We start from the raw sequence: 144,179 nt of genomic DNA on the forward strand, positions 1-144,179 counted from the left end.
ATTAGTTAATAATTTTAGAAAATGAAAAGTAGTACTTTAGAGAGAAAATACCCCACTAGAACCCAAACTCGTCTAACCATAAGTAATATTCCCTGAAGGGCCCAAAAGGCTGAGGTTGAACCCATTCTTTATTTTTGTAAGTCAGCATGACTTCTGAGTGCTGAGCCCTTAACTGGGGAGAGCTGGTCACTACTGGGCAGACAGGCCCATCTCATAGGCTGCCATGGTGAAGAACAGCCTAGCCTTTCATGGTAAGTCCAATTCACAAGTCTTAGCTGGGAGGCAGAGCTGATGGGGACTGGCTTTTCTTTCTACAGTATTTCAACATAGCTAATTTTACATAACAGATGTTTTAAAAAATGAATGATTCACATATTAGCAATCAATGGTGTATTATTGGTTTTTGTTGTTGTTGTTAAGTATTCAGAGTCCAGATCTGTCTTGGTGCCACCAGATGAAATGATGAAATTTCAATCATGATTGTTTTAATAATGGACCAGAGGTTCCTACCTGAGAAACAAAAAATATACAAGTACCTTTCCCTCTATTACTTTAAAAACCAGCTTCCTACTGAACACATGATGATTTTAGTAGTTTATCTGCTGTAGGAGATGTGGCAAAAATGTGAAAAGCATCCCATCAACATTCTGTTTTATTTCATATACTTACTGTGATCTCTCAGTTTTGGAAAATGAGCACTTCTTCACTAATAGCATCAATTACATCAGAATATCAGTTAAAATCTGTTTCATGTTTATTTTTTTCCATCATAACTCTCTCCAGCTTAAAAAACAACAACAGTAAAATGAAGTCACCCCTGGAAAGTTTAGCTGGGAAAACTGGAATTAGAAGGAAGGCTTCTTATTAATGTGTCTTTATGACATGAGAAGACCTTGCTATCAAACTGAAAATCAAGCCATACATACATAGACTTTTTGCTCTGGGGAAGACATCCACATCAACAAACACCAAGGACCTAGGATCCATCCTTTCCTATGTCATTGCCAGAAGAGGACACTGTTGAGGAAAAGAGAAAAGGTGGAGGATCTCAAGGAACTCAGAATCTAACAGGGAGACACAGAGACTTCCAACTAACCAGCAATGCAGGAAGAGCTGTGCAAGGACAATAGGACCAGGAAGGAAGGAGGGGAGGGAACGGAGGGAGCCATGATCAGGGTCTTTTTTTCTGGATCAGGCAACAGGCCTAGACTGCCAACCTAGCCTTACTACTAGGCCTTGGGGCCAGTTGATCTTCTGTGCCTTTTCTGCAAAGTGGAAATAATCACAGCTGCTTCCTTCTTGCCATGTTTTGTGAATTACAGGAGATCATGTTTAGAAAATGGAAGCCCAGTGCCAGTGTCTAGTTGTCCTTAATAAATGTTAGTCAAAAGTAAAGAAAAAAAGGGATATTTTTGCAGAGGAAGAGATGCTTGAGTTTGGTGGAACAGCAACTAGCATATTATTTCTTGGGAATATTAAACAATGATGCCAACAATAAAACAGTAACAATATGTTACATTCACTAGAATGTAACATACTCCTTGAGGAGCCCAGCAATTGCAATAAATTATCTCCCAGTCTCACAAGAATGCTGAAAGATTTTATTTGTAAGTTTAGTTTTCAAAACAAAGTTTTTAAAATGGGTCAAAAAATAAGTAAATGTGGGACAGAAACTTGAACATGTGTCTTCTCACTTCAAAACATAAGCCTTTTGAACTAAAGTATATCACACATTCCCTTACTATTTTTTCTCTGGATACCTGAGGGCTTTTCTTATGTCTGTGTCAATAAAGCACTACTTTTATCCATCTTGATTGTGTATCTAAAAATAGTATCCTGCTTTACCTGTCAAATTTACTTTCTTATTACCAAACTGCCCTATGGGAAAATTTTAGATCTTGGGTCTTTAGATGTAAGTCAATGGTGGTATACAAAGCCACGGATTGTTCTCCAAGTAACACTAAAATCACTTTATAATGCTGTAATGGTTTTAGTGACATAAGCCTTGGGGCTCAGACAAACTATAGCAACTGCAAAACATTAACAGATGTAAATAGATTGTATCTTCAAAAGTGTTAACAGCAAGACAAATGCTAATTGGACAGTTAAAATTCATCGCAACTAAAATTTTATACTTAATTTGAAGATTAATACAGTGATGTCACTATTTTCTTTACAAAGCAACCTATTATTCCATCAAAGTAGCTAAAGTCATTAAAAATAAACATATGGATGAGGGTGAATCAATATTTTGGATCAGTGATGAGAGAATTTTGGCACACAAGGAAGATTTTCTATATCTTGCTTGCAGAAATGGCTTGAGCCCGTCACAACCTGTCTCACTGTGCAGAAGTCCAAGTCACTAATTTAGTGCAAAGGCAGTTCTGTTTTCTTGTTTCTTAAAAACAAACAAACAAAAAGTTTTCTCTAAAAAAAAAAAAAATGAGAGAAACAGCCCCAAGGTGTCTGCAAGTCTGTCGGTCGGTAGGTGGTCTGTCCTGGACAAAAGCGTCCTGTAAACATACAAGGTATGACGCTCTGGACGTGTGGTGTGTGAACACACATCTCAGACTCTCCTGCAGGACTCAGAACTTCTGCTGAAACCTTGGGGTCAAGGAACATTTCACTGGTTTTTTTTTGCCCCACCACCTCCCTTCCCCAGCTCATCCGACGTGTCGCATTTCTTAATTCTCCTGCTGCCACACCTTTGACTCACCAGGGTACACGGTTCACAGTCGAACAAGAGCAAACAGAAGGATTTTCTTCCTTGGTGGGATATGCAGAACTCGGATGTGTGTATATATAAATATATAATATATATAAATATATATAATACTGACTTTAAAAAATCAAAATTCCCTGACATACATTTTTTTTAATCTGTGCCAAAAATGTGTTTTCAGAGAAAATCTTATTTTCATACTCAGACTTTGTATCGTCACTCATTTGTATAAGTGTACTTCAGTACAGCACGGGCTCCGCTCCCGCGACATGGAAGTGTCACACAGCACCTGTACAAAGACTGGCCAGTCCCCTCCTCCTGTGACCCGGGCCTCTCCCCAACTTCCTAACACTTATTAATTTATGAAACTGTTTTTCTCGGCGCAGTTTTGTTTTGTGTGTCCATTGGATTACAAACTTTATTAAAAAATACAAAAAAAAAAAAAAAAGAAATGGCTTGAGCCCTTCTAATTAATTCCTGAAATTTGGATTTATTGAACAGTTTCCAAGATATATGCCATGAAAGACAAAAGAATTTTAAAATGCAAAAGTTAAATTTACTTCTCAATTTTTATTCATATAACACAATCATGTGAGGATGAGTGGTAAGAAAAAATACAAGGATTAGTTAGATACTGCCGCAGTCCAGCTGCAGCAAAATAACGGGGGGGGGGGGGGGGGGTGACGAACAACTTGTGTAGATTGATACAGCAGGAGTGGAAGCCGTTTATTCTAGGACTGGAGGGATATTTATACATTCCATACAGCTTATCTAATTAACATAAACTAGATACAGCCGTCAACCAATAAGGAATCTCCACACTTAATGGCTGGCTGGCGTTACTTTACAAACCACTCCCTCTGGCATTTTGCCAGGCGCCATCTTGACTTGTTTACAGACTCTAACAAGACACTCCCTAGCTTCAATAGAAGTCTGACTTACATGGGGAGACGAATGGTTGTAAGCAAAGAGATAAAACAGAGAAATCAGCGCCTTAGCAGGATTGAGAATGAGGGTAGCAGGTCTCCCAAACCATAGTCCAGTCCATAAGAAACTCAATGTTCTTTCCTTTAGCATGAAAGAAGCCAGGTGGTTATTAGCAATCTTTAGAGTAGTAAGGGTTTCTCTTCTTGGTCTGGGAAAGTTTAAGTAGGACCTACAGTTCAGAGACTGAGTTCTGCATTCCTGATAGTGCTGTGCCTTCAGGGACGTCTCAGTTTCACTGATTCTTCTTAGAAGGCCAGAAGTGAAGCTAGGGGCAAAAGGGCAGTCAGTGTAGGTCATCAGTGATTGAGTCAGATTGAGGAAGAGAGGGGCTAGTTCCAAAGGAAAGAAAATAAAATGCTGATGCCTCCATAGTCCTTCCCCGTCATCCTCTACTTGTTGTCAAGGATACCAGTCTCCGGGGAATTTTTCCTCTCTACAAAGAGCTGTTAATGGATGAATGCCCCCTGAGTGGTTCCCTTCCTGCCTGTACCCCTGGGTGGCTTTGTTCCTGCCCCTGGATCACTCCACCTTTTGACCCACCTTTTGGTCACTAGTCACACTAGTTGCAGGGGAAAGATAAGGTAGGGCACCAAACAGGAAACAGGAAGCAGGTTTATTTGTGTATAGCCAGGTTCAGAGGACAAAACTTTTGCTGTAATCAACCGATCCCGCTGAACCCCAAGTTCAGGTGGTTTTAGAACTTTATACTCAGAGCGTAAGTGCAAGGGTTCAGAAGTTGACAGTCTGCAGAAGTTCACACAAAAGTAGCTTTTTCTTTCACTGTTCTGGGCAGGTTAACCCTTCAAGGACAGCGCCTGAGAAGGAGAGGGCTTCTTCTCCCCTTTCTTTTCCCTCCCGCTGCCAGCTGTTACCAAGGAACTCCATTAGTAACATCTTTTCTTATCTTTGAAATGTAAACCTCTCTGTGATGCTCTGGACCAAGGCCAGAGGCCTAGTTAAAATCATCTGTTTTCCTTATCACACGCTGCCTTTGTGAACACACTTCCCTTGAAAACCTTTACACCACTGTTATATAAAATAGTACATAAATGTTTGTGAAAAAAACTAGTGAAGAGGGGTTCAGCCCCTGGAGTACTGGTATCTCTTTCAGGCCCGTGGCCAAATTTAAAGACTGTAAGATAAAGCAACAGGAAATAGGAAGCTTAACTACACTGGACTCTTTTGTAGAGATCCTTTTGCTGATAGTCCTAAGATGAGTTATGGTGAAGATTTCTGGAGAAGCTTAATGAAGATTTTCTGTCAAGGAGGGAATGCCACTGTAGTCACATAGGCAGGATGGGGGGGGAGAACAGAGGAAATGTCATGAGAACAAAGGAAATCCAAAATGTAAGGGGCAGGACATCCCTACTCCCTGGGACATCCAGCTCTGGGGCCCCTTCTCTTCAGAGAAGTCTCTCTCTATTGTATCCTTTAAATAAAACTTGTTTTCTACACTGGCTTTGGCATTTCTCAGGTGTTCAATCTTCACATCAGGGAAATAGCACTCAGCCCTGATTCTCATCACTGGCATCAGAAGGATGTCTGGGACATCAGGATATTTGAGTTGGCCATTGTTTCAACCTTGACAACAGTTCTGGATTTCTTTCAGAAAAAAAGACTATACTGGTCAAGGAGATGCATGCACTAAACTAAGAAGAAGACATTTCTAAACTCTATGAACTTAGAGGTTGACATGGATCATATATGATTCAATATTTCTATCTTGTGGTACAGAAGATTTATTTGTATCATGTTCTTTACCATTTTAAACACTTTGATACTGTATTAGTCAGATATGCATTGCTGTGACAAAATACCTGAGGTACACAACTTTAAAGGAGGAAGGATTTATTTAGCTCAAGGTTTCAGAAATCTTAGTCCATGATTGGTTGGTTCTGTTGCCCTGGGGCCTGTGGCAAGGCAGAACATTATGGCAGAGAACACATGGTAGAGCAAATCTGCCCACCACTTAGTAGCTTAGAAGCAAAACGAGAGAAGAGACAAGGGTCCTACTATCCTCTTCAAGGGCATGCCCCTGATGACCTAACTTCCCTCTCACCTCTTAACATCTCATACCAACAGTACCATTAACTGGGGAAATTTTTCAACACATGGCCTCTGGGGATTATTGAAAATCCAATCCATAACAGATAACATACATGAAACCAAACCCTTTCCTCCTATTTCTACTACAGTAACTCAGTTGCTCATTCGACAGAACTAGGAGTCATTCTATTGCTTCCTTTTCCTTATTTGTTTTCAGTTGGGAAATAGTTCTCATTGTAGCTCCTATTCTTGCAAGTTTTGCAAGCAAGGCATTGAGTGTCCATTGTTCATTACAAGGAAGACTGTGGAGACACTCAGTAAAGACAGTTCCTATACCTCTGCAACAAAGCACAGATTTGCTTACAGTCTTGTAAGATAGAGATAATGCCTCTCACAGAAAAGGGCAGACATGCTTAATGTCCACGAAAATTTGGGCTTCCTAAACTCAGAGTTCTTTTCTTGTAATTCAATCAATTGTATGTGAAAGTGTCATCTGGACTTTTCTTTGTGTCATCCTGTGGTCACAGAGATTCGTGGAACTAGCACAAAACTGCAGACACTCTGGGTACTGCTCTCTCGTTGAGTAATGAGCTGTCTTTTGTCTCTGGCCCGGGAGATTTGTGTCTACCATCAGCATCCATGAAATGGTGGCAGGCTAAATTGCTAACTTGCAGATAGGATATAGAGCTGCTATTGTTCTTGACATTTCTTTCACTCAAGTACTTAACCCTCACCCAAAGTAGGCTCAGATCTTTAGAGTATTTCCCCTTCAGAGCTATAGAATTCTTATTTTCCTTACCAATTTAATAACTTCTCTGAGGCTCCCTCCCTCATCTTGCTCCTCTCGTCTTAATAGTCCTTCATGGTGCTGCCCAAGTGTTATTTCTAAAGTAAAATCCATGAACCATTCTCCTGAAGCTTCCTCCAAGAAGTGATAGTGTCAGGATAAGTTACAATTCCATGGAGTGGCATCAAAGTTTTCATAAATAGTGATTTAACTAATTCTTCCAGCTTAACTCCCAGAATCCCCAAAGTGCATATTTTACTTCAATAATAGCAAACCAAGTATTCTTTAAACTTTCAATACTCTTCCACATGCATGCCTTTGTCTATGAGGAACGACCCACCACACTGCCCACCCCATCCCAGGCCTGCTAGAACATACCCATCAGTCAGAACTCAACAAGTGTTCTCTTCTATAAGGAAATCTTTCTGGACACCCCACTTCTCAGACTGACTATCAATTATTCTTATTTCCCTTGAAGCATACTTCCAAATCGTATTTGTAGCATTGTATTGTAATTATTGTTTTGCTCATCTGTATTATCTGCTAAAAAAGAAAGTCATGCCTACTTGCCTTCTATCCTCACAGACCACACAGTGCCCCAGAAAAATGTAGGCGCTAATTCATCCTTTCTAAGATAAGTGATTGTGTATGCAGCTGACAAGCGAATCAGAATGTAAATTTGTTCTGAAAGGAGTTGTAAACTTAAGTTAGAAATATAAAGGAGGTTCTTGGTGAAATCGCCTTTGGTATATACAGAATGTAGATCAACTTTTCATTACCTATTGTTTATTATAATTACTGACCCATCATTATACATGAGTTATAAAATATCAATGAATTAGCCATTCAATAAATCCTCGGGCTCTGTTGACACAGCTGGCCTTGGTCGATGTTATTAACTTTATGCCAGTCGGTTTGAAAATAGTCAAAACAGCAATTGCAACAACTCTCTACATGAATGGGCCCAAGTTTAATAGTAAAAACAGGATCTTCCTGAGTTGCGCTTGCGGGAAACCTGAGAACTGCATCTGGGAAATGTATGATAAAAACACCCAAATTCTGCTCCTGTTTCGCCTCAGAGGAATGTCACCCAGCAGAAAGAAGGAGCACTCTGTGGCTGCTTCCTAGTGGATTTAAACACATCCCTTTGCTTCCTCCCCAAAGTTTACCCTGCATTCCCAGTAGGGGCAAGTCAAAGGAAGCAGGAGTATGCCTTATTTGGGGCAGGCATGCCAAGGGAGGAAAGGCAAAGACAAGAAATCAGAGAAAGTTATGACTTTGGATCCCATGGGAGCAATACAAGCCCTTCCTCCACCTCTCTCCTGTGTATATTTTCATAGCCTCTCCGTCTCAGTTCACCGGCAGCCCCAGGAATGAACGCCAAGTGGGAAGATGTGAGTGAGTGAAGACCTGGGAACAGCGGTGTGCCTGGCCTCCTGGGTTTAAGCTAGAGACAGCCTCCTTTACCTCCAAAGTCCAGAGCATCCCAGATATCAGCCCACAGGCACACCCTACATGACAACCTCCAACCCTGAGCCCCAGAGGGAACTGTGATTAGTCAGTGCTGCCCCATCAAAGGGCAAGAAGAGGGGCTGGCAACAGCTCCTCAAATGAGGGAAATCTAACCAAGATTCCTACCTGAAACTGAAGGCCCCTTCTCTGGAGCAGAGGTGGACATGGGGACAGAGACTTCCTCTATGAGACAGCTTTGAAGTTGCCCCTTAGTAAACATGCCTCTTCTCCAAGCAGTGCACACACACACTGAGCTGCCACCCACAATTCTACCTCTGCCACCCAGGAGGAACCCCCGATGGGATGACTTTCCCTCACACTGAGGATGAAGAGGAGGACCAAGGGGATGCCCATGACCTCCCGGCGTTGGGCACTGGGGATTGCGGTGCTGGTTTGCCACTGCAGAGAGCTGTGCCGGAAGGGTCTGCACGGAGTTTGAACTGGCATATTTTTAAAGCCTTTTTTTTTAAATGAAATATTTATAACAGGAAATCAGGTTAGACATTCTTGAAGCTAACAAGAGTTTATGAACACACTGTCCTATCCTCCCAGTACATCTAAATGCAGTTAATATTTTGAAGAAAAACCCAAGTACCTCATTCCTTTACATTTAACCTGAGCCATTGAAGGAATGCAAACATTGATTTGGAGCCAGGCCTCTGGTAAAGGATTACCATATGTGGCCCTGCAGGGAAATTACTCCCTGCAGCCAGAATTCATACTGCAGAGTGAGCTATGAATAGAAAGTTTGTGCATGGTTATGAATATGGATCAAATACATCACTCATGGCCAGGGAATGGCAAGCAAACTTGAAAACACATATTTTGGATCACAGAATATTTTCAAAAATATATTTGAAAGAAAATAAACACAGATTGTGTGTATTCATTTATTGCTTAAGATACATTTGGGGGAGAGACATCAACAACGTTTCTTTCCAAATCATTTACTCTTCCTCGTGCTTTTTAGCATAGTTGGACCCTCCGGGAAGGAACAGAGGTCTTGCAGAGTGCATGGTAAGTGGTTTTACTGGCAGGTATCACACCTCCTTCTGTAGAAGACAAGGAGTTGAGTGTCTGAATATGTTCAGAAAGGACATTGTGGCTTGGGCAGATGTGTTCAATTCTTTCCTATGAGGACTTGTTTACTCCTCCTTTGAATGGGAAGGATTCTGCCCGCTTCTGCATATTTTGCTTTCACCTTTATTTTTTTCTTTTGCTAGATTATGCACAAGCTTGCATCTATATTGTTAATCATCCAGAAGAAAAGTGTAAATTTGCCATTTTGTGTCACACAAACATGACTGGCCTCTAGTAAAATTAAGAGAGGGGAGAATATGGCTTTTGTATTTCCCCCACTTGAATGAGTACATGATAGCAACCTCTCCCTACTCCTTCAGGGCCTCCCATCTCCTTATCTTTAAATTCCTGAAAAATCACTCACTCACCACACCCTACATATGTCTTCTCCAGATTGGACAGATCACTCTATATCTTCAACCTTTCACTCTCCTTCACCTCAACTAAACTCAGCTCTTTCCCATTGTATGGGGACCCTGAAGGCTCATTCATTTGATAGTCTAGTCATTGGCCTGTGGTGGGGTCCAGGTGATTTTTTCCAGTTACTACCATGCTCACGTTTTCCGCTGGCTCTCCTACTCACATCCTTATCCTGAGAAATATCTCACCTGGAGCGGTTAGCTGAAGTAACACAAGCCGTAGATGCTCTGCTCTGTCTGACTGAATTAGGAATTAATGCCTGGCCTAAGGAAGAGCAATTTGCAATCTGACCAATACCCTACAGCATCATCTGATACAGGCTCTATCTAAATAGAGAGGCCTGGTGTCAATATCATTATTTCTCAGGAAGTTTAAAGAAGAAGGCCACCAATTGTTATGTTCTGAACTGAGAAGTGATGATGTAGTTGACTGGGGGCTATGAGAAGGAAAAATTAATTTCCAATTCTCTGGTTCAGTGCCCAGATGACCTACTTATTCATTCTTTTTGACTTTTTTATTTTTTTTAATCTTGATAGGCTGTCTCTGGGCTGGAGCTTTCCTTCTGAGTAAGATGATATTGATTAGAATAGGAATCCCAGGAAAGAATCTGTCTTGCTTGTGCCAACCTTCTGCTCTTCTACTGCACAAAGTGTCAAGGGTTACCTAAGAGTTCTCAGAATAGTTGAATAAAGGAAAAACATCTGTGGCAACTCTGAGTTTAGAGAGAGTTTGTTCCTATGTTGGTGGCAACGAAGTCAGTTTGTGACCCATGGAATGAGACAAGCAATCAACATTTTAACTTCTTGTCCCTTCTATAATTATAACAGCGCATAACTATGATACTAATTGTTGATTACAAATGGACTCATATAGCATTTTATGTGTATTATACTTATATATTACTTTATAAATGCTATGTACATGTATTATTTTATAACATGAAATATAAATATTTTCATAAATAGTAAGTATTCCTTTGCATAAAATTAGATGTACCTTTGTTAATATGTGCCAATTTCATCTGCATCAGGTAGACTCCAGAATACAGAACTAATGTCTTTATACTTATTTTGTGTATTATCTGGCCTGGTGGTTATTCCAATGAGTGTTGAATATAAGTCATCTGAAGATGGTCATGCCAATGCTATCACTGGGTGTGATGATGATTGTTGATAAACTCTAAGATGTGTCCCCTGTTAATTGTAGCCTATCAATCTGTTTATTTTCTGTCTCCCCTGGTAGAAGGCAAAACCTGTGTGAACAAAGACTGGTTTGTTACTGCTACATCCTGAATGCCCAGAACAGTGTCTTTAATGGAAGAGAAACTTGATAAATATTTGTGAATGAATGAACCCTTAAAGATTATTTAAAAAATCCTTGAAGAGGAAGTAATTTCCTCCTTTATATCCAAACTTCAGTGTTTGGTCTGCTGCAGACAAACTGCTTTTCTCTGTGCTGTGCCAGACCTAATTTTTCTTGACATTAGGCTGTGACTGCTGTTACCCGGCCTTTAATGAATGATTGGCCCACTTGGTACAATATTATTTTTTTGATAATGTGGTATTTTGGGAAGTCACACATACCTGATAATATTTCTTATCCCTGACACTGATGCGGTAACTAAAAAAATACATTTTAAATGTGTGCTCTTGTTGCTAAGTAATTTGCCAGTGTTTGAATAGGCGGCAAAGGAGGATGTTTGGTAGTATTTAGAGAGAGAGCAAAATAAACTCTCCTTTCCTCTCTCAGATCTGCCTTGTTCTTTTACAGATAAATATTATATACAGATATACACACATGCATTCATAAACAGGTAACTGGAAAGGAAAAACTGTGGCATGTACCTTAGTCTATCATTTCCACAAAACTCTTAGAAAAGTTAATTAAGGGAGAAATATTTTCCACATAGCTTCAAGATTGAAAAGTTAACTGTATGGGAGACATGACCTAAATACTGAATTCAAATCATTTCTCTATGAACTTTATAGGAAAGAAAAAAATGTCAAATTGTGGTTTATAGAGGAGGTTTCATTCTATCTTACTATTGTTTTCACCTGAGAGAACATTTCTTAAGGTCCACTCAAACTTCCAAAACCTAGTAGGTTTTATTTATTTTGTAGCAATCACAGAAAGGAAATGGATGGATGCATTGAAGGATAAAAATAACAAATGGGTATTATTGAGTATCACTGTTTCCCTCTATTGTTTGGGAAAGCATTTAGAATTAAGAGAAGGAACATTATTTTAGTCTAGGAAAGAAAGACTCACAAGCAAGTTGAAAATATTTCAATTATTTTACTTGATGTTGTTATGGAGGCAAACTTGATGCTGTGTCTCTGGCAAAGGGATGTAGTCACGCATGCCTCTTGGTGGTGAAAAGCTGTAGTCATTCTATGACCATCTTACTGGTGCCTTTTGGCATCTGAAGGTATTAATATTTTATCAAGTGTAACAAATTCTTTTTAAATATTATGTTTATTCATATTGGAAGGAAATAAGGGTTTCTCAAAAATAAACCAAACATCCAGTCTGAAATGTATATTATACAGGATACACAAGGTACCTGGCTGACAAATGACCTCTCAGTTGTTTTATGAACTGCAATCTTTGCCACAGAGGAATTGGTTCCCTAACAGATAACCCATGATCACCTAGACCCATTCATTAAATTCATCATGCTATTTTTTATTTTATTCTTTCTATTTTCCTTTCAGTTAAACTCTATTCAATTTAACTAAGGATCAAATAGTCAAACTATCTTAAATTTAAAAAGGAGTAGTAAAGAGAATTCACACTTTAATAAGTTTTCAAGATAATAATAAAATGATAATTGGGTGGGTTTAATACAACAAAACCAAGACCTCATACATAATCACTAGACTATAAATGTCCCATTGGCAGGAACAATGGAAATCTTGTTTGACCCAGAATGCCAAGGGCTTAGCACAGTATCAGGCATGCAAGATTACACAACAAATACTTGTTGACATACTATTTTCTGAATGAATGAATGAATACATAAATAAATGAATAAACAAACAAATAAATAAATAAATGCAAGTCAGGTCTGGGATGACTATTTTCTGAATGAATGAATGAATGAATACATAAATAAATGAATAAACAAACAAACAAATAAATAAATAAGTGCAAGTCAGGTCTGGGATGTATCCCCAGCCAACAGGCAGGGCAAGCACTAGCGGTGCTAACTAGCAGCAGTGTCCTCAAGGAAATGATGAAAAGCACATACATAATTCAGAGAAGTTAACACCATCAAGAATTTTAGAAAAGCCTTCATGTCCACATCACTTGAAGAATTATACAAATTAGAAATCAGTGGTTTGAATAAAGCCGGAGCCTCGCCAACTATTTCCAGCTTTTCAAATGTGAAACACATTTTCCCTTCTCAGCATCTAGAAGAAACCTGATGAATCAACTTCATCACAGGGGTTGTCTTCAGGGCCTCACTCCTGAGAAAAACACGGGGTACCAGGAAGAACAATAACTAAAAAGCCAATATGCAAATGTAGGATGCAGACTTATGTCAATTTGTCCAACTGGAGTAGTTTAGTGTCCTTGTTCTCTAATTATAACTGGTATGGGCCTACTTTTTTTCACCATATAATAAAAATAAATGTGAGATCCACAGTGAAAGACAGTTGAGCTAGGTGCGGGGGGGGGGGGGAGGGAGCTAGAGTACAGTTATTCTGTTTTGATATGCTTAAGAACATGACATTTTAATTTTAGATCAATGATGGTTCCTTGGGGGCAGAGAGTTTAAGTAAGCCAGGTCTATGACCACGGAGGGTTTGAGAAGAGATGCAGGGAGAACAATCACAAGATGCCCCCTGCCCCAGCTTAAAACTAGAACCTTAGCCACTGCCTGAGAAGACCTCCAGGAGCCTACCTAGCATTCCCTTTCCTTTCCTCCTCTTCAGAAGTAACCCTGAGCTGCCTATTTATTTGTGAGTTGTTTCTTGATTTGGGCCAAGGGCATGTGTTGGCCCCATCAACACAGTTTGTGGAAATGATGTTCTGTACCTGATGAGGCCCATTCATAAAAAAAAGATGCCATTTCTGCCTGGCTTTTTCCTCTCAGGACACTAGCCCTGGGAACCCAGTCTCCATTTGTGAAAAAGCCGCACACAGAGAGGCTGGGCATTGACATTCTAGCTAACAGCTAGATCTCTGGGGTAGAAACCAGCGTCAATCACCAGACACATGAGAGATGCTCCAGGTGATTCCATTGTCACCACCTTGGTCCTTCCAGCTAAGGTCCCGACATCCTGGAAAGTGCCTCCCCTCCCTGGGCAAATTAATGACCTACAGAAATTGGGAAGGATAATCAATGATTATTATCACCGGAAGCTATGTTTCAATGTAATTTTTCTTCACGCAGTTGTCAATAACTAGCCAACCTGCTGACATTTTTTTTTTTTTTGTCCTTTGAAAGATGTGGTTTAGTTTTGTGTGCTTTGGAACTCTCTGTGAATAGAATTTTGTTTGATCATTTCATCTGAAAAAAGCTTTTTCACAGTTATATTCCTAAGATATATATCTTGGTACATAACTGAATTGATGTATTTTCTCTATTATATAGTAGTCCTACTTGAAAAAATCAAAACTTATTGATTGATTCTAAAGCCAATAGAAATTTACTTTTCATTGTCATTGGTCTTTAAAAGAGCATGGCTATGAAATTCTTGTCTCTTTCTTGGTGCACAAGTATAAGAGTTCTCTGTGGTAGAGGTTTTATCTATAAGCCAACCTATTAATAGCATGAAATCTGATTTAAGGCCCAGTTTGTAGTCAATTTTCAGAAATTCTTCTTAAGAAGTGTAAATAGTATCTTTTTTGTGTGCACTATTTTATGTTTTTATCATATCATTTATGTTAATGCTGTTGCTCAAATTAATTCTTTCCTGCTATCGATTATTGAGAGGGGCATATTAAAATTTTCTGGTGTTTTGGAAAATTTACCTATTTCTTTTTGTACTTCTATCACTTTTTTGGTTTATATATTTGGAGGAAGTCTTACTAGGTAGAAAGCAAGCTTAGTATTAAAATTTCTTACTCATCTATTAATTCCTTTATACTTAATTAATGGATATTCCCAGGTTCATATTGTCTAATATTATTGTACTTCACCAGCTTCATTTTGACTAGTATTTTCCAAGTATATGCTTTCCATTTTTAGTGAATTTTATTTTTTAATGATCTAGTACAGTTGTTGTTATTGTAATATACTACATGAAAAAAAATATATATATATAGGCTAGATTTAGTTTCTAGTTCAATCTGAAAATGTTTTCTTTCTTTGGAGCATTTATTCAATTTCTATTTGTTATTATTATTTATATATTTGGATCTATTTCTACTGTCTTATTTTGTATATTCTATTTGTCCTAAATATGTCTTTTTCCTCCCATTATGTTTTTTAAGCTCCCAAAACAATTTACTATAATAGTTTTATATGGTAAATTGTTGTTTTATATTTATGTATGTTTTTATTTTATTTCATTTCATTTCATTTTACTTTATTTATTTTGCAGTACTAGGGATTGAACCCAGGGTCTCAAGCATGCCAGGTGAGTGCTTTACCATTGAGCTCCATCCTCAGCCCCCTTTTCCCATTTTTAATCATTAATTTTCTTTGTATCTGACACCTGGGATCATTTTCTTTCTGCCTGAAATGCAAATTTTAACTTTTAAGTTTTGAGAAATGATAATGTTAGCAGAAAATCCTCTCAGATTTTGTTAGCCTGAACATTTCTTTCATCTTCATTCTTAAATTACTTCTGAAGCTTTTTCAACCTTATGGCAATACTTATTTTTTCCTAAACATTTTGGGGATTTTGTTACATTACCTTCAACCTTCTTATGTTGCTATTCATTAAGTCAGCTCCCCCCTGTTCATTTGGAGACGTGTTTTGGAGGTTTTTTAATTTAATTTAATTTAATTTTTTTCACTCTCCAGCTAGATTTGGGTAAAATTACATACACTGAAATTCACCAATAGCAAGCATATAGTTATTTTCTAGCTAGATTCTCTTCTTATTGCCTTTAAAAAAAAAATTACTGGGCTGGGGATGTGGCTCAAGCGGTAGCGTGCTCACCTGGCATGCGCTGGGTGCTGGGTGTGATCCTCAGCACCACATAAAAATAAAATAAAGATGTTGTGTCCACCAAAAACTAAAAAATAAATATTAAAAAAATTTCTCTCTCTCTCTCTCTGTCTTTAAAAAAAATTACTCTTTGTATCAATATAAGGTTTTTGTTTGTTTGTTTGTTTTATCCTGTTTAAGAGTTATTTGACTAATTGGATTTTAATTAGATTCTTAAATTATGAGTTGGAGATTTTGTTCATTTTTGGAAAATTCATCACAACTAATTCTGGAACTACATTTTAATGTTTGCTACATCTTCTCACTTTATCTTCCATGTCTCTTAAACTTTCTTTCAAATATTCTATTTCTTTGTTTCATAATTTATTTCCATAATGTTATGTCTTAATTCATTGAACATCACTTTTAGCAATTAATGTTAACCACTGAGTGTCTAAAATCAACTTGTTATTTTTATAGACATTCAATTTTACCTTTAGAAATTGTGCCTTGCAGTAATTTTATACTTTCTGGAATAATATTTGGATTTCATCTTTTGTTATTTTCAAAATAGAAAGCACATTATTTCATAGTATGATCTTAATTTTTGCCTGTATGAATAAGTCTGCTGTCTATTGTGCCTGGCCTTCTCACATAATGCATTATTTCTTGTGGTTTTTTTTTTTTTATTTTTGATGCACATTTCTTGGAGTATTATCTGTGGAAACTAACTGAAGTCTAGGTTTCGAGAGTTCTTCCAAGGAAGATTTAGATTTGCTTCTACTACATGCCTAGAGATTTTGTTGACCATTTACCACTTTAAAGTGTTGGCTAGAGAATTCTCCAATGCTACCTAATTAGTGGAAAATGGTCTGTGAAATTTTATGAGATATAACTTTTGATTCAAATTCTCAAAGACAATTTTCACCCTCAAAACCTAGCACCAAGATTTGTACGTGTGTTTTTCTTTGGAATCTCCAGAGTGAATTCAAACAATTTTATTTATAGTTCAATCTTCTGCTGAGGTATAGACTTTGTGGTTATATATTCTTACAGGGTAGGAGATACATTTTGATCTTCAATTGAATAGGTGCTGGGTTCTATCTCCTATCCACTCTGCAATAGGATGCCATGGTATTAAGTTCAAACCCACCAGGCTTTAGTGAATACCTTTAGCATGAAAGTAGAATTAAGCTTCCCCTCTGACTCCTATTTTTCCTGTTTTTTGGCCCTCTAATTATCCTTTATTGCCAGGTTATTATTGATTATTGATATTATTGATTATAATTGCCAGATTGATACAAAAATGTTTGTCTTTTCCAGCACTTTTGTTGTTTTCAGTAGATTAGTGAGCAGCTCACTGTAATGCCATATTCAATAGCTGTTTCATAGTTTAAAAAAATTAACTGTGACATTTATAAAGATATATAATTCATTCACTATTCTCTTTAAGCTATGTGTCAGTATATCTCTTCTCCAATACATATTCCTTTCTGCAGGGGCAAGTTACTTACCATTTATTTTCCATCTGAAGTGAAAATAATCCCAGTCTCTATTTTTTAGGATTGTTGTGAAGTTTAAATAAATGAATGTTCATAAAATAGTATTGTGCTTGATATAGTAATAAGTGCTGAAAAAAGGTTAGCTATTATAATAATTATTTCTGTATTCAGGGAAAAATAAAGGGTGGCTAGTAAGCTTTCTGTAAATAGCTGGGAAAACACGAAGATATGTCCACACAAATTTGAAACTAACAGAAATCTGAGCAGCACCCAGAGATTTTTTTGTTGTTATTAATAAAATAGAAGAAACTTCCATCAGTGGTTTAAGTAAAAAGGCAAACACATTTGTAATGTGCATCTATAATCAAGTAGCAATAGTAATTAAAGGAAAAAATCAGGGTACATAGTCCATGAAAAATGAATTAAAGAAAAAAGTAGAAGTAATTCATATTGGATTGTTAAAACCTTATTTCAAAAAAGTGATGCTTATGATTTGTTGGCAGCTAAATATTCTGTGTAAAATTATTTAATAACACAAACACTTTAATACAGAGTACCTTAACTTCTATGCTTCATGTCTTCTCTGGATTTAAACTGTTATGATACCTTATATTCTGGAATATGGAGATTTGAGTAGGTGGTTGGTGAAGAAGTCTAAGCCATGAGATTTTTGTCAGCAAAGCATAATCATGGTCATTTCTGAGTAGGATACTAAATCTGAGAGCTGCTGGCATCTGGGCCCTCAGAACAGTAACCTCCTGAAAGTCAAGAACAGTGATCAATCAATATTCTGACCATCTAATGCAGTTGTCATTTGCTTGGCAAACGGGTGATAATAATGACTAAGAAAATCTTATTTCCCTGATGACCCAGATTTGGGGGATCTAAAGAATGGATTTCCTCAGCATTTGTTTCCTTAATTTTTAAAATGAATCTTCAGTGGATGAAAGGTAATTTAGGGACGGTATCTCTGGGAGCAGAGGGCTGTTTACTCGTAGGCTGGGGACAAGTCTGTGTGGCTTGCATTTTCAACTTCCCACAGTGTTATGGAAACACAAGTTAGCCTTGGCCTGGAAAAATGGCTCTCTGTCATTCTCTGGACGTGTGCATCTTCAGGGCATGGGCTGCCAAGACAAATAGGCACCATCAGATTCCTTTCCACCTCCCACGGAAGAGTGGCCTTATTGAGGATGAGCTCTAGAATGGTGAGAAAGGACTCATTCACCCATCACTGACTCTGCCCTCCTCACATTCTTAGACCCCTCACTTGGACCTTGCAGGGGATGCAGACAATCAGCAAAGGAATGCTTTTGTAAACACTATTTTTCAGACAGTCTTTCATCAGTGAAAAATGAGGACCTGCTGGACCCTTCCTCTGTAAACTGGCTCAGGAATGTTAGGAGGTTGGCATTTGAAATGTCACCTTGCTGTTGAGCATAGCTTTTGTAGACCTCTATGTGCATTGAAATGTATTGGATCTAAAGGGCCTTCCTAGCAAGGTCTGAGATTTGCCCTTGTTGTTCAATAGAGGAAGTTCCATAATGTGAAAAACATAGAAGATTTTAAAGACTAATTAATCCAACCCTCCTTTACATACAAAACATGCCTTGCTTGTGACCCAGTGATTCATAACCCCTCACCAAAATGCTTACTACGTGAAATTTCTTGAATATTTTCATAAATCTGTTTAACATTCTCCAGCCCTTCTGAAAACAGTTCTTTTAAAGGGCAGTAAACCAAGTGACCTGTTAATAAGTACAGTGAAAAATTTACTCTAAGGTGTATATAACATGAAACCGATGAGAAAATACTCCTAATTTGGAGGAAGAGAAGTACATTATTAAATATATTATAAATATTTACATAGTAAATATAAATTATAAGTAAATATAATATGTATGAAGTATTTTAATGTTTTAAAGTATTTAAATGTTATAAAGTATTTGTAATCATTAGATGTATCATATATTATAAAATATTATATTATTTTATATAATATATCTACATTCATATATATATATATATGATTTTTCTTGAGCCATGTTTTTGCATAAATAAATCAAACATAAATATTTCTTTCATGGCCTGCTATGTTATAAACCATAAATTTGGAGTCTTGATGGGCATGGAAGAAGTGAAAATCTGTTGCTTGCAGAGGGGTGAAGTTATTGCAATGCATTCTGAATCAAAGAATAGAACAACACACAATATATTGCTAAATTTCATAGCACTAATCAACAGGGTGAAAAGGAATGAAGGGGAGTCAAGGGAAACCTCACAAAGAGATGGGACCAGAATTGGACTGGTTACAAAGGGAACTCTTTTGTCTTGACTTCATTTAACTTGATCATTAGCATAAAGAACCCCTATGCATGAATTGGCATAATAGAGCTATTTCTGACCACTTCACTGAATGAGATGGCCGGCAAAGGAATAGTGAGTTTCACAGACCACACACTGGCTGGTCAGGAACTGCATCTTCTGGTCCCTAAGTAGTGCACTTCTGTCATCTAAGTTTCAATGAATAGCATCTGATGGAAAGAGAGGTAGGGTTAAAAACAGGGTTGTAGCTGTGAATAAAAATTATACAACTTCTTCAGTTGATAGCAGTTTAGCCCCATATCATAAATGTATCTCTCAAATTCTCTCAGCAGTAGTTGACAGGAAAGAAATGTTTTGCAGCTTTATTAACAATGTCACAACAAGAAAACTAAAAATTTACAAAACAGAATTTCTTGGCTGAATTGTTGTTAAGCAGCATAGCACCGGGCTTAATGGAAAGTGCTGATTGCTCTATCATGTGAACATATTTGCAAAGTTATAGCACGTATGCGTGATCATGCACAAGTCCAGACAGGACCACTTGACCCAAACACTTGTTTGAGATATACCCTATCAGTTGTTCACCCTAGGCAGATTACACATATTACTTTCTATAAAATGAAAAGTTATATAATTTACTGAAACCATGAATAATTTAATAGTAGCACACACACATATATAAGTAGAATATGTCTATTTATGGTACACGTATACACATATTTAAAATAATATTCAAATCTATAGCATAAACACATACATATATTTAAATGAATATATACACATATATCAATAGCATATAAATCTATTTATAGCATACTCACACATACATTCCCCCCAAGATGGGGGTGTTGACTTAAATAAGTCTTAAAGAACTTTTAGTTATAGAATTCTCCGTTGAAGCAAATTATTTTAGCAGTGGTTTTAGGGTTTAGAAAAAAACCTCAAGTTAACCTTGCAGATGAACTGAGAAGTATCTAAAACCCTATGTGAATTCTTTAGGATCTATGTGACTTCTAGACCAAGCTTAGGCAGAGATGCAGATGTATATCAACTAGGAAATGCATGAGAATTTGTTTTCATAAGGATCTTTTATTATACTATCTCTGTGGTTAATATAAAAACACTTTTATTGTGATTTGTCTGGAAATTGGCTCTACAACTTTAAATGCAAACAAATTCCATTCATATTTTATATCTCTAAGAAAAAAACGTTGGTTTAAAGTGTTGTTTTCCTGAATATGTCAAAAATATTCCATCTCACAAGGAGTTCATAGACTTTTTGTTTCTACTTGATGGATGATTTGAGTAATTAAAACACCTGTGTGTAAGACCAGCACAGTTACCAAGGTCCAATTTAGGAAACAATCTCTCAGAAATGAGCATTTTTCCCTCAGGGAATAGTTTGTCACTTGGCTTTGGTACCTCATATTATTTCATCATTGACCATTTTAGAAATGATTTACAATCACTGCAAGAATTATTGTTCAATAATATTTTTTGCTAACTACCCAAAACATACAAATTCATCATGAGACACTTTCTCAAAAAACAGGTCTCTATTTTCTAAAGTTGCAAGGAATATTTTAGCATCTTGAAGTGCAAATTTTGATGATCTCAAGTTCTTTAAATATTTGAAAATGCCATGCAGAATTCATATTCAGCTGGTATTGTAGAAATTAACTCAGGTATTATTTAAAAACAAAGAATAATTAGAAATTTTAAATGTATTTTTTTTTACTTTGTTTTATTTTTTGTACCAGGGATTGAATCCAGTGTCTCTTAACCACTGACCTATATCCCCAGCCCATTTTATTTTTATTTTTTTTTTATTTTGAGACAAGATCTGAGTTACCTAGGGCCTTGCTAAATTGCTGAGGCTGGCTTTGAACTTGTGATCCTCTTATCTCAGTCTTCTGAGATGCTAGGATTACAGGCATGCGTCATTGTGCCTGGCTAAATGTATATTTTAAAGGAACATTTAATAGACCTGTAAAATTTTTCAATGATTTAAATAATTTTTATTTATAAATTGCTGTTTAGAATACATGTATATGATGAAACCCTCTAGAAAACTGGGTAATTGTTGAAGATATAGCACAAGAAAAGAGAGAAAACAGTCCTGTCCTCATGGAGTTTACATTTCAGAAGGGGAAGGTGAGAGCATATACACTACATGTGGGCATATTTATCACAAAACTGTAGTATTAAAATCTAGCAGTTAGTAACTTAATTATCCCAAATGATTCAGAAGCATAGATTTTAATGAGTGCAAGTGAAACAGATCATAAACTATTACATATCATATAAAATTCTACTTAGACATTCCAAGGAAGATGATTTTAAAAAGACCCTCAAGTTCAGATATTTTTATTTGTTCAAATATAAGAAATAAATGGGAAGAATTGCAACAACTACCAGTCTATAAGAAATCTACATCTCATTGTTTGGCCCTGCAGCTAGGCCTGCCATTTGCCCCTATTTATTCTTTTATTAAAAATTTTTTTATTAAGTACCAGATATTGAACTTAGGGACTCTTATCCACTGAGCCACATCCTCAGTATTTTTTATTTTATTTTTTTTAAGACAGTGTCTCACTATGTTGCTTAGGGTCTCGCTGCTAAGTTGCCAAGGCTGGCTTTAAACTTGCAGTCCTCCTACCCAGTGTCCCAAGCCACTGGGATTACAGGCGTGCACCACCATACCTGGCGTTAGACTTAGATCTGCAATTTTGGTTGACTTAACTCAGAACTAACTTAAATTGTTGAACAATTTATTAGTTATTTCTGTTATATTATCTTAATTGTTTGACCATTTTGTGAATCAATCACTTGTTCATTATTCATTATCAGAACACATTGCCCTAGTATCTATGAGGGAATACTCTGTGGCACCATCTGAGGTTGCTCCTCAACAGATTTGTGTTATTTAGTATTGTACCATCTGTTAACAAGAAAACAAGTTTTGTTGAAGAGTTTTCTGACTTAAACATTCCAAAGTGATTACAGAGGTCAGTGGTCCAAGAAAGTTGAGCACCTTATTATAGAGAGAGACTGCTCTGGGAATCTATTTTCATGCATCTGGCAAAGTTTGAAACCTTGATCACTCTAGCTACTGCAAAGAAAAGGCTCTGAGCCATGATAAAACCAATGTCTTATCCCTAGGATTGGTCATAGGTCTATATAACAGCTCAATTTTTCCTTCTATTAGTTCTAAAATAAATCATTAGTACATTTGTTCTCTCAGTCATTAGAATGAACCAGCTTTCAAGTGAAGGCCAACCCAGACAATGAACTCTTAGAGCCTCCTTCTGACGTATACTTTCCACCATTTGTTGGTCTACCCATTGAGCAACACATACCATTTGAAGAAGGTACGTGTTGAGGAGGCTACAAATATTCTAGAGATATGGATATCCTGTTAGAATAGAGAAGGACTTTCTAAAGAACACTGTACATTGGAGAGTCTGGGGAAAATTCAATATTCTCAGGTCTAGGAGATGACCCAAGACTCAGCCTTCTGTGTTGGTGTTAATTTAGTGGCTGAGAGCAGGAGAAGTCCTGGGTTCCCATCAAAGCTCTACCCTAATGAGCCATATAACCTTTGGCAAGACAAATGCCCCTCTTTGCCTTCTGTCTATGAAATGCTTACATGGATGTTATGGTGTGGATCTGGAATGTTCCCCAAAGGCTTGACTTTTCAAGGCCTTGTCCTCGATGCAGCAATGTTCAGAGGTGGGGCTTTGGGGAAGTGATTGGATCATGAAAGCACTGATCCCATCAATGGATTAATGCATCAATGAGTATTGAGTATTGTGAAGCAGTGGATTCTATAAGTTGTGGGGCCTAGCTAGAGGAAGTAGGTAATGTGGGTCATGTTTTCAAAGGCTATATTTTGTCCCCTGTCCTTTCACCTCTCCTTCTCTCTGCTTCCTGGCCAGGTGAGCAGCTTTGTTCCTTCATGCTCTTCCACCATGATGTGCTGACATACCACAGGCCCATAACAATGGAGCCAGCAGATCACGGACTGAAACCTCTGAAACTGTGAGCCAAAATAAATCTTTCCTTTTTAAAGTTGATTTTCTCAGATATTTTGTCACAGCAATAAAAATTTGACTAACACAATGATAATCATGGGGATTTATAATCTAATGAAAAAAGCACTTGTCCTGGTGTTCAATAAGAGTTGGATTTCGCTTATTACTTTAGGTATGATTTTATTTTGTGCCAAACTGATCTCCAGAGTAAACACTATCTAAAGCTTTGTATTTCAAATTACTTAAGTGATATTTCATTTATTTAAATGGCATATGAATAAAGAATGCAACATATTGAAGATAACCATGAATATAATTACATATAATTTTTTTCAGATTACATATATAAAATCTGATGTAAGATGTATTTCTTCATGTGACTCATACTCTAGCCAGAAAAAGAAAAAAATACTGATCTAGAGTTCACTTTTAAATTAATATATTTAATCTGATAGAATCTTATCTCTGCTGTGTGTGGAAAGGGAATGTTCACCATGCAAAATGTCAAATAGCCTAACACTTTTTATTTTGGTATTGTTGAATTGAATTTTCTAGTAGCTTAGTGATTAAAAAAATAAACAAAACAGAAGAGGCTGTTAATAGGAATCATAATAGGTTATTTCACTTTACATTAGCCAATGGTTTCACAAGATTGGCCCAAGGTCCTCAAGTTCATTGTATAAAATCAGATATCTTATTCCAAGTATACCCATCCCGTAAAGAAAACATTAAGACATAAGTCATTACACCATGGATTCAATGAAGTTTTAGCAAGGCTACATCCTGGTAATAATAGTATGGCCATACAGTTGGTTAGAAAATTGTTTTTAAATGATCAAGAACAAAACAACCTTTGCTCTTATATATCTTTGTAGAAATCTGTTGTATATAATATAAAAGTCTGCTTTTTAAAATTAGCTGCAACTGACTTGTGTTAACCATATCAAGCTGATGAAGGGGATTCCTAATGCAGTGGTTAAAACCAATTGTATAAACATTCTTGGTAACTAATGAAAACAGTCCAAGAGTATAGGGACCTGATTCTTTCACCTTTCCCAGCTCCAGGGAATTAAAGTCTCACATAACATGGGTTTTGCTCAGTGTTTTCCACTCAACAGAAGTTTTCTTTGTGAGACTCCTGCAAGTAGCATACCGATGGGTAAAGGAATGACTTTTAAAAATCTGTTCTGTTTTTTTCTCAGATTTTTCAAATATATTAACTTTGGTTTCAACTCATCTTTCCCACAGAAAAAGTAGGGAAAAGTGCTTGTTTTCATCTGGCTGTAATGTTTTCTTTCATTCAGAGAGAAGTTAAGAGGGCATTTGTCTGGGTCACAAAGACAGATCTCAGCTGTGTTTTTCAATGTGCAGGTAGGTGGTCTCAGCCTTCTTGGCAAAATCCAGAAGTCACATAATAAAATGACTCTAGGGACAAAGTGCCTTTGTTAATCTGCCATCAAAGACGCTTCTTCTAATATGATTGTTTTCTACAGTGTTACAAATTTTCAGATATCCCCAAACTCTGTACATTGAGGAATGCCAAACGAATCTCTTCTTGAAAAAGATAAATAAATAAGTAAAAAATTCTTTAAGAAATGTGCAGACCACATCAGTGATACATGAACTACCTCTGAATTTTATAAATATCTTGTGAACAGCACAAGAACCACATCAGTGACCCATAACCATGGTGGACAGCTGTCGAGAGACTCACAAGCTGGCCACATAAAATATTTACAAAATGCTAGAAACACAAGATATGTTGACTTACGCAACTGATGTAGAGTCAAATTCTGCCAATCATTCCATTTGGAGGAATGAAGCTGTAACAACCTTGTGATCGATTAATGGATATACCACACTGTTGTGAAGACATCTTTGATATTTTTTATAAATTTAGAAATCTCTGATTATGCAAACGGTGGCTGATTAACTGTGAGTGGTTTCATAATGGAACTTGGAAGCCTTAATTATTTCTATGTGAAATAACCAATTTATTAACATTTTTGTATGATAACATGCTTCTTTTGTCCTGTTTACTTTGGTTCCTTTCTCATGCTCTTTTCTCAGGTAGAGCAAAAAGAAACAGCAAGTAAAGCCAATATTAAATACTCACTTTCTTAGATATTGCATTAGAAATGGCCATTGAAACGTGGAGAAGAACTGATCAGGAAAACAGTTAAGACAGAATTAAAGACAGGCAGTCATCGTAGATAGGCAATCAGGTTGGGTCAAGAGAATGAAGAATAGATTGGGTCTGGGATGTTGGAGAACACCCCTGAGAGACTGAAATGTTAATGCCTTCAGAGACCTTCCTCCACCTGCCACTGCTCCAACCTGTTGCTAAGGTAACCTGTCCTAGGAATTATCCCTCCCTATAAGGAGTTATAAAAGTTTTGTTAATTAATGTCTCCTGGGCTTCTTCCTGCCTGGATCACTCTATTTGGCCCTGCCCCTGCCCATCTGCTACTCACCTTTTGGCCACCCCACCGGCATTTCCTGGGCCTAGTCATATAGGTAAAAAGGGGAGAGATAAGAGGGAAGAAGGCAGAAGAACTAAGAAAGTCTAGGATGATTAAAGGAGGAAGAACACCCTCACTTCTTGGGATACCAGGAAACCAGCTATGGCCCCCCTTCTTCACAGAAGTCTGTGTTACTCCTTTTTAAATAAACCCTGCTTTATATGTTTGCCTCGGCATGCTTCTCTAATATTACACTTCAACATGTGAGGAAGCAGGACTTGTCACCTATAACTGGCAGTATCAACAGGATGGAAATATAATAAGAAATTGTCTTTCTCCAAAGTCGAGGAGAGAGAGAATGAAAAATGCCAGAAATGATGGCTTAAAAGGCTTATATTAGAAGGATGCCTAATTCACGTTTGTCTTATGGACATTTCCGTAGTCTTTAGTAGAAACATTCAGACCAAGCAGAAGTTTCTAGGTAAATCAACTCCAAGAGCAAAACGCTACCTTCTATTTTTACATATGAGGTCACTATCAGTATTACTAGCATCTGCATCCTGAAAGTCACTTTTCAAAATGACTTAATAGGTTATGATTTTAATCATGTCACAACTAAATTTAGCCCTACAATTATTCAAATTTGAGTACCACTTTCTGTCTTCACAACTACAACTTATACAACTTTCTTAAATGGCAATTTAGATCTACATCTCATAACATGTATAGAATGAAGTTAATGAAGAATAGGTTATAAATTCAGTCTCTTGCTTTCTGCTTTTCTAAGGTCAAAGAAAAGGACTGTCCCAAGCAGTCCTCTCACAAATACAGGGCTTTTACCCATAGCAGATTAGATAGAGAGAGAATATTGACACAGTGCCATTCAATGTTGAGTGGTCCATTGGGATCCTAGGACTCAGAGAAAAAGGGTTGTAGAAAAGAACATTTTCTTTTCATTTCACTAAGTGTCAATAATCTGATGGGTCAGAGTCCTGAACCAAAAAGTACAGAGGCAAGATAAAGCTACTACACACAGAAATGAAGAAACTATCATGTGATTACTATTTTTACCGTTTAGTGTTTTGTCTAGTGTGTTGTTCAAAGTTTCCTGTGATAAGCTTTCCATCAGTTCTCCTGAGGGGGATTCCTTGATCTGAGAGATCTCATCAATAGGAAGTTTATCCTCATGCGGTTCTTGTGTTTTTTCACCAGACATTTTTGAGGTCTTGATGGAGTTCAACTATTTCTGTGTGGACCACATAAGTTTTATGGAAGTCATTCCATTTATTTTTATTTAGGGAGGAACCTGTCAGGAATTTCTTTGCCACAGAACACTTTTTGTGATTCTTATTTGTCCTTTGTAGGATACTGATGGACTTTTGATGTGTTAGAAGTCCAATAGAGCTGAGAATTTAAAGGTCATGCTTATGGAAGAGAAAATAGTTTCTAGCTTGGCAGGTGGTAAAATGCAAAATTATAATCATGTGTTTGGATCTCATGATTCACTGCAGTTTACACAGCTACTCCAATTATTTTAACTCTATTGATTGATAGGTTGATAAATAAATGAAGAAATTCACTGAAAAATTATTTATATGTGTCATCTACTCTCTCAGAGGTGAAACAGTCATTTGGCTGACAATTATTTTTCACTTTTTTATCATTTGTTTTAACACATTGAAGATAAAAACTAATCTAGCGTAGTAAGGAAAAGTCAAGTCTAAATGGAACATCTTAATTGCATTTGATTAGGTTTTGGAGCACAGGGGCTCACTAAAATATAAAAATGTTACAATAGAAAATGTCACTTATAGCACTCTGTATAGACATTCTAGAGTGACATAAAAGACACCATAAATGTCATTCTATCATAAGGGAAAAAAATAACAAGGAGGGAAAAGAGAAATTCTTTCAAAGAAATTTCTTCTGCTGGGCACAGTGGTGCATGCTGTAATCTCAGTGACTGGGGAGGTTGAGGCAGGAAGATCACAAGTTTCTTTGCCACAGAACAGATACTTTTTTTGTGATTATTATTTGTTCTTAGTAGGACACTGAGGGATTGTTGATGTGTTAGAAGTCCAATAGAGCTGAGAATTTAAAGGTCATGCTTACGAAAGGAATTTGGTGAGACTGTGAGTCAAGAGGAAGGAGGAGAAGGAGAAGAAGAAAGAAGGAGACAGAGACGGAGAGAGAAAACAAAGAAAGAAAGTAAGAAAAATAAACTTTTTTCATTCTGATTTTTTCTGGTCTCATATAATTTCTATTTTCATCATATCCGTCTCCTTACAGACCTGAAAATATCACACTTATTTTTCTTTATTTCTTTTGGTTTTTGTTCTCTTTGGTAAATATCCATCCCCCTTTCTCTTTGTGGGCCAATAATCTAACCCCCTCTTCAAGTTCTACATTCTCCATGACACTTTCCTTGATGACTTTGACCCACCCTGATCCCAATCTTCACAATTGTGAGCCAGAATTTCCCAATATACAGAAGATTTAAAATATTTGTTTGTCTGAAGACTGACTGTCAAGTGTTTTTGAACCAAGACCTTGGTTATCTCACAACAAACTAGGTCCTGAGAGGCATTCAAATAACACCGGTGTAATCAAAATACAAGAGGAAGTAGGGAGACAAACTAAAAAGAGGAAGATAAAGAGCATAAAGTTTCTGGCAGTGTACAGAAACTAAACCTGTGGATCAAATGAAAGTAGAGTTTAAAGAGAGAGTAACACACCATATCTAAGCAAACAATTTTTTAAAAAATTAGACATAAAAAAACCAAATCTGGAAAATGTAATTCAAAATCAAAAGAAGAATCAGTCAATAAAAGCAGGCTCACAGACATCATAGACATTGAAATTATTGGACAGAAATTTTTTTAACTGTAACAAATATATCAAAGAGTATTGTAGAAAAGGTTAAAAAATTATGATAGATGGCACATTTTATCAGAAACATGGAAACTATAAAAGGAAGCCTAAAACTACAGAACTGAAAATATAATACCAGAAATAAAGATCCCATCTTAAGAGCTTAACAGTAGACTAGACACAGCAAAGACAACATAGTTAAACTGCTGGACACTAATGATAAGGTCATGTTTGATATAGATCAGAGGAAATATCAATAAGAATGGAGGTTGAGGTCTCATTTGAAACCATAGGGTCCAGAATGAAGAATGACAATTTTAAGTGGCTGAAATAAAAATGAAACAATATCATATTAAAGGTGTCAAACAAACAAAGCAGAGGCAGTTCATCTTCAGCAAATCTGAACTATAATAAATGTTATAAGTTCTTCAAGTAGAAGGGAAGGTGATTGCTTATGAGAGCCCAGATTAGAGCAAGAAAGAAAAAACTCTGGAAAAGAAATCACCAACAAGTTATAAGAAAACAGTAGACAAAACTACTCTCCATCTTGAACAGAAGTTTAACTCTGTTGTAAAACCATGAGACATGGAATCCCAGGGCATATAAAAGGAGGAATGGCCACCAAAAAGAAAAAAAAAAAAGTCAAATAGGAATATATGTGACATAAGGAAAGGAACGATTGCGAATTCAGCAAAAGTTAGTGGAGCAGACTTTACTCTAATAAGTGGCATATGTGTAAGATGGTTTGTGAATCAAAATCTCCTATGGGAATGGCAGCATGGACTCAGAAGAAGCTTCTATGGGCCCTAATTGAGACTGTCTTAAGAACTGAAAAGGCTGAGATTAGTAAGTACATGGATGAAGACATGAAGGATGTGACTCTTCTTTGTGTACAACCAGAGATATTAAAAATTGTGCTTTGTGTGTGTAATATGAATTTTAAGGAATTATGTTGACATATAATAAACCAAAACTTAAAAATATTAGAAAAAATAAATAAACAAGCCACACTGACTCTCTATTTGCAACTCCATCCCCTATCAACTCATCCCAACATAGCAGGCAAAGTGATCCTTTATGATGACTGACTATCTACTTCCACCTATGTTCTCTTATAGGCTCATCTTAATACAGCATCCACAGGGATCCTTTGAAAACTTAAGTCAGAGAGCATTACACACTCCTGTCCCCCATTCAAAACTCCCCAGTGGCTTCTCTTCTCAATTACCCCAAAGTCAAAGACCTTACCAAAGCTTGGAGGCCCTTAACATCTGACCCTGATGACCTCTCTGCAGCTCTCCCCACCCTTGACTCTGGGATACTTGCTGTTTCTCAAACACAACAGGCATTTTCCTGCATTATGGCCTCAATTCCAATTCCAGCTGTTCTCTTTCTTTAGCGATTAGTAATACTTTTTCAAAGTGATCTTTTCTAAAAAAAAAATCACCTTTAATCAATTATTTTTCTGTGACTTTATCTGTTGTTTTCCCATTGCACCTTGGCACCCCATATTCCCTTTCCTGCTATTTTTCTGCATAACAGTTAATAGCATCTGACACACTATATATTTTGCTTGTGCATCTTCAATATATATGGCTCCACATACCACTTTTACTTTGTCATCCAAGGAAACCCTAAAATTACCTCAAGAACCACAACTTGGACAGTATTGTTCTTCTTTTTAAGAACTCACCCATGGAAAATGTGCCTAATGTGGAAAAAAAAAAAGCCCAACTCATCTACTCACCCACAAAACAAACAAAAACAGTTATTAATATCAAATAAGTCTAGAGCTTCCTTCACGCTTTACAAAGTTTGGGTTGTTCCTCATGTGAAAACATCAGCTGGTCTTCATCCACACTCTAAAAAAAGAATAATTTATAAAATGTTTTATGCATCTATAACATATGTGTAGATCTGTTTGCAATCCATTTTTAAACTTATCCCCTTATATACAGCTATACTCAGGTACACAAAAGGATGCTCATCCAATAATCATTTGTTAGATTTACTAAATATGAAAGAAAAACAGGTAACATATTTACCCAGGGTTTTGTAGTGTCTCCAGTTATTTTTGAAAAGTGTAACGGAACTACAAAAAGAAAATGCAAGTATTATGTTACTCTAATGTTATTCTCACGGCTTGCTTCCAGAATCCTCTCATAGTGACAAGGCAAATGTGAAGTGAGTTGGATTGTTAACATTCTTTCCCAGCCTAAATGAATTAATTCTTGATTGGGGAAACTGTGGCATTTGTGGTCTATTTCCATATGTGGCAATATTTTTCATCATTCATTGTAGTTTGAACTGTGATATTTTCAATCCTACATTCTGGATTTGGTCCTGGGAACAGCTTTTTAGCAGCATTCTCATTTCTATGGGAAAAATTTATTATCATGAATTTCGGAGCAGATTTTAGCAGCTGCATTTCAGTCCCATTGAGAGTCCATGAACCAGCAGCCATTAATCAACCACAGAAATAGATGAATCTTCTTTGTCCTTACTTTATCTCTGAGGAGAAAATCAAGTTTCATAGTACAATCTTATTTGAAGAATCTGTCCTTTGTTAAGCTTCTTTGATTTCAATAAGAGCATCTTAATGAGTGGTTTGACAATGGGAGATGAGAGAAACCATGTCATTTCCAAGGGCATGAAGTATCTGCATTAAGTATGGACTTATCTTTATTTCTTAGCTGTAGACACAGCTGGCTGCCATTTTGTTTGATACTTGGGTTCACAAGACCAGCAGAAAAGTCATATGTTCAGGACATAATGAAAAAATAACTTTAAGAAAGGGTTACTGCTCTTCCTTGACATAAGAAAACTTTTATTTTAAAAACTTTAATTTTTTTAATTAATATTTTTAAAAAACTTTTATTTTTAAAACTTTTATTTTTTAAATTAATATTATGCCTTCTACAAGTAAACTGCTGGCACCCTAAGAATACTCCTTAATGGAATGGGCAGCAAAGATATGATTGGGAGAGCAAAAGCAGGAGATAATGCCAAGTGAAACTAAAGGATTCTTGAGTTCTGTGGCATAATGGTAGGAAATCTCACCATTCTTGGCTGCTGTTATTCGAGAAAACATTTTTCATTTTCTTTTTCGATGTCAGAAAGTGACTCAAATCTTTTGAGATGTGGCCTACTTCCATTAATTGCGTACTTAAGTTATTTGGGAAACAGAATTTACAGAGCATTATGACTCCTTTTCAAAGGAATTTTACCTTCTAGGTGATTCAAAAATTTGAGTATATGGGTTGAATTGAGAAATAAGTAAAATGTCCAATGAATGAATAGTAAATGTTAGCAGATAATTCCTACTCTGCTACTAGCTATATGAATTTAGATAAACTTTTCAGGCCTTTCCTTTAAAGTAATGAGTTTTGGTTTTATTTATTTATTTATTTATTGTTGTTGTTGTTTTTGTTTTTGGTATGATACTGGGGATGATTGAACTAAAGAATATTTTACCAATGAGCTAAGTTATATCCCCAACCCCAGCCCCCTTTTTTTTTTAAGTTTACACATATTTTATTTGTTTAGATTTGATAACAATATATAATAGCATATAAAACCTTTGCAATATTTTAAAGGAAAATTTTAAGATATATTAAAATTTGATATTCAATCTTTTTTAAAAGGCATATTTTAAAGTGAAATTTAAATTTTTTTTTTAATTTTGAGATAAGTAAGACTCACTTAGTTGTGTAGGGCCTCACTAATGTGCTAAGGCTAGCATCAAACTGATATCACCAGTTATTGGTAATGAGTTTGCTCCCTCACATGTTGAAGTATATCATTAGAGAAGCACACAGAGGCAAGCATATAAAGCAGGGTTTATTTTAAAAGGGTAACATAGACTTCTCCCAGGAGGGAGAAGGGTGCCATAGCTGGTATTCTGGTATGTCCAGAAGTGAGGGTGTTCTGCCTTTTTTTTTTTTTAATATATGCTATATATAACAAAAGCTTCCTTTGTTCTTCTGCTCTCTTCCCTTTCTCTCTCTCCTTCCTGCACACCTGACTAGGCAAGGAAATGCTTGGTGGGATGGCCAAAAGGTGGGAAACAGGTGGGCTGGAGGGGCTGGGGAGGAGTGATCTGGGCAGGAAGGGGACATAAAATCCCTGTAGGGAGGGACAATCCCTGGGTCATGTTACCTTAGCAACAGGTTAGAGCAGAGGCAGGTTATCTTAGGTAAGGTTGGAGAAAGGATGGATAAGGTTGGAGGAAGGGCTCTGAAGGAATTAACATTTTAATTCCTCCATTCTCTGGATCCAACCCTTGCCTATCTGCCTGTCTAATTCTGGCTTCAAACCTTGTAATTCTCCTGCCTCAGCCTCCTAATATCCTGAAATTACAGACATACCCTCAGCTTAAAAAAAAAAAAAAAGAGTTTTGCCTATGTTACATCTAAGATCGTGCTGAGTTCTAACACATATAATTTTGAATACATATAGACAGGAAAACTGCTTTAATTTATTAGGGGGTACACTTATAATGTATTTTTTTCCTAATTTGAGTCAAGTAACCTCTCAACTATAATCTCAATTCTTTTCCTTGGAAGAAAAATAGAAGAACAATATTGACTTTACAAAATTAGAGGGGTTTTCCTTCCTCTATGTGCTCTTGGATGCTGTTTAAACAATATAACATGCAGTCGACAGTCCAAATCTTAAATAGAAATAGACAACTGAATTATAACATAAAATAACATGTAGTTTGAATTGTATCAGAAAATATGTATTAAGTCACATTGGTCCAATGCCTCACACTGCTCTTTTCTTTCATGGAAAATTCTTGGTAAGGAATACGCTGTAGGAAAAATTGGGTTCTGAGATACCACAAGCAGAACAATGTGTGGAGCTGCTGTGTGTGGCTATCACATCATTCATCCCAGGCGCTCTTCAGACTAGAAGTGATAGCACTGTGGTAGGTCTTATAAGAGATTAGGAGCAACCAATGAGAGTTAAGACCAACTGAAGCTACTAACTGAGATAGTCAGACTTGGCGCCTGAGGATTCCTTTGACCTTTTCCTTGGCAACTCTTCAAACTGGTTCAGAAGCTTATGGAAGCACTTCCCGTTTCAGGAACTCAACAAGTGACTTAAGAGGGAGAGCCATCCTATTGTGTGTTTGTTTTCTCTGATCTTTTCCTCATTTTTGTAAAAATTCTTGCCCATTACATCTTTTGGGTCATTTGGCTCAACTCCCTGCCTTACATGACATCTGTGTCTCGTAAAATTTTCCTAGTTGTATATTTTCAGTTTAAACGTGTTCTTGACAGTTTTACTGTTACAAAATGAACTTGTTTGTGCTAGTATTTGCCAATTCACAGATGTCTTATTTATAGCGAATGGGAAGGCATTTTTTTTCCCCTTCATTTAGAAAACAGATCATGAGCCTTCACAGTCTTAATAGTCTCCTTATCCTTAAAAGTTGTGAGACTGGTTCTGATCCAAGACTACTCAATATTTGATTAATCAAAATCCAGAACAATGGATTTAAGTGGATATTTGAAAAATATATTCTCATTAACCAGATCTATTTCTTCCTCTCCTCCTTCTTCCCTCCCTCCCTTTCTTTCTTTCTTCCTTTTTTTTTTTTTTTTTTTTGGTTTCTTGATTGAACCCAGGGCCTTGGGCATACTAAGCTCTCTCTCTGTCATTGAGCTGCATTCCTGACCTCCTAGATCTACTTCTTTATCTTCTATGAATTTTAATGACTTAGATAGTTAAATGATGTGTGCAATGCTTCTTGCTCCTACACTGGATGCATTCTGTGTGATTGCTTTTATTGTGAGCTGAATTTCATATAGGATATCAGGCAAGGGGTTTCTTCCTAGTGGGTCAGATCAGTGTTTAAGAACATAAGAAACACATGAACTGATTCAATGGGTCGTGTTTATTTCATACTGTTAGGTACTATTGTTTCTGAGGGTACAAGGATGATCAATTTAGACATGATATTTGCCTTCACTAAGCTCAGACAAGAACAAACAGATAATTCTGACACCATATATGAGTTACTAAGATAAGGAAATACCTATAAAAAATATCTAAGCCAGATTATGGGGTCTGAAAAAGCTTCCAAAATATGTGAAATCTATGCTGAGAACTGGACAACAAATAGATGAAGCCCAGTGTTTTGTTTATGCACTGCTGCCTAACAAACAACTTGGTGACACAGAGCATATTTTATTATATCTTATGGTAGTATGGGTTAGAAGTTTGGACAGGGCTTAGCTGGGAGATTCTTCTGCTCCATGTGATTTTCCTAGTGTTTCACATTCCAATTTATAGACATTCAGCTTGACATAAATGCAGCCATCTTGAGTTTTAACTTCTCTGAGTAACCCTGATCAGTTTCCCTCATGTAGTTTCTTGACATTCTATAATAAAATCCTCAGGGTGGTACGTGGAGTTTTACAACACAGACCCTTGTGACGTTGGTGCCAGGAATGTGCCTGATGTCCTTGATATTAGTTTAAGATGAGTCAGGTGCATTTTGACACACATGAAGCCATTTTTGTCCTGACCACTATATATACCCCTTACTTTTGATAAAAAATTGAGGAGATCCACTAGTCTTCTGCTACCCAGGACCTTGCTTCTGTCTGTTAGTTCCCAATAAATTGCAATATGAGCAATCCTGGATCTGTCTTCCTCTCTCTTTGGTCTCCCAGCACCTTGGGACTGGTTCTCACATACAAGAATTTTTTTTTTCTGGAACACAAGCCCTGTCAATAGGTAGTCTCTCTCTTTTTCTTTTCCATCATTGCTCAAGGGGTCCAGGCACTTTAGAAGACTAAGATGGAATCTCAAAGACACCTTTTGACCAACACTAGGGTATAACAGTGTCATTCTTTAGCATTCTACTGGTTCCAAGTGAGTGATGGGGAAAGTCTAGATCCAAGGCCACATAACGTTGTTACTAAAAGGGGGTAAGTTTCTCTGGGATTCCCTTATATACAATAGCTACTCCACCAGATAATGGGAAAGGATGAGAAACAGTATCTCAGGCAAGGAAGAATTAGAAAGCTTAGTGACAGTGGAATGTGTGATATTTCCTTCCTTTTCTCTTTATCCAAAATAAATTATATTTATTGCCCTTTAAGAGATGCCATTTTCTGAATAAATTATACTTATTACTCTTTGAGAGATGACATTTCCAAGGATTTTCTGAATATACCTAGATAGTTTTCTGTTAAGAAATCTGCATAGCTTCAAGTTTTCCAGGTGAAGGAAGAAATCTTGGAAGTCATTGTCTATGATCTGTTGCTACTTGACCTTTGTCCTGGTGGACAAAGAAATCTTTCCAATCAAGTTTAAACTATAGAATAAACACATCCTCTTAAGACATACAAAGCTTCATATGTGACACCCTTGCCAATGTAATAAGCTAATATTAACTGTTCTCTGTCATCATTCCACACTATGTTATCTCTTGCAAAGTCTTTTTCTTGAGATAAGCCTCCTATTTTATCCACTTATTCAGAGATTAATCTATTTTTTTTAATTCTCCCTGGTAATAAGGGCCAAAAAAAAATTGGCTAAAGATCTGAGGAGGCTGAAGGAGAGATATGACAAACACCATAATTTTAAAAAATAAGAACTAATCTGGAATAATTCATATGAAATCACCTGGTTTTATTGCCAATGACAGTGAAAGCTGAGTATTGCTTTCATTTTTAATACTTTGGAATTTTTATCTGAGTATGAAAAAAATTCCTTTTGGCCATAGATTTTAGGCTCCCAAGGCCAGCAACTTCTAGTCTACAAAATAAAACTATATCAAGTTTTGATTTTATCATAAATAACCTAATCAAAAAACTTTATTTTATTGTTCCTAGTAGATCTCGGTTCTCAATTGCTTGTGCATTAAATCCACAGTTTATATTAGAAACAAGTTTTCATCCAATAGGCTATAAACATTTCTCTATTGTGTGATATTTTTGAAAGTTTAATCATGTCAGAAATAAGTTTTTGAGGTCTAGAGGCCATCTTTCCTCTTCTATATTTCAAGTACTCAGTAAGTCAGTCCTGTAAAACTGCATCTGAGCCTCAATTTCTTTCTTTCTATCCAAATGGGAAAAACAGGTTATAATTTCTTCCTAAGGTTTATATTCAATTTGTCACAGGCACTTGCTTTGAGTCTATGGAACATGGACAGAGAAGGGCCATTGTAGGTTTTCCAGCAGAAAGGGGGCAGAAAGACATCTTGGAAACCCAGCTACCAAAGGTTTAATCTGAAGTTTGTATCACTGTGATCTAAACTTCTCCATCTTCCTTCCTTTCCTACCAATCTTCAGCAACACTCACAAATGCCACAACTGAATGGGTGCTTTTCTGGAAATTTACAATGAAGCTGAATTCATGCCTGGCTTGCCATGTTCAGAGCAGAGGTGTACTGTATGAGTATAGGAGCCTGGCAATGGAGATGTCTTTGAGAATGCAAGCCCAGTGGACATTTGCAGAAATCCTGGGGAAGACCTTGAATTCTAAAGGTATGAGTTGATATACAAGCTCATCTTACTAAGATCTTAATGAAGTGGAGGATATTCCAGACACCTTTTAAAATAAAAACAAAGGTAATAATATAAACCATGTAAGATAATTTGTAATTTGTGATGTCCTACAGAAAAGAACGGTGTATTATTTTTATAATACAATTTCATCAAATATTCTGTTTACATTCTTATGTCTAACAGGCTTGGGGGAAAAAAGAAATTAATTATGAAGAATGAACTTATTTTCCAAGGAAAATACCAGATATGACAAAATCACCAGCTGGGAATTAGTCTTTTTATTTGGTAAGTAATATTTTAAAGTAAATTAGAGATAATATTCTGTTATTTAAGAACAGCCTGAAACAGTGTCATCAGTCTAAAACACAGGTTAGTAAATACTATTTTGCAGGCAAGACTCACACCAAGTGCCTGTGAAATGCCTAATAGAAAACAAAATAGAGCTTTTAAATGTATCTTTCTGTAAAAAATATATGAGTAAGTTACCTGGAATCACTATAAAATTATATTTTTAGGCAAAATTCCTTTTATTTATTTGTAGCAAAGAAAAAAATAGTTTCGTGGAATTTTGAAGGTATATGCAAGTCATATATATCAATATATCTATTTCAAGATTACATATCTTCTATCTGATTATTTCTTATTTCAAGTTTTATAGACATTATAAAATAATAGTAGTGCCATGTCATTTTTCATGCCATGTCATTTTTCACTACAATTTGAAAAATAAAATGTACATTTTAGAATAATAGCAATAGTATAATATGCTGTCCACTAGATGGAGACAAGCACTCCTTCCTGCTTTTGGTAGTTTTCTTATTGTGAGAATAAAGCAGTGCTGAATGTTCAGAATCAACAACAGACTTGTACTGGAAGGTTCCTTGAAGGCTCCTTGACCCTCAGCACCACAGGGACTATTATTTGAGGAATTTCCATGTGTTTATGCAAAGATTTTTTTATTATCACGGGATAATTTTCAATTAACTAAGCATGTAATAATGACAATTTAAAAGCAGGTCTTCCCCCCGCCCCCAAAGAATTTATCATTACCTTCAAAAGTCACAGATTTTGTTTGTTTATTTGAAGTTTTACAAAATTCTTTTTTGATGAAACATCAGAAAAAATTGCTTTTTTTTTTTTTTTTTTTTTCGTGGTACCAGGGATTAAGCCCAAGGGTGCTCAACTACTAAGCCAAGCCCCCTTCCCTTTTTAATATTTTTATTTTGAGACGGGCACTAAGTTGCTCGGGGCCTCGCTAAAATTCTGAGATTGTTGTTGAATTTGTGATTCTCCTGCCTCAGCCTCCTAAACTGCTGGCATTGTGGGCATCTGTTTCTGAGCCCAGCCCTATCATATTCTTAAGAGAACATTTAGTGTTCAAATTACAAGTAATTTCTTTGCTCTGATAAATATAAAACATAGTTAGGAAAAACTAACAAATTTACACTCAGCTCCATAAGTGATATTTCATCACAGAACTGAAACTGATATAATAAAATGCAAGGCAGGTGCTACTGCCCAGATTAGCATGACCTTCGCCCTCCCCTGAGGACAGGATCCAGTGGGTATCACATTTGCTCTGAATTTTATAAAATAATGCCCTCAATTGAACATTTTAAGGAAGGTTTCCACATTTTTTTCATCATTGTTGAAGAAAACTATCAGCATATTGTAAAAAGATTTTAAAAAAGCAAAAAATAAAAATATTTTAGACACTCTTTTTAATATTCCAATGGAATCTAAAGGAAAAGCCATAAGACCTTTGCCATGATCTATTTACAAATGCTTAAAGAAGCTTTTCATTTTAAAGTTTTTTTCTCCTTGAATTCATGTTTTCCATCCTATTTTCTTCGCAGAGTATTATATTAATACTCATATATAGTCATGCTTGAAAGACTTATTGAACACCCATCTGGGTTTTTCTGGGGCAAAATTATGTACTTCTGCCATTACATTTTATACACATTTGCTCTTTGGTTGCTCTTTGTCTCTACCTACTAGAATGTAAACTCCTTATAGACAGACATTTGCTTTTTGTTTTGTCACTACTGAATTCCTAGCATTTGAAACACAGACTAACATAACATAAGTGATGTATTTTTTTTTAACTAATAAGAGTGAAATTTAAAATTTACCCTTTATATGACCATAAATATCTACATTTTAAATGTTCAAGTGGCACTATAATGACAACTATTTTTAACATACAGCTTTAGAAAGCAATACAAAATATATCACATTGATAAAAAGTAAAATGTTATTAGAAATACAGTTCTTAATGGAATGGATGAGATCTTCCTTGTTTTCATTAAGTCACATATCCGTGGGTGAATATTACTGATCGTTGGAATAAGATAGAACTGAGGATCAATTCTGTTTCATTTCAAAAATTTTTCAAAGGTGTAAATGCAAAAAATACTGAATCACAAATTAAAAATATGCAGGTGACTTTTATAATACTGACACTTCTTTTACTCCTTTTTACTTAGGTGCCATGTATCACATAGTTATTTATTTATCATTGAAAGAATTATAGTGACCCATCAGCTAAGGTCTCGAATAGGTCCTTCAATCTGGCTGAAAGTTGAGTTTTAGGCAAATTGGTGTTATCCAGAGACACCACTATTCCAATTGTACATTCATTTGACTCCCTAGAAGGATGTGCTCCCGAATGTGCCTTTATAAAGTGAAAAGTGGGTAGTCACAGAAATGGAGGCAGAAACACCCATCTGATAGAAAAGAGAGAAGGGGTGAAGACACCTTCATTACAGATATTTTCTCTACTCTACAGGGAGTTTACCTTGAGAAATGTGTACATATGAAACTAAAGACTGAGAAATGTATTGCCACAAAACTGTGCCTCCTACTGTTTACTAAGCTTTTCAGATCACCCAATTTAGGGATTGCTACTATTCTAAGGTACAATTAATTCCACTGTGACAACCTGACTCCTGCTGTATTAAGCTGATACAGCTAAAGCAGAGTCATGTCATGTTTGACAATAATGGCTGCCTGTTTGAAACAACTCACTACAGTGATATGCAAGCAGATCCTATTGAGCAAATAAATAGTTACACTGAACATTAAATAATGATGCATTCACCTAATAGAAAGGTTTTCTCATCTGACAATTGTGGCTGGTCATAGGCCAGTTTAGGGAAGGTTGTGTTTTCCAACAGATATATTAATTATTTGAACCTAGGAATGGAATAGAGTTGTAAGCTGATTCTCAATGTGATGGTGTTAAAAGGTGTGAGACTTTTGGGTGTGATTAGGTCATGAGGGTGAAATCCTCATGAACTGGCTTGATAGAGACCATTGGTCCCTTCTCCTCCGTGGGTACAGTAACAAAAATGAACCAGGAGGACAGCAAATATGTCAGCCCCTTGATCTTGGATTTCCCAGCCTCCAGATGGTATGTAATAAGTTTCTATGGCTTATAAGTTGCCCTGTTTGTGATATTTTATTATAAAAGTCTAAAGAGATTATGACAAGCACATTACAGATGTTCCCAAACTTAGGATGATTTGACTTACAATTTTTTGACTTTATGATAGTATTAAAGCAGTACACATTTTGCAGAAACTGTATTTTGAATTTTGCTCTTTTCTGGAGCTAGTCATGTGCAATATAATTTTTCTTATGATATTGGGCAGCAACAGCAGGTAAGTAGCTCCCAGACAGCCAAGAGATCAGGAGGAGAAGCCCTTATTCTGCAGCAGACTCTGTGGCCAAGCTATGTTCCATAGGTGTATTAAATGCACTTTAGCAGACAATATATTTGACTTAAAATGGGTTTATCATCATACAACCTCATCAAAAGTATCTGCATTTAATAAAACCAATCTAACCTAATGAGAAAGGCATCATTATCACCATCTGCTAATGATAAATACAAGGATGGAAGATGTTTAATACATTGCTTAAGGTCACATAAGACCTAGCAAAGGCCACATTAGCCACAAGAAGAGCACATAATTGCAATCTCCACTCCAAACCCTGACAATAACAAGTAACATTTATGGAAAACTTACCATTGTTAAGTTCTATAGTATTCTAGTTGGTGAGCATCAAGGATGGAGTTCCAAGAAGTGCTCTTCTTTGAATCACAGTAGCATTGAAGACATAACACTTAAAATTCTTTTGTTTACAATCACACACCTTGAGAAAGTTTGCTGCTCCATATAAAACCTACAAGATCAAAACAAACTAGCATTTTTCTGACAGAAGATTAATATCCAGAATACATAAAGAACTCAAGAACTTAACACCAAAAAGCAAGTAACCCAATTATGTATGGGAAGATGGATTAAACAGACAGTTCTCAAAAGAAGAAATACAAATGTCCAAACAAATAATGTGAAGAAAAAAAATGTCCAACACCATTAGCAATTAAGGAAATGCAAATCAAAACTACACTGAAATTTCATCTCACATTAGTCAGAATGACACTCATCAAGAATACAAATGACAATAAATGCTGAAGAGGTTACAGATAAAAGGAAAAACTTTTACACTGTTGGTGGGATTGTAATTTAGTATAACCACTATGGAAATCAGCATGGAGATTCCTCAAAAGACTAGGCATGGAAGTACCAAATGACCCAGCCATTACCACTCCTTGGTATTCATCCCAAAGAATCAAAGTCTTCATACTACAGTGATACATGCACACCCATGTTTATAGCAGCACAATTCACAATAGCCAAACTATACAACCAGCCTAGGTGTCCATCAATGGATGAATGGATAAAGAAAATGTGGCATATATACGCAATGGAGTTTTATTCAGCCACAAAGAAAAATGAAATTCTGTCATTTGAAGGAAAATGGATGAAACTAGAGACCATTATGTTACAAGAAATAAGCCAAACTCAGAAGGTCAAGAGTCATATGCTTTCTCTCACATGTGGAAACTAGAGAAGAAAAAAGACAAAGAAGGTTGGGGAGGGGTGAGCCTCATGAAAATCAATGGGTAATCAATAGAGAAAAAGGGACCAGGTGGGGAGGGAGCGAGGAAGTGCTGGAGAATGATATTGGCCACATTATATTATTATATTGTATGCATGTTTCAATATGTAACAACAAACCTCATAATTATGTACAGCTATGATGCACCAATAAAACTGTGGGGGGAAAATTAGCTTTAACTTGGAGAACAGAATGATCAGTATGTTAAAGTTATCCTGCCAGGACTCAATCAAAACTAGTCACCACTTTTGATAGAGTTATTAAAAAATCTTGTATGCTTGTCCAGAATTGTATAAATGACCTTTATAGGTTTTGTTGGAAGTGGTTTTGTTCTTCAGTGTAGATCTCCCTTTTCTGAAGAGTCCCCAATGTTGGGCATTGAATCCAGGGCCTTGCACATGCTAGGCAAGTGCTCTACCACTGAGCTACATCCCCATCCCTGCCTGGAAAGTTTAATACAGGTGACTTTGTATTTTAGAATCCTACTTCACTCTGAACCAAGCACCATTCTGAGCATTTCGGATGACAATTCATTTTATCTTCATAATAATTCCACAAACCTTTTTGATCTCCATCTTCCAGAGGCACAGAGAGGTTAATAAATTTGCTGAAGGCCACAAAGAAAGTGGCAGAGCCAAGATTCAACCCAGGCAGCCCAAGTCCAGAGTCCACATTCTTAATCACTACCATATGCCTGGAAAAGAAAGAAAAATTAAATGCATAACTGTATTAGAATAACAGAAAGGAAACATTTTACTTTTGAAAGTATTTTCAGAAACTGTGAGGAATGCCTGAAAGATAGGGAGCCAATAGGAACAGAGAAGAATCAGATAATTCAGGTAGATGAGGAGAGACAGAAACTGTGGAAACCCTCAGAGTAATTAATTTGATACAGTAGCAAGAACATCTAAGAAGGCAGACTCCTGGTACTTAACTTCTTGGCCAGTCCAGATGTCTGCATCTCGGAGGCACCAGTATGTGGAAGTGTGTGTCCAAGTAATAAGACAGAACTCCAAGTACTTGGCAAGATCTAGGAGAAGTGGGATGTGTCACATGCAGGGCAGTTGTTGATGTACATGGTCAAGTGGCATATTCTGATCCTTCCAGGTCATATCTCTGTAAACAGATTTCTGCACAAATTCCAGCAACTCATCACAACCCTTCATCTCTACCTAGGCTATGCAATAAGGTAGCAGACTGTCTAATAAGAATTTTCTGCCATAAAATTGAATGTATAAGCACGGATCATCAAATATTCAAAAATACAGTAAAAGGAGACCCACTGATTTATGAAACCAAATCATTTATACCTGAGAAATTCAGAGTACTACAAAAGAATACTTATCTAATTAAAAAAAAACTAAACAGAGATCATGAAAATTAAATTCAACCAAGAAGGTGCTGGCCGATGGAACAAAGTTGGTCATATATTAATAAAAGTTGAAGATGATTAAATGACAGACACACAAGTTTCATTGTTATTTCTTTCTACTTTAACATGTTTGAAAGTGAAACATGTTTGAAAAGAATACAAAAACATATCTAAAAAAAAGCTAGCCAGGCTTGGTGGCACATACCTGTAATCCCAGCAGCTGGGGAGGCTAAGGCAGAAGGATCCCATGTAAAAAGCCAGCCTCAGCAAAAGCAAGGTGCTAAGCAACTCAGTGAGACCCTATCTCTAAATAAAAGACAAAAATAGAGCTGGGGATGTGGCTCAGTGTTTGAGTGCCCCTGAGGACAATCCTTGGCACCCTCCACCCCCGCCCCACAAAAAAAAAAAAAGATAAATAGAAAAACCAGCATGACAGAACATTAAGTTGCAGGATTCTTCCTTACAGCACATACCACAAAAGATAAGAGAATGAAAATACAAAAGAAGAATTAAGGGACATGAACGACAAATTTAGCTGTTGTGACATCATTTTGTAGCAATTATAGGAATGATGGGTCACAACACATGTGGAAACAATTCATTGGGCTCCTGCATGTTCTGAGACTTGGAGACCTTGCACTGTCCACCCCTCCATCCCACAGTGTGGCTGTCAAGAAGATCCCAATGTTTGGTGCCACTGGCACCATATAAAATATTTCTTTCATATTCTTAGTCTCTGTTTTTTGTAATATGTTCTGTAAAAAATGTTTTGGCTTGATGTTCCAACATGTTGTTTTTTTTTCTATTTAGCCTTTTTTTTAAAGATATGTTTTTGTATTTTTTTTTAATCTTGGAAACTTTGAATTATATGCTAAAATAGAAGGAAATACTTGTAAAATTTGTGCATTTATCACTAAACTATCTCCAACAGTTTATTAACACAAGACCAGCTTTGTTCATTGTGGAGCAGATGGTGCAAGCAGGTAATAAAGTGGCAGTGCTGGTGTGGATGCCCTCAGACGAGATACAGTGGGCCCAGGTGAAGTGGGTGATCGTCAGCAGCCAGCTGACTTGGTGGGAATGTACCCAAGCAAGGTGCTGTTGATGTGCTGAACACTGGCCCTGACTTTAGTCCTGCTACAGTGATGTCTCAGAGCCCTGGAACATTGTGGCTGCAATAAATGTCCACAGAGTACGCAAGGTTTTGGCCTGATTCTCCCTCTTCCTTCTATGGGACCCAGCCAACATGCTCCTGCACTGCAGGACGTAAACAATAACCATATCTGGATGCACAAAGTATTTCAGGAACAGGTCCTGAAGTACATGTCCATGATGCTGCCACACATAGGACACCAGCCACTAACTGGGACTTACTTGGTGACCCTGGATAGACAGACTTTTGAATGTCATCTCCAAACATTACGTGGACCACTTCATACTACGCAGCCTCATGACTGATGAATACAGTGGGCAGAGCATCTACCCTTCCCACCAGTACAACTAGGACTCTGGCCCCACCTAGAAGAACAGTATTCTGGGAAATGAGGTACAAGCAAGGGAGCAAAAAATCTTGAGCCAAAAGCTTCAATTAAAAAAAGAAAAAGAAACAGAAAAAGAAACAACAAACATAGCCGTAGATCAAAAAAGATACCAAGAAAGACAGGTAAGTGGATAGATACATACAAATACACAAATGCATACATGCACACAACCAACACCACTAAGATGCCTTGCTTAACATAACACAGGTCCAATTCAAAGGTGTGCCATATTTCAAAAGCCAGTTTTTTGTTCCAGTGCATCACACAGAGACATACACATCCCTATACATCCCTACTGTGTATGGGCTCAGAGACACTTGAAAATGTTCACAGCATCAATGAGTAACAGCAAAAATGTGAAGACATTGGACAAAGTAATTGTGGGAAAATCTTGCAATAAATATTGAAAATGAGTGAACTATAGCAGTGTGTATCAACATGAAAGGACATTACTGAAAGATACATACACTATGATACCATTTATGGAGACTCTGAAAACAATGTAGGACATTGTGTTGTAATAGTGTGAACGTGCATGAAGATGATAAATAACCAGATTCAGTCTGGCAATTATTTCTGGGAAGGCAGAGAGGGAGGGTAAGATGAAAGGAAGTTAATCAGGGAAACTCAGTCATATTTGTAACAAGCTACTTCTTTTTTAAAAAAAATTAAATATATTGAGAAAACTGTGGCACAATGTTAGAATGAGGTAGAACTTAGTAGCTGGTCTTGGCTTCAGATTCTTGTTGTGGGAAATCCTGAATCTTTTAATATATTTGAAATATTCCTTGACAATTAAAAATTGTAGGTGCATTCAAATATGAGAAAACTGCAAAGAATTTTTAAATTTTTAAAAATGGGCTTGATAAGGGCTGTATACAGAGTGGAGTTGGACTAAAATATTTAACTTCCTGCTCTGAAAATCTGGGACCCTCATTGAAGGAAATAATGTCCTTATCTTAACCCCAGTCCTCTCTGACCATCTGAATTTTTCCAAATGGCATCTGTCAGCAACAAGTCTTTCAACAATTATGATTCAGGAGCCTTATGTCATCAGTTGGAGTCTTTAGACAATGCCATCATTAAGAGCAGGTGAAATTGTAAAGTGGGAAGAAGAGAGATTTCATGGAGCTCAAATCTAAGATTAGATATATACTGAGCAATGAACAAGTCATACACGTACATATCCTATGATTGGGGGAAAAGCTTGTTTTGCATTTTTTAGCTGATTGTGGAGAAGACTTTTAAATGATCTCTTTATGGTCTCATTTAAGCATTTTGTTTTCTTCTTTTCTGGGCATGGTTAACAAATTAAAGAGCCTATTTCCTGTCCACAGCTGTGCGTCATTGCCTTTGGGAATATAATGGCAACGGATTCTAAGGGAGTTAGTTTCTGCTGTCTGGCAGCGAGAGCTCAAGCATAAACAAGCCTGCAACCTACTCAGCACTGAGCAGACACGTCTGTGAGCACTCCTGCTGTCCCCTCTGTCCTGTGGGCCCACGGTGTGTGTGTGTGTGTTCACTGATAGTAGAGCCTTGACCTATGAAGTAATGTTGTCCCAAAGATGTCCATGCTGAAACGGGCCTTAAGTAAATCCAGGGAATTTACTTCCTTGTATGGTCCTTGAGAGGTTATGACTCTAAACTTCAGGAATTATGGGTGATATTTGTTAATTTTTATTGTTTCCATGAAAATGGAAAACTAAAACTGATGTCTCTCAGAAACAAGTATTTTCCATCAGAGAAAAAAAATACACACTATAAAGTTCCAAGTTGTTAAGTGCATTAAAACATGAGAAAGCTGGAAAGCGTGTTTGTGGGAGCTGTGTGTGAAATCAACAAGGAAATGTGAGCAATGATTTGTTTTTTGATGGCTTAATGGTTTTTTGATGGGTGTGTTTTATAAAAGTCCCATTCATAGAATGAGAATTTTATAAAGATTGTTTAAAGTTGACATAGCAGTAATGAAGCTAATGCAGACTTTGTATATAATATATGAAAATAACCAATTTAATTTCAAATATTGAAATTTACTTTGTTTGCTAGACATCTTCAGTTTATAGGAAAAGAATATATATACATAACAAAACTTACATGGAAAATGGAATAAGATTTGGGAAAATAGGTCAGGTGGGGCACCATAGTTCTTTAGATTATTAAGCATTTATCTTCTTAAAAGACAAAGGGCAAAAGGTGGAGGCCTCAATGTATCTGAGATGTTTACAGGTTGCTGTAAACTGACTTTGAGAAATAAAAGGAGGAATATATCTTTGCAATATTGTCATATTGGATGGAGTTCGCTGATCTCATAGTCTTTGAACTTCTGGGGTTGGAGAATTTAGTATAAATAAGGAAGATTGAACAGGCCACACATTATGATGATATAAACATCGCTTTTTAAAAACTGTAATCTTTAGTTTAATTTTTGGATTTTACAGGTACTTGATTTTATCAAAATCTGAAAATGTTTATCTCTTTCTATCTATAGTACATCTATATCACCATTTGCATGGATCTTGACAGGAATAAGAAAAAAGAACAGAAGACCATATTAGAGGACACCATGGAGGAATGCAATCAGAAAAATTCAGAAGTGAGAAATTTTACTGGGTAGGGAGTCTTGTTTCCTATGTACACAAAAGTTGTTTTGAAGAGGGAAGCTTTAAATTAAAAGAATTTTACTAAACATACTGATCCAATATTAGTAAAAGTGTCTGTGCTTGTGTGATTTGTATGTGGAATAAACAAGGAAATATGAGCAATGATTTATTTTTTATGGCATCAAATAACTATTGTTAGAATTTTTATTTATTTTTCTACTTTTATAACCTTAAATTTTTTTCCAAGTATATTGCAGTATAAGTGACATATAAAATTGTTACAATAGAATAATTTGAAATATGTATATATTGTCAAATGATTACCACAATCAAGTTAGTTAATACGTCTACTACCTCACCTAGTTAACATTGTGTGTGTGTGTGTGTGTGTGTGTTAAAAATCTTTAATATCAACTGATTCAACATATTTTAAGCATACAAACAGTAGTTTAACTATAGCAAACATTTTAAGTGTAGTAATGGTATTATTGCTTTTTAGAGTTCTTATCTTTAAGACACTGAAACTAAAATATTTATGCACAAAATGATATATGTCTAAGATCCTCATCAAAATAATCTGACTGGTTGAAAAGCATAATTATTCCTATATCAATAATTTTGAAAGTGAATAGTGAGCTCATTAATTTCCTTAAAGTATTCTCTTAATCCTTGTGTGTGTTTGAAACTGTAACAAAAAGTTTGAACACTTAATGAGAATCTTCATGAGTGAGGGAATTGTGTCTACCTTTCTCACACTTGTATCCTTAGAACAACAGTAGATGGTATAGACTAATAGTAAATAGTAGATAGCATTGTCTCAATAAATATTTGCAGAATTTATCAACTAACAATATTTGGAGGAAAATGCCTTTGTAAAAATTCTGAGAAGTTCGGTTCACTACATCTTAACAAAGGGTGGCGGAGCAGGGATGTCAAGATGAACTCAGTCTGTTTACTGTGTGAATGTCTCTTATGTCTCATACTTAGATTTAAATGATTTTTTCAATCTAAATCTGTGAAGTATATCCTTTTAAAGAGTTCTTCCTCAAGAACTAGAGTCACCCCAAGGGCTATCTAAACTTATTTTGGAAGTTTTCTTTCTAAGTAAGTTTTGTCTCAAAATTATTTGGAAATTTTACCTAAACTTCCATAATTCTCAGGAATTCAATTATACAAATTTTATTTAGAAATTCAATATGAAAGATATTATACTTTCTTTTGATCATAAAACAAATCTGTGTTTCTCAAGAAGCTAGCTCTATCTAGAGGAACTTACTCTGTGAACCAAATCTGACCCAACATTTTTGGGGGATCCTTTGCTCATGAGATAGTGGAGAGTTAAGTTTCCACAGCTTATCTTACTATTTTAGAGCAGTAAATTAAAGTAGGATGATTGGTTATTTGAGGTAGCTGATGTATTCATCTTACATAACTCTAAGATAGATGACCTCATGTGCATGAGCGAAAGGTTTTATAATTAATGTGATCCTGGCTTTAGCTGTGGACCTTTCTTTAAAATCGCACCTGCTCAACTTGTCAAACCAGCATAGTTAATTCTATCAAAGATATATCTAAATAGTGCTGAACATACATTGTCATTGTTTTGGTGTCTGTTTTTATTGGTGATATTGATTTGTGGTTTTGGGAGCGTTTCTCTCTCTCTCTCTCTCTCTCTCATTGACTATTGTGGGCAGAAATCTTATTAAGATAGAATTCTGACTAATCATTGGAAAATCAGCCTTCTGTTTGCCAAAGATTTATTCAGATTTTTTATTGCATTATTATGACCATTTTTCTCTAGAGTCCAAATTCTTAATATTAAACCTACAGCATAGGAGATCATCCTTGAAATATTAAAAAGGGAAAAAAATCCCAAACTCAAGAATGTGATTATAATTTGTTCTAGCCATGAAAATTCATGACTCCAACCCACACACAAGATGAAATTTTATTAGTGTACAGTTTGTACTGTATGCTCTTACATTTCAGTTTGTCATTCCCCAAAAATGTACTTTTCTACTTGAGCAAGTAATTGAAAATCGCCCAATGACTAAGGTTGTTCTGGGTCTGATTTCCACTGTGTGGCTGGCTGTACAATTTTAGGGAACATGTGACCAATGCCACACAAGGGCAGAAGTCTATGAACTGCAGGTTTTTGAGCAGAATGTTTGGTGCTTGGTCTGTCTCCCACTAAGGATTTTTTTTTCCTAACATGGAATGAATCTATTTTTTGTCCAAATAACAATTGTATTCTAGTCTACATTATAATTTTTACATATATTTGAATGGTTTTGACAGTGTTACTTTTGAACAGATTTTAAAATGGCAACATAAAAATTTATATCCTACAAATAAAAGGTATATAATAAAAAATTGGCATCTAGATATCTGAACCATGCCTGTAGGAGTTCCCTGGTTGGTTCTATCACTGAGTACCTGGCCTATTTAAGAATTCACCACCAATGATAAGTTCTCCTCAGTCCCATGTAATTCACCAAAATCAGAGAGTTTTATATATACACACACAAAATAAACACTCTTTTAAAGCCTCATCAATACAAATATTCAATTAGAAAGGTTAAATGTATCATCAAATAGCCAATTCTATTGATCAGATCCATTATAGGCAATCTCTCTGTATGTCTGTTTCAGTCTTTCTAGAAATACAAATTCCTTTGAAAGACCATTCTAGAAATACAGATTCCTTTGAAAGAACTTCAGTGCAATATCTTAGGGTATGTGAAGGAATAGGTCTAGTACATATTTAACTACTATCCAATCTTCCAGAACACAGGTGAGAGGAGGAACCCTAGTTACAGACTGTTGTTCTAGAACCCTTTTTTTCCCCATGGATACTACTGTGGCAGTGCCTGGTTAGCATTTGTGAGCTGCTGTATCAAGTCTAGGGCATTCAAAGAAGAAATCTTCTGAGCCAGTGCCAGGTACCTCTGACCAGAACAGAACTGTACCTTGGGCACCTGAACCTCTCAGGGTTATCTTTCATCTTGACTTATGGTGAAAACAAGTTTTGATCCTTATGAAGGATCATTTTGCTTTCAAGGATCAATTTTCCCCCACCTCCAGGAATATATAGAAATGTAGATATGCTCTTTTAATATAATATTAAGTTTCACTTTCTAAACATGCTATTCCTAAGGGAGTTTAAAATTGTGAACAAAAAATATATGAACACATAATAATGATGAAAAGGTTTATTAGCACATGTTTATAAAGTTGATTGCTATTTAATTAAAATGCAGTAGTCAAAATTCAAAGAAAAAAGTAATAATGACAAAAAAAAATAAGCATTCTAGCAAAACTGGCAGGCTTTAAACTAATGTTAGCTTAATTGATAATAGATAATCTTTGAGCAATCGTACTGAAACCCAAGAAAGAAAGAGGTAGGGCACTGCCTCAGCAGATGCATAGCCTGGACCAAGTTCATTGCCACTAAGGATGACAGGAATATTATAAAATTTAGGTAGGCAGAGGATGGATACTTGTATTATGATTAATAAAATATATAATACTCAAAACATTCACAAGGGAAATGTAAATATTTATGACAATGATAAAAACTGAATGTAAATTTGTAAAAACAATGTAATTTTATTATTTAATCTAGGCATGCTTTGAAAAGTGAAGGGGTTTTTTGATAAATTTTTGTCTATTTTGATTTATCTTTGTTTCTCCTATTTGTGTTTTCTAAAATTAGAGTGTAAAAATTTTATGAACAGAAAAAAAATCAAGTTATTAGAAATATATTCTTGGAATGTTATTTTTCAAGAAGATGGTCAAGTCAGATTGTTTCTAAATCACTAAATCTTTAGATACTATGCACAACTTAAAATAAGTCTTGTTCCGTCTTCTGTGTTAGACTGGATATTTATTTAACTATCCATCTATACTTTGTGTTACAAAAGTGATCTCTTTATCTTCTAAATTTGCTTCTTTTGCCAAGAGTTAACACATTTATATGTAACAAAGGCAGTATAGGCTATCTGCAAAGGCGAAAAAAGCGTCAACCATATTTAATTAAAGACAGTATTCAATGTGAGTCATTTTCCTCCGCCTGTCCCTGGATCTCTCCAGTTGGAGTTTCTCACTTGGTCTGTACCATAAGTCAGAGAACGGCATGTACTGTACCTGTACTGGCCAATTTTATTATTTGTTAGAATTTTTCCTAGTGCTAGGTCATTTGGGGCAGGAAGTCATTGCCAGTTAGCAAGAAGAGAAAGCAAAAATAATGCACTCTAAAAAACAGTGGCATTTGCAAGTTGCACACAACTGTGTTATTTTAAACCAGCAAGAGCTGGATTTGGGGATGGCAGCCACATGTACCCTGGAGCGTGTCATCGAAGAGAACCAGGTATTACAGGAGCCACAAGCACACTGTGCAATTAGGGTTAGGCGAAAGGATTAAGTAATCCTGCAGTAGTCACTGTTACATAACTCGGCAGTTGCTGCACAGGGATGGGAGCAGTAACTGAATACTATAGCGGGAACTGGCAGCCTTGCTGCAGCCAAGGGTCACTGCTGTTTTCATTATAAACCTTATTTTGTAGTTGGTTTATAACCCAGACAGTTTAATTCACATCGGGCTGAAACCTGGCATTCTAATTAGAAGTCTAGAGGCAATTTTTTTTTTTTCAATAATAGAATTCTGAGCTAGAAGGCACCAGAAAATTGTCTGGCTCAACTTGTATTTTGCAGCTAAGATACAAGCATATAGAGTGAGGCATATATAGTGTCATACAGTGATAGGCAAAGCCAGACCTAATTTTTCTGCCTTCCAGATTAAAAAATTTAAAAAAATTAAAAAAGACTTCTACCATTTTATGCTAATTTATCTTAACATACAGAGGAACTGGCAGGATGTAAGTGTTGACTCTTCCATTTACCAGGCATCCCTCTTACCACTTGAAGTATGTTGCCCAGGTAAGTACAGCTTGTCAAGTGGCACAAAAAGAATAGCTCAGGCCCATTTTGTGGCTATTTTGCACTTTTACATTCCTTTTCCTCCCATCCTATCAGTTCTCCATTCAGTTGACTCATTCACGATCCCAAAAGGAATTATTGCTAAACTATTGATACATGGGGCCCTAGTTTCCTATCTTCTAATGGTCATAAAATGCATCATAAATTGAACTGGAAAAGAAAGAAAGGTTCTGAAGCCAGGATCATGTTTCTGTCAAACCACAACTCGTTGAAGAGTGAGTGAGTTCATGCAGTCAACCAAACAATCACTTTATCCCCATGATACCAAAAGAAAAGTGTTGTGGTAGATTATTTTTCTTTGATAAATTCCAATCATTATTTTGTCAATATTTGAAAGTCACAATTTTTTTTATGTGAACGTAGTGATGACATTTTTGTCTTCCAGTTAGTCGGAACCATAGAGATACACATCCCAACTACATGCACAGCTAGTGTTCCTGAAATCCAATTCAGAAGAGCATACTGTGTCCATATACAATCACTCAAGTCTCTATAAGGCCTGTTCTCTCAGATCTGAAAGAACACTCCATCACAGCCATGAGTGTAACTTTCAATAGTTCATGTCACAAAAATCAACATTCAAATGTTAAACCTAGTTCTATACATCCAGTACATCATACTCATACCTCTATCTTCACCTCTTGGTTCACATCTAAGATCCTGGAACTTTTTTTGAACATCTTTTTTTCTTCTATTGGATGGTAAGTTCCTTTGAGTACAGGGACATACATTCTTTCTTCCATATATTGCACCCTGCACCAAGCCATAGTGCTTTTTGTCATTCATACACAATGTATATGTTTAACAATGCATGATTTTTTTTCTTTTTTTTTTGTGAGTGGTGTTTGGGATGGGATTCAGGGACTCATACATGTAAGGCAAGCACTCTACCACTGAGCCACACTCTCAACCCATCACAATTTATATCTTTATAATGTTATTTTTTAGATTTACCTGTGCAAAGTATAAGAACACTGTGTAGCAGTTTTCATCTCCTGTAGAAGAATATGATGATAAAATGAATTAATCCAGTTGAAGATAGGAGAAAGAAGAACATGCTGAGACTTTGGCTTTTGTTTACAATAAGTTGGAACACAGTAATTATAATTCCCAGAGGATAATTTAATAAGCTAAACCCTACCAACGAATTTTGTTTCTTGTAAACTTTTCAGTCCCTTTGTGCTATTTCCCTCCATTTACCCCCTTTATTTCCCAAATTAATATACTACATTATGACTGCTCTTTGTTTATACTTACTGCTTGTGGTCATTATTATTCTCTAAGTTTATGACATCGACAGCTTGAAATTCCTAAGAACCACACAAACCATACTCAGGAAGTGAGTAGTAATTGGCAAAAGGAAAGCATAATATGGAGAGAATTAGTCAAAGAGTGTTGTAATAATTTGGCTCAGTTAGAGGATTCATTTGTTTTGCATTTCTTGTCCAATGTATTATAACATTATTGGAGATGACTTCATAGGTCAAGTGTCACTAAGAAACCTCATATTTTTATTTAGCATGAAAAGACCCAAACTTGCCAGAAAGTCAATATTTATCAGGGGCACTTCATTTAATATTTTTATTTTCTCCATAACCTAATCCCCATTTCAGGGGTTGACAACTTTAGTCACTGGTTTAGTTATCCTCATTTTGTCGGAACTAGTGTGTGCATGCAACTTACCTTCTGGTTACTAAGAGTGAGACTAGGCCAAAAGTGCTTTTCACTGAATAGTATGTCAGGTCGATGGTGGTGACTTAGGAACAAAGCACCAAGCAGCCCATGCATGGAAAGAAACATCAATCAGTCACCAACAGAACCACCTGTCAATCAGCAGGTTCTTCTGGCCAATCCTGGATCTCAGCCAGTTCCCCCAACCAACTCCATTGGGACAAGGGACTCTAAAAATCCCTTTTCCTGTCCCAAGCCCTTCCCTTCCTGCTGTAAGCACCATAAAATTCCAATCCCATTGAGCTCCTGTGTGGTTTCTCCTCAGACCCTCTTCCTGTCTGCTCTGCAGGTCTGATAGAGTTCTGGGAGTGACATCTCAATAAAGCCTTGTTCAATGGCCTTTTAACATCTGCCCCCTTTCGGTTGCGACTGTTGCCTGACCTTACATAGTATGTCTCCGTGGTTTTTAAAACCTAAGTATTGGTGGACTTCTTGGCATTACCATTAAATTTCAGTGGCATGTGGGTCCTATTTTAGGAGTTTGGGGCCGTCAGGTTGAGCATTTATATCTTATATGAAGCATGCTTCTTTAAGAGAAAGTCCATGTGCAGACAACCCAAATTACATAACAAAACCCCAAATGTCTGCACAAATTGACATGCAAATGAAATTCTCTGTACTATTTAGTTTCAAAGCCACTAAAAAGGCAAATTGGTTTGAGATGAATTGAAAACTATGCAGAATCTTTTCTGTAAATCTAAACTCAAAACAAGTCTCAAAGAAATTGGAAAAACTGAACCAGTTTCCCAAATGACCATTATCTGTCCCCCCCAAACACCTCTTTTCTATGATCCTAGAAATTTCAGAGCATGCACAAAACTCCATGCTTACCACATTTCAGCCTGTATGAAATTCCATCTTGTAATTCTTAATAACCTATGTGATTTCCACAAGGATGAGAAATAATTCCATAATAAAATATGTCTCATGAAAGAGAATGAGATTTAATGATGTTACATAGTAACTATTCAAATTAGAAACATATGCATGGATATGCTCATATATTTTTACACAAAGTAAATGTATTTGTCTCAATTTTCTCTTCAAATGTTTAGAATTCTCTCATTCTGTTACATTTTACTATACAGTCTTACAAATATATAAAACTATATAGTATATGGTTTAGTATAATAACATATATAGTTTAATAGTGAAACATTTTTACACACATCATCTGATTTTCATCTTATTGGTGTTTTGCTTCTCATTCTGGGAGATTATTCTAGATGTGACTTTATTTTCTAAATCACCTTCTAGATTTTCCACTAGGCCTATCTCATCATGATTTTCAACTTCTTTATAAATAATTTTTTTTTGCACAATCAATCATGATTTTAAAATAATTTGTTTCTAGAGCACAATTTTAAACTATAAAAACACTTTCAGTACTTGATTATTCTTTTCTCATGGTGGTATATGATTATTGTATGGATACAATACTCTCTGAAATCTGTAGAGGACCATTGTTTTAAATTTTCCCTTCATAGAATTCTCTCTTTTCCCTATGATATCTCTCCTAATAGTTAGTAGTGTGTAGTTTTTACATTTATGGTTATAAATGGGGGACAAAAGACAAGGAAAAATGAGGAAATGATTCACTGAGTTTCCCTTGACTTGATTCTTATTCCTATTAGCATCTACATTGTGGTATTTAATACCACAGTATGTAGGAAAGAGAAAATAGCAACTCATGCTTTCGGGGGCAGCCTACATTGAAGATCAATTTGACCTCCTAAATCTGTGTACTTTGAGTCAGCAATTCCATTTCTAGAAACATTAAGGGATAATCAAGGTTAAAACACAAGGGTTCAAGAATGTTCATTTCAACTGTGGTAATGTAAGAAGAAAAGAATGAACCCATTTCCAGGTTTATGAACTTGAATATTGTCAACAACTTTGGAATTTTTACCTATTACACTTACATGTTTCTCTATCTCACTTTCCTGTCCCCAAAGGAAACCACTCTACTTATTATCAATATTAGCTCCAAGATTCTAAATTCTCATTTTTTTCCTAAAATTTAATAATCTTACTTTTGAATTTAAATGTTTAAGCAATCTAAGTGATTGGTAGGAATTGTGTAAGATAGATCTATTCCATGTTTTCTGGAATGAATGACCCATCATTAAATGAACATGGCATTGTACAAGCATTAATTATTGAAAAGACCTAATTTTACCACTTATGTGCTTCCACAATTATATACCATTTTATGTATGCGTGGATTTATAGTTTTTTCTACTATCTGTATTGTTTTTGTTTGTGAACTTACACCACTGTCAATGCTGCAGCTTTGTAGAAAGTTTTGATGCCTAATGGAGAAATCCCTTTACATTATTTTTCTTCAAGTATTCCTTAACTTGGACTTTTCCTTTTCCTCATACATTTCCAAATCAGATTCTTAGGTTTCTAAAATATAAAATCCTGTTCAATTTAAATTGAAATTGCATTTAGGCAATTTGAGGATATTGATTTCCTTATAATAGCAAGTCTTCCTTGAAAGTGGCAAAGATTTAAATTTATTTAGGTTGTCTTGAATGTCTCAATAATATTTAAAGGTTTTCTTTACAAAAATTTTAAATATGGGCCTTCCTGGAGAAAGTATATTTTTATGTAGCCTGTACTTTTTTGATAAGGTAAAAAGACATCTACTTTAAAATTACATTTCCAACTCTTTGTTGCAAGAGTACAGCTTTCTATATATTAACTTCCCCCAAGCATCTGTATATATTATATTTTTAATTCTGTAGATTCTTTGGAATATTTTTACCCATGAATTATAAAGATTTTAGGTTTTATTCCAAACCTTAGAACTACTCTCTTTTTGTCTAACTTGATTGTCTTAGGCTTCTATGTTGAATGGGAGGGGTCTTCTCATTTCTAACTTCAGAGGAAGCACTTTTAATATTTGCTGTAAAGGCTGATATTTGCTATAAGTTTTCTGTTGATTCCTATTATCAGATTATGGGAGTTTTATTTTCAATTTATTAAGAATAATTTTAATATTGTCAATAACTGTTGAATTTTAGATACTGTTTTCTGTCCCTTTGGAGATGATTATGTGACCTCTCTCCTTTTCTCTGAATATACTAATTCTAGATTTTTTGGAGATATTTAACAATGTTGAATTTCTTGATTATAAACTGATTGTGGACTCTGATTCCCAACTTATTCTTTTGTCAAAAAATTGTTTATAATGCTTGCATACATATATTCATGTCCTTTAATTTTCTTTTCATATTTTTGTTTCCCAAGTGTTAATAGGCAGAATATTGGTTCCACAAAGATGTCCACATTCTATTCTCTAGAAAAAGTGCCTTGGCCAACGTGATGACAATATTAAGAATCTTGAGATTGGAAGAGTCACCTGGATTATCCAGGTGTGCCCAATCTAATTACATCCTGTTGAAAATATGTCCCTGCTCTGGAGAAAGAGAGATATGCAGTGTGTAGACAGAGCTCACCATGGGGGCTGCCTGGACAAAGAAGCCCATGAGCCAAACAATGAGGGCAGCCTTTAAAACTCAGAAAGAAAAGTAGCTCTGTGTGGTGAGATCAGTGCCAGACTTCTAAATTCTAGAATTATATATAAGAAATATGTGTTCCTTTAAGCAACTAAGTTTGTAGAAATTTGTTACAGCAATAGAAGGTAAACATCTCTGGTTTCATTATTAAGATCATACTTGCTTTATTAGATGAAATGAAGTTCTTTCCCTTTTAGTTCCATTTTCTGGTTCCTTCTGTATAAGATGGGAATGAAATATTTTTCAAAAGTTCAGCGAAACTTTTTCTTTAAAATTTTCTGGATATGTTATTGACTTTAAAAAGGTTTTGTTGTTATTTTTGAACAACTGGTTCAATTTTGAATCATTACTATTATTCTTAATTTTATTATTATAAATTGAATCTTACTGTTATAAGATTTTTGTTGTACATTTCCTCCGAGTGCCTCTAATCTCCTTGTGTTCAAATGTGAAGTGTCATAGTGTTCTGATATTATCTTTTTTTATCTCTTGCCTTATCGTTAGTTATGTTCTTTTTTCCATTCCTAGTACTATTTATTTGACTTTAATCTCCCTTGAAAAATTCACTCTTAGTTTACCTATTTTGTACATATTTTTTTTCTCTAATTTCGTTGCTTTTATGCATTTGGTTTAGGTAACTTTTTCACTGCTCTGACCAAAAGAACAATTTTAGAGGAGGAAAAGTTTATATTGGGTTTCAGAGGTCTTAGTCCACAGACAAACAATTCCATTCCTAGGTGCCTGAGGTAAGGCAGAACACCATGGTGGAAAGCTGTGGTAGCTAATCATCATACCAGGAAGTAGAGAGAGCAAGACTCCTCTCACCATGGATAAAACATAAACCCCAAAAGTATGCCCCCAATGACCTACCTCCAGCCACATCCTACCCACCTTCAGTTACCACCAAGTTAATCCCCATCAGAGGATTAATACACTCATTAGGTTAAGGCTTTCATTACCCAGTCATTTCACATCTAAACCTTCTTGCATGGTCTCACACATGAGCTTTGGGGGACACCTCACTCTAAATTTTTGATCTTCCTTTTGGAGTCATGTCCTCTTCTGCCAAGGAAGAAGCTCTCAGTTCTTATATATCTCCATGTCATGATTTTTTTTTCCTTATTATTGAAAGAAACTGGCTGGTTACATAGTTCTAGGTGGACAATCTTATTGTTTCACTGTGTCCTGACTCTTGTTCCTACTGCTGAGGCATCCAGTTAGTTCAGTTTGCTTTTAGAAGATTTGTGTATCCTCTCAGCCTGCTTTTAAGAGCTTCTCTTCATTTCTGGAGTTCTAACATTTTAGTGGCTAGCAGGAGCATAGTTATTGATTCATTTTATTTTATTCAATAAATAAGTCAATAAAAATTATTCATGTTTCTTTTTACTTGGATTTTTGTGAATCTTTACTCATTACAGTGCTTATCATTCCATCTGTGCTCCTTCTATTTGTATGTTCTTGTCTTTCATTGGAGTTTTTCTGGAAATTTTTTTATCATTACCTTTACAATAATTGGCTCTGTTATGGATTTCTATTCTCTTCTTCACAAACTTATAAAACAAATTTAGATCCTCACATTCTACTTTTCTTATCTCTTAGCCACTTTTTTATTTATTTTCACTTTATTTTGTCTTTGTGTTGGATTTCCCATTATTTCTTTAAAATGAAACTGGTGGTTTACTGACTCTCATTTGTGTTAAGTGGATCATCTGCTAAATTTTTTATTTTAAAGATTATATTTTCATTCTTAAAAGCTGTATTTCATTAAATCTATAAGGTAGTTTAAATTTTCTGTCATCTGTTTTTAAAATACTTTATTACATACATTCTATATCAGATAATACCCCTATCTGTTGTTTTGGGGATGGAAATATATTGTGTTTTGATTATCTTTACTCTCAACAATAAATTGATTTGCTTTTGTTGTGATCTGTGATCTTTGATCAGAGATAATATTTGACAGGCATAAATAAATCAAGATCCCAAAGACCTGGATTTCCTCCAGGAGAATTAATATAATGATAAGTACTGTTTCTCATTAAGTGGAAATCTGTAGAAATTTAAGAAATTTTAAAAAATGAAGTTCAAAAAAAAAGAAATTTAGAAATTAGAAAATTTTGAATAATAATTGTTTGTTAGAATTGAATATGTTAAATCATAAGATAGTTTGTGATTATGCAGCATGCATAATTTTATATAATATAAACTAGAATATATAGTGGTAGAAAGTTTAACAAAGCTTCTTTGTATTTTTGGTGCTACTAAGTAAGTTCAGGATATTATGAGGGAAGTTACAAAACAGATCAGTGGAGTCTTACAGGAAGTTAATATTATAAGACTGGTGGGTAACTTTAGTTTCATACAAGAAACATAGTTAACAAGTGAACACAGTTTTACCAGCAACATTAAAAATGTTCTTTATTATTTTAAAAAGTCATAACTTTGGAATTTCAAATATAAAGATTTGAAAACTTTGAATCACAGAGAAAGAATGTGTAGTCTTCCATTTTTAATAGATTTCGGCAAAATCTTAAATTTCTGAGGAAGCTAAGTGTACATTTACCTTAAATTTCCTAGGCTTTGTTTTATCCTTCTGATAACATATCATAAAAAGCTTTGTCATTTAGAAACAATGATATCACTTTTCATACCATTATATTTAAGGTGTCTTTTTAAAAAATTTAACCAAGTTCTACAGCCTCTGCCTTCAGTTCCTTTCCTAGGAAAGATTAAAGAGGAAGTAAATCATTCTTGGATTTACCAGTTTGAAATGTAAAGTTTAACAACCTCTCAGTAGAGCGAACTTGCAACATATGTTAAAGTTAAGCATATTTACTTGTACTTAAGCATTTCATCTGGTAAATTATCCAATAGAAATGAAGAGTGCATAAGGATTATCCCATCAGCTAGTACTAGTTTTTAATAAAAGAAAACTCACCAATGGCAGGGTTGATTGAGAGAGAGTAGTTGGAATACATTGAAAAACATCCAAACTACAGAATGTGTTGGGGAACAATTCTCCACGTGTCTCTCACATTTTGACACGCCTTGAGAACAGAGGCACTGACTGTCATTTGATCTGGACTATCTTTATAAAGATGTTTGTCTCATGAAAAATCTTGAATGACCGAGGTCTTCTCTTCCCCTAGAACAGAAAGCAGGCATGTCTGCTGTCCACTGTGATATAGTGTCTCTCTCTAGAAAAAAAGAAAAAAGCAAGACATGCTTGCTGTCATCATAAAATATTCACATTTTCCGTGCAGGGTTCCTCTACTGCAACACAAACCATTGATGCATTAACTGAGTTTGTGCCCATCTGTGTCACTTCCAAAGGGCTTGAGAGCAAAGGAAATTCAAAAGAAGAATGATGTTCATGACATTTACCACACTGTGACAAAGTCTTTTGTCTCTGACACAGGAGTCTCATGTCATCTTTTACATCCATAAAGCTGGAAGACTATCTTGTTAGCTTACAAGTTAGAAAGCATATGGATCCTTCACAGTTCTCAATAACTTGGGTGATAATAATGGGATGCTGACTTAAATGTGACTTCAGGAAGAGAAAGAATAGGAAGCCACACGTCATATTTGTAAATATGACAAGAATCTCTGGATCCGATAGTAAATGCTGGGCAAGAGGGAGAGGTGAAGGGAGGTGGTCCCACTGTCCTTCCAGTCAATGAATCTTTAGAGGCTGAATAGTGAGAGGTAGATTTGAAATAAGCTCCTGAAGTGGTGCTTGGTTATTGCACTTTCCTCCGCGCGGTGGGTGAGTGGATGCTACCATGACAAAAGGGCAGCAAGTCTTGCAGCACCAGCCCAAAGGCAAAGAAGCTGTGGCTGATGAACCAGGGAGCCCTTGAAGCTGAAATAAATAGTGTTAGCCATGTGTCAGCATAATCTTCAGTGTAGCTAAAATCATTAGACATTCTTTTGGTCAAGCCATGAGCCTGCACCTGTTCAAAACCAGCTCCTGTTGAATCTACTGCCTTGCTCACGGGCATGGAGCCCCTCTCACTTTTAAAGTCTGATTACTCCTTTCACCTCTACCCTGACTTCAGCAGCTTTACAAAGAGGTCTTCCAGTTCCGAAAAGAGACCAAAGGTTGTACACACCTGTTCCATTATGCTGGGGAACTCTGTTGGACCCAACTGCCCAAGTCATGATCTTACCCAGACCTGTGGGGGGAGACAGTCTCCTCAGTAGCTGGAATTATGGACATGTACCATCACCATGCTCAGTTGAAAAGAAAGAAAAGGTAGCTTTTAAAATGATAACTTGCTTTTGGGCTCTTGACAAAGTCAAATACCTCATGCAGTGAAGCCTTGTGACTCTCTGGCCTGCATGAGCTACAACTCAATGACTAACAAAGTGAGAAAACTTCACTTGTCAGATAAAAGTAATATATTCAAGAACATAGTTGGCCTGGCCCCACCAGCATCTGGGTATTATATGAGAAGTGGCAGCCAGACCTCTGGAGGAAATTTGATCTCTTACTTTATTTCTCAAAGCAAAGCCATTGGCTCAGTGGGGACCTTAAGTTTACAGGAGTTCTCCTAAAGGTCTGGTCTGGTTCAATGACGGTGACATCCATGTGCATTATGTTTTCACCTAAGTAATTCAACCTCTGGTAATTTGGAATAAAAACATATTCATATAGGTACATAGAGTAATATTTGCAAGAATGTTTATAGCAACATTGTGTTTGTTAGCAAATGACAAGGAGCAACCTAAAAATCTATTTTAGGAACTCAGTAGAGAAATTACTTGTTGTTTCCTACAAACCATGAAAAATTATCTAAAACCATGACAAACAAAAATAATACAATTTTTGTTTTCATGAAAAGTACGCATTTTCTCAGTATTATGTAAAATATGAATAAAAGGCATATTTTATTACTATTGTCATTTGTTTATGAGCCATGTACATCTAAATCAGAACAACAATGTGATTGCTTAAGCAGGACAACTTCAAGGCCAGCCCTACAGTCTCCTTCCTGAAGCTTCCAACTCAAGTCCTACAACACTGCAACCCTATGTTTCCCCACAGAAGTTCTGAACTTATTGATTATAAGACTAATTCTTACATGAAAATCAAAGTGCTCAAACTGTCAATTTTATCATTTTCATGTAAAAATACCATATATGAAGATGTAGGTATGTTCTATGCTGACAGAAAACACAAGAAACTGGTAATGGTAGCCCTGGATAGCTTTTGAAAGCAAGTCTTATTTCCATTGCTATATGTAAAGACTCACATGAAGGTTAAGAAATACAATCTCTGGGGGACAAAAATTCAGAGAATTATTTATTACCTGATACTCATTTTGTTTCATTTCTTTACTGAACTTGCACTAGGGAAATAATTTAAAAAATCATTTGAAAAGAGTTATCCAGCCTGGTGTGGTAGTGCACACCTGTAACCCCAGCAGCTGAGGCAGGAAAATTGGGAGTTCAAAGTCAACCTCAGCAAAAGCTAGGTGCTCAGCAACTCAGTGGAAATCTGTCTCTAAATAAAATACAAAATGTTATCCAGAAGGAAAATAGAAGAAAATAGGGTATATCCATATTTTGAAAAAGCAACAAAATTTTTGTGATCTCTTTTGCTAAAAAGAAAAATACAATCCTGAAAGTAAACCTGGAGGCTGACATTAGAATAGAAGCAATAAATTCAACTAGATGAGCAAAGGCCTGGCAATGAAAATATACCTAGTTGCAACATTGCTTTTAAGAAACTTTATCAGACTGTATCATTCAAAAGAATATCTAGTTTTTATTATTTACGTTGATGTCTTCTGGGATACCACAATATGACCAGTGAAGGAAACAATAGTGTAATTAACAAATTCCCCGTTACATTCTTTAGTTTTCAGTAGCCAGTCTTCCCAGAATCCTATCTGGAATAGCCTCAATCATTTCCATACCATATAGACAGATATTTGGAGACTTCAGTGAGGATTCTTTTATTCCAACAGTACTTTGAAGGAATTGAGATGGAGAACACTGTGCTTTTGTCTTTGCACATCTTCCGGACAGTGGAGAATGTGTTTGGGAGCAGAAAATTCAAGTTCATCTCTTGGGGTCCTATAAAAATATCTTTGCTTTTGTAGACTGGTTGAACTAAAGGGGAAGAAACCCTCAAATTATTGGATTGGTATTATATATTACCAATACTTGACATATTAATAGTAATACACACAAATCTGTTTTTATAACTCCAAGAATATAAGGTAGTTCTTACATCATCTTGGAAAACAATTATTTTACTTTATCCTTGGGGTTGTTGCTAATGGCAACAGAAAGAATGCACTGGAGTGTCATAATAATCCTCCATTAAATCCCTAGTGTTTAAATTTTAATGCTATAATTCAAGAGCTGACAAAAGCCCATTGAGTGTGTCTATGGGGAGGAAAACAGGCAGGCCCATTTTCTCAGGAGTGATGCTATAGCAACATGGAATGAATTTGGGGTCAAGGAACAAGCAGTCTCTAAGCTTTGTTTGCATTTCTGGCTAAAAGTGGAATCCAACATTATAAATTTCACCCAAATACATAGTTATTTTGAGCATCAGGAAGATAGCTCACTTTGTACCACCGTTTACACTGAAAACAGAGAGAAGGTAACAAAACCAGAAGTGGAAGAAAGACATGCTGACAAACATATTATGAAATGATTTTCCATGTAACCACTTTAGAAACCACTAGACAACCCCCCCACCCCCACCCCACACTTGACACCCAACCCTTCTTCCCTGAACAAATAATGCTTTAGAACATGGAGAAGTATTACAATTCACAAGGAGACAAAGGAAGCCTGATAACAATCCGGGTGTGACCCCTTACAGTCACTCAAGACATGGCCAAGTAGGGTGATGTTGGTTTTGTCTAGCTCTTTATAATGGCACTTTTGTTTTAGTGGGAGGATTTTTTTTTTCTACCAGAATAAACAAATACACCTGAATTACAATGGACTATTGTGCAGCAGAAAACCAAAAAAAAAAAAAAAAGAAAAGAAAAAGAAAAAGAAAACCGCTACCTAATTCCCAGAAATTTTCGTGGCCAACTTTTCTTTTCCGAAGCATCTGTGTTTTCACTTTTGGTTTTGGTATTACTATTGAACATGAGCACGTTGAGTCAGTGTTCAATAACACAAAATACTCTGTTTGAAGTGGTTATCCAATAAGGAGCATCTAGTAGTTATAGCCTCTATTTATATGACCTCCAATATGCAAAACCAAAAATTTTAAGTTTTTAAGTGCTAAGTCATAAGTGAAGACAGCTGTAAACTATGTATCTCAACACAACTCAGAGCTGTTCCTTTTTTTCTAGTCCCTCTTCCAAGTCGTCCACTGTCCCACCTCAACAATGAAGACCTCCAGGACCTGCCTCTCACAGTTCATCCTACACACACATTGGCAACACAATCATCTTCCTAAAACAATAACCAAAATTTTCCTCTATGCCAAAACCTGCGATGCCTATACAATAAAGTTCATATTCATATAAATTAACTGCTAATACAAAGAAGCCAAACTGTATTACTTGCTATTTCTTTTTTCTTTTCTTTTTTTTAAAGAGAGAGAGAGAGAGAGAGAGAGAGAGAGAGAGAGAGAGAGAGAGAGAATTTTTAAATATTTATTTATTTAATTTTAGTTCTCAGCAGACACAACATCTTTGTATGTGGTGCTGAGGATCGAACCCGGGCAGCATGCATGCCAGGTGAGCACGCTTTCGCTTGAGCCACATCCCCAGCGCCAACTTGCTATTTCTTTAACGTATCTTGCTTATACTTTCCCCAGAGTGTATCTGTTTATCTATATATGTATATATAGTTAATAGACACTGTCTAGAATTTTCCCATCATTGTTCTTTCCATCCTTCAATCCCAGATGAAGTGTCACCTTTTCCATAAAACCTTTCTGGATTATTCCTTCAGGAAAACATTTTTTTCTTTCTTTCCTTCTTTTTTCCTAAGCTGACATGGCCCATGTAGAATAGTCTTTGGAAACTTAATTCCTTTTAACAAACTGTCTATTGTCTCCTGAAACAGAGTTTATATGCTTAATTATTTTTCTTTCATCCATTTTACTCTTAGAAGAAAGCACTTTTTAAAGAAAACATTCTGTTCTGTGTTGTTTACCTGGCTTTTGCCTACTGGGTATAAAATAAAGTTTAACTAAAGGTATGAGATAAAACTAGTAATAAGTGATGTATTCTGATCAAGTACAAGGACCTTAAATGGAAGAATGGTTTAGCATAAAAAGGAAAATAAAGGACAGGTTAGAGTATACAGTATGAATAACAACCCTGCTATCTGCATGGTTTACCAAGATAAGAATTAAGGCTTTGCTTGTATTATCACCCAACATGGTGCAGAATGGCTCTGCTCACTGCAGTCACTGAGGGATCCAGGCTGGGGAAGGTCCTTCTTTCATGCACCTACAAAATGGTTGTGTCTGAGAAAGAGAGATCTGTGAGCCACTCTGGCTCTGGAGGCTCTGCCAGGAAGTGGCACACATCTCTTCTGCTCATACTTACTAAGCCAAAGCAAATCATATGGTCACACAGGCTCCAGGGACAAAGAAGGGATATTCAACATGGGTTGGAAATGGCAATTTGAAATGTTTGGAGAACAGTAAATTATTGCCCCATATTTTCCCAATAATTAAGAAAATAATAATAAATCTCAAAACCTATTGAACTCAAATGAAATAAGTTGAAGATATCTTTTAATATCCTTAGCAAACAGCATCCATAGCCATAAAATTTTATACTTGGTTATCTCTTGGTACTTTTTACCCAATTTTTATAATAAATTTTTAGATATGCTAAAGACAAAGATGCTTACTATCATTACTACTGATCAGTATAGACTCTAGACTGCAAATTGTTACAATACAAAAGACATAAAAGAAAAAATGAAGTATATGGCTTAGCCATTTCTATAGGTATATATAAACTGTTGGAATTGCTTGCTATTTGTTTTAGAACTTTTATCAGAATTGTTAATAATCATGAAAAAATCTGCCACAAAAATTATTTAAAAATTCTAAAGCAGAACATCAAAGTCCCTTTGGAATTATAACAAATGAACTAGAATTTGTGTAACTGGAATTCCATTAAGAGAGAGAGAGAGAGAGAGAGAGAGAGAGAGAGAGAGACACTAGGAAGTAATGGTTGAAACTTTCAAAGCTTTATTTTTAAAAATCCACCCATAATTTAATAATATTTAAATAATTAGCAAACACCAAAGAAGGAGCAGGGAGAAACCAAAGTTACACAGAACATAAAAAGGCCGAGAGGAAAGAGATATGTTAATCATTACACATTAAACACAGGGGACCAACAATAAGAAAGAAGCAGAACTCTCATCAGAACATTGGAAATTAGGAGACAATAGGGCAACATTTTTAAAGTAATGAAAGAAAATAAAATGTCAACCTAACAGAGCATTTTAGCAGACATACACTATAAGAAGTGCTAGGGCAAGTTGTTTTCCCTAGGAAAAATGAAAATGGAAAATTGATTATATAAGAGGGAATGAAAGATTAAATACCATGACTATAGTCAGAACTTTCAGCTTTCAGTGTTTTCTGGAAGTTGCCATCTTCTAAACAGAGTCACTATTTTACTATTTTGTAAAAATAAATTGAACATAATAGATAAAAAGGATAAAATTTCTTTTGAGAAACGAATTTAACTAAAGTGACAAAAGGAAAAAAGAAATTGGATAACCCTTTTAAATAAATAAAATTCATACTTAAAAGCTCCCCAAAAGAAAAATGCTAGGCTCAGTTAGTTTACTGGTGAATCTTATTAAACACTGAGGAAGAAATTATTCAAGTTTTACCCATTCACTTCTGATATGTCATTTTTTTCCACAAGAATTTGCATTTAAGGGAATCGCTTGTGTTTATTTGCTGAGATATTTAGATCTTAGGCCTAGCCAATAAAACTAAGAATTTGATTCATATTATCAATGGGCTATAATATTGGCAAGGTTATTCATCTGTTCTTCAGTTAGTCCCTGACATTGGTCCTTAGTTTCTGCCAGTTTCACTATGCTATAAGCTGTATACAAGAAGAGAAATGACAAAACATAAAAACTTGGCACAGCTATTCACATAGCTCAAACAACTCGAAGTTACAGTCTTCCTAAAGATGATTGATATTAACATTGATAAAAATAAAGTCAACGTGTTTGAAACAAGAAGAAAGAAGAGGCTATGGAAAGTTTGAGTCAAAATCATGATGAATTTGCACTTTATATACAAATGTTTCAGGCCAAATATTTGGTGGACTAATTATAAACTCTATCAATATTTTTAATCACATGCTACTTGTTGCATATTTAAAAAAAGAGCTAAGGATGGCCTCTTACTTGTTTTTCTCTCCTTTAATAATTGCTATTCTGGCTTCTAGCAGAACACACTTTCCCAAGCATGAAAGAGAATAGGTAAAAGTGGGTAAGAGAATGAATGGTGTGTTATCTATGAACATTCAAAGGATAAACTGTTATGAAAAAAGAAAAGTTCTAGAAAATTTAGGTAGCACACTTTCACCAAATCATTAAGTGCATGCACTGCAATGTATATACTAATATAGGAAAGCAGATTCCTCAGAAGGTTGACTAGGAGATTGAGCTTTGTATAAAAGAACGTTTTGGAGTAATTATTGTCAGTATCAACATTTGGGGGAATGGAAGAAAGGAGACTAGGCTGAGGGAGAAGTTGGGCTACAATGCAGTAACAATAGAAGGGGACTCCAGGGGAGACTTGAGGCTGAAGGTCCTTTTGATACATTCCAATTCCTTCCAAGGAAAAGGTATCATCAGTCATATTTCACATAAATAAATAATTGGATACAGCTTGTCCCTGCAGGAAGACTGACTTTGGGTGGTGTGACTCTATTTAAAAGATGGCAACTTCCGGAAAACACTGAAGGCTGAAAGTTCTGACTGCAATCTCTCCAGAACTCTGATGTGTTTGTTTACTGGAATAAACTCACTAGAGGAAAGTAAATGGGGCCAACTCAAGGTCTCATGGCTGCATTTGGGCTTGAGGCTACCACTCTTGTATGTTATTGTTTCCTTCCTCCACAGTCTATCCTCCTTCCTTTTCTTCCACAACTAGTACCTGTTCTGGTCTTGGTGGCTTACCTGGTGGGGTGACCCAAATTCATCTCTGATTGATAACCTAACTACGTGATAACCAAACCCTTCTTAGACTATGACTATATTATCTAGCAACTTATCATCAAAATTTGGCAAAACATACCAGGAGGTTACCAAATGCCAAGCATGTGACTCCCTGTCCCCAGTATATCATAAAATCTTTCTGATGATCTGACCAATCACCATTGTCAATGTAGTGCTCCCTCCTTGACCACTGGTCCATTAGTATTTGCATCTGAAATATACAGGCAGAAGCTACAGCTTATATTACACTGGTGGATATTTTATACTTTAGAAACTAAGACCAGTAAACACACAGAGATCAAATTTCAGAAGATAGAGGCACAAACTTTCTACAGGTCATTTCTATTTCCAGCCCTTGACATCTGGTAATATATATTTTAATTGATGGACATTGTTTATTTTAAATAATGGTCATGGCATCATATATTAGTTATTTGATTTGTGTCTTGGACTAAAATTACCTATCTCTGTCTAGTGTAATTTTCAAATTTGTGCTTCACCTGTGCTTTTGATAACTATTCTATCGCTCTTCAATGCCAACCATTTGTAGACTATGTGGTTTGTAATAAGAACAATGGATTTCATGACCATGGGCCCACTGTTGTATCTTCTTTGCTTTAAATTTTCTTATATAGAAAAAATGATAAATTGAAGAGGCAATCTATTAAAAGGGGGAAATATTTATGACTATATATCTCAAAAGAGCTTATTATCCAATGTACATGAGGATTTCAGACAATTCAATAGAATGCAAATTATCTGATTTAAAAAATAAACAAGGATCTGAATAAACATTTATCAAAGGAGACATACAAATGGCCAACAGGTAGGTGGAAAAATGCTCAATATCACTAATCACCAGAGAGATTCAAATTAAAACCACAATGACTTATCAATCATCTGTTAGAATGGATATCATCAAAATGTGAAGAAATAAGAATTGGTGAGGATGTAGAGGAAAGGAATGCTTGTGAGTTGCTGTTGGAATGAAAATTGGTGTAGCCATTATGGAAAAAAATCCAAAGTCTTAGTTCAGAGTTTTAGAACAGTGGCATATTGACATCATGGGGCCAGATAATTCTTTTTTGAGGGGAGTTTCCTGGGCATTATGGGATGTTTAACAGCAACCTGGCCTGTAACCACTAGATGTCAGTAGCATCCTCCCATGACAACCCAAAATGTCTCCAGACTTGGAAAAATATCTGGGGTTTGAAGTAGGGGCCAATATGGAATGTTCCTGATGAAGAACTATATCCTTAGTCTGATAAAACATTATATGTGCTCCCATGTTGACCATCTTTAATCCCCTGGATAATGGTAAAGTCTAGGGTTCTTAAAACATGAAAGGTAAATCTACACCCAAAATAGATGTGGATTCAAAAAGTATTAATTCAAAATTAATTGCTGCCCTTGCAGGACGGAAGACCAAAGTACTCAGTTTGCCACCAGGTGGCTGGTTGGTCTCCTGAAAAGTGGTGTTGTATTTGGGGCTGAGTATGATCTCTGTTACTAGTTTTGTGTATTTGGCAGTGGCAGAAGTCATACCAAATTTAGGTGAATGGGAGTTTGTGTGGTTGGGTCCAAACCTTCATCCCTGACGCCACTGTCACTCTGTTCATGTGCTCATTCAAACACTGGAGTCTCTGATGTCAGAGGATGGCTGACATTGACTAGCAATCTTTTTCTACTATAAAAGACTTGATTGTTTAATGACTGTTCTAGAGTAGATGATATCCTTTGGCCGTTAATATTCAATGCAAAGATCTTCACTCTTCATGCCCACCCCATTGTTCCAACCACATACCACAACCCCAGAACTTCATGTCCCCGGACTTGCCATCTTTCTCCTTCCAAGCCATTTGCCATTCATGGATTTGTATATATCCTAGTTTCGGGCAATTCTTTTTCCACAAAAAGAACATAACCAGTTGAGCCAACTGAAGACATGTTTCTCTCCACCATACAGATCACCATGGAAAAGGTCTGTAGTGAGGTCCCAGAAAATTTTTAGCTTGCACTACATTCTGAACAGACAGTTTGTAAGCCACGCTTTGTTCCTTCCCCTCTTTGTCAGTTCTTATAAGAGACCTCCTATGCAACCCTAGGTATATGCTGATGAAGAGATATTGCTTTGTACAACTTGGTGGATGATAGAGAAATCTGGGGCAGTAGATAGTGTTGCTTCTTTCGTTCTTCTGGTGCTTTCTTATGCTTCATCCTGGATATACACACCACTTTCATCATAAGAGTTGGGAGGTCTGACAAGATATTTAATTTGACTTCTTTGGCTCTTATTTCCTCATCTCTAAAATAAGAGATTGAAGGAACTATAACATCTCTTCCAGTTGTAGAATTTTATGACTGGAAGAATATTCTGTATTCTGAATGATGACAGATGTTGACCGTTATTGTGCTCCTACTTTATAACCAAAGTGTCAGTACATCATCTTACCTGGGAACACCTCAACTGACTCTTTATATCATTACTGAACAATTAAGACATCATTAACTGTGAGAAAACCCTTGTTTTCAAAACAAATAAAAATCCTTTATATTCACAATAGCAACTTTGTTTCAAGTGTTCACTGGTCAGTTTCCTGTTCCAACTTGCACAATAATTTGTAAACCCAAGTTTTACTAAAGATTATAGAATACAGGATTTTCATTGGAGAAACCTTTCCAATGAATTACCTGAGCACTCTGGCCCCCTATGTTTAGACCCAACCACACAAGCTCCCATTCACCTAAATTTGGTTTTTAGGTTTTAATATTTTAGGTTTTTGTATTTTATTTAGGGTCTCACTGAGTTGCTTAGTGGGATAGGATTACAGACATGTGCCACTGTGCCCAGCTTTCTTAGCCTTTTGATATTTTTCAAGGTATGTTTCATTCTAATATTAGTTATTTTGTTGTCTTTCTTTTTTCTAAATTTTTTGAAATTTTTTGTAGTTGTAGATGGACAACATGCCTTTATTTTATTTATTTTTTTTTATGTGGTGCTAAGGATCGAATCCAGTGCCCCACAGCGCTAGGCAAGCGCTTTGCTACTGAGCTACAGACCCAGCTTTCTCTCTTTTTTCTTAGTCTTATTTTTATGGATTTCTTTTAGTCAAATGGCTAGCAATTTTTTTTTAACCATTTCAAAGTACCAGTTTTTGTTCATTAATTCCTTATTTTAAATTGTATTAATGTTTTCTCTTATCATTATTCTTTTCTTCTGCTTGCTTTGAGTTTATTTTGCTCTTCTATCTCTTAGATTCATGAGGTGGGAGCTTAGATTATTGATTTGAGACATTTCCTTCTTTCTAATATAAACACTTTGTATTTAAAACTTTCCCCTCGTTCACTTTAATAATGTCCCACAAATTTTGATATTTTTAATTTCATTTCACTCAATATATTTTAATGTTCTTTGAAAACTTTCCCATGCATGGATTATTTAGAAATGTGTTGTTAATTTCTAAGTAGTTGGAAAATTTTCTGTTCTCTTTCTTACACTGGTATCTAGTTTGATTTCATTGTGGTCAGAGAGCATACTTCAGGTGATTTCAATTACTTTTAATTTGTTGCATTTTTTCATTGCTGAGGATATGGCTTATTTTGACATATTCCATGAATTATTAAAAATACTGTATATTCTGTTGTTGTTGGGTAGAATATTCTACAAATGTCTGTTCAAGCTTGTGGATGATGGTATTTCTGATTTAGTATCCTTGTCAATTGTTTTATCAGTAACAAAGAAACAGGTATTGAAATTGTCTATTTTAATTGTAGGCATGTCTATCTTTGCAAATCTCTCTACTTTTGGATATATACATATTCCATCTTGCTAAAAATAGTTATCTCCTCTTACTGACACTTTTGATGGAACTTTCAACTCACCTTGGAAACATTTTCACTTTCAACAGATGGTTTGAAATCAGCTCTGCTGACTTTATTACTTGAATATAAAATCTCTTCATATGCTTGGATATTAAGGAAGTCATGTGATCATAGTCCAATTTGGCCTGTTGTCTTTGGAAGGATTTTGCTGGATGAGTGAGACAGATATAAACAAGCCCTGCTCCATGCACATGTAATATCTTCTGCCCTAATGATAAGATGGCAAGTTCATTGCACATACAAGAGATGTACATTATATTCTGGTCTTTCAGCTAATGATTTTAAGGATTAAATAAAAAGAAAAACAATAAAAAGATTTCTCTTATGGAATTTATAAAAGATAGAATGGTGAGCAAAAGAAAGATGACTTCTAACAAACTATGATCATAGCCCTTGGGAAAGAATTCTTGCCTCATCACAAAAGTCCCCTGGATTATATATCTGAAAAGCACAAAAGTCCTTGTGTTTTTCTGAAAACCACCTAAAAAAAAATATATATATATATATATATATATAGCCATTTTGCACTTTGACCATTTTTTACCTCTTGTCATTATTTTTATTTTTTACTATACATATTTTAGTGTGAAAATTCAATATGTGCATATAATTTGAGGTCAAATTGAGGTAGATAGCATTTCCATACCTTAATACAATTTACCATTTCTTTATGTTGGGAAAATTTGACCTCTTCTCTTAGAGTTCTCTGTAAAAAATGAGATAGATTTTTGTAAGCTATTGTCACTCTAATGCCCTGTAGAACTATAGAACTTATTCCTCCTAAATGTATTTTGATACCTGTATCTGACCTCCCTCTGTTCCCCCTTTCCCTACCCTTCCCTGAGTCTAGTGACCACTACGTAATCTCTACTTCTATAAAATCAACTTTTAAAAGTTTCTACATAAGTGAGAGATTGAGGCATTTCTCTTTCTGCACCTGGCTTATTTTATTTAACATAATTCCCTCCAGTTCCATCCATGCTACCACAAATAAGAAGACTGGATTTCTTTTAATGCCTGAATAATATTCCATTATATGTATGTGTATGTACATATGTATATATACATATATATAATATTTTTATCCATTCATCAATCAGTGCATACCTCTGTTGATTCTATGTTTTGACTACTGTGAATAATGCTGCATTAAACATCAAAGTACAGGACTGCGGTTGTAACACTCAGGTAGAGTGCTTGCATAGCACATGAAAGGCCCTAGTTTCAATTCCTGGCACCAGAAAAACAAAACATGGAAATTCTTGTATCTCATGATAGACTAATTTCTTTTCTTTGGATGTATACCCAATAGTGGAACTTCTGGGTTAGAAGGCCATCCTGTTTTTATTTTTTGAGGGACCTCTCTAGTGTTTGCCATAATGGCTATAGTACTTGACATTTCCACCAACAGTGTATGAGAATTCCCTTTCTCAGAATTCTTACCAGCACTTGCTAATTTTTGTCTTTTTGATTATAGCCATTCTAACTGGGATAAGATGATTTCACTGTGGTTTTGACTAGCAATTCCCCAATGTTAGTGATGTTGAACAGTTTTTCAAATGCTTGCTGACTATTCATATATTTTCTTTGAGAATTGTCTATTCAGATCTTTGACTCATTATAAAATCAAACTTTTCTTTTTTTTTTGTTTTGTTTGAAAATATTTTCTCCTATTTTGGAGGCAGTTTCTTTACTTTGTTGATTTTTTTCCTTTGCTACACAGAAGCTTTGTAGTTTGATATAATCCTATTGTTCATTTTTACTTTTGTTGCCTCTGGTTTTGAGGTCCTATCCAGAAAAATTCACTGTACAGAGAAATGGCACTAATTGGAATTCCATAGATAAACCACTCCAATGTGATTCTGCAACCTGTATACTCAGAAAAATGAGAAATTATACCCCATTTGATTCAAATGTATGATATGTCAAGATCATTATATTGTCATGTGCAATTAATAAAAAATAGTAAAAAAACATCTCTCCATTGGATTAGGAGAAGGAAAGGTATTCATGAGACTTGAGTATAATTTTCTACAGGGGACAGTTTGCAGTCTCTTATAGACTTCTGTGTAACACATTTCAAGTAAAAACTTCTAAGAAATTATATCCACAAAAACTATTACTTGTAAGTACCAATCTTTGATTAGAGGCAAATATTTCTATCTGAATAAGAAAGAGAAAAATGTGCAACTTCTAATAGATGAAAGGTGCTTTCAATATTTGAGTTGAAAACTGAAAAATGGTAGTAGAAAAATGGTAGTAGTAGGGTCTATATTTGAGGTAAGAATTCTGATTTTTTAAAAATTTTAGGAATAAATTGAGTGTGATGATGTAAAAAATTGGGTTGAGGTCAAGTATACTCAGCTATTTGTTAAGTAATTTCTTGTGAGGCCTTTATCATGATTAATCAATACCTGCCACAAGGTGGAGATTCAAAGCAGCATCCATCAGTTAGAGATGGGTATCTTTGCATGAGAACACTGTCACTGAGACATGTTTAAGAAGAGACGGTTCCTTATCCACCTTTGCTTCCACTGTTTGGACAATACCACATATTGGTGCTTATGTCAAGTGAAACATGTCACCTCACCTCCTTCAAAATCTGGCCATTTGAGTTTCACCAAGGCAAATGTTTCCATCTGAAATGCCCCCTTTAAAGTTTAATATGTGATGTGTGACATCTACTGGACCAATGTATTTCTTTTTTGGTGCAGGGGTGTACCCGGATTGAACTCAGGAGCACTTGGCCATTAAGCTACATCCCCAGCCCTATTTTGTATTTTATTTAGAGACAGGGTCTCACTGAGTTTCTTAACACCTTGCTTTTTCTGAGGCTGGCTTTGAACTCACAATCCTCCTGCCTCAGCCTCCTGAGCCCCTGGGATTATGGTTTTATAGGTTCAGTTCATGGTTGTACAACTCCAGTGCTCATAACAACCAATAAGGAGAGAGAGAGTGTGGTGGGGAGGATGGAGGCACCAGGAACAAAATATAATCCCCAAAGGCATGCCTCCAGTGACCTAGTTCCTTAAGCCACAACCCACCTGCCTAGAGTTACCACACAGTGAGTCCATTCAAATTCTTACCACCAAAGGAATTAATCCACTGATTAAGTTACAGCTCATGATGCAATCATTCACCTCCTGTATTAACACAAGAACTTTTGGAGGACATCTCCTATCCAAATTGTAGCACTAATTAATAGTTTGGTGGTATTTTTTTTTTACTGATTTTTCTTTTCCATACTAGTTTTAAAATAAACTATGATAGTACTAATGGAGCATCATGTATTATTAGATCCTACTTTTCCATTTAACTTTATAATAAACACATACTGTAGTTTCTAAACTTTTGTAAATAGGCATGGGTGGCATTTCAATGAATTGGATGTTCCATGGTTTAGAAAATGCTTTCTATTTTTGGTCTAATTTTGGATTGGAGTCCTCCAGGCTTACATATTTTCTAATAGTGCCTAAAAAATAATTTTTTATTTATACCTCTTATGACTTTAGGAGCACAGTGTTCATTCTAGTTACACTCAAGAATTACCTTGAGAAGAAAACCTCAATGGCAAAGCATGAACAAGGGAAAGAACTGCCGATGGTAGAAAGCAGCTACTCCTATGGTGTTGCAATTCTCAGAGCCAAGGAAGAGGTCTCGGATATTCTGGGATTGGATTGCTCAAATACACCATCTTCAGGTTCACATTTTTTGTGGATTAGCTTGTCTTTGACTCTTTCTCCTTATATAGAAATGGCTGGACTGGTCACATTTTCAAAAGAAATGAAGAAAAGATTTTTAAGACCAAATCAAATTTTATGTTTCTGTTTCTCCCAAATTATTTTCAAATGCAAGAGAAAGCAAACCACACAGAAGAACTGCACAGTACAGTGAAGTTGGAATGCAAGTCCTCATCAGAAGGGAGGGAACAAACTTTGGATAATTCAACCACAAAATATGTGAACCACAAACAAGTGTAAATACACAAGTAGACACAACACACACACACTCACACACACACACACACACACACACACACGTCTACTCTTTCCACCAGAATTTTCATTAATGCAGTTAAGGCAAAAAAAAAAAAAAAGGGAAAAACTCTATTCATTCCCCAATAAAAGTATATGAAAAATTTATGTTTCTTTGCATATTTAAATGCTTGGCATTATAAATAGTGTGTATATTCTTTTTCAAAAAAAATTATGAGTCAAAATTTTCACAAACAGGTCACAAATAACAGATTAAAGTTGAGACTAAATTAGTATTCCTCAAATGTCCCTATAGAACCAGGACCCAAAATGTCCACCTAAAACAGACTTTCTAACATGAATTGTTTTTGTTCTCTTTTATATGCTTAATCGCATAGTAAGAAAGTGAAGTTAGAGATAAAGACACCCATAAGATCTTTTTTTTCCCCTTGGGTATAAATAATTAAGTCAAAAACAGGGAAACTAAATCACAGTCATCTGAATTAAATTGTAGCCTTTCAGCCAATTGCCAAAAATTAAAACAACAGCAACAACAAAAATTCCACGTAAGCATCAATTATAACTTTGTAGCAAAATTTTCTCAGATAATTAAATTTTTCACTGATCAATGCAATCTGTTTCAGGGATGTTTATAGTTAAATGAAAACCTGAAATCCCTTGACTTCCAAAAATCCCTTGGGAAAATAATACTGTCCTCTATTTCTAGAGTGACTATAGTTTCCAAAAACCTTATGCTATAAGATTATGTGATTCTCTCCATTCATTCCTTCTTTATTTCTTTTATGTGTTAGGTATTGAGTTAGGTGTCAGAGATTTTGACATTCATAACACATATTCATGACACTCATTCACTTAGATAGAGGTAAGCAGATAATCTAAGCACTTTTATTTTAAAAATATATGATAACATGTGTTGTCTAGAGAGCCCCCCTAGAAAGGAATATCTAAAAACATTGAATATACTATTGTGAAATAATATATCGTTATGTTAGTTGTCTGATATGAAGTCAAGGAAATCCTGATGGGCAGAAATGACAAGAAAGTGTGAATCCAGAAAGTAGACAAGTTTCAAAGCCACTGTTTGCCCTGAGTGTGTCCCAGCGGCCCTTAACTACATTGATAGAGCAGAGAGGGAGCCTGGGATCTGTGCAGGGAAAGTTATAAGAACAAAGACATGACCCCAAACAAAAATCTTCCCAAACCTGACATCCCCAGTTAGTGAATGAAAAGTGAACATTCTTAGGAGATTGAAGCCATGCAAGCAAATATGAATGAGAGTCATCAGAAAAGTCAAATTGCCAACACAACTCAAGATAGTGCATGTTTTGGAAAAACACAAAGAGAGAGAAGATAAAAATGCCAAAAAAAAAAAAGAAAAGAAAAGAAAACCACACCCTCAATGATAACTATGGAAGCCAGAATAATATTTTCAAAGACCTGAAATGAAAATAAATGTAAAGATGGAATTTTGTACTCATAAAACTATCTTTCAAGAATATGAATGAGATAAAGATATTTTATACACTTGAAATGTAGAATACTGGTATTTGAGATATAAACCAAATTGTAAAAATAATCCCTTTTTTTATGTTTTCTTGCTCTATGATTTACAACAAACTTTCACGTTTTTCTTCATTTGAGCCATAATAATGTGATGATGCTGTTGCCCCGAATAAAGTTTTGTGTTTTTCCAAAGGCATAAAAGCAAATTTTATTCATTCACTGTTTTCATTCACTCTTTTAAGTGACAAAAATAAAGTTTAATCAATTCAGCTGACTTATAAAATACTGAAAAACATGTACAGAGGAAAATAATCCAATATAATAATGATTCCTCAAAGGCAACTACTATTCATATTTTGTCCCAAAACTTTACTATAATTGTCTATGTGTATGTTTTTGTAGATTTTTAAAAAATATATCATAAGCATATTACTATTTCAGTAATTTTAAAATATTTTAAATGGATAAATAGCTGTTTGTCATATGAATTTTGCTCAATCACAAATCTACACACTACTTAGATATTTCTATAGTTGGGTTATCTTATTTATCCTCTTTTCCTCCCATTGTGGAAGACTTTCTAAGCCTGTTGAGATTGAACTTGTCAATGAAACTTATTTTAGCCAATGGAAGTTAATGTATTTTATGCAGGGATTTTAATTTCGCTTGCTCTAATTAATTTGGCTCTGGTGCTTTGATGATTCACCATAGGTAGTTGCTGAGCTTTCAGCTTAGGTCCACAAATAAGCACACATGGAACAAACCAGAACCCAGATTGGACCTTGGAGCCAAGCCCAACCCATGTAGAACTGCCCAGTTATGCTAGTTTAAGTCAACCAACTCAGTTGTTGGGCAGATATATGAGCACTAGAATAATGTTTGCTGTTGCAAACCATGATATTTGGATACATACATTTTTTACGTACATTATTGTGACCACAGCTTATGAATACAACCAGAATTGAACATAGAGGTTATTTTCAAGTTTTTCTGTGATGAATATGACATTTTTAATCATGTCACCATAACTTAGAAAAAAAAAAAGCTATCATTCTTCCCTTTTCTCGGGGAAGGGATCTGAAGTTTGGTTCATCGCCCAGTGCCGTGCAGCTATTAAATGGAAAAATCATAATTTGCATCTGTCTTTATGATTCCAGAGTCCATATTCTTTATGAGATTCTGCATTGTTGTCATTGAAACATATACATTGTGTTGTGTAACAGGTATCAAAATGAATTTGGAGTTTTAGAATAGCATAGAACAGCGTTGACTAGAACTCTAATTATTAACTGCTTTTTTTCCTCATTTTCATGATCATTTAAATATTGTACAAATGTCATGTTACATGAAACAAAACCTGTTTACCATTTAATTCAGCTATTTTTCTTAAAGCAGACTTGAAATCAGATGGTAATTTGTAGTGAAAATTTTAGGTTCAATATGAGAATGTATAGCTTGCTAAAAATCTGCTTTTCTTGATTCATTTTATTAAATAAGCATCCTTTTCATAACATCAATGCAGATTTATTCATATTTAACAAATATTGACAGTGAGAAAACTCTTGAAAGAATATGGCAGTATTTTACTGGGAGTCAGAAATGTTCACATTATTCACAAGGGACAGTGTTATAAGGGAATACTATTTATCTTGTGAAATGGCAGACATACAAATTAGGAGCTGCTGAGGAACTCCACATTCTGCTGCTTTGTGTTTGAAAATTGACTAGGTTTGATATTGGAGTGGTTCATTTATAACTAACAGTATGTGTATAAGTCAAGAGAACACAATTTATTTCTTTATATTTGGCAAATATATAACTTGACATCATGTAACCCGAAAGAGGTTATGTAATTATTTGGAATAATTCCAGTATACCAGAAAGCATTATCCTTATGGGAACCCTGGTCAATAATCTTTCTCACTTTGAGGTCCAGGGACATTATTGCCAAAGGGAAGGATTATGGCACCAGGATCAGTTCTCTATACGGCCCCTGCATTACCTGACTTTGCACATATGTACAAAAAGAAACCAAGTTAGCTAATGAAAATAAAGAGCAGCTTTGTCTTTCACAAGCAAACCTGTGTGCCTGAAGAGCTACAAATTACTTTCAAATTTTTACATACATTTAAGTGAATACCCCATATCTTTGAGTATGTACATAAGTGATGAAAACCTAAGAAGGAGTGGAATGTAAATTGAGAGTGAAAACAAAGTCCTAGAAGGTAAAGAGGGGCATGTCTGTCTAGTTGGATATGAAATATCAGTTGTCTTGGAGAAGTAAAGATGGAGAGGTAGTGGTCACAGGCCAGAGTTGGGGTGGAAATGCAGAGTCATTTGTGAGAGTCAAATACAGGAAAGGTATGTTAGGTGTCATGTTCATGATGGAAGATTACACACACACACACACACACACACACACACACACACACACACACATAATGAGCTTATACAATATAATGCTTAATATAGTAGAAGCAATAAGTCTTATGAAAGCTGGATTAAGCATTTTCTAAATTTATTTCCCTTTTATAGAATAAAAGGCACACATGTGCCTCATGTATGCCAACACTATGACAGGTATTGACTAAGTAAGTACCTGTCATATTTGTGACTGGTACAATGAAATGGTGCATTGGTGTTTTAGCCTTCAGATTTCTCTGAACAACATACTCCACTAAAGAGTTCAGCTCAAGAGCATCTCCTATCATATCAGTGGACATATTAGGGACCTATGCGACCAGTATGGAACTTCTCCTGAAACAGCTCAGGCTGAAGGTCTGGGTCATGATCAACTATTTCTTAGGCCCTAGGAACTGCTTACAAATCTGTTTCTGCACTGGGATTTTAAGTCCATGGATGTCTGTGGCATTTCCCTTCACCCCATGGAGTCTCAGATCTTACTGGTCCACAAATTGTCCCTAACATGATGTCATAATGAAGGCAGTGATGAAGCACGGCCAACTGATGTTCACAAGGACAGAACAAATCCCAGCACTGATAAACGCCTCCACCATTCCCAGAATCGTTTTTGGACAGTCCCTATTAGCCAGATGTGACCTTAATCCACTGTAGTCAGCTAATTTTGTGATGACTATACTCCCACATTGCTGGCCATAATTATTTCCTGCTGTAGGGACACTGTACTTTCTGAATGTGAATGCTTCTTTGCTTTTCCTGTATTGGCTGCTATGTCAGATCATGTAAAGTAGTGTTTTTCAAAACGGAAAGTCTGTAAGATCTGTATAAATTTAAGGTATTAGTTATTATCTTCTAAATCCTCACTCTGCTAATATTTATATAGAAAAAAGACATTTTCAGAGCTTGTAAAATGGCATCTAGTGTCCCAATTATAATTCAAAGAAGCTCATTTTCATGGACAATCTCATGTAGCTAAAAATTCACATTAACTCACCACATCCTAGTTCTCTTAGAACATAGATGAAGAACAAGAAAGGGTCCATTCCATGAAACAATAAACTCACTGCATCCACCCCTACAGTCTCTCCATCCTGCTTGAAGACCTGTCCCCCTTTCATCCTTACTGAATAATAAAATGGTGAAACAGTATTATATTATAGTACATTCAGATACTATAGCAAAATATCTTAGTCCATGTAGATTATAAACAATATGCATTTATTTCTCACACTTCTGGAGCCTGAGAAGTCCAAGATCAAAGAATTGGTGAGAGCCAACTACCTAGTTCATAAATGGCCATCTTCTTGCTCACATGTCCTCACAAAGGGCAAGGGATCTTCCGAGTTCTCTTTTATAAGGACACAAATCCTATTCACAGGAGATCCAGCTTCATGACATAATCATCTCCCAAAGTCTCCACCTCCTAAAACTGTCACCTTAGAGTGAGTATGGAAAAGGACAAATATTTAGAACACAACAGTGTATATACCAACAGAGACTCCCTCTTTGATAGTCTTGGGATTCAAGAATAATATTGATAATTTATATTGTGTATATATATATAATTTACATTATATATATAATTTTTTATATTATAATTCAAAAATAAATTCTTTCTTTTCTTGGAAAGAAATTTGCATTAACTCTATGGTAAAACACCTTTGCAAACTTTGTAGTTCCGCCTAAAGATTTACTAAGGTTTCACAAGGAACTTAGTGTATCTAGCTGTCATAAATCTGGGTCAAGGTGAAATATGTCTCTGATAGCCAGTTGCCAAATTAATAATTCAGGTTGAAACTGCATTCTTTTGTGCTCACGCATTTCTCTGCGATACACTATGCAACAATATTTATGTGCTCAATATACTCTCAGGGGCATATGTGGATTTTCACATCACCCTCAAAATTTGTTTCATCAAGTGCTTTGGTGATTCAGAATCTCTAGTCATTAGTGGTCCATTGGTAACAGTCTTTTGTGTAGCTGAATTCCAGAGGCTGCTGGTCAGGTACAATTACTGAGCAGCCTGTTACAACTCCATTCTCTCCTACAAAGCTCACGAGAATGCAGTGATGGAGTATCTTAGTTTGTCTAAACTGCTATAACAAAATACCTTAGTCTGGGTAATTTCAACAAAATTTTTGCTCACATTTTAGAGGCTGGAAAATCCAAGGCACCAGTAAATTCAGCATCTGGTGAGGGCTCACTCTGTGTACCAAAGATGGTTTCTTGAAGCTATATCTTTACCTGGTAGGAGGGGTGAATAAGCTTCCACAGATATCTCCCCCCCCCCCCGCTTCTTTATTTATTCATGGTATTAGGGATTAAACCCAGGGCAATTTACCACTGAGCTAAATCCCTAGTCCTTTTTATTTTTTTATTTTTAGACAGGGTCTCACTAAGTTGCTGATTCTGGCCTTGAACTCATGTTCCACCTTTCTCAGTCTCACAAATCACTGGGATTATGGGCATGTGGCCCTGTGCCCAGCTCCCTTGGGAGTTTTTGATTAGCTATTAATCCCATTCATAAGGGCAGGGGCTTTATATCCTAGTCAACTCGCAAAGATTCCACTTCTTAATAGCAATACCTTGGAGGTTCGTTTTCAACATGTAGATTTTAGGGGGATACAAAACATTTAGAATATTCCCCCGAGGGAGACATTTCCATAATACATTTAAAGCATTCTAATTTATATTATAAAAACTAACTCATGCACAGTTTGGTACACTAAAAATTATTAGAATTAAACTGCATTGTAGTCATTGATCCAAATAATTCAGTGTCAGAGCAGGAAGTTGAAAAGTGCTTCTCTAAACAAGGATATTAACCTATTCTCCAGTGATGACTTTTTTAAGGTTGTTGAATTCTGATTCTGATAGTTTCAGGCATTGTTGTAAACGTGTTGTCTCATTTCACACTCCACTCCATCCTTAAAGGAAAATCTCTGTGTGGAGCAAAGATGTCAGAAGCTACAATACATGGACTTTGCACATTCAGGTCTGATAACGGCATAAGATAGCCACAAGTTCATTGGAAGCAGCAAAGTTTGAGGGAAGTTAGAGTAGTGATTCAGCTTGGAGTGGAAACCCCCACATGTGATTCCCCACCAGGTCTTGTTTTACCTGGGTACCACAAACCATGGTGGGAAATTGAAAGGAACTATTGGATGTGGAAATAAATAGATCATCAATGAGAAACATAAGTAATGGTTGATGCTCCCTGCAGGCCTATGGACTTTGCTCTTCCTGAGACTCTTTTAACCTAAATATAATTTCCATTTGTGATGCTCTACTTGAGAGCAATTGGAGCTTGGGCTTCAAGAACGGTAAACGTGGGAGGAAGAGGAAAATGAATGTGGGTAAAGAAGAAGCAGACTGGAAAACAAGGTGAGGAGGGGGGGACTTGGAGGAAGGATGGGAGAAGAAGAGTTATCATTGACTGTAAACCTTCCCAGGCATGTGGATTATAGCCTTGTGCTTAATGTCCTAGACTTTTGAAATATATGCTGTTTTGTTATAGATGAGGAAACAGGAGAACCTCATTGCCAAAGCCACTGAGCCACTAAGCTGGAACATAAACCCTGGTGTGTCTATCATCAGAGCCCAGTACCTTACAACTGCTTAACTTGGGCCTGAGATTCCTGTGCATTGTGAGTCTTCCTCTTTTCCCAGGATGGAATACAGCTTTGTAGAGCTAAGGAGAGCTTTTGTTTAAGGAGACCCTGTGACTCTGAGAATGCTAAGAACCTATTCAAGACTTTTTTCTTTTCTTTTCTTTTTTGAGTGGGCAGATATCATGGTGTTTTTCATTTCCTTCCAGGTTTTCCTGGAAGTTGACTAGGATAAGGAAGAAGGCAAGAATTCAGGAGAACTTTATGTAAAAATAAAGATTTGTATTTGGCTCTGGCTTTGCTTGTCCTGTAGCTCTTAGAAGCCAAAGAGTGTGTGTGTGAGAATAGAAGGAGGCAGAGTTCTCATACTTTGAGGATTCCTTTTAATTAATCAGTCTCAGTTTTCAGGAACTTAGAATGGTTTTGATAAACACAAATGTTTTTATTTTTGTTCAGACTGTAACTGATTATTAATGAAGCCACTTTTTTTTTAAGGTTGGGGACTGTACTTCTCTCTCCCTCCGTTCTCTCCATCAAACTCTACATCTTTCCTTTCTCCTTCTTTCTTCTCATAACTTCTCTCAATAGCTTCGTATCTAAAGATAATTTATGATTTTTTAAATCAAATTAGTGCCATTATAGAATTAAATCATGTAGACTGTATTATGCAACCTATTTCTTTCTCTGTAGCAAATTGCAGTAAAAATAAGTTGACCAAAGAATGTAAATGCATTGAACCCCACTTCCAGATATTTATTCATATTAAATAATAAGTGTTCACTATGACAGCACTAAGTAAACTTTCAGAAAAAGTAACTCCGAGAAGCCACAACAAAACTTCTGACAACTGCACAAACACTGACATCTTGATGTACATTCAAATGGGATCTTAAATCTAGTGAGTGTACTAATAGTAGCAATAAACACTTTTGAAAAAAATGAAGGGATGGCATTTTTACTAATTGTTAATATCATAAATTGAGACTAGTTCTATTTTGCAGTTACAGCTACTGATAAATACTCCAGTAAGCATTGTAGTTTCCATGGGATATCTGATATAGACACTGATAGACATATTCACTTGTGTTCATTCTTAGACAAATATCCAAGATAATAGTCCAAAGTGTAGATTCAGCTTCTTCAATATTAATGCTTACATTAGTATATCAGGAAATCCTGCTAAGATGCAGATTTTGGTCTAGTCTATCAAATGGGACCTGCATTTCTAGCAAGCCCTCAGGGTATACTGCTATTCCTGAGATCAATCTTTAAGAAGCAAGATTCTATGGGATGGAAAATGTACACTGCAGAGGTCATCCCTGGAACACATTTTTTGGGACTTTTAATGGTAAGATCCATAATAGTGGCCTTGTCCCAGCATGACACAGATGCAAAGAGACTTTGATGTCCCTTTAAATTTTATGATTTCAATATTGTGCCAAACAATCCAAATTCAAAGAAGAGAAGCAGTGTAGGGTAAAAAAAACAATTGGTTATCATAGTCACACATTTTTAAAATGCATTTTCTGGAGTCCATTGGTGGAAGCCGACTACAAATATTTTTTTAAATGATGTGCACAGTAGCTCTTCATCCCAAGAGAATGAGAAGATATCAAAAAATAGCAATCTGAAGACATAATAATCTATTTTTAATATCAATGTTTTCAAGACCTATTTAAGCAAAACAAACAGAAAAGAAAATCCTTTTCCTTTCTCTGAACCCACATGTCTGATAAGCGGCTGGCGCCATTTCTCAGTGTAATCTTAATAAAACACATCCCATGGAGATTTTGTGAAACCATCCAAATAATTTCCTCCTCGTTCTGTTGCTGTTATTACCTCCATCCTGCACTCACATGTGTGCACATACACACCTACACACACACAAACACACACACAGTTATATATGTATATACAGTCATGTACACACAAGCCCACATATTCATTAAAGGTATTTTCTTTATAAATATCAGAATATTGTTACTTTTATCTTGGATTCAGGCACATTACATTTTTTAGACTTTTTAATAATATGTTGATAGTGAATCAAGTTTTTATACAATCTACAGATTAAGTTCTTCCAGGAACTGCCAATTTTTCTCCGATATGATTCCAGCTTGCTGAATGAACGTTATTTCAGCCAGAATGTGCTGAGGAATGGATGCAGCTCCATGCAGAGTACATTTCAGTTTTTTCCAAGTAACATTCTTGTAGAGATTAGAGGATAATCTGGCCGCCAGACCCAGCCAATTAAAACTGTAATTGAAATAGTAAAAAAATGTTTTCCTTGGCAAAGTTCCATATTTTGCTTCATTTTTGGTTTCCTTGAACAACAACAACAAAAAAAATAGAGTCAATCATAAGGCTTCTAATTTATTTTCTTGGTTATCTTTTCTCATCTAAGAGAAAAGCTCTGCTGTAAGTTTACGTTAAAAACTGAGAACCCTGGTTTGGGATGGTATGAAGGCAGACATGAGAAAACAAGATGATTCTCAAGCTGACCCAAGTAAATCTCCTCTGAGCATAGAATATGTGTTTTAGATGGTGAAGACAAAATGAGGAGAGAAATTCAAGACGAAATAAAATAAAACTACACATATACTTGTAAAATGTAGGCTTAATTTTCCCCAGACTAATAGGTACTTAAAAGTTGAAACTTAAAACTTTTAAATTTCTAACATCAAGTATGAAAAAAAAATTAACTTATGTACCATAACTCTCTTCCACCAAAATTGATGGTGCGTTATTAAATATTTAACAATTATCTCTGGAGTAAGAGAGTATTTGATTTTTAGTCTTTGCCAATTTCCTTGGTGTAAACACATCTATCATGGCTGATACCAATTTATTAAACTGATATAGGAAATATATGGACCTAATCAAATTCTTCAAATCATTTCTTCTACTTCAGCACATAACCATGACTGAAGTCATAGTTTTATAAAAGGACACAAACATGAAAAAAAAATATAGATTGACATCAAGTATAAGCACTAACAGAGGCAATTAGCAGGCAAAGATAAGCATCTAAGTTTTAATCTAAGTTTTGCTGATTGAAATGACAAAACTTGAGGAAATCCAAATCATATAATGGATTTTAAAATACAAATAGTTTTCTATATCAATCCATGTTTCTTTTCTATAAAATCATAAAAAAAGTTCAACTCCTCAATGAACCTTCTCTAGAAAAAAACCTGAAATCAGTTGTTGTACCCATATTAGCATTCTCTTGGAATTGAAACAATTTCAAAATAGCATATACTGCAGGCTTAACTGTAAACATTAGACTCACTTGGAAACTTCCAAGTACTGAAGTGCTAATTACTTGGTCGCACCCTGGACCAACTAAAGTGGAACGTTTGGGGTGAGGCCAACTACTGATAATTTTGAAGTACTCAAGTGTTTGATTTGGAGCCAATATTGAGAACAATATGCTATACATTTGCCTATATTTTCAACAAAACTGCTCTGAGGTGTGGCTCTGTCCCATGCTACTCAATTTATCAACCCTGTGGCTGGGCAATACATATACTTTTTTCTCTTTTTATTCCTTTGCTGAACCCAGAGCACTGGCAAATGTTATTAATAAATAATCACTTTTGATTAAGTTTTGAATGGATTAGAAGTATAATGTCTTCTCTGTGAACTATTAATTTAACTTGTGTTACTTCTGTATTCCTATTTTTAGGTTTAAAATCAAGCTCAGAAAATCTGAGGTGGATCACACTCACCAATAGCACATGATAGTCAATAATTATTTTCAATTCCTTCAGGAGATACATGTGGAGCAAACCACCATTTTTACTTTAAAAAGGAAACTAATTGTAAATTTAATTTAGTCTTCAATTAACTCATGGTATTTATCTATATTATGCTGATATAAATATTATTACACAAAGCCCCAAAAGTAGTCCATATATACAGGTTTTTAAATAATATAAAAATATATTAACAATATAAATAAGACAATTTTATGAGATTAATTTATTCGTATACTTCTTGCTCTAAGAAAAATCTCTAAGATATTTTAAAATGGTCTTGGCCTATTTTCTAAATGCACAGTCATCATCATTAGCAGCTGCGTTGATCAAACTTCTATCTATGAATCTTGGAAAGCCACATTTGGTGTGTAGAAATCTATGCCACCCTCAGGCAATACGACAGAGCCAAGAACAGCAAGAAGCACAACAAATAGCAGCTGTGGCTCTTTGCATGTGTGGTACCATTTAGGCTAATGCCCAGGATATCATATCATTTGTCCAAAGGGTGCAGCTGCACCAGCTGGCAGACTGTTGAAGGCAGCAAAAACACAGAAGGCAGAAATTGGCACCAATCCTTACCTCTCCCAACACCCACTCATGTTCCTGCAGCACTACTCTGGGCAATGTTCACAGGGAGCGACAGCCAGCATTTGAGCAGAACATAATGTAGCAAGAAAGTGGCAGTCATCTCTTGACTCTATCACTAGTAGGTCTTCGATGTAGGTGAAACAGAAATAGGTATATTAATTCACTACTGGTGCATAAGAAACTACCCCCAAACTCAGGGGTTTTGAGCAGCAATCACTGAGTGCTCACACCTAGGTGGCTGGGGTTCGGGTGATCTACTTTGGACTCATGGGAGGCTTCCCATTGCCATCCTCTGGATTGACCAGCACAATCCTAGCCTATGTACATTCACTGTGGGGCTTAGGCTGAAGGGGCAGAAGTGGCCTGGAAGGAAACTTCATGACAGTGGCAGAAGTGCAAAGGTGCAAGTGGAACACACAGAGCTTTTAAAGCATTAGGATCAGAACTGGCACATATTCACTCCTGCTCGTGTGCTATTGACCAAAACAAATCACATGGCCAAGTCCAAATTCAAGCAAGAAAAGAATTACATTATACTTAGGAAGAGGTAATGACCAAGGCATAGTCTAGGGAGAAATAATTAAGTCTAATACAACAATCTGCCACATAAACCTATCCATTTCTCCAGTAAAAAGTCATGATGATGATGGAGAAGAAGGAGGAAGACAACAAATAATAATAGCAGCTTTTATTATGCATTTATCATGGATTAGGCACTGTTTCAAGTGAGAAAGATAGGAGAAAGAAATCTTATTTAGTCTTCACAGCAACCTTACGAAATGAATACCAGGTTACCCAGGAAGGGGATTTATAAGGAGATATTGGGTGATAATTGGAAAGAACAACCTTTGCTAATTTTTGTGACCCATTACACAGGCATGTTTTGTGGATTGAGTTCTGTACCCATGGGGTGGTTGCTGTGGTATCATGGCTTTGCAATCAGACATAGACTATCTGGTCACCCACATACAGTGTGCTCCTGTATGGGGTTCACCTGCAGAATGTGCACAAGAGCAGAACTCAGTAGCAGTGACCAAGTGGCCAAAACAAACCTGCCAGCACACCTGGTTCAAAAAAGAAAGAACGGAAGGAAGGAGGGAGGAAGAGAGGGAGAAAGGAAGGGAAGGACGCAGGGAGAGAGAGAGGAAGGAAGGAACAAAGGAAAGAAGGGAGGAAGGGAGAAAGGGAGGAAAAGAAAAAGGAGAAAGAAAAGTCAGGGTGAAAATTTGATGAGAAATCCAATGTGTTTTTACTTTTTTTTTTTTTTTTTGTCTCTTTTAGTTTGGGGACTAATGGAAATGTGTACTCAGAGGGATGTCTGGAGGATGATAATGGTGATCCTTTGTCCATTAACATCTTAGAGCATAAGAGGGAAGACACATTCTAGTGGCAAGGAGGAAATCACTACTGTTTCTCTGGCAGAGGCAAACCCTGTGGGGACCGGAAGAGTCTGCAGACGTGATGGCAAGCTGATGTGAGTGGGTGGCACCAGACCTGCCACCCCTGAGCTGCAGCTGCTGAGATCAGGAGTCATGGGAAAATTTCCTAGGATTCTTTCCTTTTCCAGAGTTCCTCAAAGGTCACAGTAGCTTTCTCTGTCCCCAACTTCTCCAAGGGACTTTTTCAGTGCCTAATTCCCTATGTTTAAATTTTCTCCTGGTTGAAGTATTTACTTGACTATTCTAATTCGTAAACACTGACTGTTACAGGTGATGAATGTTGAGAACCTGTAATCAAAGATAAATCTCAACAATTATGAAAAATTTGCTAAAAAAGAATGATTGTATTAAAAAATATCTTCAGAACTGAAAAATTCTACAAACAAAATTTTAATAACAATAATCTATATTTTAAGGCACCCTTAACAAAGATGAGGTTATTGGCTAGGCAAAAGAATTATGAAATAGCAAAAGAAAATACAAACTTTACTTTGCAATAAGGAGAGAATATTACTCATTTAAAAAACACAATGGAGGAACTGTGGAATGAAATGGATTATGCTGTGTGCATATATGACAGTGACTTCCACCTTTATGTATATCTATAAGGCATCAACTTAAAAATAAACAGAGCAGAGGAAGAGGAACAGGAAAGGTAGAAGAAAGGGAAAGAGAAAATAGTGGAGACTGAAATGGAACAAATTATATTCCATTTATGCATGATTATCTCAAAACGAACCTCACTGTTATGTATAATCACTAATGAAAACATTTTAAAAACCCACTCTATTGAAATATGATAAACATTAAAACAGCTCCACATAGTTAATGTATACAACTTGAATTGCAAATAATTATGCATCTGTAAAACCATTACCACATGTATGTCATAAACCTATTGCTTCCAAAAGTTTCCTCCTGGCTTCCTATTTGTTTGTTTGTTTGTTTGTTTATTATTAATGCTGTGATAAGAGCACTTAACAAAAATCAACACTCCTAGCAAATTTTGAAGTATACAACCCAGTACTATTAACTCTAGGCATTGTGCCACACAGTGGAACTCTAGGACTTATTCATTTTGAATAACTGAAACAGTGCACTTTGACCAATCCCTTCTTGGTCCTCTGACCCACCCTCCCCTGGCAACCACCATTCTACTCTGCTAACTATGAGTTTGACTTTTGGGGGGTCCACCTATAACTGAGACCATATTACATTTATTTTCTGTATCTGGCATATTTTATTTAGCACAATGTCCTCTATGTTCATCTTTATTGTCACTCACTCATGGCAGGATTTACTTTCTTTTTAAGGATGAATAATATTGCTCTGTGTGTGTGTGTGTGTGTGTGTGTGTGTGTGTGTGTGACATTTTCTTTATTCATCCATTTGTCAATGGGCATTTGGGTTACTTCCGTGGCTTGGTTATTTAAAATAATGCTACAATGAACAGGGGAATGCAAGTATCTCTTTCAGATCCTAATTTCAATTCCTTTGGATATATACCCAGAAGTTATATTGTTGGATCATATGGTAGTTCTATTTTTTTTTTTTTGAGGAATCTCCATACTTTCCCCATAGCATCTGTACAACTTACATTCCCACTCAAAATGTACAAGGGTTCCCTTCTCTCCACAATCCTTGCCAAGGCTTATCTTTTGTTTTTTGATAACAGCCACTCTAACAAGTATAAGGTGATATCTTATTGTTGTTTTGATAAATATTTCCCTGATGATTAATGGTGCTGAGCATCTTTTCATGTGTCTTGGCCACTGGTCAAGAATGTTATTTTTTAATTTATTTTTAAAATATACATTGAGGAATGTTTTTGAAAGACTAACTGTATCCATTAATAGAATCAAACATGAGATGTGCCCATCTGAAATTATTTGATAATAATGAAGCTTCACAAATTTAGAAAGAAAAGCTCATTAATTCTATTTCCCATTTTTTCAACAATTATTTCTTGAGAACCTCTGAATTCCAGGCAGTAGTTAGGTGCAGAGGATTCAGCAGTGAACAAAAAGACAAACCCTTGCCTTCATGGAGCTTGGTTCTAGTTTCTGGGATACAGACAATAAAGATGCTAAATATTCATATTATATACCACTTTACAAGAAGATCATCATCATGAAATACAAAGTGGTCATGGAATTCTGGGGTATAAGTTTGTAATTTAAAATAGGGTGATCAAGGTAGTCCCTAATGAGTAAACAAGACTTGAGTCAAGATTTAAAATTGGCAAGAAGTAAGCATGAAGAAGATGGAGACAAGATATGTCTGGCGTATCTGAGGGAGAACAACAAGCCATTGCTTACGTAGAGTTTGTGTAGATAAAATCGAGGAAATAACTCATTTAAGAGTGAAATTGAATAGTTAGCTAGATAACAACGGAAGAGGATCCAGGTGTTTTCATTTGGCTTTAAAAAAATATTAGTTTACATAGCTGATTAATTATCTGCACACATTAGTAGAGAGGTAGGGATCTAGTTTTAAGGAGGTCACATATTCACACTGTATACACTTTCACCTTTTCCATGGTACTAAAGAGTGTACATTGAGAAGCAGGCCCTTGTGCTGACCTTACCAGAGTGTCAACTCCCTCACCCCAGAGGAAACAATGTCACCAGGTCTTCTATGTGTCTTTCCAGAGACATTCCATGACTTCTTCTAATACACTCTCCCAACTGAGGTAATTTGGAAAAGTAGAGTGAGTCTTTGAGACCTGGACAATGTTTGCTTTCATAGGTGCAACTTCATCTTTGTACTCTAATTACAGGCTCCAAAAGAGCAGCCCAAGTCATGCTCATCCCAGATGGGTGGGGTGGGGCCTATCTTGTGAAGTCACCAAGTCACCTCATGAAGAAGCTACCTGTGTGTGGCCAGTAATTTTTTTTTTTCTCGGAGCTATTTCTGTTCTCACATCCAGAGGAAGATTCCATGCCTGTCATTACTTGTCTGTCATTTCTCCCAAGGATAAGGAATGATTTCATTCAACACTTGAAAACAGGTGTAATGATGTGAAAAAAAAAAAAACAAGCAAACTGTAGGCAAAATAAATAAATAAATAGAATAATAATGAAGTGAAAAATAAGTGGAAAGTTTCTGTGCTTCACCAATGGAAGGGGACAATAGGTTCCTTGTGTGATAAAAGTTAGAAATCTAAGTTTTCCCTCTAAGTGCAGCCAAATCATGTGTAACATATGCTGCTGACTTCTGCCATCTCCCTTGCAGGTAAATAGCCACAAAATCTTCTGTTTCTTTGATGGTATAGCCAGTGTTCTATTTGATCATGGATGCATTGTTTAAATCTGTGTAATTTTCTAATAGTATTAGGCCATGTATTATTTAATTATAATCTTTACTGCCTCAATATGAAAGAAATGGATGCTGGTTTCTTTATAAGGACTCTTATGACCTTCATATTGCCATCATCTAACAAACTGACTTTTTATTTTACAATCACAACTTAGCCTGGGGTTCTCAGGTTAGGTAGTTTAAAGATGCTAAATCACCACATCATATCTTCAACATCATCATCAGAGAATGACACTGCTAGAATGCAAACTGCATGTAATTATTTTTTTTAATATTTATTTATTTTTAGGTGGACACAATCTTTATTTTATTTTTATGTGGTGCTGAGGATCAAACCCAGTGCCTCATACATGCCAGGTGAGCACGCTACCACTTGGGCCACATCCCCAGCCCCCAAACTGCATGCAATTATAATGGCTATATCCAAAGTTCTTACAACTGTGATTAGCATGTGTTATGGCTAATTTTATATGTCAACTTGATTAGGCCATGATAGCCAGACACTTGTTCTATGATGGTTAGTTTTAAAATAGGATTAACATTCCTTGAGGGGAAGAGAGAGCCTACATTTTTGGAGCCAATTTTTGCCACACACACCTCAGATAGCACAGTAATCCCAGGATATATAAAGAACTCAAAAAATGTAACACCAAAAAAAATCCAATCAATAAATAGGCTAAGGAGCTGAACAGACACTTCTCAGAAGAAGATATACAATTGATCAACAAAAGAAGAAATGTTCAACATCTCTAGTAATTAGAAAAATAAAAATCAAAACTACTCTAAGATTTCATCTCACTCTAGTCACAATGGCACTTATCAAGAATATAAACAACAATAAGTGTTGGCGAGGATTCAGGGGAAAAGGCACACTCATACAGTGCTGGTGGGACTGCAAATTGGTGTGAGAAGTATGGAGATTCCTTAGAAAACTTAGAATGGAATATTTGACCCAGCGATCTCATACCCAATGGACTTAAAATTAGCATACTATAGTAATACAGCCACATCAATGTTCACAGCAGCACAATTCATAATAGCTAAACTGTGGGAGCAAGCTAGATGCCCTTCAATAGATGAATCGATAAAGAAACTGTGGTGTATATACACAATGGAATATTAATAAGCATTAAAAGAGAATAAAATTATGGCATTTCCAGGTATATAGATGGAGTTGGAGAATATCATGCTAAGTGAATTAAGCCAATTCCAAAAACCAAAAGGCTGAATGTGCTCTTTGATAAGTGGATGTTGATCCATAATGGGGGGGTGAGAAAAATGGAGGAACTTCAATTGAACAAAGCTGGGGAAGGGGGTATGGGGACAAGAAAGATGGTGGAATGAGATGGACATTATTATCCTAGTAATAGGGTAATACCCTGCTCATATGTGTGATGCTACACTGTGTACAACCAGAGAAATGAAAAGTTGTGCTGCAATTGGGTACAATGAATCAAAATGCATTCTGATATCATATACACCTAATTCAAATAAATAAATAATAAAATTAAATTTAAAACAATAAAAGATTAAATTTTTTTAAAAAATTAAATTTTAATTTTCTATATATGACAGCAGAATGTATTACAATTCATATTACACATATAGAGCACAATTTTTCATATTTCTGGTTGTATACAAAGTATATTCACAGAATTCATGTCTTTATACATGTAATAAGGGTAATGATGTCCATCTCTTCCACCATCTTTTCTACCCCCATGCCCCTTCCGTTCCCCTCCCAATCCTTTGCCCTATCTAGAGTTCATGTAATCCTCCCACGCTCCCCCTCCCCACCTCACTATGAATCAGCCTCCTTATATCAGAGAAAACATTCAGTATTTGGTTTTTTGGGATTGGCTAACTTTACTTAGCATTATATTCTACAACTTCATCCATTTACCTGCAAATGCCATGATTTTATTCTTTTATTGCTGAATAATATTCCATTGTGTGTGTATGCATGCATGTGTGTGTGTGTGTGTGTGTGTGTGTGTGTGTATTTCTTTATCCATTCGTCTACTGAAGGGCATCTAGGTTGGTTCCACAGTTTAGCTATTGTGAATTGTGCTGCAATAAACATTGATGTAGCTGTGTCCCTGTAGTATGCTGGTTTTAGGTCCTCTGGGTATAGACCAAGGAGTGGGATAGCTGGGTTAAAAGGCAGTTCCATTCTTGGTTTCCAAGGAATCTCCATACTGCTTTCCATATTGGCTGCACCATTTTTCAGTCCCACCAGCAATGTATGAGTGTGCCTTTTTCCCCACATCCTCACCAACACTTATTGTTGTTTGTATTCTTAAAAACTGCCATCTGTCAGGAGTGAGATGAAATCTTAGAGTAGTTTTGATTTGCATTTCTCTAATTGCTAGAGATATTGAACATTTTTTAATATATTTGTTGATTGATTGTATATCACTTTCTGAGAAGTGTCTGTTCAGTTCCTTGGTTCATTTATTGATTGGGTTATTTGTGGTTTTGGTGTTTAGCTTTTGGAATTCTTTATATATCTTAGAGATTAGTGCTCTCTCTGATGTGCAAGTGGTAAAAATTTGCTCCCAAACTGTAGGCTCTCTATTCACATTACTGATAGTTGCTTTGCTGAGAAGCTTTTTAGTTTGAATCCATCCCATTTATTAATTCTTGATTTTAATTCTTGTGCTATAGGATTCTTATTAAGGAAGTAGAAGACTAATCCAGTATGGTGGAGATTTGGGTCTACTCTGTCTTCTGTTAGACGCAGGGTCTCTAGTTTTATTCTTAGGTCCTTGATTCACTTTGAGTTTTGTGCATGGTGAGAGATAGGGGTTTAATTTCATTTTGTTGCACATGGATTTCGAGTTTTCCCAGCGCCATTTGTTGAAGAGGCTATCTTTTCTCCAATGTATGTTTTTGGCGCCCTTGTCTAATATAACTGTAATTATGTGGATTCGTCTTTGTGTCCTCTATTCTGTACCATTGGTCTACCAGTCTATTGGTGTAAATTCCATGTTTTTTTTTTATTACTATTGCTCTGTAGTATAGTTTAAGGTCTGGTATAGTGATGATACCTGTGCTTCACTCTTCTTGGTAAGGATTTCTTTGGCTATTCTGGGTCTCTTATTTTTCCAGATAAATTTTAATGCTGCTTTTTCTTTTTCTATGAGGAATGACATTGGAATTTTGATTGGAATTGCATTAAATCTGTATAGTGCTTTTGGTAGTATGGTCATTTTGACAATAATAATTCTGCCTATCCAAGAACAAGGGAGATCTTTTCATCTTCTAACGTCTTCATTAATTTCTTTCTTAGCATTCTATAGTTTTCATTGTAGAGGTCTTTCACCTCTTTTATTAGATTGATTCCAAAGTTTTTTTTTTTGTGTGTGTGTGTGTTTTTGAGGCTATTGTAAATAGGGTAGTTTTCCTCATTTGCCTTTCTCAGGATTTGTTACTGATATACAGAAATGCCTTTGATTTATGGCTGTTTATTTTGCATCCTGCTACTTTGCTGAATTCATTTACTAGTTCTAAAATTTTCCTGGTAGAATTTTTTGGTTCTTCTAGGTATAGAATCATATCGTCAGCAAATAGTGCTAATTTCTTCTTTTCTTATCTGTATCCCTTTGATTTCTTTTGTCTAATTGCTCTGGCCAGTGTTTCAAGAACTATATTAAATAGAAGAGATGAAAGAGAGCATCCTTGTCTTGTTCCAGTTTTTAGAGGGAATGCTTTCAATTTTTCTCCATTTATAATGATATTGGCCTGGGGCTTAGCATAGATAGCTTTTACAATGTTGAGATATATTCCTGTTACTCTTAGTTTTTCTAGTGTTTTGAACATGAAAGGGTGCTGTATTTTGTTGAATGCTTTTTGTGCATCTATTGAGATGATCATATGGTTTTAAGTTTATTGATGTGATGAATTACATTTATTGATTTCCATATACTGAACCAACTTTACATCCCCAGGATAAACTCCACTTGATTGTGGTGAACTATATTTTTAATATGTTTTTGTATAAGATTTGCCAGAATTTTATTGAGAATTTTTGCATCTATGTTCATTAGAGATATTGGTCTGAAGTTTTTTTTTTTTTCCTTTGCTGTGTCTTTGCCTGGTTTTGGAATCAGGGTGACATTGGCCTCAGAGAATAAGTTTGGAAGTGCTCCTCCCTCTTTTTTTTTATTTCCTGAAATAAATTGAAGAGTATTGGTATTTGTTCTTCCTTAAAGGTGTTATTGAACTTTGCTCTGTATCTATCTGGTCCTGAATCAAAATACATTCTGCTGTCATATATACCTAATTAACATAAATATATAAATAACATTAAATTTAAAACAATAAAAATATTAAATATAAAAATAGGATTAATATTCTAATCAGTAGATTTTGAGTAAAGCAGACAATGTTTCATAATGTGTGTAGGTTTCATCCATATAGACCTTAAGTGAAAAACATGAACCTTCCCAAGCAAGAAGCAGATAATCTGCCAGCCAACTGTATTTGGACTTAAATTTCAACTCTTTCCTTGTCTCCAGACTGTGGGCTTATCTTGCAGATTTTGGAATTGCCACACCTTTATAACCAATGCCTTTAACATCTCTTTCAAAATATATATATATATATATATATATATATATTTAAAAATAAATATAAAAAAAAAAAGTTCTTCAGAGAAATAGAAACAACAGAATGGTGTGTGTGTCTGTGTCCTGAATTCCCTTTTACTTTCTTCCTCTTGCTTACCTTACCCAACACACGTAACACCCCCCCAATAAAATTTGAATATTAGATTACTTGTTTAACCTTTTAAAATATTTACACTAATGCACATGTATACTAGACATTAGTGTAAATATGGCTCCAGCATATCCTCTGTTGACACGTAATTTATTCTTTTAACTCATTCTGAAGATTAAGTAGATCAATGAAAGTGCAGAATTTGAGAAAGAAGCAAACAAATACAATAAGACTGCTTGTAGAAATACATCCCCTTCCCCAAGCAGGTAAAGAGAAAGCTGTAATTCTGTGACAGTGTTCATTGATATTCTGTCTCTTATTCTCCCCTTAATCCCTATGGCTTCTCTTTCCAGAATCATCTATTAGGACCTTTGTGTTGGCTTTCAGACAGTGAGAAAAAAAAATAAGAGAAAAAGAAAGGAACAAAGATTTGTTTTGGCTTACAATTCCAGTACATGGTCAGCTGTCTATGGCCCTATGGTGAGACAGGGCATCATGGAGGAGAGGATGTGGAAGGAGAGCTGTTTAGCTCATAGTGGCCAGAAAGCAGAAAGGAGTGTAAGGGTTTGGAGAGAGAAACAAGCAAGGAGCCAGGAACAAAGAATACCTTTCCAGGGCATGTCCCCAGTGACCTACTTCCTTCAATTAGGCCTCACCTCCTACAGTTTCTACCATCTCCCAAAAAAGCCATCAGCTATGAACTCATGGTTGGATTAACCCATTGATGAAGTCAGAGCCCTTGTGATACAATCACTTTTCAAGAGCTTCACCTCTGAACACTTTTGCATTGGGAACAAAGTCTTCAACACATGAGTTTTGGAGGGATGCTTCATATCCAAATCATATCAATCTTTTATGTTTACTATCAAAATGTAGCTCTCATTTTTTCCTATGCTGAGATCCTGGGTGTAAAGCTAATGTATTCATGGGTACTAATGAGCTAGTACTTTGACACTACTAGATGCCAACTGGTACTGTTTCCTGGGATTAACTTGACTTTAGGAGCTCCTTACACCCATTATGAAATTCCCTACTCATATAATATATTCAATGATGTCATGGTTTCATTAGAAGTGCAGAAAAGAAGTTTAAAAGTCTAACATAAGAAGAAGAGAGAGATATTATTATCAGCTTTAAGTGAGAATTTTGTCCTGCAAAGTAGTTATTTTACTTCTTATAATTAACAATGCTGGCTTCCTAAAATCATTCACAAGGCTTGACTTGGATCTATAGTGGGTTGAGGAAGGCCCTCAAATGCAGAGAAAGCTGGAATAACTCAGCTGGGCTTCCTATATGAAAAAGATTGCCCTACAAGATTCAAAAGAAAAAAAATAATGAATATGTAACAGAGAAATTAAGGCTGTTGGGATGTCATCTAAGATGAGGCAATATTACCCATTTCAAAGATTATAAAACAAGAGAGATAAAATTAGGTCTGATTTTACATTTGTATAGATAAAACAGAAGTTTTCCTAAGGGAAGTTAACAAACTTGAAATCAGAAGTACCCACACTGGGGAGAAATATATGAAACAGATTTGTGTGGGGAATCTGTATGTGTCTGTGATATAGAGCAAAAGAGAAAGTTGGATCTCAAATTTAGTGTTTTACCTTATTTTTTTCATAAATGCATCTTTTATTTTACTTACTTATTTATATACAGTGCAGAGGTTTGAACACAGGGCCTCACACATACCATGCCAGTGCTCTACTATTGAGTCACAACTCCAGCCCTAGTGTTTTACCTTATTGCGTGAGCAGAAATGTGTTCATACAACCATCATTTCCTCTTTAGTATTTTTGCCTAAATTTTTCTTCTAAGTTGTGATATTTAGCCATTCTAATCCTCAGGGTTCCTCATATTTCTGTCTCAGCTCATGTAATAAAATTCTTACAAAAGCATTTCTAGAATGTCAAGCTTGTAATGGCCCAGGTAGGTAGACATAGAGCCATGTCATGAATAGATTTATATTTTTAGTGAAAGTACAGTGTAGAGAACACACTGAATAGAGGCCAAAGGATCTGAGTTTTAGGCCCAACTCTTCTGCTGGCTACCTAGCAGTGACCTCGCTATGTCTCTGTGAATTCATGGGTGAAGCAAGATGGTTGGAATGAATGACTCCTCATCCACCTTCCAGCAAGGAGAATCTGACTTTGATATGTGGAAGTAGCCTGGATCCTACTGAGGGCTGTCCATGAATAACAACTCTGTGAGTAATGCACAGAGTAATTTTTTTAACAACTTGAAGACTCTTGATCTTGAAGAAAACCCTGAAAATTATATAACTTTGTCCCCATCACAACATCAAGACTGCATCTTAATTATCCAAACACACTCTTCCAAGATACTCTTAAATAAAAGTCTCTCTCCAAGAGGCAAACTTCACAAGTCTTTTTGTCTTTCTTGCCAAAAGTTTCTTCCCTTATGTCTGGCTGAGTCTCCCTGTAAGATTTTCAAATTATTTTCATTTATTCTATTCTTAACAGAGAATAGAATAAATGAATAGGAATAGGGGAATAGGGGTGGGGTAGACCATTCATGTGCTATCTATTATTAATCTGAGCCCTGGTAAAATTGTACTATAGAGTTTCTGTGGTCTTACGTTGCATTCCAGTAAAATGATAAAACCTGATCCCTTGATGGAATGTTCTCTTTCAGATCTAAAATGCCTGAATAATAAAAGCTAACAGGTTGGCAGAAATACTGAGCAGTCTTGATAGGAGCTACAGCAAAAGGCATTGTTCATCTTGCTGACCAGTCTCCTCTCTTGACATAGTGTTCTCTGAAATTACAGATTCAGAGATGTTAAACTAATTCTTATAAACTAAAGTATGGGTTCAGGGAATTACCTTTTAAAAATGTGATAAAAGAAGAATCTTCCCAATAGTACCTGGTACTTAACAGAGACAGGGAAAATTGATGGAATGGAATAAACTATTGGCCTTCTACATCTGTTGATTTCACATTTGTATTCAACCAACTGCAAATTGAAAATATTTGGGGGGAAAAAAGTTGTATCTATATTGAACATGTACAAACTCTTTTGTTCTTGTCTTTATTCCATAAAATATATGGTATAACAACTATTTACATAACATTTACATTGTACTAGATATTGTAAGTCATCTAAAGCATATGGGATGGTGAATATAGGTTACATGTAAATACTACACTATTTTGTATAAGGTACTTGAGTATCTCCTAGATTTTGTGCTGAACAATAGACAACTCTATTAATATAAACTTGATTTACATTTAAGAAGGAACTGTATAGGGTTTTCAAAACTGAAAGCACCTTCACTTTGCTGATCCTTCAGAAATAACAAGAAAGAGTTCCCTCGTTCATTTCTGCCTCCTTCTAGTGACATGGGTGCATGGTGAGAGGCCTGGAAGAGGGGGAAATGGTATTCCCCAGAGATGGACTTCCCCAGCCTCCTCGACTGTGAATCCATGTCAGGGGTGGGCTGGGCAAGGCTTTCCCTCCACCCACACAGCTGTGATTAAGAAGGCATCCATCTGTCAACAGAGGTTCCCGTCTGTTTCCTGCCCAGCTTCCTCCCCAGTGACTCATCCAGTGATGCCACATCTAATGTTTATGACCTAACAGTTGATCACCATGGGAGTAGCACAGACCCGAGACTGTTGAAGAGCAAAACCAGCGTAGAGGTGCTGGACAGTGTAGGGAAAGAGGAAAAAGAAGACCCTTATTCCCAGAGACCACATGTTAAGACTGAACATCCCATTCCTCAGGTGGCCACTTCCACCCGTTGCTAAAATTGATACTTGGATGCCTTCGTGCATCTTGGAGAACCCAAATAAGGATTTAGGGTGACCAAGTACAAACAAATACCATGGCATTTAAAAACGAAGAGCGAGAAGCAGAAGGGAAAATGTGTATGTGGCAATTTAATGAGGTTTGGATTACAAACTCAGTTTCCTTACCTTTCTGCCTCCATGTGGGCCATTGATGAAAAGAGAAGCAAAACGTGCTGAATGCACAGAGAAAGATGAAGGTCCCTCCCAACACAACCTTACAAACTGTCCTGCGTGGTATATTTGCAAGGAGAGACAGTTAAGATATACAAGTTAGACCATGCCCTTCCCCCAGTGAAAAGAAAAACTAAAATGAAAAATAAAGCCAATGGAAATAAGTAAGCTCTTTTTAGTAAAGATCGTCATATTTAATACTGTGAGTGGCAGGAGGCCTTGGCCTAGACATGGGAGCCAGGTGAGGACTGCTGTGGCATGGTCAAGGTGAAGGGAGCCTGACTTCCTGGCTCACCCTCCCCAGACTAATCATCAAAAAGAGCTGCCCTTCTCCAGCCCTGAACAGTCCTGTGTGAAGGGAGTGTTTCCGTGTAGTGCTTGCGGCTTCCAAGTAATGTGAGAGTCTTTTTATAACTGTTGAGGTTTAATTTAAAAGGAAGCTCAGAATCAGCGGTAAAGGGAGGGGAATGTTGTGAACTACAGACCATCTGAAACGGGGAAAATCATAAATACCAGAGTGTCTGATTATGTGAGCGTCTCTTGAAGTCAAATAATGAGCCTTCTTCATGTTCGGCTGCTCTGGACTTGGCTCCCTTTGACAAATTTGCAGGCATCAGGGTCTGTCTGGAATTCATTCCAAGTTGGAGGGATATTTTTTTCCCTTGACATTTTGCAGCTGAGACAGCCTGAGCAGGAAGCTGAGGAGCAGAGCATTACCAAATATGTCCTTTCTCCTGCCTGTATATTTTATTTCCACAGGAAAAGAAGGCAGATGCAGGCCAAGGAGAGCTGGCCAATGGGAGTACAGACATGGCAGGCGGCCTCTCCTGGCAGTGGGGAAATTGATCAGGTGCCATTTTTCACACACACAAAAAAGGAAACTGTTCTAGGTATCGCTGGTTGAAATTTGTGCTACGCTGGAGGAAGAAGTCTGACACTTTCCTACAAGTTGCCCAGCTATTTCAGGAAAATCATTTATCACTGTGTTGGTCTCGCTTTCTTGAGAGTACCTCAGTAAGATTTAGCAACACTGGTATGTGTTGCTGACAAACTTGTCCTTTGACCAGACCTGGAGTTTTATTTGTAAATAAATTTTTATTTGTAAAATGAAGGATTGAATATGATGAGATCCCAGATTGCTTCCAAGATCCCAAACCCATAATCTCCCAGCTTGTTTGGTCACATGCTTCCATCTCTTGAATTTGAATCCCCCTCCAGATATCTATTTGTATGACAATAAGTACTACGTTATGACTATATTAAAACTTACACAATATAAAAGACAAATTAAGAGGAACATAAAAATCTATAAATTCTAATAGTTTTCTCTTTAAACCTCAGTAATTTATTTCTAGACACTCTCCGAGGCAAGTTCACACCTCTTTGGAGATCTCTTCTCTCAGGTCATTTCAGCTCTGATTTACTTTTTGGGTCTAAGGTATTACTTTCAAGCTACCACATCTACAGAGGATAGAAAAGCATGTAAGTGGGAAAAGAGACTGCAGACTGCATTCCCTTTGCTTGCATATTAATTATTTGAACGAACCCATTTTTTAAAAAACATAATCCTCTCAGTTAATCTTCTATTAACCTACTTTTAAAAGAGAATGTTTACAGGGAAATTTCTTTACCTAGCAAAGTAATAGTATCAATATGTTGGAAATGACAATGGACACTTTACCTTGAGTCAGAATACACTGGGGCACAGTGGGAGTTGGGGAAGGGGTTGGGGTGATCTGCAGCACTTAGGCACATGTGAAGATAGAATCTACTTCTGTGGGTTTTCATCATGCAGGAATGGAAGGTTAGTGCTGCCAAATGTGATTTCTCAAGAGAATTGGGACACTCTGATTTTAAGGTGAATGCAACTTAATTTTAAAATAAATTTTGATTTTAAAATATTAGAGCCAAGCATTTGATGACGATGGCCATACCCAGCCAATGGGCAGTGCCTTGGTCATCTCTGATGATCTAATATTCAGCAGACTAAGCACTGTAATTTTTTGTGATAATATTGGCACTTTGCATTCAAGCTCTGGTCAGAGTGATTATGTATGTATAAGACAGAAAAAAAATGAAATGACATTTCATTAAGACCACAATGTTTTTCTCTCACTAAGTTTTCAAAAAGAGCCACTTCTTGAATCCTTCTAAGGTTTTCCATCAGACTAATGAACTCAGTTGTTTAGTCATAAAAGTAAGGAAAAAATTACATTATTCTTAATGTTTGCCCTTTTTTCATATGAGAACCTCATAGAAAAAAAATATGCTATTTTAAATAATTTTGATGCTTTATTAGATAAGATTGGCAAACTTTTTGTATGAAGGTCCAGATAGTAAATAGTTGCCAAGAGGTGGGTCAGATGGTCTTTTGCAACTTCTCAACTGTACCTGACTGCTCAAAACCAATTATGGATTATATAAAACATAATCTTCTCAACCCGGTCGAGTTCTAGTAAAACTTTTTTTATACAAACAATCCATGGGCAGATTTGGCCTGTGGTCTATAGTTTACCAACCTCTGTGTTAGATCATTAGCTTTTCTATGGTGTACGCTGGATAGGATTCTGTACCTTCAGTCCACACAATCTTGGCACTCCACAAATATTTGTTAAAATAAATTGAGGTTGTTGAACTTAGCAATTTATATCAGTGACAATTAGTTTCCCATTTGTATGATTGATAATGCAAAGCAAGGTTTGTTGACTGTGTTCATCCTGAGACTTACATAAGCATTTGGAATCCCCTCAGAACACCTTAATGTTCTGACCAAAGGAATGAGATACTCAACCAGGCTGATGAAGTAACCAAAGGGACTGCTTAGATCTCTCACTTAGCCTGATGGGCCAAAGAAGAAGAGTCACAAAAAGATGCTCATGATTTTTTGGAGTCTCCTTTGCAAATCTTTACATAAACTCTTAACAATTTGAATGACCCCTAAACCAAGGATTGATTGGAATAATTCCTATTACTAGGAATAATGCTCTCTTGGCTTTTCTCTCTTTCTTTCTTTCCTCTTCCCTCCCTCCCTCCCTCCTTTCCTTCCTTCCTTCCTTCCTTCCTTTTTTTTAGTGATGATCACAACTCTCAAAATCAATAATAGAAAATTTTTGTAAAATTTTCTAAGTGAATATTAAATCCAATATCACCAAGGGCCTGCTTCTTGGCTTGGTGTGGCCATTACTATCACATGCTGGGACTCAGTTCTTGACTTTAGAATTTTTAGCCAAAATTTATTTATACAATGCCACCAGCTGTAACACTTGGTTTCAAAAACAAAAACAAACAAACAAACAAAAAAACAGAGATTCAGCTCTTGTCCTTAAGAGATTTACAATCTAACTGGCAAGACAAGACACATCTATGCCAACAGGTATAAACTGTGCTCCGAGATCTGATAGGAGACAAATTTCAGCATCTGAAGCTCTTAACTGGTGATAGTTGTGATTTTGAAAATCATAAGTGAGCAATGTCATTGGCCTGGATTGGAGCCTTGACACATGGAAAATCTGCCTAAAGAAAAAAGAAAGAGCTGAATTGATATAAGGCTCCATTGTAGGAAAGGAGATAACATTTCCAAGTAAATGGGAGTCACAGGACAGTTTGTTTTTCCCTGATTCTATTTCCAGGGTAAAGAAGGAAAACCTGAATTTAAAAATGGGTTTCATTGACTGAAAAGGTGTGTGAGAGGATTAGAAAGGAATGGAGGTTCATCCTGACTCATTTCCAAAGCCCAAATGAAATCCCTGGAGGAAACGAGCTAGAGAAGAGTAGGATGCTTCTAAGTAAAGGTAATTATTCGGAGGAAAAATAAGATTTGGGACTGGCACATTTGCAATTTAGATATGCAAATATAAAAATTATTTTCTCTTTGATAAAGATTTGTAAGATAGAAGAATGTAGAAGTTTTCTTTGGTTATTACATTGCTAGTTTGTCAATCATGGCAAGAAATTGAGTAGATAATGAAGAAGACAGCTAAGATAGAAGTTTTGGTAGTCAAATGGCAAAGAAAATTAGTTAATTTGATAATATTATTCAAGTCAGATGTAAAAAAGATGTCAAAGAAAATTAGTTAGTTTGATAATATTATTCAAGTCATATGTAAAAAAAATAGATTGATTAATCATCATTTGGAAGAAGAAGCAAAGACGCAAGGAATTAAGGGACTGAATTTGGCAGAAAGACCCAGCAACCAAATACATGAGTAACCATGAGAATTTTCATCAATGTAAAGAAATGACAAAGTAGAGAAACGCTGTAGAAAAGTCCTGCAAATGAGAACCAGTTGGGAAAAAATTAAATAAAAAGAATGCCTATACAATGATTGATACAGATAAATTAATGAAAAAGATACAGATATTTGAGAATTAGAAAACAAGGGACTGTGTAAGATATCTCAATAGAAACAGCACTGAGACAATAGAAGCTTCATATTGAATCATAGAAGACAAATTCTTAGATTGAAGTCTTAATCCCTGATGTGATGAAATCAGATGCTCTAGCCTTTGGTAGGTGATTAGGTTTTGAGGATAGAGTCCTCAAATCAGGATAGTGGCCTTATGACAGGGACTTTGAGAGCTACCTTGCCCATTCTTTCATGGAGGATGCAATGAGAACATTGCTGTCTATGAACCAGAAGTAGATCCTGGCCAGACACTGGATCTGCTAAAGTCCTAATCTTGAACTTTCCAGCCTCCAGAACTGTGCAAAATAATTTTCTATTATTATAAGCCACCAAATCTATAGTATTCTGTTATAGGAGCCCAAATGAACTAAGACCATTATCATGTATGATGGCAATTTTAGAGAGAACAAACCCCATAACAGCAACTAATACCTTGTTTAAAGATATTTCTCTTTGACAATTCTACAATAGGATTTTCAGTCAAAAACACTTTATGAAATAAATAGAAGTAATGAAGCTGAGTGATGACCTCCCTGTAACATTGATGATGGCACATGGACAGCAGCAGTTGGTTCAGCAACACTAAGGGAGTGTGTCTACAATTATCTTCCCATGATGTAAACTTAGACCAATCTTTTTTCAAAATATAATTAATTTTAAACCACTTTTTAGAACTCATGGATATTGTAAATGCAATTCTATTAAGTCCATCTGAAATCAGACTTCATTATTTTATTATCATACTATATTTTTACTGTTTCATAGAAATGAGGCATATTTGAAAAACTAAATTTTTGGTTCTCTCTTCAAGTTTAGATATTATCAAAATGATTTATCCTAAATCTGTCTCTACATAAGCATAGCATCTTTAGCAGTGATGTTCTCAAATGGATGGTTTTAAGGGTAAGGCTTATGGAGCTTGAGTTGAAAGCTGAGTTCAATTTCTTGGCTTTTCTTTACAAGAAAAAGATTAAGTCTTTATCCTGAGATTAATTGAGAAGTAACTTAGAATAAAAACAAGAATCAGGACAGGTCCTAATAGTCATCATGAACTGATAAGATGACAAGGGACTTCTCATGTTATTGGAGCTGTCATATTTATTGGATGGTTAATTGAAAGGTTTGGTCATTTCCCTAGTAAAATAGAAGGAATATCAATTGACATGGCCTCACAACCCTACCTGTTATACTCTCTCTCAGGACGGGGAATACTGCCTTTGTCATGTGCCCTTAAGGACAATCCCATCTTCCCTCTACTCTGGACTACCTAATGGCTTTTACTTAGTATTATAGAAAAAATTTTTTCTATGCACTATACCAGCTGCTAAAATAGATGGTACATTTTATGTTACTTCCTTTCTCTCACTATCTTACTGAGAGAGAAATAATAAATAGTAAATTCATTATAAACACGTAACAGTCTTCTTTGACATCCCATTTTATTAGCAAGTGATAAAACAATATTTCCAGAGTCCTGCTCAGTGAAAGACAGGCCAATGACATTGCTCACTTATTATTTTCAAAATGGCAACTTATCACCAGTCAAGAGCTTCAGATGCTGAAAATCCACAAAATGTGGCAGATGGTCAGGAGTAAGGAAACATTCCCTAAAACTTTTTCTACACAGGAGCAGAATATTCTCTGTTACAACCTAGGGTATAGAAATTGCAGGGATGATATTTTGTAAGTAGAAGAACATAAAAGTGACTGATTTTTCTAGGAAATGAAAATTTCTTTAGAAAAAATATTACATCAACAGAGTCAAAGATATCTAACAGTATTTTCTGAGTGAATAAATAAAATGTCAGATGAGGAGGACACCAGTTCCCTTTCTGTTGAAACATCAGTACTAATAAGCCAAGACACTTATCTCTAGTAACCTGCATAATACTGACTGAGATATGGTGATCCAAGCATGGGACCTAGAATTGCCAGGCTCAATATAAGAGTGAAATTAGAGGCCAACATAACCACATGTCTTAATATATAAGTCAGACATTATAATTTATATATTCTACACACTAAAAGAAAGTGTGTTTTGTTTTCTTACCTTAACACACATACTTTGAAAATGAAAAAATCAGAAGTATATAAATCTGTGGTTTATATGACTGAATGCCAGCAAAATATCAAAGAAAAGTGCACTATTTTTTACTGTGTCATTTGGGGGTTCTATTAATGGCTCATGATATCTGGGTGACTAATAAACTAAGTATACAAATTAAGAATAATATGAAATTTTTAGTATTACAGAATGTTCTACAGCCACTATATACAACTATCATAGATGGAATACTAGTTTTTTGTATTACTGAAGCCACAAATTGGAAGGAAAGTAGGCAAAGTTGCTCCTTAAGTAAGTTGCTTAGCACTGCCAAGAATCAATATGTTAGAGAAGAATGAACTGTATTTATATTATTTGAGAGAGAGAATTTAGTAAGTTACTTAACATATTTTTTCTCCTCCCTAAGGGCTTCTGCTGTTCAAGTCTGGCGTCCATACTAAAGCTATTTCTCTCTTCAATATCAATAGTGATATAGACACTCTCACTGCCCTGGGACACAGGATATAAAATATACACAAGCATCGGGTGCTGAGCCTGAACAGTGTTGGTCATGGCCTCAGTGTTGATGGTTATAGGCTGTGCTCTGCGGGGAACCAAGTATTGGATCTATAGTTAGGGCATCTGTGTGCTCTTTACTAAAATGATTTGTCATGTGTCTGTGATGCACAGAGTCAAGGGCAGGCACTCCTCTTATTTATACAGTCTTATTAAGGCAGTGCTACTCAGTTAGGTAATTTCTTAAGTGTTTTCACTAATGTGCAGAATCCAGAAGGCTTATGGCATGAATAAGCTTTCACAGAAAATGTTGTTATTATGGGGTTCCTTAGATAATTCTATATACTCCCTTATATTATTGAGGTAGTTCTTTGCCTAATGGGATGTTGATCTACTTTCAGCAAAAGTGCTCCATTATTTGTTTGTTTGTTTTGAGTTCTCTTTCTCATAGACACACATGGTCAAGTCTCTTCCAAGGGACCTTGGGTTTTCTCCACTGTTTTGTTTTGTTTTCTCATAAGAATTTCTGATCCAATCGAATGTGGCAACTCCTTGATCTTGACCCTTGTTTTCTTGCTCTCCTGCCTCTATGTCTTTTCACCCAAAAAAACCACTCTGTCACTACTGGTTTAATTTCAACTTAATTACCAGCATTTTTAATTTCTGATCCATCAAAATCCTTCACTAAGCATGCAATTTTCACTCCAGACTTATAACACTTTACAGACTTTCAACAATGGATATCTGTTCCCTCCAGAGAGGTTTCCAGAAACAGGCTTTAGAGAGCTGCCATGTGTTTATCTTTCTTAACACTCCAACATGCACCACTCAAGTGACTCACTCAGAAAGCTAAAGGCACTAAATGGCTATTTATTCCCACCAGCTGGATGACCCTGCACGTGGCTCTCAGCATGGGCGAGGATTAGAGAACCTTGGATTGGCGCATCCTGTAGATTAAGTACAAACAAAACCACACCAACTTGCACTTTGCTGAGATCCTTTAAGGAAATCCAGAGTTAACCATGAAACCCAACTCGGCTTGCCATCTTTGTTTTTCTCCACTTATGCTCATGGGGGAGAGGAGGGTCAGATATGATGGCATAAGTACAAGAAAACACACACAGTGGGAGCCTGTTGTCCTTTTCAACAACACAGTTATCCAGTCCTTAGAACTGACACTGGATATTTTGCACATGAGTCTTGATGGCCTGATAGATCAAATTGTTATGTTTGCTTTAGAAATCTAAAGATGAACAATCACAAATTACATGTGGCTCTAAAAATTGTTCAGCTTACAGCCTCCCTGTCATCTGGTTGTTTTCTGCCCAGTTTTGTAGAGTTTTATCCTCTGCATTTACAAGTTAGTATTCTGCAACAAGATCAAGACAGCCTAGTGTGGAAATGTTGAGGTCTTTCTCTTCTAGAATTATCCTTACTGAGGTCTACCTTACAAATTCCAGCCATCTCTGCTTTCTTGGACTCTATCTCTTCTCTGCAAAACTGAAGTGCTCTATTTGGGTACTTGCTACACATATGATGGTCAGGTTAGGTATTTTCAAACAGGAAACAAGAACATCACTGGTAGCCACCTTTGTTTTCCTCCTTCAAACTTCCAGTGCTGGTTGCCTTTTGTCCTAGACCAATTTGCCACCAAAGCACATTTTATCCAGTTTTCTAGTATGTTTATAGTAGGAGGATGATTCAGTTACCAGGTAGTACATTGTGGATGGAAGCAGGAGTTTCCACTCCTGAATTATACTTTAATAATATTAAGATTGAGATAAAGGCAATCTGTGTACCAAATAAATTTTCTGTTTTCCTAGACTTTATTTCCCATTCTGATAGCAGGAAGTAAGAGCTCTCTTATGGAGGCAGGGGAGGGGAAAGAGAAGTGTTTTGAACTTAAGAACAATCTTAAGGAGGAGGAAGAGTTGTTTTGGGGTTTGTTTTTGTTTGTTTTTTTTTGTTGTTGTTGTTGTTGTTTTTGTTTTTTCTCCCTGAATAGTGTCTGAGGAATATAAAATCTGGAATTGCTAAAGTCAATTGGCAACTAGTTTACAGAGTAGGGACTTGTGGCGAGGATGGCCAAAAGAAAGATGAAAAGTATCTACATTCTTAATGACTCCATGGAGATAGAAACAAATAAATCTACTCTCGAGTTCAGTAAATATTTTTTGAAAGCCTACGGTATAAAAGATATTCTGGTACATCAGGACCTGGGGCAAGAACTTTACATATATCTACAATTATCTTTCCATCAAATGCTTGCAACCTCAAGTATAATATTCCCTTCCGTGATTTCTTCAATCCTACAGTTGGGCAATTTTGATTTCAAGCAACATGATGACAACAATCAATGGAGTCTTGGCATCTAGAACAATGGTTAGTAATAAGATGAGTGAAAACACCTCTGAATGGTTGCCATATTGCTCAAATGCAAACAAAAGGGGAAGGAATAATACGAAGGTCATACTAAACAACAACTTTAGTCAGTGGTTCTTGACCCAGAAGCTCCAGGTGACCCTCTCAGAGGTCTGCAACATCAAAAGTATTTTTCTTCATAATACTAATGTTATTTTCTTTCTATACTGTGTCAGTATTTTTATAGTGCAGAATCAGCAAGGGTCAAAAGTTTTCTGCTTTAGCATGACTCAGTCACTGTGTTCTCACAGCAATGTTTCTAAGTGCATTATACTTATGGAATTTATGATGAAGCAGTAAAAAGAAGTAATATTAGCCAATCACAGCCTATATGTACATGTCTTTTTAAGGTTCTTTGTAATGAGATGGCAAGTAACCATGAAACAATTCTGATAAATATGGTGACTGTCTCAAGAAAAAGCATTTTGTGAATTTTTTTTTTTTTTTTGGTATAAATGGTAACTAGCTACTTTCTTCCTAGACATGATTTCCATTAAAAAAATAAAAACTGATAGACAAACCACAGTTATTCAAACTTGGATATTTGCCATAAGTGTTCTCAAACCTAAATTGAAGCAATCTTATTATTTTAGGGAGAAACAATGATAGCTTTTAATGTCACTGATAAATTTAGAGCAAAAGCGGGTAAACATAAATGTGTCACCTTGAATTTGATAGTTTCCAAAGAGCATGACTTTTTATAAGACTAGTGGTGATATTAATAAATGTGGAAATTGTGTGTATGGGTTGTATGTGTGTATATATATATATTATAATCAAATGTGTAAATATTATAAGATCTGCATAAGTCAGTGAACTAATGTGTTTTAATTGATCAGTGTGCTATTCTACAAAATAAAAGACAATATCACATATAGACATATAGATTTTAAAATAGATTTAAAAATAACAGAATGAAACATTTATTGATATGGTTTAAGATTCCATATTGTAACTTTTAAGAGACTACCACTTTTTGATTGGTATACCAGAGTACCAGAGAAGAATATCCACAACTGTCTGAAAAAGCTTATAAAACACCCCTCCTTTTTCAACTACATATCGATGTGAGGACACATTTTCTCCACATGCTTCAACACCAGCAACATAACAGCAGATTAACTACAGTTGCCTATTTATGAATCCAGCTCTCTTAAAATTAAATATCAGCTAGACATTAAAGAGATTTCAAAAGAAATGATGTCACTTTCTTACTAATTTTATTATTTGGAAAATATAGTTATTTTCATAAGGAAATGCTAATTATATCTAATGAGCCCAATGTTGTTATTTAAAATCAATCAATAATTATTTTAACTTTCTCATTTTAACACCTAATAACACAACACATAAACCAATGATTCTTGGTGTTCTCAATAACTCTTAAGATTATAAAGACATACTGCATCTGAAAGTTGAAGTAACACTACTTTAGGCAACAAAATTCATGAAGACTAATCAACATCACTGCCAATCAACAGTGCAGGAACTCAATTTTAACAACAAGAATACATTTAAACAAAATGAAGGTAGAAGCCTGAAGAAATGCTCAAGTCAAAGACAGACCTCAAAATAATGTGAGTTCAGGGGAAAAAAAAAACCTATTTCTCCCATTGGAAAAGCCCCTCATATATAAAAATAAGAAAGGTATCAAACATCTCCAGGACCACCATTCCACCATTTCTGGGCACAGAGATCACAGATACATAAACAAGTTTCTATCCCTTTTAGTGAACTCAAAGGTTGTATCAGAACTCTTACCTCTAGTTTCATGGGGAAAAGACTCCCTTCCCCTTGCAGGTAAAATAATGCTTATTCTTTTCAATGCTGTCTGAAAGGTGTGTGTGGAGGGGTGGAAGCTACACATGATATCATACAAGACAATTTCCAACCTGCAGGACTACAAGTGCAGGGGGAAAAGGGTAAAAAGTGAGAGGAAGTAATATTTCAGAATGAAAGAGGCAAAGTATATTCTCTAACGTCAGTGGTACTATGTAGTGTTCTATGCCATCAGGTTATAACTGCCTGAAATAAATTCTTGAATGTACCATCTATAACAGTTATGTAACTCAATAAAGTTATTGTTTTAAACTTATTTATTTATTTATTATTTTTTACTGTGCCTACATTATAGGTATAAATTGGTATTTTGGGGAGAAAATTTCAGAAACTATACCAATCTCTCAAACCCAATGGACTTAAAGGTGTGTTTTTAAACCTAAAGCTAAGTATTGCAGTGAATCTATGATAAGCAAACAAAACATAGACAAATTTATATTCAAGCCAGTTTATATTCTATTTGCCTGTGCTGTTTTTAAGCTCATGCATATTAAAGGTATGATGTAAGTTAACTGAAGCACAAACCAAAATTTGGGATTTGTTCTGTACTTGTGTAAACTCTCAGATTCTCCAAAACGTGCAATGATTGAAACCAGTGACTCTTTTTTTCTAAGTATATGGAGTAGACCTGGGCAGCCGATGGATCTAATTTCAAACTTTGGCAAAGATATTTCCAGCTTATGAATCACTGCGCTTCCCACATGAGTAAGAGGAAAGTAAGATTGTATGCTTCAGGATGACGATATCATGATAACCTAGAAAACCAAGGTAACAAAAATCTGACAGAATCATTTATTTTATCATATCCATTATGCATCCATATCACAATAGGGGTTCCCTTAGCAATTGACCCTCATTAGGTTCTTAGTATCTGTGTTTTGTTTTGTTTGGGACTATTTTGCTTTTGGATTTGACAGTGCTCCTACCCCAGCATGCTCCTTTTCTATGGAATATGGGTTCTAATTTTCCCTTGTGTGTCTGACAATAAGAAGGATATTACAGTTGAGACTCCAATCAAAATTCTGACTATTTTGCATAATGATTAAGAATAAAAAAAAACCCAAATTTCCAGACCATTTTTAAAATATATGCTTTTGGAGGTATGAGGTTCCCTTAGGTAAAGCCTTCTCATTTTTATTCATATTCATTTCTGAAACAGAGATTAAAATATCTCAAAAATATTTCCCATCCATGTTATCTTTTCAAGCATTCAATGTGAATTACCAAACCCACAAAGCTTATTTTATGAAAATAAGCTCTGAATAAATGTGACATATTATCAAAGCAATGATGTGTTGTTTAGCCCATATGTGTTTTTCTTATCCTTTCAGCTTTAACTGAATGTCAAAACAATGACATATGGAAAGAAAATAGAGAGTTTCAATGCTGGACTATTATAATAGTATCCAAATGATTCACTGATGAGTAGCTTTTGTTTATTTTTCTCTCTCTGTTCTGATTCTTTCCCAGGTTATCTTTAACATTAACAAAACTTTATCTTATAAATAATTTTTAATGGAATCCTTTACACACCCATATTTTATGGGATCATGTCAATTAGTCTCCTAAAGCTCTGAGAGGCTGCTCTATTTACTAGCAAGAACTCTTTGTAAATCACCGACACTTTCCCTTTCACCAGCTGAATGACCCGAGGCAGGACTGAAGGGAAGCTCTCCATGGCAACCTATGTTATCTGTCAGCTCTTGGCTGCAGTATCTTGGGAAATTCTGACAAAAGGAAATATCCCAAAGCTGTTGTGTTGCTTTGATGGAGCCCATTTCTAGTTGTTCTGGAGATATGGAAATGTTTCCCATCGATTCTCTTCTCATACAATATTAAGCATTCTGCATGTTCTATGCAGAAGTCTGGCTGGATCCTGGGAGTACTAAAATAAATAACATGAATGAAAGAGTCCTTCACCTCAAGATACAAGGTAGTTCAATACAGATTGTGAATAACAATGTATGCATTACACTTATTTATTGAAAACTTCCTCCACCGAGCACCGTGTGGCCCATGATAGTGGAAGGGAACTCAGAGGAAAGTCCCAAGTGGCCAAATTGGAAGTTTCAGAAAGGACTTCTTGGAAGAAATAATATTTGAGTTGTTATGAAGATGAGGACAGAAGTGAGAGCATGCTGGATAGGTAAAGGGCACAGTCCACAGTACAAACCCAAAGCTATTTGCTAATTTTAGGACAAAAAAATACTAGGGGTAGAGAAATCACAGATAAATTAGGAGTATTAAGTTTTGCTACAGGAGGTAAAAAAAAAAATCATTCAAATTCCCATTGGTCCCTTGACTAAAGGAACTTGGAAAAGCTGAGCAAAGCATTAAACATTCATCAAGCTACTTTATAACTCTGAAATCTGGATAAGAGATTTCAATCTTTTAGAGAAAAATAAAAGACATGTGATTTATGCCACAAATAAACAGGAAGGTTAGTTTGCTGAAGAGTAGAATTGTTCACAAACATACAGCACACACACATATGCACACACACACACACACACACACACACTAGCACAGCAATTAATTTGTAAAGTATTAGTTTTAAAAAAAAAATATTTACTGAATACCCAGTGTGTCTGGAGTTGTTACCTAAGTCAGGAATACCCTGAAAATGAGCAAGTCCAATTCACTTAAATCCAACTGCTGCTCATTTCAGTTCTATGTACTCTTTCTAGCAGAGTCTGTGACTTCCCAGAGCAGAGAAAACAGGGAAGGATTACCTCTATATTACCCACTTGCTCCTAATCCCTTTCTAACTGTCCTTCAAGAGGTAGAGAAAAATCTGTCCTCTGATGTGCATTGCATACGAACTATTCCCAGTTGACCACATCCACTCGCTTACCACTCCCAAGGAATGTACAAAATCAGGTTCCAAAACACAGACCGACTGATCATTCTGGCTGTCTAAATTGGGAACTAATTAAATGTTTTAACTGGAAGCCTCACCTCACTGCAGCAGAACATAGCCATTTTGAAGTAAATATTTCAATGAAACGCTTCTTTGGGCGAATCCAATTCAACTACAGGAAACAACTTCTTCTGGCTAGTAGCCCAACCTATTCCTATTTGATTTTATTTCCCCTAATGTATACACACAGGCTAAATATCACACAAGCAAAGGAATGTAACCACAGAGAAAGGATGACATTCTATCTTATCAATATCAAAGTGAAATTACATAGAAGAGGATGTGAGGGGAAAGGGGGGGGGAACAAGGGAGAGAATTAAACAACAGCAGATGAGGTAGAGAGGGATGATTTGTGAGGAGAGGAGGGGGGATAGTAGGAGATAGGAAAAGTAGCAGAATACAACAGTCACTAATATGCCATTATGTAAAAATGTGAGTGTGTAACCCATGTGATTCTGCAATTTGTATTTGGGGTAAAAATGGGAGTTCATAACCCAATTGAGTCAAATGTATGAAAGATGATATATCATGAGCTTTGTAATGTTTTGAACAACCAATAAAATATATATATATATATATATATAAAATATCAAAGTGATCAGAAATAGTTTGTTCTTCCTTATGTAGGATTTCAATGCAGTTCACCAGAATTTCAATTATATAAATAATTGCCTGAAGAGTTGCACTTAAACATGTTAAGTATTGTTCAGATGTGATATGAGTGGAAGTTAAGTCACTCATTTCTTTTCCACTAAAAAATTAGATCTATAAAGAATTTTTCCTACTTAAAGAAGTAGTCGGAGGCAGTTGATCTCTCATTCTCTCAAAGAGCTTCCACTTGGACGTCCAGCCCCAGCCTCCTCAGATATAGATTGGCTTGTGTGGATCTAAGAAGGAAGCCCAGCCAGAAATCCTGAAGGTGAAAAAGAGGAAGTTGCTAAGTGTTTCCAAGTGAGAAGCTTCCATTTATACTCACTCCCCAAGTTTCTTTAGGAAACTAGGAATCTTTAGCACCACAAAGTCTCACGTGCTATTAATGATTGGGGATCATCTTCCAATTGTTTGGGGTGCAAAAGCTAGTGTTGAGCATGACAACAACTGCAGCAAACCTACAAATAAGACCTTAAGTCGTTCAACAGTTGCTCTGGGGCAAGATTTATTTAGATTAGAGATCGTCATCAATGTTGAGTAATTGAATACTTGCCACATGTCAAAAATTGTGCAGGGTGATGGTGTACAGATATGAAAAAGGTTCACAAGATAAGGAAGCCTGTAAGAGGAAAACTTCAAATAGTAAGGTAAGTTCTAAGGTAGAGACAAGTGGCAAAGAAGTCATTCAAAGCACAATGTGTAGCTAGTTTAAGACTGCATGGGATAGGTATTCCAGGTAGAGAGAGCAGAATAACAAGAATAAGTTGTATGCAATTGTATTACAAGCAGTTTGATGATACCAGACTGCATGTTGGTAAGTGATGGTTTGTACATAATGAGAATAATATTTGTCTTTACTGCACAAAGAACTCTTGAAAATCAGAAAAGGCAAAAAGGGGAAAAATTCAATTTTAAAAAGATTAAATGCAATTTTAAATGGTCATGAATTTGAATGAGCAAATGACAACATTAAACATGTGAATATCAAGAAATATATAAATATTTTATTGTCTCATGAGTAAACATGGAAATGCAAAGACACATTTAAGCTGTAAGAAACTTGGACTTTATCTTCTAGGCAATAGTAAACTGTTGAATAATTCTGACAGAAAACTAAGGAGGGAAAATCAGAATATAGGAATGTACCCACAGATGATCTAAATATTGACAACTAGAGTTTTATATGGAAATGCAAAGGACCAAGAATAATCAGAATATTCATGAAAAAGAGAAATAAATTTGGAAGACTTACTTTACCTGATATTAAGATTTATTTTAAAGCAACAGTAGTAAAGACAAAGTGTAATGATAGAACAGACTACACAGGCTAGAATGCTACAAATCAACTCCTGCATATATGGACTCTATAGTTTTGATAAAGTTAAGCACTTTGCAGCAGGAGTAATATACCATCTCTCAGTAACTAGTAGTGAATCATCTGGATATGCATATGAGGAAAAAATGAAACTAGACTCCTCCTTCACACAACATACTAAAATCAATTCAGGTATATTGTAGAGATCGGTGTGAAAATTAAAATAGTAAAACTTCCAGAAAAAAAACATAAAATATCTTCATGATTTTTAGTCAGGCAAAGAGTTCTTAAATAGAAATCAGAAAATCCTAGTCTTAAGGGAAACAACTGACAAGTTGGTTTACATTATAACTGGAAACTTCTGAATATGTACATCTCTGTCCATAGCTATTGATCTACCCCATCAAACAAATACATGGCATATATAAAGAACTCTGACAATTTTTTTTAAAGGGAGTGAATCCAAATTTTAATTGAATAGGCACATTACAAAAATGGATATCTGAATACCCAGGAAACATAAGAATATTTGATTTATTTTTTAGGTAAATGCAAAACAAAACTACCATGAGATAGTGTTAGAGTTCCCCTAGATTAGGTAACCTTAGAAATACTGACAATACTAAATGTAGGCAAGGTTCCAGAGCAACTGGAACTTTCAAACACTAATGGTCAGAGTGTAAAATTGATAAAAACACTCTAGAGACTTTGGTGGTAACCATTGAACTGCTCATATATGTATTCTGTGACTTCACAATTTCATGACTAGGTTTCTATTTCTCAGCAAAAATAGATATACATCTCCACTAAAGTAAATGTCTAGAGCATCAGTATCTGTAACAGTTCCAGTCTAGAAATTGGTCAAAGGCCTACTAATGGTAGAATGGCTAAATAAATTACAGTATATTCACACGATGAAATATTACTGAGTAATGAGAATGCATCCTCTGCCTCTCTATGCAAACATATGGATGAATTTCACTTACATGTTAAGGGAATGAAGCTATGTAAAAAAGTATATTCTATGCTATGCCACTTTTGCATGTAATTTTATTTTTAATATAATTTTTATTTTCTTTTGACATATTCTCATATTAGATACTTAAGAATAGTCTTCACTCTTAAGAAAACAATGAACTCTTGGTATTGTATATGCGATAGCACTGCTGAATCTGATATAATGCTAAGTGGAAGGAGTCAGACATGGAATTTTGTATAAACAAGTGCATAAACAAGCAAAACTAATCTATGGTGTTAAGAAGCAGTTAGGTAATATATAAGGAAGGGTACATGGAGAATTTTAAGATGCTAATATGTTCTGTTGAGTGGGTGGTGATTATCTGTTTCTTTACTTTGTGATAATATAAAGAATTCAAAAATCTCAACACTAAAATCTCGATCAATAAATATACAAATGAACTACTGCAAAGAAGAACTACAAAATAGCTGATAATTATACAAAAAATATATTTAACATCTTTAGCCATCAGAGAAATTCAAATCCAAACTATCCTGAGATTCCATCTCACTCCAGTCAAAACAGCAATCATCAAGAATACAAATAACAATAAATGTTATCAAAGATGAGGGCAGGGAAGTACTATTACACACTGTTGGTAAGAATGTGAATTAATACAGCAACTATGGAAATCAGCATGGAGGATCCTTAAAAATATAAAAATAAAAATAGAAACTACATATGATCTAGCTATACCACTCCTTGGTATTTATCCAAAAGAATTAGCACACTTCAGAGATACCTGCATATTCATGTTTATCACAGTCAGGTTATGGAATTAGCATTGGTATCTGTCAATAGATTAGTAGACAAGAAATAAATGATATATACACACAATTGAATTTATTCAGACATAAAGAAGAATGAAATTATGTCTTTTGCAGGAAAATGAATGAAACTGGAGAAAATCATGTTAAATGAGAGAGCCACACTTAAAAAAAAAAAAAAGAAGAAGCATCATATGCTTTCTCTCATTTGTAGATGCTAGCAGTGTTACATGGGTAACCTATTGGATAGAAGAAGAAATAAGGGAGTGGGGGGAGGTTAGGAAAAGGTTAAGCAGAGGTATTAGGAAATAAAATTGATCAAATTATGTTAAATGAATGTACCAACATGCCACAATGAAACCCACCATTCTCTATAATTAATATACACTAATAAAAAAAACCAAAAAGGTATAGAACACAACTTGGTAGAGAATGTAACATCATTATTTAGAACTGAGCAAAACTGGAAGAGATTGACAGAAAATAAAGGCAGAAGAGTTGACCCACTAAACAGAATACTGCTGGGCTTATTTTACTTTGTGCCTGTCCAAGGTCATACACTGACACTTGACCAAGTGGACTGAAAGAAAATGTACTCTCATTCACAGTTGCAGAACAAAAGCACAGAGTATTTTTCTGAAGGAAATTTCTGAGCTATAAAGAGCCTTCTTGTGAAATATCTATGCACAGAAAAAAAAAAAACTCAAACTTTCACATTCAGGATTTCCCCCCGCAGTTTGTAATATGTTTCAAAACACTGAAGATAGGTTAGTTTGTACCCAAAGAAGCTTCTTTTCTAGCTGAACTTTCATCTTCAGAATTAGCTGTGTAAATACAGGCAAGGTTACCAAAGTACCCAAAGCATGTTGCTATATAACTACAGCCTGAAAGTCCAATGAAATATATATTTGCAGCCTGCTTTGGCTGATTTTATTTCTTGTTTTAAATGTTTTTGTTTTCATTCTTTTTCATTTGTTGTTAGCCTCTGAGGAAGTGTGGCAACTTGCCTCCAAGTAAGCATCTCCCTCACAGATTGTTACTCTCCAAGTTAATGCATATGCTGCTATTGCCTTAAAGCAGTCCACAGCTTGCTGAATCTACAGAACTATGCCTCATATAATCACAAATGATTTCTTCACTGCCTGCGTGTAGGGAGTGATGATATGCTATCCCACCATAAGCCGAATATTGGTTTTCTTTGGCCCTTGTCATGAGAGTGATAATAGTCATTTCTTCAACTAGGGAGGAAGAAAACTGAACCACTTCAGTGATTGCTGGACTTTTAGACTGGCCTATGTGGAGCTACAAGGAGAGCCCAATTAGAAATTCTGAAAGTCAACAAAGAGAAAGTTGTTAAGTGTCTAATTCAGGGACAGAAGGAAACACCAAGACTTGGATACCTAGCAAAGAGTCCTCAGCAAATCCCAAACAACTCTTGGGATGACATGACCACACCAAGTGCCTGAAGCAGGACACTGGGCTTATTCAAGGAGTATGCCTGTGTGTCCTGGGTTCCTTCTGTGCCAAAGCTGGCATTGTGTCTACGCTATTGTCCCTTTTACTAAAACCAGAATTGAGAGAACTGAGGTACGCCATTGACCAGAGTGTTTCCTTAGTTCCTAAGGAATGTTTACTGAGGTGTGGTGTTTTTCAAAGCCTTTAATAAGTAGTACGCCATGTCCTCTGTACCTTTATTTTTCTAAATGTGTGGGGAGGACACTGTTTTTTGCTTCTTTGCCAGCATTCCAAAACATTTCTGTTGCTGTGAATTCCATGCCATCCTCTGAAAGTGGACATCATGACCACAGCTTTGTACTGCAGCACTATATTCAGGTTTTCCAAATAAGAGAATCCTTACTCTATAGACAACTCAAAATAAAGACCCATGAAAGGTGTAAAGTGGAAATCATTTTGCAAAAGGCAATGTGGATAGGAATAAGAGCACAACTGATATTTGCCTTAAGGACTGTAGGACAGAAACTGGGGAGGAAAAACAGTTTTCTTTAGTTTTTTTTTTTTTTTCTTGTCATTTTGATCCATTCTGAAATTAATTACCATAATTTATCCAAATTGCAAAATACTGTATCAGAAAGAAATATGGTTTTTTTTTTCTGTTTGAGAAAAGCTTTCACTATGTTGACCAGGCTGGCCTGGAATTTCTGGGCTCCAGCAATTCTCCTGTCTCAGCCTCCCAAGTAGCTGGCAATATAGGCATGCAGCACTGTGTCCAGCTCCAGAAAGCAAATTTTAAGTTTAATGATGTAAATATTTGTTTTCCTAATGTGAACACTGAAACTTTTACTGATTTTACCACTGTGCACTAACCTCTATGAAAGTTTTCTCACTTTGTAGAACAACTAGGACGGTGTGAGGCTTTTACTCTCTGCCTACTAAGAAAATATGGAAATGCATTTCACCCAGGTAGCAAGTAGACTTAGCAGACAGAGTAGAGACGAAAAATACTTTATTTTTGTACTTGTCAGTTGAGTTTACCAAGAATACACATGGATACATTTTTTTTAATTAACCAAAGAACAGCTTTTAGACTTTCCAAAGATGCTTCCCAATCTTGAAGGATATGAGAAATTCGGAATTCCATGAACTGAGGGAGCCTGTTTTGAGAAGGAATAGTTGGCGTTTGATTTTGGATTTCATTTCGGAACATCCAACAGTTGCATTTTCCAAAATGGGTGGCATGGTGCACTGTGATCTCTATGTCAATAAAGATTAAAACATGAAAAAACATGAAGGGGAAGCATGGGTGCTGATGTGTATATGAGTTCACCTGTGTGCACACTCACACATACCTGCACACAGAGTCTCAGTAAGAATTACTGCAGTGTAGGACTTAGAAGCTTCCCAGCCAGCCAAATTATCTTTAGAAACCAAAGGCTGAGTCCTAAATTTTGAAAAGAACAATCTAATGCAAAGTGAACAATAAATAGAAAATTAAAGAAGTTCCTTTAAAATAAAAACTTGTCACTTTAGCTCTTAAGTATCGAATATGATAATAAGGAAGACAATCATCTGTGAAGAGAAAAAGATAGTTTGCAATTTTTCAAAAAGTAAAGAATTACAATAGATAAAGAAAAATCAGAAAAATATTTTGCTATTTAAAAAATAAGCATATATTTATGAGGAAGCCAATTCATTTTAAATGCCTCTGTTTTTGAAAGGAGTTTTAAAACACACTCACTTGTATTAAGTTAGCATCATGAAGGCCATTTTATCCATTAGTCATTAGAGTCCAGTTCCAAATGAGCTGTAAGATTTTTAAAGGTCTACAAAAATTATTAAACCCTGAAAAAATGTAATATTGGCTCCAAACTACAAAATGAAAGCTGCAAAATGGAAATTAATAAATGCTTATTTGAAAATCTACAAAAATAACATTACATCAACTATTCAACTGCAACTATATTCTTATAATTACAGCATAAATTACATTTAATGTGGGATATGGTGGATTTTAATTTGTTTGATATTTCCTACATGTGGAGCAGCCAAAAGTAAGAGTACCAGGGACTCAGAACTTCCCTGAGTAATAGCAACATGATCCAAATGGTAATTTATGTTTTCCTAGAGACATTGGAAGTTAAACAGAAAATAGGAGAATTGGGAATGTCCATGTCCAATACCAAAGCAGTTGGCCTTGAAGAAAATAACTGCCACTTCTCCCTCCTCCCAGAAGCAAACTATGCTGACTGGAATCATCACCTCTATTTCTATGGCTTAGGCATTGCTGTATATGAGTGTCTTTGGGGGTTTCTAAAAGTTGGTTTACTCTAAAACAGATAATATGCTATCAACATTTCATTGTGGATCCACTTGGAAAATCCATTAGATACTTTCCTTGAGGGGTGATATCTCATATGTTGGATGGTGAGAAAGTGGTATGGATTTTCAATGTGAAGGAAGCCCCAGTTCAGAGCAAGCCAGGCCCAACTGAGATGTGCTATCAAGAGTGCCTGGGACATTAATGTATCAAGTGGGAAAGTTTAATTTGGGACTAACCCTGGATTTAGATAACTTTGTCTGTAAATAGGGTAGTACATTAGTTGATAGTCTAGCAATGTAATTTACAATCAGTGAACTACTGGAAAGCCCCAAATACTTTGCTTAAATAATTTTGTTCTGTTTCCTCTCTCTCTCTCTCTCTCTCTCTCTCTCTCTCTCTCTCTCTCTCTCTCTCTCTCTTTCTCTCTACACACACACACACACCTTCAATAATAAAGTCAAAAAGTATATTACAGTTAATTGCCGGATCAGCAGGTACAAAGTTAGGACTTAGATAAAGGATAGTTCAGCTAGTAACTAAGACTGTGAAGATGGGCACACAGTGTTGTATTTTATGCACAGTGAAACCAGACAGACTATCATGAAACAATTCATCTTTAGGTTTTTTTCTTCATTCTTCATGCAGTTGCCTCTGGATCTCTTAATTAAGCAAAAATAAACTCAGGCCAGGAGGTAAATTAGGAAAATTAAAAGGCATAATGCACACAAATCAGGGGTAGGGAAAACAGATAAGGAAGTTATGCAATTAATCTAACAAAATTAAGATGGATTTTTCCAATAATCCTTATGTTTAGCTTTTTATATAACTGCCCTCAAGTTAGAATATATTTATTATACCTTTACATCAAGAACTAAAAGAATGACTTTCGTGTGTCCTCTGGGATTCAGGAGAGTTTGGATTTTTCATCTCATATTCACTGCAGATCCCCACATGAGGCCCATGATGCGTTCATAATACAAATGTGTTGAATGAATGAGTAAATCTTCCTTTTTCCAAATTAGGAAAACTCCATATGACAAAGATTAAATTATTAGGCCCAAAGTAAGGTGGGAAAGAAAATAGGATGCTTCTATAAAAAGAAATTCTATAGAAAGAAATAGGCAGAGGTCAAAAAGTAAGGAGATAAAGAGGCCATCTGCTGGGAAGAATAGAGAAGCCCAGGGAGAAACCGTTCAGAGGAGGACAGCAGCCTCTGGTCTCCACCACCCTCTAGTCTGTCTCAGCTCCACGTCCAAAGGGAAGACTTTCTCTTACTGAGCTCTGTACTCATACAATATTAAAAATAAACATGAAGCATTTAGTGGCTAAATTTTAGGAAAACTACTTTGACATTGAAGAACAATTTCAGTATTGAAAACAACAACAAAATATAGAGAACAATGAGAACATTGAGAACCTAGAGAACAATGGTTGGTTTATGTTTGTCTAATCTGGCCTAATTTAGTACTGGTGGTGTAGCTCAGTACTGAAGTAGTGCATGAGGCCCTGGGTGTGATCCCTCTCGTCATAAATAAATAGTATCTTTAGTCTCGGTTGTTCATGAACATTCTTTCTTTCTCTATTAGTGATAGATGACTTTCTTTAGTCTTTCAGCAAAGAGCTTATACTTGAATTATAATCAAAGAACATAAAGGTTAAATTAACTTATGTAAAATATATGGGAAAGGAACAAACACAGATATGAATGAAGCATACCATGCTTCATATTCTATGATGGTTATTTTTTTTAACAATTTGTGTTGTCCCATATTTTTAAAAAAATTAGTTGTTGATAGACCTTTATTTTATTTATATTTATGTGGTGCTGAGAATTGAACCCAGTGCCTCCCACATGCCAGGCAAATGTGCTATTGCTGCACCTTAGCCACAGCCCCTCTATGATGGTTATTTTAAAGTTTAATCTATTTACTTATGAATAGATTAGAATGTTTATTCTTCCTGAGGGACTTAGTTCCTTAGAGGTCACTGTCTTCTAAGACTAAACTTACTGTATAGAGTAGAAATCTCTGTATGTGTGCTCTCTTAGTCCATTTCATAATTATTTTTTTCATCTCATTTTTCAAATCATAAATTTTTTATTTCTGATAAGATCAGGGGTACAGAGCCTATGAAACATCAAATATTCTCAAAAAGTATTGAATAATAAAGCTTATGCTTTGTAAAGCCTAGATGTACATTTGTTATATTTTGCTACTGAAAATATTAAAAAACTAAAGAAATAGCATATCAGATTTGAAAATATGATTCTTAAGGCTAAATTGATATTTTCCCAGGATGATCCTACTTAGTCCCATTATCCTAGCATAATTCTTAATAGGATCCCCTTTCAAATTCAGGGGGTTTGAAAATAAGCTACATGGTTACCATGTCCTAAATATATATATAGATAGATATATATTTAGGACATGGTAAACATGTAATATATATATATATTATATATATATATATATATATATATATATCCTCATTCCAAATTTCTTTCTGTACTTTCTTCTACTCCCTTTCCTATCATAGTCTTAGATGCCAAAAATTATAGGCTGCTGATTAGATAACATTGAAAAGATAATGGGTATCATCTTACCAGTGTGATAAAGAACACACTCTAATTTGGATTACAGCAGAGCCCCAGCTGTGACACAGTAAAAATTCAGAACAACTCTTTAGGTTGCACTTTTGCAGGAAGAGAAAGCTATGTCATACTGAAATGAGACAGTGTGTACTTCTCTGTCTTTGTCTTTCCCAAATTAACCTGATTAAGACAAACAGCCTATAACAAGGACGCTAACATTCCACTTCCTGCAAATCATCATGGACAAACTAAAATTCCAATGCAGTAAAATAATTTGAGTGTTTTCATGAGATAGCTTTTAACCTGCTCAACAAAAATTGATTCAATACTTTAATAAGCTTAGAGGCTAAAAAATAATGTACTCCTAAGTAGCTTTCTCAGTATATCACTTTACGATCTCTTATTCTGTCAATGCATGAGCTCACATATCTGATATTCTTTAAAAATCCCTTGACATTCCTAGGATTTTGTTTTTCTATTTCATAATTGCTTTCTAGCTCCAAGCATTTATTTTGATGGAAAGTTAACTGGATAATATGCTTTTGGAGGCATGTATTTAATCAAAAGCAAGAGGGAGACTAATTAAATTGGAATTTGCCATAAAACTCTTTGTTAACAAAAATGGTAGAAGCAGTAGTAATGAATGTAGGTTTTTAATTTAATTTTTGTTTTTATGTTATGATTATTATAATGACCTGGGTCTGATACAATGTGCAGGAAAACAACTTCTTCCTTTCCACAAACATTGGGTAAATAGTTGGCATTCTTATACAGATTTCTAGAACTAAACATTCTTTGAGTTAAAATGGCATTGTTTTATTCACACTTCGATAGAATGTTTATTTGGCATGAGTTCCAATCACGTAGTTTTTTTTTTTAAAAAAAAGCTTCTACTTAATTAACTTTCTAAATATGTTCAATATTCTTTAAAAATATAAGTGATACTAACTTCAAAGAGACCAGATTCTCCCCTGCCAATGTTCTTACTGCAGACTGGAAGCATCTTGCCCCTGCAGCCTTCGCAGGTCATCTTGTATTTCCTTACCTGTACAGAAAGCCTGGCAGCTCATCACCTGCACCCAAGCTTATACTATGGCTCAGCTCTTTACTTCTGTTCTCTTTTTCCCATTTATCCTAAACTCTTAGGAAAATATGAGCATTGGATATCCCTCCTCAACACCACAATGACAAGGTGCCCAAATACAACCCAACTCCTCTAAGGACACCTTGTTTTAGTGGGAGATTTCAGAGGAGCTTCCCATACTTTCTTTTACTACTGAAACGCATCACAAAAGCCAGTCTGAAGAGTGAATAGGAGATGTTGCCAGGCTTGGAGCCTTTGGGTGAACCTGTTCTTTCAGTCCCCAGATGCTGAGATGCAATTCCCGGACTTTTTGTCCTCGTTCTAGTTTTTCTGCCTTCTTTTTTATGACTTTGGAACTTGAACTTTAAACCATGGCTATAGTCTTAAACTCTACTCTGGACTGACTTCCAGGCTACATGGTGTTCCCAACTACCTCCTTCTACTCAAAACCTTCCTGCACTGTACATTTTGGCCTGATATTATGATCCTGTGATCTCTAGGTCATAATCAAGGTTCACACCAGTAAAAAGGACATGGAATGTTTCTAGAACATTCCATCAGTCTCCATCTCTGGCTTGTGTCAAGACTTTGTGGAACCTCTCTAACTTGCTCTTCTTGCATAGTCTTTTCCCATGGAAATCACCAGTATTATCCAAAAACATAGATATGGAAAAAAAAAAACTGAACGATAAAAAGTGTCCCAGTTCTCATTATTCCCTTCTCTACTTATTAGCCTTAGATGGTTTTTCATATATCATCAAAAAATTGCTTGCTTTGGTAGATAAGATTACTCAAAATTATTTCAAACAAAATTTCCAACTTTATCTCTAAATATTGGCATTTTACATCTATCCCTCCATATCTGTGCACCCTAAATCCTAAATACGCAGGATGACTAAAATGGTCTTATCATGATTTTAATATCTTCATGCCATTTTTCTTTCTCTGTCATTTGTCTGAAAATGCTTTCTCCTCACATAATATCTCTGTTCATCCTCTACAGACCGAAGTGTATGTATTACCACAGACCCTGAAACACCTTCCTCAATGCATCCATAAATTTGATTTATTTTATGTAAACCATTATATTTGTGCCCCTCACAGAAAAATCTAATCCTACAAAAAAGAATGCAGTGCAATATAATGTACCACGTTGACAAAAAAGGATAATTGAGAAATGATTTTCTTAATAAGTGCTAAAAATTAATTTAATACTCTTTAATGCAGGAAAACAAAAAACTTAGTAAATTAGAAGAAGAATTCCCTTAACCAGAAAAATGATTTTTATCTTCAGCAAACATCATTCAAGGATACCTTCCATTACCACTTTGCTTCAATAGCACACTAGGGATGTTAGCCAGTTTGATAATATAAGAAAATAAAATTAAATATGTAACACAGAAAGAAAGAAATACAAAACTTTTAAAATTTGTAAACAATATGGGAGTCTACATGGAAAACCCAAGAATACCTACAAATTATTAAGCTAGATAAAAAATTTTGAATTCAAGATCAATATGCAAATGTCAGAGATTACTAAACAAAAGCAATATCTAAAAAGAAAATACAACAGCAAAAGAATATATGATGCAGTATAGCAACCTAAACTTTAAGTTGACATTATTTATTAACAAATATCTAAAAGATATTTACAGAGAGATTTACATAGATCATAAAAGAAGATATAATAAATAAATAAATAATATACCATGTCCAGAGGTAGAAACATTCAATATTACAAAGATGAAAATATTTCCAAATAAATTTGTATAATAATGTAATTCTATTTGTTGATTGATTGTATATCCTCTTCTGAGAAGTGTCTGTTCAGGTCCTTGGCCCATTTGTTGATTGGGTTATTTGTTTTTTTTGTTGTTTAACTTTGTATTTGTTCTTTGTATACCCTAGAGATTAGAGCTCTATCTGATGTTTGAGGGGTAAAAATTTGTTCCCAGGATGTAGGCTCCCTATTTACCTCACGTATTGTTTCTCTTGCTCAGAAAAATCTTTTTAGTTTGAATTCATCCCATTTGTTGATTTTTGGTTTTAACTCTTGTGCCTTATTAAGGAATTTGGGGCCTGACCTCATGTGATGGAGATTAGGGCCAACTTTTTCTTCTGTTAGATACAGAGTCTCTTGATTCCTATATCCTTGATCCATTTTGAGTTAACTTTTGTACTTGGCGAGAGAAAGGGATTCAATTTCATTTTGTTGCATATGGATTTCCAGTTCTCCCAGTACCATTTGTTGAAGATGCTATCCTTTCTCCATTGCTTGCTTTTAGCACCTTTGTCTAGTTGTAATGCTCACCATCTCTAGCAATCAGAGAAATGCAAATTAAAACTATTCTAAGATACCATCTCACTCCAGTCAGAATGGCAGCCACTATGAAGTCAAACAACAAGTACTGGTGAGGATGCGGGGGTGGGGGTGGGGGGAAGGTACACTCATACATTGCTGGTGGGACTGCAAATTGGTGCAGCCAATTTGGAAAGCACTATGGAGATTCCTGGGAAAGCTGGGAATGGAACCACTATTTGACCCAGCTATTCCTCTTCTTGAACTATACCCAAAAAACCTAAAAACAGCATACTACAGGGACAGCTCAGACTAAACCCAAAAGACCTAAAAATAGCATATTACAGGGAAAAGCTACATCAATGTTTATAGCAGCACAATTCACAATAGCTAGACTGTGGAACCAATCTAGATGCCCTTCAATGGATAAATGGATAAAAAAAAAATGGTGGCATTTATACACAATGGAATATTACTTGGCACTAAAAAATAACAAGATCATGGCATTTGTAGGAAAATGGATGACATTAGAGCAGATTATGCTAAGTGAATTTAGCTAATCCCTAAAAACAAATGATGAATGTCTTCTCTGATATAAGGGGGGGTGACTCTAAATGGGGTAGAGAGGAAGAGCATGAGAAGAAGATTACCACTAAATAGGGAAGAGAGATGGGAGGGAAAGGGAGGGAGAAGGGGAACTGCATGAAAGATGGAAGGAGACCCTCATCGTTATACAGAATACATATATAATGATGTGAGGGGGAAAAAGAAAAAAAAGAAGTGTGTCACATTAGATTGGGTAGAGAGAAGTGATGGGAGGGGAGGTGAGAGAAAGATGGGAAAGGAAGGATAGCAGAATAAAATGGAAATAATAATAATCATAATCATAATAATAATGTAATTCTAATCAAAATCCCAGAAAATTTATACTGAAATTAGCTAAAAATTAGCTCCTAAAATTAGCATAGAAGAGCTTCTAACAAGGATGGTAGGGCAAATTGAAACAGTATGACAGAGGCACAGACTGATAAAAGAATAAAGAATATAAAACAGTGGCCCACAAAGATGGAAACTTCACATAAGACAATGAATGGTGGTCTTAAAAACATGAAGGAACAGAATGGAACAACTGACAATCCATAAGGAATAAAATAAGGGTATATTATACTGATGAACACCCCCACTGCACCCAAGACTTTGGATATAATGAATAAAAATGCTAGAGAAATATTAAGAAAGGCATATTCCTATATCATATTAAGAACACAAGTATACAGATTTGAAATGAATTAATAGCTAATGTGAAAGCAAACTTGAGAAACTGAAGAAAAAATATAAACTATAAGGATCAGGTAATTTTCCTTTTTTTTTTTTTTGTTTGGGGAGTACTAGGGATTGAACTCAGAGCTTCACACATGCTTTTCAAGTGTTCTACCACTTAGCTACACCCCCAGCGTGGAAGAATTTTTTGAACTTGCAAACAAACCATAAAGGAAGTGATACATAAATTTACCAAAATTAAAACTTAACGAAATCTATACAGGCATGAGAAAAATAATTAAAAGGAAAGCTTGAGATTTTATGTATTGTTATATTATTATGCAACACCATTTTCTCTCCTTATTTGTGGTTTCACTTTCTATGGTTTTATTTATCCTCGGTCAACCATGGCTGAAAGTGGAAAATGGAAAATTCCAGAAGTAAACGATCCATGAGTTTTAAATTGCATTCTGTTTTGAGTAGCATGATGAGATCTCTCATGCCATCTTACTCCCTCTAGCCTGGGATGTGAATCATCCCTTTGTCCCCCATGTCCACACCATTCAGGCTACCTCACTTAACGGTTGTCTCAGTTACCAGCTTGACTGTGGCAGCGTCACGATGATCATGCTCAAGTAACACTTGTGTAGAAGCCTAATGCAGTCACAGCACCCACATCATTCACCTCACTTCATCTCATCACATAAGTACTGGGTCATCTCATAACACCACAAGAACAATGAGTGAGGAGGTACAAGAAGATATTTTGAGAGGGACCACAATTTAAGGAAATTTTATTACGTTGAACTCTTATAATTATTCTACTTTATTATTAGTTATAGTTGACAATCTCTTTCTGTACCTAACTTATAAATTAAACTTTATTATAGATATGTATGTATAGGAAAAAAAAACATAGTATATACAATTTTCAATGCTATCCACAGCTTCAGGATACACTGAGAGTCTTGGAATCTACCCCCCTCCGATATGGATGGGACCACTGTAATTCTATTTTTAGCTTTCTGGGGGACCTCGGTGCTGCTTCCTTAATGGCTGTATCATTATATATATTTCCACCTACGGCGTGAAACGTTCCCCCTTCTTCACCTCCTTTCCGACACTTGTTCGGTAGTCTTTTTGTTAATAGCCATTCTAACAGGTGTGAGGTGATGTAACATTATAACATTAAGTTGCATTTCCTTGATAATTGGTGATTTGGAGTATTTTTTCTTATACCTACTGCTATTGATATGTCTTCTTTTGAGAAATGTCTCTTAGGTCCTCTGCCCAATCTTTAACCAGGTTATTTGTAATAGTTTAGATACGAGGTACCCCTCAAAAGCGCATGTGAGAGACAATGCAAGAAAGTTTAGAGGTGAAATGATTTAGTTAATAGAGTCTTAAATTAACCCATGCATTAATCCATCCAAATGGATTAACTGGATGATAACTATAGGCTGGTACCAGGTGGCTGGAGGAGGTAGGTCACTGGGGACAAGCCTTTGGGGTACATATGCCCCTGGTGAGTGAGCCAAATTTAGGTTCTCTGTACCTCTTGATTGTTATGTCCTGAGCTGCTTTCCTTATCACACCCTTCCACCAGGATATTCTGCCTCACCTCTGGCCTGTAGCAAGACTCTGCCGTCTCTGGACTGAGATCTCTGAAACCATGAATGCCAAATAAATGTTTCCTCCTCTAAAATTGTTCTTATCAGGTCTTTTGGTTACAGCAATGAAAAGCTGACTGAAACATTATTTATTTTCTTGTGATAAATTTAAGTACTTTATATTTTTAAGAATTATTTCAATCCATGAGCACAAGATATCTTTCCATTTTTTGTGTGTCATCTTTGATTTATTTCATCAATGTTGTATATTTTTCAGCGCACACGTCTTTCACCCCCTTGTAAAAAAAAAATTCTCCTAAGTATTTTTATGCCATCATAAATGAAAATAATTATTTTCTTAATTTTCTTTTCTGATAATGCTTTGTTAGTGTATAGAAATAGTTCTGATTTTGTAGGTTGATTTTTATATCCATGCAAGTTTATTGAGTTTATCAATTATAAGATACTATTTCACACTCATCACACTGGCAAAAATATAATAAGCTAAGAAACATTCAGTACTAATGGAATAGAGGAAAAAGCAAACCACTTGAGAGAGCAATTTGACAACATCCAGTAAAATTGACATTAGTCATATTATATGTCCCAGAAACTTCACATCAGGATATAAACTCTGGGGGGAAAAAAATCTCAGATTGGTGCAAGAGAGAGCTGTATAAGGCTGTGAATGACAACATTGTTTGTAATAGAAAAAAATATCTGGAATTAGCTCCAATGTTCATCAGTAGGAAAGGGACCTTAAAAATTCAATATAGCCACTGAACATATTCACTACAACACAGAAGTTTGAAATGAACGAACTATTAATAGATCTACTTGAATCAACATGAAAAAGAATTGCTAAAAAATTCTGAATTAAAAATGAATTTTCAGACTTCTATATAGATTATAATATTATTTGAGTAGGATTTTAAAAACAAAACATGATTGTTTTGACACACATATATATGTCTTATAGAACTGCTAAGTTAAGAATAAATCTATATTTAAATGCTTTAAAATGCCCTTTCAAATGAGAAAAGGTAAAGAACTAAGCTGATTAATTAACATTAAGAGATAAATTTATGGCAAAATTTCTTATTTATGCCTGAAAACATAAAATAATAACAAGTAATAAAGCAGAAATATAAAATATTGATTGACATTAAGGCATCACTAGGAGTATATTTATACGTACAAATGTTAGGATAGTGGTTGTTTTAGGGTAAGACCAAGCATATTTTGCTAAGAATAATCTAGATTCTACTATTAAACAAACAACCTCAAAATATTAGCCAAATAAAACAATGACATCCTCTCCCAACAGAAACTATTCTCAGTGTAACAGATTTACAATTCACCTGCACATTAACATGTCCTTCAAGACCACAGCAGCAGAGGAAGACAGCTGTGGAGAGACTCTCATTGGCAATTCTACACGAAAATGACACAGGTTACTTCTGCTCACATTCATTAGGTTATAAAGCCATTTATAACTCCAGACCTAAACCCAAGGGGGCAGAGAAGTGCCATCCATTATATAGTCAGGAAAGGAATCATAAATACGGTGAGCAATACTGATGTATACCAGTGGGAAATGCTTACACATGGGAGTTATTCCAGTAAGTTTTAAAGTGAAAATTGAAGCAAATATGGCAAAGTTAAGAATTTATTTAAAGATGGCCAGTCATTACATCAGCTAATCATTATATTATCTTTGACCTACTTCTGTAAAATTTTTTGAAAGTTAAAATGTTCTTAATACAACAATCAAGAATTTATAATTTAGCTTTATTACTTATGATTCTGCGTTTGCTGGCACAAATAAGCAATACTGTCATAATACTTAAGCTCCTAATGTTAATTAACCAGCTCGGTTCTTTACTTATTCTCTGTTGAAAGAACACATTAAAGCAGTTGTGTACAAAAGACTTATTTTTACCTTAGCAATTTCATGAGAGATGTTTTTAAAGCTTCTTTGAAAAGAGTTGCAAGAAAAAATAAAACAAACGATGCCTTCTAAATTCAGGCAATCATAAAATTCTTTGGATAATATTAGGGAAAACATTTGTTTTAGAATTAGATAACACTGGATTTGAATCGTTACTTAAGTAGCTGCATGATTAGGATAAGTTTTCCTAACCTTTGCAGACTTAATATTCACAACTATAGAAATAATAACTATCATGCATTTTTTAAGGAATATCATAGGCATAAAATGATATAATAATCAAATACTGGGCATATAGAAGTTCAATTATTTCAATGTTCAATAATATGCAATTATTGCTTTCAATAACCTTGGAAATAAGAGGTGATATAATGAAGCAGAAGACTAGCCTTTTCAGAAAATGCTATCAGAAGAGTAAATCTCCCAGTCTCTTGTGGCCTCCCACTCCCGCTGCTTCAGAAATATTCTCTAGAATATTTCTGGAGAGTATTTCTGAAGAAATCCCTTCTTCAGAGAGATAAACAAAGAGAATATCATAGGAAAATGCAAATTTTTATTATCAGTTATGCCCATTGCTCCAAATTCCTATCTGATTCATCTCTAATCTGGTGAAATAGACTGAAATACTTATAAGTTTTGAGGGTAACTTGTTCTTTTCACTTGAAGCTCAGAACAAAATTACTTTCTTTTCCAAGGATCTGGTTTTAACCTATTTAACCTTTTCCAAAAGTCAGTAACTCAAGACTTTTTAAAAAAGGTTTTCTTGATATCTTGGGGTTTTACTAGTTTGACTACAATGGTGCTAAACTTTCATTCTTTGTTTTGTTTGAGTTTCTCGAATATGTAAATTGATAGTTTTTATCAAATTTTGAAAATTTCGCCCACTATTAGCTTGTCAAACATTTTTTTTCTGCCTCACTTTCACTCTCATATTCCTCCAATACAATTGTCTAACAGAGTCGTCCACAGGTCATGAAGGTGCCCTGAATTTTTTTTTTTTCATTTTCTTCCTTAGTATTCTTTGGATTGGATAATTCTATTGGTGTAAGTTCAAGTTTACTGACAATATTCTAACTTCTGCAACTGTCTATTGAAAGCATAAGGTGAATTTTTCATTGTGGTTTTTTAGTACAGAGTTTCCATCTGATTCTTTTTTGTAGACCTCAATTCTGTACTGAAATGCCCCTGTTTTGCTTATCGTGACCATTTTTTCCCTTTAATTCTTCTAACATTATCTATAGTAGTTTCTTTAATGTTCTCGTATGTGTTGGAACAAATATTCAAGTCATCACAGTATCTGTTTTCAATAAAATGTATCCTGTTTATGGTTCACGTTTTCTTATCTTTTTGGATGTTAAGTAAGTTTTTATTTTAAGTGTGATTTGTGAGTTGTATGTTGTAGTAAGCAGAACTGTGCTGTATTTCATTAAAAAAGACTGCATTCTATTCTGGCAGGTGATTAAATTTCCAGCAGCACCTTTTGCTTTTCTTGGGTTTGGTTTTATTTTTTAACAGTATATCTATTTTGATTTGGTCTTTTGTTTTAGATTGAGATCTCTACCCCATACATAATGTGGTCCTTACTCACAGGATGTGATATTTCAATTAAATGCTCAAACACATATCAAAGGCACTCCACCCTGGCTAGATTGGAACTTCAGTGTTTTCAAGCTTTGAGAGACCTCTGGCATCTCCAATCCATTGTCAGTCCCTCAGCAGTTACTCTTCTATGGCTCCCATATGTGGTCCAACTCCTTGTTAAGGATCCAGAGAGAACTGCCCTGAGAATTTCTATTCTCTCCTCCTCTCATTTCACACACACACAAAGCTCTTTTTGTTTTTTGGTTGGTTTGTTTGTGGTATCCTGCCTTGTAAATTGTAGTCATGTCAAAAAACTCAAACTCTGATCTCTGCCCCCTACATTCAGCAAGACTGCTGCTCTACTTGGAGATCTCTCTTGTTCCACAGTAAGAAAAGTATCCACAGGCCAACAGGTAGATTGAATATCAGGGTTCACCTCATGTGCTTTCCTACTATCAATTATCATAGTCCTGTGCTGCTTGAAATGCATGAAATCAATTGCTTTATCTATCTATCTATCTATCTATCTATATCTATATAGATATAGATATAGATAGATAGATAGATAGATTCCAGTTTTATGTTTATTTACTATAGGAAAGCAAGTCTAGTAACAGTCACTTCATTATGGCCAGAAGTGGAAGATTGAGTTCTTTGCTTACTAAACAATTAGTATCAGATCTTGCTTTGTCTTTATGATTTTTTCATTCTCTATAGGAGATGTAGCATATAATAAGCTCTCAGGATTCTGTTACTCAACCACAGAGTCTCTTAACTTGTAATAAAACCCTGGGAGCCTTTTAGGACAAAATCTATTAAAATTTCCTACACATACAACCTCTTGATGTTTTTTGCAGTTAACCATAAATGGATTTCTTAAATGGACAAGTAAGGTTGGCTGCTTTATAAATCAAAATACCCAACTGTTTGGTTACCCAAAATAACCAAGTCATATTTACATTGATATTTTCTATAGGACAAGTATTTTAGTTTGGACTGTCATAACAAAGTAGCATAGTCTGGGTGGCTTAAACAAAGAGAAACTTCCTCATAATTGTAGAGACTGGAAATTCTAGAATCGAGGTCTGGAAGAATCCTGTTTCTAATGAAACCTCTCTTTCTGGTTTATCAATGGCCATCTTTTCCCTGAGTTCTCACATGGCAAGGAGGAAGACAGAGCGAACCTGCTGAAGTCTCTTACAAAGGTACTAATCCCATCATGCAGGCCCCACCTTTGTGACTTCATCTAACTTGATTTTCTCCTAAAGGACTCGTCTCTACAAACCACCCTACCAGAGGTTTGGGCTTCAGCGTATGAATTGGTGGGGGCATCAGGGCACAAATCAGCCCATAGTAATTTTTCCCACCTGTCTCAATTGTGAAAAGGAAATTCATATTTTTAAAAAAGGCTTGAGGGAAATGTAGCAGGAATTCCTTAGGAGAGAAAAAAAAAAAAAAACACTCTACAGAGATGTCCACAAAGACTACCCATGTGTTTTTGCAGTCTTATACCCTGAGGTTATTTGTAAAAGAGGAAAAGTTACTCGAGCTTCTCAGTCAGGCATTTAGAGAGCATCTCAGTCCTTGCATCGTTTGGATGCTGATGGGACCCACCTGCCAGGAGCAGAAGCCTAGACAGGATGGCCAGAAATCCCAAGAAAATAATCAAGGTGGAAAAAATATGCCACCGTCAGCTTCTGAATAAGAAACTGGCTCACAGTCACACATGAAGCCATAGACTAAATAGAAATTTCCCGTCTTGAAAAGGAAATGTGTGCAGAATCTTTAGTGGGTGGTATCCAGTTCAATATCTACATAAGATTATCATTATTTGCAAACCTACACTGAGTTTTCTTTGTAGAAACAGGCTTCCTTCATTAAGGTACTGCTGTTGCTGAGCGATTGGGAGGGGCATCCTGAGGGGCAATGTGACATCTGACAGCAAAACTGCACATGGCATTGATACTAGAAAAGTGGTCATACCTCAGTAACAGGATACTTGTTTTGCAAAAAGAATCTGAATCAGGAAGGAATTTTCTAACTCAATTGATTTTTATTTTGGCAGAAGATATCTTAAAGCACTCTTAGCAGGTCTGAAGAGACTTTAGACACTCTTCTGAGGTCTAAAGATGTAAAAAAAAAAAAAAAGGATGTTTTAAAAAAATTAATTACTATATACGTGTATTTCTTTATATTTCTGTGTGTCTCAAAAAAAGAGGGAAATATGGTGGCCTTTATTTATATATTGACCCTACTGACCCTCTTATTTTCAAGCAGTGATGATCTATTTATAATCTCAAATTTTCTTATAAATAAAAGGGCAAAAAGAAGCCTGGGCAAACTCAATGGCTAAAATTAAAAATATTTGCAATCAATCCATCCAGTAATAACTGAATCCAAAAAGGTAGGCTATTTCATGTGCCATGTCTACACAGTTGCTATTGTACTAAATTAAAGTATTTCAAGGCAAACACTGAATTTTTATCGTTGTGCCCTTTAGTAGTAATACATGCATATAGACTCTGACTTCAGTTCTGCCAGTGTCTAGGTCACCAAGAATAAATATCCTATTCCCTTTCTATTCAGTCTCTTTGCCTGTAAGGTGTGGAGGAAAGTGACACAAACATAAAAGAACTTGTACAATGTAAAGTCAAGACCTGGCATAACATCATCAGTATAAGTGCAACTGGGGCATGGAACAATTTCTGTTCTGTCGGCCTGCAATAAATCTGCCATTGGGAAACATCTCTCCATTGGTGGAGAGATGCTCAGAAGCTCCACTCAAAAAGCACATCATATGAACTTTCTTTTTAGATGAGTCTCTTCTTACATTACACTGTCAACTATTAGAGCATTTCATATTATATGTTACTATATTTTTATTTCAATATTTAACATTAATCATTTTAATACCAATTAGCTGCTTCTGTTTTGTGAAAAAAAAAATGCTTCGATGGAGCATGGTATTGTTAACTGTGAGTTCTTAATTACATATGTGTGTGTGTGATTACTTAATGTGTGTACATATACACCTATACATCTATATGTTTTTAGTAGTTTTATTGAGATTCAATTTATATAGAATAACATTCATGGGTTTTAATGTTCAACTCAATGGCTTTTAGTATATTTAGAGTTGTGCAACCATTACCATAATCAATCATAGAACATATTTTCCTTGGGATTTGAACTATGTGTGTCTTTTTAATAAACAATGCCAAATCTTCAGATGGAAGGCTTTGTAAGTGAACCACAGAATTTCAGAGCCAGAAGAGATCTGAGACAATGCAATGCCAGATATATAATTTACACACATCTCACAGCCAGGACATGGCATATTCCTGTCTCTGGGCCCTTAGCCCAGCACTCTTTTTATCACCAAAGATAATAATCTTTCACATGAACCACTGACGTTTGCCACTGACAGCCTATTTGTGCTAGCTCCCTCCATAAAGAGTACAGAATCATTCCAAGATATTTTATTTAAAAAAAGAAAAGATCTAAACAAACAAAGTCTGATAAACATAGCATATGACCATTAGAATAAAGTTATCTACTAGGTTTTTTGTTTTATTTCAGGAACTAGAACTTAATGGTCAGAAGCATATTTTTTGGAGTCATAAAGGTCTGCATCTCTACAACTTATGGGTTTCATAATCTTTATGAGCCTTAATTTTCACACTTAAAAATGGAAATAATAATAATAGTTACACCTCTTACAGGATGGAGAAGATCATATGAGACAATCAATACACATAAAGAGATCAGTATCTGCCTAAGGTAATACATGTGCCAATATGGTAATTTCCTGACCCATATCCATTTATTATTTTAACAATATCAATGAAAATAAATGTCTCAAAGTTAATGTTTTAATAAGTCATTTTAATAATATTTTTAATTGATATAGCATTTTGAAATTTAACAAAACACTTTAAAGTAAATTATTAATTTGATCCCCCTCCAAAGCCTGCTGAGATCCCAAAGTCTGATCAAGATTTTCCCTTTTCTTTCATTATAAAGATGTTTGCAATATCAGATTACTGGTATTAGAAAAAATTTAGACTGAAGATTTAAATTTACAATACAAACATAGAGATGCCATAATTAGTTGTTTTCTAGTTAACTGTTTTCTAATGTAGGTCTGATGGCCCACAGTGTTGAGTAAAGATAAGGCATACCATTGTGCCTGCAATGAAGAAGAGATAGTTATAATAATGAGCACCCTCTTCTACATGCATGTTCTTCTTGAAGAAGCCTCTTGGATATGACTTTGTTTCTATAGGAGAGCTCAGAATGTCAATTTCAATAAACATTTCTTTAGAAAAGAAGAACTACATTTCTCATATGCAGTTTTAGCTAAGAAGGTTAACTCCCACGTTTCATAGATCATATTAAACAAGTCAATTGTAGACCCCCACATACTACAGTGACACAACCATGTCAGTGTTTATAGCAGCTGAATTTACAATAGGCTAAGCTATGGAACCAACCTAGGTACCCTTCAACAGATGAATGAATAAAGAAAATGTGGTATATGTACACAAGGAATATTATTCAGGTATAAAGAAGAATAAAATTATGACATTTGCTGGCAAATGGATGGAACTATCATGCTTAGTGAAATAACCCAACCCCCAAAATACAAAAGCCAATGTTCTTTCTGATATGTGAATGCTAAAACACAATAAGATGTGTGTGTGTGGGGGGGGGGAGTGCAGAATAGAAGTTTAGTAGATTAGACAAAGTGGAATAAAGGGAAGTGTGGGGGATGGGCATAGAAAAGACAGTAGAATGAATTGAATGTAACTTTCCTGTGTTCATATATGACCAGTGAAACTCCCCATCATGTACAACCACAAGAATGGGATCATAATTAGGATAAGTTATACTCCATGTATGTAAACTGTGTCAAAATACACTCTGCTGTCACATATATCTAAAAAGAATGAATTTTAAAAAAAGTTAATTCTCACAGTATTAAATGCTTACACAATTCAAAGAGGACATCTCCATATAAGTAAAATAAAGGAATAAAGTCATAAAATACAAAGGAAAGACTGTCTCTCCCCATCAATACCTCTCTTAACTGCCTAAAGCTATATCTTTGTCTATTTTACATGGGACCAGCACCATCCTCCCTTTAATTTGAGTGGATTTTTTTTTCCTAAAAATGTCCAGCTACTTGATTCTTCCTGAGGGTAAGCAAACTTCACAAGCTGTCATACCTAAAATTAAAAAAAAGTAGTTAATTCTCATAGTATTAAATGCTTACACAATTCAAAGAGGTCATCCCTATGTGAGTAAAATAAAGGAATAAAGAAAAAAATAAAGGAATGAAATAGAGTGCCAAGATGCTGTGCCTTAAGTGTTTTCCACACAGCTACAGGGGCCACAGGATGAGTAGGTCTGGGCACTGCCAGTGGATTGGTTACACTGCAGGAGCACCAGTCCACTGACTTTCCATTTGCTATTGATCTGCATTTCTCAATGACAGGCATTACTGGGCAGGGCACCAGGAAACCAGGAGGAGTGATTTAAATTCTGATATTATTGGTTAATTACTGGGTAAAGTGTTTTAGAGCTGATACTAAAGACAATGCTGTCATATGTCTGAGGTTTTGTTTTGTGGAATTCTTTTTGTTTTGCTTCAGTGCTTTGATCCTGAGGTTATAAGGAATAAATGGTGAGGTGGAAACTCCCCCATGTCTTTGAGAGGAGCCGGCCAGCCTTCCTGCACTCACAGAGGGCTCAGACCCTTCTGCACTGAAATGTTTCTAAAGTGAGAGCCAAAGCTGAGATACAATTGGCTGACTGATACCGCCTGGGAAAATTCACCGACTCCTTTCAAATTCTCTGACATTATCCTCTAGAGTGCCTCGAGTTCTATTTATTCATCAGGCACTGAAATAACCCCACATATTTCAGAAACAGCTCAAGAAAGCGTGTCTTTTTGACTTCACCATGTATGGTGTCAATCCAGCTTTTGCCATTTCCATGTCACAGGCTGGCCCTGAGTTCTCCCAGGCTGACATACAGCCACATCTCACTGAAAAGGGGGAAAGATGCTTGCTGGAGAGAGGCACACAGAAGTTCCACTCAGCCACTTCAGATTTTTATTCTTTACACTGCATCTAAAAGTTTAGTATCTCTTCTTGCCTATTATAAATAGGTTCTGGTGTCTGTTCCCTTGCTCACTGGGAAAGAATGCAAACAGTCCCAGGAATGAAATACTCGGGAAGGTTGTTCTGCCTCGTAAGAGCTATTTTACTTCAAATGACAGCATTATCTGCCAGACACAAAGAAAGCCTGACATTTTTAGTCAGTGAGTTTCTCATCCTCAGGCATGATGCAATGCTTCATATGAGGAAAGAGAGGAAAAAAAGAGAGAGAGAGAGGGAGGGGGGAAGTTAGTACATCAGGAGTAAAAATGTGCTGAACAATACCTTTCGTCCTCAGTTGGCCTTTAAAGGAATGCTCATTATTTTGCCCAAATCTGTCATGCTTCTTCTCCAACAACAGATGTCATTCACGTAAAAGTCTGATTAGAAGGACATCCAGAAACCCAATGCAGAAAGTGAGATATTGCAGTAGATATTAAGTCCGTAGAATCAACAAAAAAAAAAAAAAATCTCAAAGTTTCAGAAAATAGACTTTTTCCTTTTCTCTGATACAAATAAATGTGAATCTGAGAAATGCTGATCATTTTTAAATTGAAACCAATTAAGCTTGTAAATAAACAAATACATGAAGACCATTATAATTGTAAATTTGTCTAATTTAGTTATCCATAAACTATCAGTATTTGCAAAGGAGTTCTGTAGTTTTTTGTTTTGTTTTGGTACCAGGGACTGAACCCAAAGATGCTTTATTTGATGCTTTGTTTCTGAATTTATACAATCATAATAATTCTGATTTTTTTTTTTTTTGGTACTAGAGAATTGAACCCAAGGGCACTTAAATTGAGCCACATCCCCAGCCCTTTTCTATATGTTATTTAGAGAAAGGGTCTTACTGAGTTATTTAGGGCCTTGTCAAGTTGCTGAGGCTGGCTTTCACAATCCTTCTGCCCCAAGCCTCCTAAGCTGATGGGATCTTAGGTGTGTGCCACTGTACCCAGTGTAATTCTGAGTCTTTTGAAGAGTCTTAGATTAAAAAACTTTTGTTCATAGCTGATGGTCTATAGAAATATACTAAAATTTGTTAGGTGATGTTTGATTTTTGAACAGTAAAGAATTCTAGCTTAGTCCATATATATAGTGCAAATCAGAGTTCTAATGATACCATAATATAGATTGCATCTATAATGTGTAATTAATGACATTTTTCCTGAAACCAGAAATAGGAAAACATTAGAAAAATATGTCCTAACAGTTTTAGTTGTCTCTTGATCTAAGAAACAAACATATAAAAATCCAGGCAACAAAAGGATAAATTCCCAGCAGCTCCTGGGGGCTGAGGCAGGAGAATTTTGAGTTCAAAGCCAGCCTCACCAAAAGCTAGGGGCTAAGCAACTCAAGGAGACCCGGTCTCTAAATAGAATACAAAATAGGGCTGGGGTTGTGGTTTAGTGGTCAAGTGCCTCTGAGTTCAATCCT

At 35.7% G+C, this 144,179-nt stretch overlaps 1 protein-coding gene and 1 long non-coding RNA gene across 2 annotated transcripts in view; both read right to left on the reverse strand.

Annotated features, from left to right (window-relative positions):
* Positions 1 to 19,829: 19,829 nt before the first annotated feature.
* Positions 19,830 to 61,298, reverse strand: LOC120889140 (uncharacterized). The gene is made up of 6 exons (XM_078019108.1): positions 61,050 to 61,298; positions 54,540 to 54,612; positions 53,811 to 53,851; positions 42,906 to 43,039; positions 41,409 to 41,565; positions 19,830 to 30,711 (listed from the first exon to the last, which is right to left on the reverse strand). The coding sequence occupies exons 1-5, from the start codon at positions 61,097 to 61,099 to the stop codon at positions 41,528 to 41,530; spliced, it is 336 nt and encodes a 111-aa protein (XP_077875234.1). The 5' UTR covers positions 61,100 to 61,298; the 3' UTR covers positions 19,830 to 30,711; positions 41,409 to 41,527.
* Positions 61,299 to 140,449: 79,151 nt separating this feature from the next.
* The window catches only part of LOC120889321 (uncharacterized), a 6,292-nt gene continuing 2,562 nt past the window's right edge, over positions 140,450 to 144,179 (reverse strand). Inside the window, exons 3-4 of the long non-coding RNA XR_005733236.2 lie at positions 143,028 to 143,122; positions 140,450 to 141,809 (exon numbers count right to left, since the gene is read on the reverse strand). This is a non-coding gene — a long non-coding RNA (uncharacterized LOC120889321). The remainder of the gene's footprint in view (positions 141,810 to 143,027; positions 143,123 to 144,179) is intronic.

The sequence above is a fragment of the Ictidomys tridecemlineatus genome, chromosome 8 (genome assembly GCF_052094955.1).
Source record: "Ictidomys tridecemlineatus isolate mIctTri1 chromosome 8, mIctTri1.hap1, whole genome shotgun sequence".
NCBI classification, from domain to species: domain Eukaryota; kingdom Metazoa; phylum Chordata; class Mammalia; order Rodentia; family Sciuridae; genus Ictidomys; species Ictidomys tridecemlineatus.

What these genes read in the sequence shown, in the direction of transcription:
- LOC120889140 (XM_078019108.1), bottom strand. Translation starts at nt 61,099, where the DNA reads ATGTTTTTCAATGTATTCCAACTACTCTCTCTCAATCAACCCTGCCAT. An exon ending in CTCAATCAACCCTGCCATTG is followed by an intron (nt 54,613 to 61,049) that starts GTGAGTTTTCTT and finishes TTTGTTCCTAAG; the next exon opens with TCACCACCATCGACCTGACA. An exon ending in TCACTCTTAGTAACCAGAAG is followed by an intron (nt 53,852 to 54,539) that starts GTAAGTTGCATG and finishes ATTCTTCTACAG; the next exon opens with GAGATGAAAACTGCTACACA.